The 144,179-nt window shown below is 33.4% G+C and overlaps 7 protein-coding genes, 1 long non-coding RNA gene and 2 pseudogenes across 10 annotated transcripts; 6 read left to right on the top strand and 4 right to left on the bottom strand.

Annotated features, from left to right (window-relative positions):
- The first annotated feature begins 26,823 nt into the window (after positions 1 to 26,823).
- On the top strand, positions 26,824 to 30,051 carry LOC128187160 (uncharacterized). Its single transcript, XR_008244039.1, has 3 exons — positions 26,824 to 27,180; positions 28,866 to 29,022; positions 29,627 to 30,051. It is a non-coding gene; the product is annotated as an uncharacterized LOC128187160 (long non-coding RNA).
- An 18,908-nt stretch (positions 30,052 to 48,959) lies between these two features.
- On the bottom strand, positions 48,960 to 54,579 carry LOC128187157 (uncharacterized). Of its 3 annotated transcripts, XM_052857404.1 has the most exons (5): positions 54,493 to 54,579; positions 53,879 to 54,095; positions 53,556 to 53,728; positions 53,355 to 53,450; positions 50,049 to 52,404 (listed from the first exon to the last, which is right to left on the bottom strand). In XM_052857404.1, exons 2-5 carry the CDS (start codon positions 54,093 to 54,095, stop codon positions 50,179 to 50,181), a joined length of 2,712 nt encoding a protein of 903 aa, XP_052713364.1. In that variant the 5' UTR covers positions 54,493 to 54,579; the 3' UTR covers positions 50,049 to 50,178. The 3 variants fall into 3 exon arrangements, with proteins under 3 accessions (XP_052713366.1, XP_052713364.1, XP_052713363.1); XM_052857406.1 differs by lacking the exon at positions 54,493 to 54,579 and having other exon boundaries at positions 48,960 to 50,168; positions 53,879 to 54,185; XM_052857403.1 differs by lacking the exon at positions 54,493 to 54,579 and having other exon boundaries at positions 53,879 to 54,200.
- Positions 54,580 to 81,652: 27,073 nt separating this feature from the next.
- LOC128187159 (uncharacterized) lies at positions 81,653 to 85,007 on the bottom strand. Its single transcript, XM_052857407.1, has 4 exons — positions 84,925 to 85,007; positions 84,245 to 84,303; positions 82,589 to 82,732; positions 81,653 to 81,782 (listed from the first exon to the last, which is right to left on the bottom strand). The coding sequence occupies exons 1-4, from the start codon at positions 85,005 to 85,007 to the stop codon at positions 81,670 to 81,672; spliced, it is 399 nt and encodes a 132-aa protein (XP_052713367.1). The 3' UTR covers positions 81,653 to 81,669.
- Positions 85,008 to 86,049: 1,042 nt separating this feature from the next.
- Positions 86,050 to 93,386, top strand: LOC128190696 (toll-like receptor 4; annotated as a pseudogene).
- Positions 93,387 to 97,817: 4,431 nt separating this feature from the next.
- On the bottom strand, positions 97,818 to 100,095 carry LOC128187158 (uncharacterized; annotated as a pseudogene).
- A 7,579-nt stretch (positions 100,096 to 107,674) lies between these two features.
- Positions 107,675 to 111,123, top strand: LOC128190346 (uncharacterized). The gene is made up of 6 exons (XM_052862366.1): positions 107,675 to 107,809; positions 107,962 to 108,011; positions 108,321 to 108,440; positions 109,609 to 109,726; positions 109,864 to 109,895; positions 110,200 to 111,123. Exons 1-6 carry the CDS (start codon positions 107,724 to 107,726, stop codon positions 110,400 to 110,402), a joined length of 609 nt encoding a protein of 202 aa, XP_052718326.1. The 5' UTR covers positions 107,675 to 107,723; the 3' UTR covers positions 110,403 to 111,123.
- A 532-nt stretch (positions 111,124 to 111,655) lies between these two features.
- Positions 111,656 to 113,039, top strand: LOC128189155 (transforming growth factor beta activator LRRC33-like). The gene has a single exon (XM_052860643.1). It carries the CDS (start codon positions 111,657 to 111,659, stop codon positions 113,037 to 113,039), a length of 1,383 nt encoding a protein of 460 aa, XP_052716603.1. The 5' UTR covers position 111,656.
- On the top strand, positions 112,902 to 113,876 carry LOC128189156 (toll-like receptor 6). Its single transcript, XM_052860644.1, has one exon. The coding sequence runs from the start codon at positions 113,047 to 113,049 to the stop codon at positions 113,746 to 113,748; it is 702 nt and encodes a 233-aa protein (XP_052716604.1). The 5' UTR covers positions 112,902 to 113,046; the 3' UTR covers positions 113,749 to 113,876.
- Positions 113,877 to 117,177: 3,301 nt separating this feature from the next.
- LOC128186559 (cyclin-D1-binding protein 1 homolog) lies at positions 117,178 to 130,011 on the bottom strand. Its single transcript, XM_052856377.1, has 10 exons — positions 129,882 to 130,011; positions 129,650 to 129,712; positions 126,950 to 127,029; positions 126,779 to 126,860; positions 125,756 to 125,849; positions 123,814 to 123,884; positions 118,956 to 119,032; positions 118,018 to 118,326; positions 117,647 to 117,693; positions 117,178 to 117,514 (listed from the first exon to the last, which is right to left on the bottom strand). The coding sequence occupies exons 1-10, from the start codon at positions 129,961 to 129,963 to the stop codon at positions 117,418 to 117,420; spliced, it is 1,002 nt and encodes a 333-aa protein (XP_052712337.1). The 5' UTR covers positions 129,964 to 130,011; the 3' UTR covers positions 117,178 to 117,417.
- A 129-nt stretch (positions 130,012 to 130,140) lies between these two features.
- LOC128189241 (programmed cell death protein 5-like) lies at positions 130,141 to 133,513 on the top strand. The gene is made up of 5 exons (XM_052860770.1): positions 130,141 to 130,290; positions 130,485 to 130,599; positions 132,030 to 132,121; positions 132,420 to 132,491; positions 133,177 to 133,513. Exons 1-5 carry the CDS (start codon positions 130,225 to 130,227, stop codon positions 133,213 to 133,215), a joined length of 384 nt encoding a protein of 127 aa, XP_052716730.1. The 5' UTR covers positions 130,141 to 130,224; the 3' UTR covers positions 133,216 to 133,513.
- Positions 133,514 to 144,179: the final 10,666 nt, after the last annotated feature.

The raw sequence follows: 144,179 nt of genomic DNA, 5'->3' as shown, positions 1-144,179 counted from the left end.
GTCCACATTTTTCCGACGACCCCACTTGCTCTCCAGTTGACATAGAGCTGATGCGATTCTTATTGATATTTTTGCAGTAGATATCCGAAGTTTTACAGTATGAATTGCGGAAAAAGGTTTCTGAGCTGCAAATTTTCCCTTGTGATCTTGAAATGGTAAGTGGACAAAATACTTGCTCATTCCGGTAAACAAATGAAGAGCACCTGTAATCTTACACAATAAATCATTTTACACGTATAAACATCTCTGTATAACTTTGTTTTTAATTTTTGAAACCATAAATTAAACAAATTAAATATTAGATAGAGATAGTAAAAAATAAGATATATCATATCGATTGGTACCACCAGATGGCATTGTTCCTTTGCTACATTCTAGTAGGTTTTTTGGTAGGTGTTTACATATAGAATTTAAAATTTAGTTGTATGCACATGGGCATCGTATCCGCTCTACACTCTATGGCATATATATAAATAATACACAAGGGAGGAATCGAAAGTAGGACACGATTTGTAAACAATGTCAAAAAACAACTTACTTCACAAACGTTACGCAAATCCTCCCACACAATGTTGCAAATGTTGTCAAAAAACACGTTCACACTCAAATATTCCTAATAAACTCGGTTAAAAGCGTTTTTATCCCATTAAAACCGCTGTCTGCTGCAGAAACCCAATCTCTTCGCCCAAGAAAAGATAACTCTGTAATTCCGCTTTTCGATAACTCTCGGGACTCTCTATATACTCAGTGGTGATATAAAATAAAACTTAGGGGTGAATTTAAAACCAAACTGAATGATCGGCAATCCATGATCCATTAAAACTAAAACTAGATTTTATTTTGAAATGTCAAAATATCTATATTATTTTATAATGCAGATCTGCTGTCACAATACATAAATTATGTGGCCTAAAAGATGGAAGGTTTGAGAGCAATGAATTGCTCGACCTGCTACTGAATCCCGAAAGCTTTGAGAAGTATAAAAGGAACATATGTCGGTGTGATGTCCTAGTCATAGGTAAGTTTAAAAAGTTATAATTCATTTCTTTCCAATGATTATTTTCTTTAAATAATTTGATTAAAAAATGAATGAATATGATACATAAACATAAATGATCAAATAAATCATGTTTCTGGCAATATACATGGATTATCTCAATTATTACCAATGTAACATTTTGTATAACTCTTAATTAATAGATGAAATCTCCATGCTAGGTTTAAAGCAATTTGAACAAATAGAATTCATCTTCCGCCACTTAAAAGATGCCTCTAAACCTTTTGGAGGCTGTCAGGTAAGAATACAAATTTTATTGATTACAAAACTTGTCAATACAGTTAAGTTCATGTATATTTTAAATGCTGTAATGACTGTTGACAAGAATTTCTGAGCTTTTTATGCAACAAATATTTTAATTCATTATTTCTCTAAATAAACCTTTTAATATTTATTTTGAATTGATATTCTGGCAATAATTTCATTCCAGGTCATCTTAAGTGGAGATTTCTATCAGCTGCCTCCAGTTCCAACCATTGAATATGGAGATCCTGGGAAAAGCATTGTTGAAAGCCAGATTTTGAATTATTTTCATCACATTCATTTAACAGTTTTTAGACAAAAGGAGGTATACCTAGTTCAGGCCATCCATGAGATTGCACGGTTTGGATTGCATGCACAAATCTAATTATACAGCGCTAATTAATTAAAACAAGTATGCATATTGATGTTCCATACTGAAAAAACAAAAATAAATATGAAATGTATATATGATATCAAACCTTTTCAAATAGAGGTGAGCTTTCACTTGAATCCCAACAACTTCTGCAAAGAAAGAAGAGACCACGTCCGCCTGGGGAAAGACCTGTCAGATTAATGGCCAGACAAGAAGATGCATTCATATGGAATGCCAAGTGCCTCAGAGAAATGCCAGGTAAACATACTAACATTAAAGTACAATGTATATTGAAACAGTATGCCTCTACCAAGCAATATTGTTCTTTTTGGATTGAGGTGTTAATTTGTTTTTTTTTTTGTTCTGGCAGTTATCTGTGATTTGTTTAAGCGGTTCTCTTTTCATTTGTTTATGTACATAAGAGTTGAAAGGATCAGCTGAAGGAATTCCAGCATTAGATTTTCTTCCTCTGGATATGGATGATTGGCCCAAAATGACACTGTTCATGGTGCACTGATAGGATGCATATGTGGGTGTCACAATTATGTTCCAACCATACTCCCATACTTTTGGTTGAGTTCTGGTATCTAAATTTTGTTTGAATATATTTCCATACTTTTGAGTTATTTATATATTTTTGCTTGCAATAGTGGTCACTGGGTGTAGTAATACTACTGGAGAAAACCTGTTTAACAGGTATTATTTATTTTTAAATCAACTTGCTTAGTGGTTTGAAGAGTGAGGTTATATGTATTCTGGGCGACAAGCTGTGTGGACGTGTCTGTACTCTTGCTGAGATATCTTGGGCGTTTCCCATGCTGTGTGATCTTGGAAACGGCATCCCTGTGTGGGCTAATTTGTGTGAGAGAGATACAACCCAGTGACCACGGAGTGGGCACGTGCACGTGGTGGACCATGCTATATCCGTGGAAGGACTTATGGTAGGATGGTCTTTGTTTAGTCATTTTTTGTGGTACTATTTGTGTGAACTACTCGCATATTTTTCCATTGTAATATGTTTTAGTACCTGTGCTTACTTTTGAGGTTTTTTTTTTACTAATGTAGCAATTTTTTTTGTAGAAAAACTCAAACATTTTTACATTGTATGTCTACAATTTTTCGCACGTTGAGCGGTTTGTTGCTCATTTTTTTCTTTTTGAACATGGAATTCATTGAGTTGGGTACTAGATTAGGATTGAAAGATGAAGATTTGAGAGAATTTGTAAAAAATAAAGAGACAGAGAAATTTGAAAGAGATGAGAGAGCGGCAGAGAGAGAAGTTCGTAAGATAAAAAAAGAGATTGAGCTAGAATCGATAAAGAGAGAAACAGAGTTACAGAGACAGAAAAACTCAGAAATAGCTGCTGCAAGTGCTTCTGTATCAAGTCAGGCTAAACTTCCCAAACTACCAGTTTTTGAAGAAACTAATGACTGTATTGACTCCTATTTACAGAGATTCGAGAGATTTGCATCTAACGCGAAATGGGAAGAGTCCATCTGGGCCTTCAATCTCAGTGCATTGTTAAAAGGTAAAGCTCTGGAAGTTTATTCTAGATTACCTTCAGGTGAAGCTCTTAATTACAGATGTCTGAAGCAGGCGCTACTAAAGCGATTCCAACTGACAGAGGAAGGATTTCACTCAAAGTTCCGTAATTCTAAACCAGAACAAGGTGATAGTCCATCTAAATTCTTCGCGCGCCTTGACAATTACATTGAAAGATGGCTAAGTTTGGCAAACAGTGAAAAAACATACAAAGGGCTGAAAGATTTGTTTTTAAGGGAACAGTTTATGACAGGTTGCAGCAAATCCTTAGCTATTTTCTTGAAAGAAAGACATCCAAAAAGCGTAGAAGAAATGTCAAACCTTGCTGATCAATTTATCGAAGCGCATGGTTATTCGTCATTTAGCAAAGATATTCAAGTTTTTCAGAAAAATACTTCTCCCGAAACACAGAGAAGAAACAACCAAAGTTCCAATCCGACGTAAAGATCGAGACCCGATCCACAACAGATAAGGGACAGAAAATGCTATTTATGCTACAGATCTGGACATATCGCAAAAGACTGTTTTTCCAGGCAGAAACCGCAGCGTCCGGGGACACAACCAACTCATAAAGGAGCAGCAATACAGAGCGACGGTCAGTGTGAACCAATGTGTGTTAATTGTCAATCTAATATTTTACAGCCGCAAGTGCAGAGTAATTCATCATACAACAGCGCAAGTATTGGCAACCCTGCGTCTGAAGAAGAGAATGTACAGTTTGGATCGGCTTGCATATTGCCAGACAGGCTAATGGAGTGTTGTACACAGAATGGACAGGTAAAGATTGCCTGTGGACATATTCTTCCTGTCAAAGGAGGTGTTTGCAAGGTATGTGATACTATGCCAGTTTACTCAGGCTATGTCGGTGAAAATTTCGTAAACGTACTTAGAGACAGTGGTTGCAGTGGTGTGGTGGTGAAACGTGAACTTATAAAAGACTGATTGGAAAAATTCAGAAATGTGTGTTGATAGACGGTACAGTTCGCCAAGTTGAAGAAGCTCTGATAGACATAGATACTCCTTTCTATACAGGGAAAGTACGTGCATTATGTATGAGAGAACCAGTATATGATCTTATTATAGAAAACATATCAGGAGTCAGAAACCAGTCAGAACCAAATCCGCAGTGGTACAGACGAGAGAATCGAGAAAAATACTGTGAAATTCTTCAAGCGGTACATACTCGAGGACAGAAAGCAAAGGAGGAGAAAGGTTTGAAGAAATTAAATGTTACAGATTTGGTGGATCTTGAGGTCACCGTCAACAAGATGAAAGAGTTACAGTTAATAGATGAAACACTGACAAATTACAGAAATTTAGCAAATGCCGGAAAGAGAAAACTACTTGGTGACGGGATCGTTTCTTGGTTTTCCATGGATAAAGGACTGCTGTACAGACATTTTAGTTCCCCAAAGGAAAGTGATAACAAAACATTCAAACAACTTGTTATTCCAGAAGCTCTCAGAAGGAAGGTGATGACTATTGCACACGGCAGCATTCTGGGTGGACACTTGGGAACTAAGAAGACTTTGGACCGCATATCATCGAGTTTCTATTGGCCGGGAATCCAAGGTGACGTTAAGCGCTACTGCCAGTCTTGTAACCTCTGTCAACGGATATTTCCAAAGGGCAAAGTGACAAAGATTCCTCTCGAGAAGAAGCCATTGATCGACACTCCTTTTGAGCGAATAGCAGTTGATCTGGTAGGTCCTATTTCACCTGTTACTGAAAAAGGCAACAGATATATTTTGACTGTAGTTGACTATAGCACTAGATATCCTGAAGCAATTCCTCTGAAAAGCATCGAGACAGAGAGAGAGTGGCGGAAGCGTTGGTGTACATTTTATGAATGATGGGAATACCGAAAGAAATTCTTTCCGATATGGGTACCCAATTCACGTCAAACGTCATGAAAGAGGTTGGTCGCCTTTTATCATTCAAACAGTAAGTAACCACACTTTATCATCCTGCTTGTAACGGTCTCGTTAAATAATTTAATGGAACCTAAAAATCTATGCTGCGTAAAATGTACTCTGAAAGACCCAAAGACTGGGACAGATACTTACCTGCTCTTTTGTTTGCATACAGAGAAGTACCATAAGAAAGTACAAAGTTTTCACCTTTTGAGCTTATGTTTGGTAGAACTGTTAGGGGTCCAATGATGGTTTTAAAAGAGCTGTGGACAAAGGAAGTTCAACCTGAGGTAAAAACCAGTTACCAATACGTCTTGGATTTAAAGGACCGACTTTCGAGTACATGTGAACTGGTAAGACATGAATTACAGAAATCCAGTGACAGATACAAGAAGAATTACGACAGAAAAGCAAGCAACAGATCATTCAAGGTGGGTGATTATGTGTTAATTCTCTTGCCAACTGATAGCAATAAACTTTTGATGCAATGGAAAGGTCCATTTAAAGTTGTAGAAAGAAAGGCCATTTCAGACTACCGTATTGATGTGAATGGAAAATTTCGGTTGTTTCATGCAAACCTTTTAAAGAAATATAACTTGAGAGAAGAGGAGTTGAAGCCTGATGAACATACACAACTAACATCCTGTGCTGTAATTGAAAATGAGGGAGAGGATGGACAGGGAAACGAACAGTTGTTGAACCTTCTACCGATCAAAGCCACTCAGTCCTACAAAGATGTCAAAATTGCTCAATGTAGATCAAAAAGAATTAGTGCTTGCTATATTACATGATTTCAAAGATGCTTTGACAGATCTCCCGGGCAGAACCGATGTTATCCATCACGAAGTCCATTTCAACACTAGTGATCCTATCCGTAACAAACCATACCAAATACCATACGCAGTAAGAGAAGCCGTCCGCAAAGAGATTCAAGGAATGATTGATATGGACATCATAGAGCCGTCCGAATCACCATATGCAAGTTCCATAGTGGTAGCTAAAAAGTCCGATGGAAGCAACAGGATTTGCATCGATTACAGAAATCTAAACAAGGTAACCATCTTTGATGCTGAACCAATGCCCGATTTGGAGGAAATAATGACAAAAATTAGTCAAAGTAGATTCTTTTCCAAAATTGATCTTTGTAAAGGCTATTGGCAGATACCCATGAGACCAAAAGATCGAGATCTTACATCATTTTTGACTCCAGATGGACCTTACAAATTTAAAGTTATGCCGTTTGGAATGTCGAACAGCCCAGCAACCTTCAACAGACTTATGCGTAAGGTATTGAAAGATTTAAAACATACTGTTTGTTTTTTGATGATATTCTAATTCACACAGATTCTTTTGAAGACCACCTATTAGAGCTGACAAGAGTATTGGGAAGACTGAGACAAGCAAATCTTACTGCTAAACCATCCAAGTGCGAGATTGGTCAGACCCAGCTGCTGTACCTTGGGCACATCATTGGTGAGGGCATCTTGAAACCAGCGATCGAAAAGTTAAAAGCAGTTGAGGACGCTCCAAGACCCAGTACCAAGAAAGAGGTGAGATCTTTCCTAGGCTTGCTTGGGTATTATAGAAAGTTTGTACTAAACTTTGCAACAGTGGTAGCTCCGTTAAGTGATTTGACGAAAAAAGGTGTTCCCAATAAGTTTGAGTGGAAACTAGAGTGTGAAAATGCATTCAGAACTTTGAAATCTAGGTTACTTTCCAGTCCTATTCTCAGACTTCCAGATCTATCGAAATCGTTTATTTTAAGGACTGATGCTTCTAATCATGGAGTTGGAGCCGTTTTGATGCAAATTCACGATGGTAAGAAGTATCCTGTAGCCTATGCAAGCCGTAAACTGATTGAAAGAAAACAAAGGTATTCGGTCATTGAAAAAGAATGTTTAGCGATTGTTTGGGCTCTCCAAAAGTTTCAGGCTTATTTATATGGCAGATTGTTTATCATAGAAACTGATCATCAACCTTCAGTCCATTTACAGAAAGCAAGAGTATTAAATTCTCGATTGATAAGATGGTCGCTATTTCTGCAGTCTTACAATTTCATTACAGAGGTCATCGAAGGATCAGAGAACATTGAAGCAGATTTCCTGAGTCGACATGTTGCAGAATAGATTAGTTTTAAGTGCATGAACTGTTTAACTTACGGCACTTTTCATTTACGATAAAATGTTACAAAATTGTATTTTGTTCTTAGGAATGGAGGTATTGTCACAATTATGTTCCAACCATACTCCCATACTTTTGGTTGAGTTCTGGTATTTAAATTTTGTTTGAAATGTATTTCCATACTTTTGAGTTATCTATATATTTTTGCTTGCATGAGTGGTCACTGGGTGTAGTAATACTACTGAAGAAAACCTGTTTAACAGGTATTATTTATTTTTAAATCAACTTGCTTAGTGGTGTGAAGAGTGAGGTTAGATGTATTCTGGGCGACAAGCTGTGTGGACGTGTCTGTACTCTTTCTGAGATATCTTGGGCGTTTCCCATGCTGTGTGATCTTGGGAACGGCATCCCTGTGTGGGCGAATTTGTGTGAGAGAGATACAACCCAGTGACCACGGAGTGGGCACGTGCACGTGGTGGACCATGCTATATCCGTGGAAGGACTTATGGTGGGACAATTAATATCCAAACCAAAAACTTATGTGAGATGTCTTGTCGAATGCCATCTAGTCCATCCGATAGAACTGATGTCAACAACCTCCTAATTATTGTATATTTGTAAATAAATTGTTTTTTTGTTTTGTAAATTTTGTTTTCTTTGACTTACAAGGACCATCCTTTTACCAGATTGATGAAATGTTTTATAAGAACCTATACAATTTGAATGCAATTGTGACCGTGGGATTAGTAGTATTTCCATTATGGAGTCCCCTGACCTGACAGAAGTTGTTTTCAATGATATCTGAGTTAAAATGAGATGGGTATACTTCAGCCCCAGGGAATCTCTTTAAATGCTTTTTGACAATTTCTGTAAAGGTTGAAATAAGACTGTCAATATCATCCAGGCATTTTACACCGGGTTTCATTTTGCTCACACTTGATGAACCACCCTCTTCTCTCCAGGTTCTTAACCATTCTCTTATGGAAAGCAGTGTGCCTATACGCTTGTCATGTATACTTGTGATTGGTATCCTATCTCTAAAAATGGAAATGGGACGGCTAGATTGCTCAAATTAATCGACTGCACCATCTAACTCTTGTCCTTTTCTCAATGAATTTTGATACTCTTACATCCGATGAAGCATTTTTGAATCAAGAACTTCTTCTGCTAAATGATTACGCATTTTGTATGCGGAGTCTGGGTTCAAATGAGACAAGGTTAATTTGTGGTTGATTCGTCTGGAGTTTGTTTTTTCATCCCAGTTTGCTGCTGCAATCCATTGGCTCCAAGGTATGACATTAGAACCTTTCTGTAGATTCCTGGTGTGGAAAGATTGTGTACCACTGCTCAAAATTGCATTTCTGATCTTTTTGATATTATGGGAAAAGTCTTGAGAATGGGCAATCTTCATAGTAGGATTGACAACATTGAAATTGCAGAAATGTTTTACTCTGGCTTCTTTATCATCCATGAAATGCAACTTCATGAAATCTGTGTTCTGTGTTCCACCATCTTGGAGAATGTAGTTCACTTTGAATCCCCAGGTCTGTAGTTCAGATATTATGTCATATATTATAGAATATATTTCACTTGCTGTTATGCCCTCTGTGGGATAGTGTGCAACAGGGAATCTGAATCCAGTAAATCCTAGAAATGACACTTGAAACACTTCAGTAGCTAAAGCACCTTCCACAGACTGGGATTTTGCTACTCTTATATTGCTTCCCTCCTCTCCTGTGTCTATCTAACCAATCAATTCTGCAGACTTTCCTTTGCAATTCATTACTAGATCCTGTTGGATTCGTGTCTCGTCATGTATGAGACCACTATGATATACTGATGCTGGGATATTATGTTGCTTAGCCACATTTGCCATCCATCTGAACACATCTTTATTGATACCAGTATCTTGTTTAACAAAGTTTTGTATTTCTGCAACTGTCTCCCTGATGGCAAAATCAGTACACCACTATTCTGAAGATCCTTGTAAGACTGAGGACTTCTAGACCAGAGATTCAAACATACTTTGATAATATCTTTGTCCCATCCTCTTTGTCTACTGTCTTTTACTTGTAATGCATCATACTGAGACTTTAAAAGTGTTTTCATTTTAGGATTTGCTGTTGGAAGTATAGTCTCTAAAAAATTTTTAAAATCTTCATCTGATTCTTTCAATTCAATATCAGGTGTGTCATTTCTAATAAATTTTCCGAGGTATGAACTGCACTTATTACATGTTTTGCTAGTAGCAAGCCAGCCAATCACTCCAACGCAGGTATTGCATCTTAGTCTTGCCTGTGTTTTATCATTTATGGAGGTACATGTATGCTCTAATTTTATGTGTTGGGGTATACTCTTCTTTTTACTAGTCATTTCTAATCCATAGCAAAGATTAACTCTTTTGAATATGTACAATAAGGCCTGTACTTCATTAATTGTAGATAAATCACACTAGTTTACTCCTAAACTTTCTAAATCAATATGTTTTCCAAACACTTTCAAACTGTCCTCTTTATTCTGGAAATCAATGCCCACTTCTTTTAGTACTCTATTTCCATTGATCATTATATCTGTCGTAATCATTAATTACACTGATGATTCATGTTTTTGCAATTAATGAATGCCTGGAAGCAGAATGTTTTCAATGTTTAATAAAGTAATGTTTTGTGTTTGCATGGTTTCATTGCTTATTCTCCTAAGTGATATGCCCTTGTATATTGCAATTTTTCTGCTGATAAGGTTCTCATCTATTTTACGTTGCCTGCATGCTACTGCATTTGGAAACAAACTTGTAACAATTTTTCCAACAGTCTTTGCATTAATACATTCATTCGAACTTCCTGTCTGTTTAGTTGCAAATGCATTGTATTCATTGAGTATATCACCGAGAGGAATTTCTCCATCTTTATCGGACTGTCACACAGGGTGAAAAACCATCTTTAAGCAAGTCCTTAAAGGTGGCATAAAGGTGACTTAAAGGAGCTTAAAGGCTTTACAACCTTTAAGCCGCCTTTAAGTCACCTCTAAGCAAGTGCTTATAGGTCCTTAATGTCCAAACTTCTTTAAGCCACCTTTAAGCCACCTTTAAGCATCTTTAAGTGGCATTTACGCTCTCTTTACACTGCCTTTACACTGTCTTTAAGTGGCCTTTAAGTCAATATTGATCAAGCTGAACAATAAAAACATATATTAAATGCAAAAGCTCTTTTATAGAGATTGGAGGGGGTCATCCGAGTGATAATATAATTTCCAAGGAAGGGGGAGGGTGTTCCAGGCGGTTTTAATCGTCGCTCCATTAAACACAGATCGCTATCATCAGCACCGCTCCGATGGACACAGATTGCCGTTATAAAATTCTTTATAATTGTTTTAGGGTTTCAAAATTATTGTAGGGATGAGCGCAGTCTCTGTATCTTAATATGTGCATAAAACTAATTAAAGTATGTTTGTTTCCTATTATAAATTAATCGGTGAAAAATCTCTCTCTCTCTCTCTCTCTCTCTCTCTCTCTCTCTCTCTCTCTCTCTGTCTCTGTTCATCCGGTTATTAAACAAAATAAAGATAATGAACCAAAAATGCATGATTTAATTTGATAATCGGTTTAAGGTTTGTATTTTTTTTTTAATTTTCATTATTTCTAACTCTAGATCTGCTAGATACATGTTAAAGATGAAAAGACTCTCAACTGCCTTTGTTATATCAGGCAGGATATTACTGCTTTGTTTGTCTAGACATAGTTTTGTTCGTTTGTGTATATTAATAATTAAAGTCTATTGTTTGTCCAACTTAAGAAAACCCCTGGAACTAACACAGAATATACAAGATATACACAACAGGTGTGTCGTGTGCCCAGGTGCACGTCAGGGTTTCTAAAGGCGTTAAATCTTAGTATGTACGAGTATACGATAAGTCTAGTGAATAAAAGTTAATTTACATTTGTAATTCATTTTCAAAGTATTATTTCCTAGCTCTGGGTTTCAAAGATGTTACGTCTACAAATTAACGATACATGTATGTAAGAGTAAATCTTGCGGCTAATTAATTAATGTACCGGTGATCATAAATAAGGGTTGATTATTTAAATATATGTATAAGGGTAAATATGTCAAATATACCCGGCCTGGCACATCATACAATTGTATGTACAAGTCATTTGCAATTGCCACATGCAGTAAATACGTCACCGGTAATTGGTAATTTTGTTTGTTATAGAATTGATAGTTTAAAAATCATGTACATACAATTACATGTAAATATTTAAACATATTGGAACGGCGCCGCGATCATGAAAACCGGGAAATTGCGGGAAATTGAACAAATACCCTAATAGTATCAATGCATTTAATAAAAGAAATGATTTCATTTTCGTTCTTACATTTTTATAGCTATAAATTACATGAACGTATATCTATTCGGTTTAAATGTATTAACTAAGAAAGCCTACTATAGTGAACCTAACGGTTTCCAATTAGGTATAATATATTTTTGTTCACTGAAGACCAAGTTCCGTATTTCATTCTAAATACACGCATGCATGTAATTTATAAATTAGATATAATTGATTGTTACAAACTGAATGGTTTGTCCAAATCTTTTCAAGTAAACACATTCAATACAGTGATTCAATATCCACTGATATATACGATATAAAAACGCTCATACACATGTAAGTTGCCGTGGCGCAGAGGAAGTGTGGTGATGCTAGTAAACTAAGGGTCCCGGTTCAATTCTCGCCGTGGCCAGTTTTTTTTGTGTATGTATGTCCCTGATGATACCTACTGCATAATGTTGTAAATTTTGAACCTCTTTTCAAATGATATACAATCATACATGTATGTTAACTAGTCACAATTTGATTTGCTCATAATTTATTGACAGGTCAAGAAAAGATATACAAAAGCAAAGACGATGGTACCACATCTGGGATACAAAGTGAGAGGGAGATTCATTTGAAGATAGGGGCACCTGTCATTCTAACAGCAAATGTGAATGACACTCTAGTGAATCGCCTTCAAGGAATCGTACAGGCAATGCACGATGACTTTTTGTAAAAGTAAGTTTTCCTGATATCGGAGCAGTGAACATAAGAACTTTTAACTTCACAAAGTATGACTCCAAATTGAAATATGATGTCGGAAGTCGAACACAATTGCCATTAAAACTCTCCTTCGCTGTAACTGTTCACAATTGTCAAGGACTGACTCGGGAGAGAGTAGTGATAGATTGCAAAAGGGATGTTTGAGTATGGTCAACTTGTGGTTGCTGTCAGCAGAGCTGTTAACAAGAAAGGACTTCAAATCATACATTTCGCTAAAAAACTTATTCTCAGGCCTCCAGAGAGCATTACCACATTTTTTTTTTAGCGAAGAAAGATATACAATGTATGAAAATGACCTTTCGTGTTGTAGAGATTCCTGTTTTAAAATTCAAGTCAAAGAGTGGGAAAGACATGACGATGATGGTGATGATGATAACAATGATGATAATGATGATGGTGATGATGGTGATAATGGTGATGATGAGCTAATGGTGGAGATGATGGAATCTTTAGATCAACAAGACATGGTCTCAGCTCCCATGAATTTTGAGGATGAATTTGATTTACCGCTTCCAGCTCATTTAAATATTCAAGACATTGTTTTGACTCTTACCTATCAAAATCCCGAAACAGGTTTTCAAATTAAAGAAAATAAGGCACTGAAATTTCTCACAAGTCGCCGAGCATGTGTTGAATTTTTCATGAATTATGTATGGAATAAATTGAAAAAATCCATGTCATCATCTATTGGGGCTGTAAATGTTGTTACCAATAAAACAATGAATGTTTTTTTCAAAAGCTTTCAAGAACTGGCCACATCAGAAAACTACAAAAAACTTGTGTGTGAAAACTTATTTCCAAACACAACTCTTTCTGATGAACATTACAATATTGCCTTCCGTTTAGCAACACATTTAAAGAGAAAGCAGAAATGGATGCACAGAAAAGCCAAGGGAAACAGTTTTCAGAATCTGATGGAGGAAAAGGGAAGATTAGATATTTGGGAGGTTGGTGCCTTTCCAGTGTGAGAAAGCAGAAAGTGCGAAGAATCATGGCAAATGTTTATAACCCGAGACAAAGTGATTTAATATCAGCTATGACGAATGAAAAGGAATTGATAGACCACTTAATTGTAGTTTCTGAGAACAACATCACACAAAGCTCAGCTTTTATTGAAACACTAAGTGAAACAAGCAGAAGACAAAATTTCCGCAGAGGATTAACACACATCACTGATGCTGCCTTTAAATTCTTTATTGAGTTGGACATTATAGTCAGAAGCCTTCAAAACAATGCCAGTATAAATGTGTATGGAAAAAATATTGGCAAACACCTGAGTGAAAGGATGCTGAACTCTGCACATCTTTATAGAATGTGGCAAAATTTATTTGCAGATTTTGAAACAAGTACCAGTGCTGGGTCAAATGTACATGAAAGAGGTTTAGAAGAACATTTGAAACAATTATATACAGATATAGTTCAGGAGTATCTCAAGATGAGTGTTTCTCAACTTAGAAGAGATAGCTGATAAAAACTTTATGCAAAAATTCACCAAAGCAGAACTAGACAAACTATGCCTATATTATCAGTTCAGAACAATGCAAAGTAAGAAAGAGTTGGTTAATAAATTGGGTCAGTTTATTAGTGATGCTGATGGGATGAAAATAAATGTCCCAGATCTAGAACAACCAGAAGCACCAAAACCAAATAGACAAAGAAAAAAAAAGACTAACTGATTTGAATGTCTAATGAATGACCATCCAGATACTTGATGACAATGAATGTTCCAGTAAGTGTTGTTGTTATTGTTGGTTTTTTTTTCAGTGGAGGGGAGGGCCAGTCTAGTGTGGATGATTCTTGCCATGGTTCTAAATTGTCCTTATTTGTGAATTTAAATTCATACGCGGGTATGATAAGGCGACTCACAACGATCAAATTCCTCTGATCGATATGACGTCACAATAAGCAGCATGATGTCATATTTTACTCAGAAACATGTCGATTTTAACTTTATCTCTGGTTTAAATTATAAAAACTACAGACAGAAAATATCACTAGAAACTCTTCTAACTGAATACATCTTCGATTTCCCTCTATTACGTATAATTATCATTGATGACGTCACAAGCATGTTTAAAAGAGAAGATCATGTCGGGAGACAAATTATCGGAATGCAGTGTAAATAATGCCGAAATAAGACTTATTTAATACAGATACCTAAGATTTAGATGAGTGTCAGTTAGAATATAATCAGGATAATACAGGCATGGATATTTTGTTTAATCAGCGAGTGTTATAAGGTAAGCGGATCGACATTTATATGGCTTGACCAGCCTTTCCTCTGTCAGTGTGTACAAAAAAAGGCAAAAGTGTAACACTACACCGGATATTTTGAAAGATGATTTTGGTAAATATCAACGGTATATGACCTAAACTACCTGAATAGTGCTGCTAGAATCGTGTGCTTTGTTGTTTTATACGAAAAATACGTAGTATTTTCAATGAGATTTTAGAAGTTGAGAGGGTTTCCGATAAATATTTACAATATTTATTTTATGCGATGTACAATAGGATTCTAGCAGTAATACTAATAAACATGAACTAATTGCCAATCGAATTATTGTAGCAAACATACAAATGAACTTCGGGGTAGTGTTACACTTTTTGATTTTTTGTTAAGGTAAAAAAGTGATCTTTTTTTAACTGTCACGTGATACCATTGCACGGCAGCTTCAATGATTGAGTCGATTCCGAAGTAGAAAATGATATCTTGGTGAACTCTTTCACTTGGTATTAATATCCCGCGCTGTTTTCATAAAAATAAACATTTTTTAAATTGATCATAATTTTGACGGTCATTAAACTCGGAATTGCCTTAACCTATCCGCGTATTAAACCAATTGATTTAAAAGAGAAGAGAGAGACTCGTAATGTTTAAATTTAACTGATATATTTAGTAATTATAGAATTAACAATTAATGATGATCAAAAAGTGCTGAAACAGTCACTATTTTTTTTTATTCACTAAAAAGTTACTGATAAACTCTGTGTTGACATTTTGGTTTAATTTGAAATAATTTTTTATTCAATAATTAAGATCAAAAATCAAAATACTCATAGTTCATTAATTTGCACACATTTCTTCAAAATTAATTGGTCCCCTAAGAATTTTTATCAGTATTGTTTTGTATTATATATCAAATTATTTACATTTTTACCAATGATTAAATGATAAAAAATATATTTGCTTACAAAAAATGCTATTTTAGGTACATGCGAAATATACTGAAATGAACAATCATAATGATACTTACCACAAGACAAATAATTTCTCAGACATTTTATAATTTACCGCCGAAATTTCTTATATCACTACTGATTATATAGAGAGTCCCGAGAGTTATCGAAAAGCGGAAATACAGAGTTATCTTTTCTTGGGCGAAGAGATTGGGTTTCTGCAGCAGACAGCGGTTTTGATGGAATGAAAACGCTTTTTACCGAGTTTATTAGGAGTATTTGAGTGTGAACGTGTTTTTTGACAACATTTGCAACATTGTGTGCGATGATTTGCGTAACTTTTGTAAAGTAAGTTGTTTTTGACATTGTTTACAAATCGTGTCCTACTTTCGATTCTTCCCTTGTGTATTATTTATATATATATGTCATAGAGTGTAGAGCGGATACGATGCCCCTGTGTTGTATGTGTATAATGTAGAGTAAAGGTCTAGATCTAGTAAATGAAAGGTGCCTATATGTTTATGAAATTTATGATATAAACTCTTCTAATTGTGATTCATAATAATATCTTTGTTTCATAGGGTGTAACCGGGGTTAAAATGTTTGGTAAACACAATGAAAAATCATATTGAATCAATCATTTTCTATGAAATATGAAGGATATAAGTAACAAATCCATTGCCCATTTTTAACTAATGAAATTAATTTAGAATGCCTACAGTCTCTCCAAAACGGCATTAAACAAGCTCTTGACCTCCTCTTTAAAATGATGTCAAATTTGATATAGGTACCGGGATTACTTCTTCCGTGATTAAATATAGAATGCCAAAATATTGCTTTATTTTCTACAAAATTTCATTAAAGCCATAAATTACGGGAAAAGCTTCATTAAATCAATTATGATGTCATGGCGGTTCTAGCACCAAAAAGACAGCCTGGAATCATTTACTTGATCTTGATGTTAGAAAGCTGTCCAGAAATAGGTGGTATGGAATAAATATTATGAGTGGAGAATTGTATTGTGTATTGAATAAATCAGATTGTTTATTTAGCAGAAAGGTTGTAAAAAGCTAAGTATAATCTTCAAACCAATTAACAAACTTTAATATACCTTTACAATTGTTGATATTTATGTTTGTCAAATTCCTGCTAAATCCAAGTTCCAATAAGTTCGTCATGAAGATGACACTGTAGTTGTTGTATAGGAGCTCAATACCAATTATTCAGAGCAGATAGTACAGGTCCATTACTTTTAACGACTAACGCCCGAAATGTTTCAAGACGCTCTTTCCGTGCATTGAAATTTGCAATATCTTTGCTATCCTATGTTTTGATATGCATAATCCGACATAAGGTTAAACCATAATTCGAATACTCAAGTCTGCAATATATTTCTAAAGTATTGTAAAATTTATGCTAAGGACTTTAATAGCATCGTTTTTTATTTTGATGTTTCAAAGTTTAACAATTTCTATCATTACTTAACGGTAAGAATGCATAGAAGAAATTTGTGTCTGAAAAAGAGCAAATAAACACTGCTTTAAAGTAATAAGTGCAAACGTGAGGCCTTTGTCTCAAAGTATAATATATTTCATTCAACAGTTAAAAAATAACTCATTCGCGTTGTTTCCATGTTGTTTCAGTCAATATTGATTGTTAGTCATGTTAATCAGATTGTTTGTATTATAATAACGTTGATAAATATTGGTATTTATCATGTTTGAAAAAATCCCTGCATGGTTTACAGAGAAATGATATCTGTGAATTTGATTCTTATTCAAGATTTGCGTGAAAGTAAATCATGCAATTCTTTAATACCTGGCTGTGTAAATTAGTTGTATTTAATATGTAAAGATGACATCCTTTGTTCCTTATAAAAAATAAAATACAATAAGTGTATTTTGTGTCCAATTATTCAAGTATTTAGCAGTCTAACTGCATTTCATTTATAAAAAAAAAGTTGCATAATCATTTACCTGTTTTAAATGCAAAGGAAAAATTATTGATCGCAGAGTTCTTCTGGATAGTTCCTTTAGTACCTTGAAAAATATATTTAACCTATAGTTGTTCAAACAAATATATCGGTTGATAAATATACTCTTTTATATTAGAACCTCTAATGACTTTTGATGGTATATGATTAGTATCCATTGAGTTGTGTATTTTCTATCCCCAAGACTTGGCGAATTGATAGAAAAACGAATTGGATAAAATTATATACCATTGCAAATCATGATATTCTTTTAATCACATGTTTTACCACGTGTTTAACCTAAACCTTTTCTGTAAACTTTATAATTCTGAGCCGCATAAGACGTCAACAACCTTACGCACAAAAATCCCTTGAAGATTATAACAAACAAGCATTTCATTTTTAACCACATTTTTATCAATTTTGGAAAAAAAGAAACCGCATTAAAGCTTTCGCATTTATAACTTTACACCTTTCAACTGAATTATTTTGATTTTCTTTTTATTCTACGTCAATCATCCGTCTAAAGCTACGTTTGTTTAATTGTGACGTAACTTGGCCTAAGAACATACCGTATAATATCAAAAATGTATTACATGAGTGACATCCACCGCAAATTGAGCTGAACATGTAATAAAATGAATTAAAGGTAATTGTTTCTACCTTTAATATGATAATGTTAAACCTATTCATTTAAACAGTATAAATATAACTTTAGTATTAATTATTTTAACCTGCAATGCAAGCAATAGTTACTTTTTCACATTATTGCGGTCGACAGAGCAAAAGACTGTGGTAAAACCAAAGATAAGCACTGAAAGGAACTTTACTTAAATAGGAATATAGCACTGTGCCAAATCAATACTCACTTGTTACGTGACATCCGTAGACATGGTGACAGTCCTCCTTAGAACAGTTACACCGACTGTCACACCGAGCTCCATATGATGGATGACGACACGGGACGCTACAGTTGTTACCACTGGGCGAATTCTTGTATCCAGCGGGATATTCTGTTCAATAATACACCGAGACTAATGACTGATTAATTTCTTCAATCCAGGATAGGGTATAATCCTTCATCAATTAATGCACGTATATTGTAACAAAATAACCTTCCTAAGTGAAGATATCCGATTAACAATTTACACAGACATCCAATACTTGTAAATGTTTTACTTCTAGACACGTACACGCTGTCACACCTTACAGGATTGTGAGATATCATTTAAATACATTTGCCGTTACTCAAAAGTTTTGTAAATAAAGTTACAAATATTCCAATTACTATTCATTAAACACATGGCTGTATGGAGTGAATGAATTTTAAAATATTAAGCTTTCGTTAGTTCTGGCCCGCGGTTGATTTTTAGATCAACCTGTAGGACCAATTCTCAAAGCAGTGCATATGAAAAGCATGCTGACCACAAGGCTATATAGACAAAACATAAATCTTGATACATGTAAGATACATACAGGTATTGAATACAAACCATTCTATTATAAAACACATTTGTTTCAAAATTACTCAAATTAACAAGTGCACTGTAATTTATTGTTGGAGAAAAGGAAGAATTATATATGCTATTCATATCACATGCGACACACTATGTTTTTCCTATTACCTTGGATAAAACGTTCTGCTATGTTATCGATATGTTATTTATCCTATCAACTAATTTATACTGTTAATTGTACTTTTAATAAGAAATGAAATTGTTCAGATACGTGTTTTAGGGGTTTTTTTCAGCAAGTTACTCTTTAGATTATTAACTTAACATTGATATGCACAAAATTGATTTCTTGCGAACGTAAATTGTTAGAACAATCCAGTATATACTAGTATTTTGCTTCATAGACGTCAGCTGATTTCGATGCGATTCATGGTTTTTTCAGAGCAGCGATAAAATAATCATATTTGTAATATAACGATAAGACTGATTTGAAATGTTATGATGATATATAAAAATGCCAAGCTAAGATCGTTAAAAATATTTATATCTGGTATCAAATTCAATACACACGTATGTGATAAAATGTTGAAACCATAGTTATAATGATTAGGGAAACAAATAAAAATAGAAAAATAGATTGGGTGTAAAATTTTAGAAGATGCTACAATCGTGAATCATGGGTTGAACAACATTAGGTTCCGGGAGGATTGGTGGGATTAGTTTTTTCTAACAGTTCTATCAAATTTTACAGGAAAATATTCAAGTAATTGATTGACACAAATTCAAAGCAGCCTTCCATGAATACTCTAGACTGAGAAGGATGTAGCTAAGTGTAGTTGCGAGGTTTTATGTGCTTAACCCTAATTTTTCCGGGAAAGTGTATGCCATTCAACTTGTTATTGTGATGAATGCGAATTTTCGAGACAAGCTAAAATATGTTATAATATTCCAATAATTGTATCGAAATGTTATCAAAAGTGAAAGCCAATAACTTACCGACACATACGTTTTGTTTTAAACAGTAGAACGGACAGCAGTAGGGTAATCCATCAGATCTGAAAATAGAACTCATTTTCAGTAGACATAAGGAAATTAAGGTTAGACATTATGGTTTACTTTCAAGATTTCTTTACAGAAAAGTCAATTAGGGATTTATATCTAAAAACAAAAAGTGGGAATAACAAACAATGTTCCAAAATCAGCAGTTCAAAGGAAAAATACAACAGAGGAGAAGAGTAAACACGGACATCTACAAAAATTACAGGTAGGATCAGGTGCCATGGAGGAGTAAGCATCCTCTGCTGACCGGTCACAACCGCCGTGTGTTCTTTGTCGTAATCAGGAAACGGGAAAATCCGTAAATAATTCGGTGATTAATAATGGCATAACAATAGGTATTTAAGATATCTGAAAGCATTCGTCCTAACGGAAGATTGTATTTGCTGACATGGTCGTTGTTTTGACCGCAGAATATACGAAATGATGACCTCAATCAAGATTGTTGATTTTTTTTATCAACTTGGTTGTCAGTAGCTTGCCTGCTTTTAGAAATTGTTCATACGTAGAGCATGTACTTGAGTATCGAATCAACTGAGAGATAAAAACTCCACAGACAGGTTATGAATGTATATGGCTACATACGTATGGACATTTGACGATAGAAAAATTCAAGTCCAGTCAACACGTTTATCATAAAGTTGATAAAAATGCGAATTTATCTATTCAAAAGATTTGCAAAATCCGATTTATAGTTTATATAAATGAAAATTAAACAACATTTTAACAAATATGTTTTATAATTTTCTATAGTGAGGATGATGAGAATCAGATGTGTATTAAACATTTTATTAGAACATATCGTTTTTCCTTAAGTTAATGTTTTTGGGGCTCAAAATAAAATAATTATACATTGTAACAGACAATAAAATCTGTTAATATCAGTGACTTAGATTTGAAATGAATTGTAACAATACGTTTTTTAACTGGGTATATTAGTTTTCTTTTGTGGATTCCCTTTAAAAATAAAGCAATATTCAGTTTTAATATCTAACTTTTGTTTTTTATTAAGATCATATATTACTGGATTAAAAGCAAAATCAATGCAGATTATCAAAATGTTAGTATTGTATCTTATATGAGTTCTACGTGAAAAAGTAATCATACTTATTTAACGTGCCATTTCACGCAACATGTGTTAGAAAGAGTCCAAGGCCCGGGGATAGAAACACACGACGAGATTGATAAATATAATAAACAACATCTACAAGGTGGCAATTAAGATTCCAATTTTTTCATCAACAGCAAAACCTCACAAAAATTTAGAAATTGTAATTCAATTTCCAGAACTATTGAAGTAAATTTAATAAAATTAATGGTTTGAGATTAATCAATCTGTGGTTTATTTAAAATTTAAAGACAAAGTCAGAAAGCTCCAATTTAATTGTTACAAAGTATGGACATTTGATTCCAGAATTATTTATTGTAAAAAAGAAACTACTCGTTCATTAATGAGTTGACGTTTCAAAATTTGTAGTACTTCATAGGGTAGTTAGGGGATATATAATATTCATAGAATGTAACTCATACATGACGGAATATATATAGCAAACAAATCACCAACAAATCACCAACAAAATTAAGAAGCTAATTAACAATATGTATAAAAGAGGATCCATCACGTCTTATTTACGACATTATCTTTTACCTACAGAAATATCTTCAGGAAAACTACAGGCAAATCCAAAAATTCATAAGGAAAACCATCCATTGAGAACAATAGTAAATGGCCGCCAACATCCAACAGAGAAGCTTGCAGAATATGTAGAATCTCAATTGGAGGAGGCAAACCAATCGTTAAAAAGTTATGTACAAGACACTACGGATTTTTTAAGAAAACTTTCTACCGTAAATCAACCATTATCCAATTCCTCAATATTATTTTGTATGGACGTGAAAGCGCTGTATCCCAGTATACCCAGACAAGAAGCGCGGGAAGTAATAGCAAAAGTTTTAAATCAACGACAGAAAAAAGAAGTTGACACAAATACCATTTTACAGATGATGGATGCTGTCCTGGAAAATAACAATTTTAGTTTTAACAACAAACAATATATTCAAACAGAAGGAACTGCTATTGGATCCAAACTTGGCAGAAACTATGCGTGTATATATATGGGGGATTGGGAACGTATTCTTTTGGAACAGTGTAACGTACAACCGCTTTTTTATGTTAGATATATCGATGACATATTTGGAATCTGGTCAGGGACAGAAGCCGATCTCCTACATTTCCATGAAATGGCAAATGGTATACATCCAAATATTCAGCTTGATCTACGCTTTTCTAAATCTAGCATAGAGTTCCTAGATGTAAATGTTACTATTGAAAAAGGATATCTTTCTACCGATCTGTACAGTAAACCCACTGACAAACACATGTACCTAAATAAAAAATCCAGCCATCCTGAATCTACAAAAAAATCTATACCATTTGGACTGGGTATCCGTGCGCGCCGAATCTGCTCAACAGATGAGGGATATTTCAAACAACGGGAGAAAATTAAAACTAATCTACGCAAATGTGGATATTCCAACGAGGATGTCGAGGATCAGCTGGCGAAGGTGGATAAACTCAACCGCTCGGATTTATTGAACTACAGAAAAAATAACAAAAAGTGTAACCGTGTTCCGTTTGTGTTAAACTATTCCAGAGGACTACCAAATATTCATCAAATACTAAAGAAACGTCAAAAAATTCTCGAAAATTCCGACTGCCTAAAACTTGCGTTTCATAACACACCTATAGTTGCATTCAGGAGAGACAAAAACTTGAAAGACATATTGGTCCATAAGAAACATAATAACCTCTTTTTTTAAAAAACAACACTTATCCGAGCCGTGTGGTGCAAAAAAATGTGTTATGTGTAAATATATTATTTGTTCTGGCCAATTTCAAGATGCTAAGGGCAAAACGTATCAAGTTAAAAATCATATCGATTGCAAGTCAAGTAATGTTGTTTATGGGGTGTTTTGTAAAAAGTGTAACAAAATTGTATATGTTGGGGAAACGGGGGTGACTTTATATCAAAGACATGTTTTAAATTTGTCACTGATCAGGAGAGAAACTAACGACCCTGTAGCAATGCATTTTTATACTGACGAACACACAGTTGAGGATTATTCTGTAATAGGTATCGAAAAACTGTACAAAGATGAAACTTACAGAAAATTCAGTGAAAATTTGTGGAAGAAAAAATTAAATACTTATATACCTTTTGGTATAAACAAAAGGGAACATTATTGTCTTTAGACTACATTATTACTGGTTTGTATAGACATTTCCTTTATTTTATGTCCCGTTATCTATACATTTTTCATTTATTACTTGTTTATGTACTAATTACGGATATCACTGTGCTTTCTATAGATTCTCACCTTTATTTCATATGTTTTTGGCGCAATATTGTTGTATGACGTCACTTGCCAAACTGTATTCATATTGTGACGTGATAGTATATGTTCTACGTTGTGTTGCTATAGACAATAAACACCGACTGATGAAGACCGGTAACACGGTCGAAATATTTTGAAACAGTGTTTTAAAAGTTTTTTATTATATATATATATATATATATATATATATATATATATATATATATATATATATATATATATATATATATATATATATATATACTGTAAAACGAGAAAATATGGCGCACTACAAATTTTAGCGCCTTTGGCGCAACTGCCTCTGAGCGCTAAAATTAACAGTGCGCCAACGATTTTCCATATGTACTAAATTTCTTCAAGTTGCAAAACAATAATGTCAGTCCATTTTCAATGCTACATGTATATAGAAGTGTTCGTATACGTAATATCAGATACCGTCGATTCTGTTTGTTTAAACAATTACACGGGTAAACGGTATGGGTTATCGGGTATAAGTGCCTAAACATGGATTAATTAATTCAATTTTAATTGCTTTTTAATATCTCTCATTAGCACCTTGAAAATTGGGCTTCTCCCCATGCCACTTCCATTTAGCGCTCCGAGGTGAAAATGTGATTAAGCGTGGCGATCGTTAACGCTGACAATACATGATTGATCATTATTTCTTTGATCTCTGATTAGAAAGATAACAAGACGATACCTCTTTTTGTATTATTTTTATGTAAAATTACTGTAAAAAAGATTTGCTCATGGTGATCGAAACTCACGGTAAATGTAGCATTCGATTTCACTTTTAGTTTCGGGACTCTTCTAGTGTTATCCAAGTCGACACGTTAATTTCAATGTCCGATAACTCAAACTTGTTTACCAACAAAAAATTACTCATCATCCCCAATAAATGAAGTTTTCATATCTATTTACTGACGATTTACACAAAAGTAAATGTATTGTTCTCAACGACAGTTTACCGTGCATGCGAGATAGAAATCAAATTCGTTGTGTTCACGTGCTTGAGTGAACGCAGAACTAAATTTGGGCGTGATCGTTTATCACACAACATTTTTTGTATTCTTTTTTAAAGAAAGGTGACGTGCGCTAAAATATAATTGCGCCAATGTACTAGCACTTGCGTTTGCGCTAAAATACGTATGCGCCAAATTTTCTCGTTTTACAGTATATATATTGAAACACAATAAAATCCACAGTGGTCGGCGAGTTATAGATAAAAATTAAATAAGAAAAAACGAAAAACGTTCAATATAGCTTAAGCGCTTTCATTTTAAAATCTTCAGAAGCTATATAATGGTAACATAGTAACGTGACGTCAAAAAACTTGAACGTTGAATGGCAATGTCTATTATGACGTCATAGCTAGATTTAGCGGAAAAAATATAATTTGCAACATAGTAGATAACATACAATTCAATACATTATTATTACAAACAGTTCAATTTGGGTTTAAAAATACGTATGAAATGTTTTTCATGAAAACGGACATAACGAACGATCTTTTAAGAGAACTGATTGATGCAGTAAAGCAGTCAAATAGTGTGGGAACATCTTCCAACAATGTTATCATCGACAATATAGAGAATACAGAAGATACGGAGGAGACGTACCTGAAAACAACTGATATGGAGGTAAGCTCATACCAATCACCAACATTAATGATTCAAAGAGAAACAAATGAGCTTATGTTACAAAAAGAAGCATATCGGATTAAACAAAGAATTAAAGCCGAATGGAGTAGACTTCTTAACTACAGAAAACAAACATACTACAAGCAAATTAACATTGCTAATCATGCAAATTACTTTGAAAAATGGATAAGTCAGGACAATCCCATCATCCCTCGAAAATTCAGAATCAAGGAAATTCGTGGAGAACCGAAAAACCAAACTGAAATTCGGGTAGAAATGGCTATAAATCGGGTAAACGGAGAGATATCATTGCTGCGAATGAGAGCAGAAAACAATCAATTGAAGGTTTTAAAGATTGATGAAGAAATTGATCAAATGTTACATCAAAATGCCAGTGGATTTATCCTAGAAAAATTGCAGAAAATGTGGAAATCTGACTGTCAAAAGGAGGAGGACCGATCGTTCAACAGATGGCGGTACACCGAAGCCTGGTTACTTGATTATGCGAAAAATTACGGCAAAGATAATGTTAAACAACCACATATACAGCCGACTTCTAAGAAACCAAAACCGACTTCAAGCTCACATAAACAAACAACAAAGCAAAACCTAAATGCAAGCTATGCTTCTGTAGTGGGTATGGATTCTGAGAATGCTGAACAAACGGAAACCACTTCTCCTGTAACCAACAATAGTAAAATACATGGAAATTCCTCAACATCCAATAGACAAGGGCGAGAACAACAATACGCCAGACAGACGCCATACAGGAATCAGAGAGTTTACAATGATAAACTAAAAAATCAAAAAACGGATTGCCGCAGGAGAACCAATCAAAACCATTATGGTCAAAGACCTAAACGGCACAGACCATCAAACATCTACAGAGATGGGAAAACAACCTTTATTGGACGTGGAGTACAACATCATTTTTTAGGAGGAGGCAAGCCCAATCGAGGGCAAAGCTACATACCGAGGAAACGCCAACAACGGCCACAGATGTATTAGATGCTCGTGAAGCTAATATCACACAGCAACCAATACAACATAATCCTAAAGTGTTCAACCTCTCGAACAGAGTATTGAATGAAACTGAAATAAAATTATTATCAAAAGGTATGAAATATACACCAACTCCCCGTATGAATAACGAACAACTTAAAACGGATATTAAGGAATATACAAGAAAACTTCGACTAAAGGAATATTTTAACGAGGATGATGACGATTCTACACAAAATCTAAATGAGGAACAAGAACAGGATCTCGTCACAAACAAGTCAGATTTTAATCCAAAACGGGGTAGAAATCAAACTTTAGATACAGTGTGTAATACTCTTGATAATTTCCAACTTTCTAACGTTCCAAGACAAACAAAGTCAATTCTATCGAAAAAAGAGGAACAAGCCTTAAAAGATTTATGTGATGATGACAGCATTGTTATCAAAGAGGCCGAGAAAGGAGGCGGAGTTGTTGTAATGAATAAGGCATATTATGAAGTTAAAATATTAGATATGCTTAATGACCCAGAATATTATAAACACGTTGAAGAAAACCAGGAGAAAAAAACTCTGTCAAAAATAAAACAATTTGTGAATGAAAATTTGTCAAATATCACTACAAAGGAAAGAGACTATCTTATTAACTTTGACGCCCGAGAAAGTCAATTCTACGGATTACCAAAAGTGCATAAATCATTACAAATAAAAAATGCTGTAGAAACCCAGACTGGAGAATATATTTGCTGCCTACGCAGCACAGTTAAGGCTGGAATTTGGAGGCGGGGCTTATTTTGATCAACTTTGAACTCATGAATATTCATTAGATATGTAATTTAACGTAAATAGCATCTATTAATGGTAGTTGATTAGTTTTTGGATTTAATTTCTTGTTGAAGAGAGTTAAATCAAATATTAAACCCCTCATTGTGCAATAATGATCTTTATTTACTTATTTTCAATGAAAACATTAATTGTCGTTTGGTTCCGATCCGCTCCCTTCCGACGCTTGTATCGATCCGTGACGTGTCGACTATTTTTAGCTGGTAGCAAAATGGCAGGCATGGATGTAAACATGTGCGCCGAGATGTTGTGGATTGATACTATGCGTGTGGATGTCGAACTATGCAGGAGATATGGTAAGTATTGGTCAAATCATTTCATAAACTAACGCAAACAGTATGATAAAGAATGTAAACGCAGTACTTATTGTGTGCTGAAACAACAAAGTGATGTACGGATCGATAACGTTATGTGTTTTCATACGACCACATGTTGTAAATAATTATGAAGTTTTATTACTTTTCAAAGCACTAGCATGTCATTTTGTTACACAAATGATTATGTATATCTATACTTTAATTGCATATAACTTATTATTTTAAAAAATATTTAAAGAGTATTTAAATCCAACTTGTTGAAAACGTCTTGGACAAATAAATGTCGATGGCGATTTATCAGCTTTTCCCCATGACATCAGATTTTACCTGAATGCACAACCTTCCAGTTCCACATTGATTATTTATCAGCGACGCCTTACATGTATCAATGTAGATGATAAGTAGTGCCACTGTTTTAGACTGTGTTGGTATATTTACATGGACTGGTATATAATCAATATTTTAATTTTTGCATGTGTACCAATTAATTAAAAGAAATCATTTTTACTCTGACAAATTGCCTTAAAGTATCACTTCAGGCTTCAGGATCATGAAGGAATATTAGACTAAGTCAAAATTTCAGGCAACCATAATATTATTGTTCATCATAAAATATCGATTAAAATTTGTAATTGACAAATCTATATCAAGACAATGTTAGTAGCGTTTCAATTTTGTCAGTGATTTCAATCTAGAGGCGTTAAGACAGTGTACAATTTTTGACTTAAGTCTAAGATTGCTTCATGATCCTGAAGCCTGACTGCTGATCCATGTGGCTTCAAATGAAAATGTCACTGCTTAGCTTGTTTACATTGAAATTAAATAGTCTTAATATTTATTTAGAATTAATTTCAATATAACAGTGTGTCATAATTTATATTACCAGTATATGTAAAATTATGGTCTAGAATAAAAAAAAAGATGATACAAGATAGGTTAAAATAATTGTTGTGAGAATTATTACCTCTGAGTCTCTAATATTGTATTGTTTTGCTGACCAGTCTTAACTATCAACATGATCATGCAGGTTGTTTAACATGTTTAATTTATCAGAACAATTTTAAATGAAAGGTGCGGGGTACCCGTGTCATCTTAAATATCAACATGATCAGGTTTTTTAACATGTTTAAATTATCAGAACAATTTTTAAATGAAATTATTTGTCAGGCGCATTGACTGTCCTTGCAGACAATTAAAGATTTTTTTCAAAGCAATACAGTTATCTTTGTTAGGTAACATTACATTGTTAATAGCTACAACTAGATTGTCATCCCCTTCATTCAACTCGCATCATGCAATTACTGTACACCCTGCTTTCAATGACAGGGGTCAGTCAAAACATTTCGTTGAGACTTATCTGAAGTTAAGGCGGCTATGTCGATTCAAAGCTTTTATGTAGTGCACTGTAAAATTTTGACTTTATTTGTTTTAATTGACCGGAATACATAATCTAGAAAGAAAAAGAGTGATAGCCTTGAGGTTTCAAAATAAGAGGTGCTATTTTTTGTTTTTCACACCTTTATTAGCTGATCGCCAGCCTCAAAGACTTCATACTAATCAACTATTACTTGTATCGCTGCATAAAATTTGAGTGCAAGTCTAAATAACTGGTAATTTTTATGATTTCATTTACGCTGTACCTTATACATGTATTTCATTTGTAGACTCCTATACTACTTGTGTTGTGTAGAAGAGGTGAAAGATGCGGGGTACCCGTGTCATGGTGTTTGATTCCATATGATGTATGCTCCAGTGACTCATTACAATCAACTGCTTCAGCCCCTAAGTTGAATTTATCCAATTGCATTTAACATGTTTTTGGTAAGATTTAAAAATACAGTGCCTTACATATATATTTTCTGTGGGTGGAGACTACACTGCATGTATTTGTGTGTTTTCATTCTGCTGGAAATGTAATTAAACTTGCTTTGAGAGTATGCACTATATCGCAAACATTGATTGCTTAGCATTATCCCTTGACGATAAAGATTGTTTTAATAGGGGGGGGGGGGGTTCTTTCTGCTATTGTAAACATTTATATCTAAGTCATCTTGGAGTATTAAGTTCTCTTGATTTTATTTAGTATATTGGGAACATTTGTTAATTGCCACAAGAAAATCTGTAATGTTAATAATAATATATATTTATATTTAATATATAAAGAAATCAAAATTTAGGAAGAAAGAACATAAAATATATGTACATGTAAATGTCCAAGTGGCATTTCCAATTATTCTTCTATGTAACAGTGTGTTTTTTCACAGAGGCTACATGTAACTCTTTGCTCATAGGGTTGTATTTTATCAAAAAAGATTTCTCAGGGTGAAAGTTCATTTTTCGTCATTTGACATTGTTTAGTTTATACTGTTGTAAAGTGCAAGTGCTAAAATATATAATGTTAATACCGGTATGTTAAACTTTGTAGGCTTATGCGTGAGACCATCTGTATCAATTGGTGAATTGGCTGGTTCTACCTCCCTATGTTCCTGCCTGTTACCCAGCTTTTCCTATGTGGAGACCATCGGCATAATTTTGTATGAGGAAAACAATTATGTGCATTGATAACCTCCAAACAGAAATATCAACATGATTATATATGTTAATTATACATATACAAACCTAATCTTAGTACATGTATTTATATGTTGAATCTGAGCTAAGGATTTTGCAACTCTTGGTGTTTTTTTTTAAATTGTTAGCAATGATATTTAAAACTTAAACAGTCAAAATTAATGTTCATATGCAAATATTATTTATTTAAACCATTATTTATTTGTTAACAGTTTCCTGACTATGAGTTATTTTTTCAATATTCCCTTGAAAAATGAATAATAAATGTTTGAAAATCTATGTATTTGTTGTTGTGATCAACACTCAAAATCTAGGAATTTACATTTTTGTTCATGTATTGTTGTTTGAGTATTTGTTTATTAAGAAGGGGGTGAGGGTAAGAGTTTTGTGCTTGTCCTCTCTTAAAAACTAATAGCAATGTTGAGGAATACTTTCAAAAAAATAAACAGCAATTTTGAAAGAGAATGTGTTTTAAAATATATTTCATTTACCAATTATTGATTTAGGTAAAAAATAAAATGAAAAAATGCACGGCTTTGATTGTCGCCGATTACATGCACGGATCTTTTTTTTTGGGGGGGGGGGTGGTCAGCTAGAGGGAACCAGATCCCCCCTGCAAAATTCAAATTTATTTAAATTACATTACAAAATATACCTTGGACCACCCCCTTCCTGGCAAACTCAAATAACTGTCTCAAAAAACTTTCTGGATCCGCGCATGGAATATAAAGAGGTAATGCATGTCGTAGTTATCTCTCATGTTTTTTTTCTTTTGATGAATTACTGACCCACGCTGTCACTTGAAATTTATCAATGTATAATATTTATTTCTACTTAAGTTACAATTTTGCCTCCAGCAATACAACCAAGGGAAAATATCGCAAAATGCTCGTAATGTAATTCACATTTCCCGCAACACTATATCCACAGAGTTATTTCCCTTAGCCGAAATCTAGATCGGCATTGCGTTTGAAAAGGGGGTTAAGTTAAGGAAAATACATGTACATCATCTTCAACGCATTTTCGCAAGGGCATAACCTGCATGGATACTTTTGATATTTTACACAGTGATCAAGAAGGTTTTGAGGTAACTGAAAAATGCTGCTGCTTTGTTTCATTCTCCGGATTTGTCTTATTCGTTGATGAAAAATGACGTGATACCCCCGTAAATGATGGATTGTCGAGTGTATTTTTGGAAATGGCGTTGTAATTAACTCGATTCCATTAAAGCAGCAGTGATTTTTGGGTGAAGGAGATCACATTATACTTATACATGCAAAACAAATAAATGTACAACGGGGGTATGCCCTTGCGATATTGAAAAATATGTGTGACATAGAAAAATGTCTATAAATATCGATGTCACGTGATAGGCACGTGATGACGGTAAATGCACATGTGTGTCGTAACACATGGGTCACTTGAGTTAAGCTAATATTATTATGGGAAAAGCTGTATGCGAGTTTTGATTAATACGACCATCATATTTGTAGCTCGTTTTTGATGACATATTTCTTGGTAATTTAAGCATATGCAACCTTAACAGTGCTGCGTAAATCCAGAAGACCTCTCTTTTAGACCTATAGTAGGAGGACCTAATTCATCCACCCAAAGATTAAGTCATTTGATTGATATTTTACTAAAACCCTACTGTGAAAAAGTTCCCAGTTTTATTAAGGATGATGTGAATTTTATAAACCAATTGCCTGAAAGTGTTCAACATACCGCAAAACTTGTGTCATTTGACGTGGTCAGTTTATATTCTAATATACCAACAGAGCTTGGAATAAAAGCGGTGAGCTATTGGATCAACAAGCATCCTGAAATTCTACAAGATCGCTTTACAAAAGAATTTATACTCGAAGGATTACATATACTACTTCAAAACAACACCTTTGCATTCGGAAAAAATCATTATTTACAAGTGAAAGGTACAGCAATGGGGACAAAGGTGGCACCAACATACGCCACTCTTACTCTTGGATACCTTGAAGAAAAGCTACACGAACAAATACTTTCACTCTGGGGAGAAGAAGAAGCCAGATCTGTTAAATCTAGTTGGAAACGATTTTTAGACGATTGCTTTATCTTATGGAATAATAGTGACGAAAATTTAAAGATATTTCATCAACTTGTGAACAACCTTGATCCCAACATCAAATTTACTTTAGAAAGTAGTGACACCAAATTACCATTTTTGGACGTTCTGGTAATAAAGAAGAATTCAAAACTTTTTACTGATATATACTACAAAACAACTGACACACATCAACATCAATATGTCACCCTCATCATACAAAAACTGCTATTCCATATAATTTAGCTCGACGTATTTGTACCATTGTGAGCGATGAAAACACCCAAGACATACGCCTCAGGGAACTCAAACATTACCTCACTAACCAAGGTTATCCCGAAGGTCTCATTGACGACGGAATTCGTAAAGCCAGGAAGTATGATAGATCGGAATTATTAGCCAGTAAACATCCGAAAAAACCATTGATATTATTCCATTTGTACATACTTTTAATCCAAGAAATATGAACATTACGCCAAAAATTCATCAGTTTAATAATATCCTCATCAACGACCAATCCACGAAAGAAATTTACAAAGATGTGAACTTCATTAACAGCAGACGTCAGCCTAAAAATCTAAAACGAATATTGTGCACTTCCCATTTTGATACTAAACACACAGTTACTAAGTGTAGAAACCCACGATGCGGGACCTGTGACCATATTACAGAGGGATCTAAGTACGACTTCAGCGGAAAAGAATTCATCGTAAAGACGGATATGTCATGTGACACTAAGAATGTATTATATGTTATAACATGTCCAGGCTGCAACGAGTACTATTTTGGGGAAACAAGCAATCCACTTCGGGCCCGTGTGCGTGTACATAAACAACACATAAACACCCCGGGATATCGACAGATACCGTTAAGAGAGCATTTGGACACTTGCGGCAATAAACAGTTTAAAATATTTCCATTTTACAAACTGTTGAGTGACAGTAATGTGCAAAGAAGAGTAAAAGAAAGACATTTCATACGTATTTTTAAACCCAAATTGAACTGTTTGTAATAATAATGTATTGAATTGTATGTTATCTACTATGTTGCAAATTTTTCGTGTTTTCTTATTTAATTTTTATCTATATATATATATATATATATATATATATATATATATATATATATATATATATATATATATATATATATATATATATATATATATATATAATAAAAAATAACAGAAAGCCGATTCAAAACTCTACCGGTTTCATTATAATCTTCAGGAGTTTGAACAATCACCATAGATACATAAGTACATACATTTCAAATGATCATTGTGATGTCATATAACATCAAGTATATGTTGCGCTTTTCAGAGTTCATTATGACGTCATAGTATAAGCGTTTTGTAATAGTACGGGAAAAACATATAATATATTCAAATATTCTATAATTGTACAAGAAAAACATAAAATATATTCAAACATTCATAATTATCATGATAATAATCATAATTCATAATTATATATATATATATATTAAAAAACTTTTAAAACACTGTTTCAAAATATTTCGACCGTGTTACCGGTCTTCATCAGTCGGTGTTTATTGTCTATAGCAACACAACGTAGAACATATACTATGACGTCACAATATGAATACAGTCTGGCAAGTGACGTCATACAACAATATTGCGCCAAAAACATATGAAATATAGGTGAGAGTCTATAGAAAGCACATTGATAGCCGTAATTAGTACATAAACAAGTAATATATGAAAAATGTATAGATAACGGGACATAAAAAAAAGGAAATGTCTATACAAACTAGTAATAATGTAGTCTAAAGACAATAATGTTCCCTTTTGTTTATACCAAAAGGCATATAGGTATTTAATTTTTTCTTCCACAAATTTTCTCTGAATTTTCTGTAAGTTTCATCTTTGTACAATTTTTCGATACCTATTACAGAATAATCCTCAACTGTGTGTTCGTCAGTATAAAAATGCATTGCTACAGGGTCGTTAGTTTCTCTCCTGATCAGTGACAAATTTAAAACATGTCTGATATAAAGTCACCCCCGTTTCCCCAACATATACAATTTTGTTACACTTTTTACAAAACACCCCATAAACAACATTACTTGACTTGCAATCAATATGATTTTTAACTTGATACGTTTTGCCCTTAGAATCTTGAAATTGGCCAGAACAAATAATATATTTACACATAACACATTTTTTTGCACCACACGGCTCGGATAAGTGTTGTTTTTTAAAAAAAAAGGTTATTATGTTTCTTATGGATCAATATGTCTTTCAAGTTTTTGTATCTCCTGAATGCCACTATAGGTGTGTTATGAAACGCAAGTTTTAGGCGGTCGGAATTTTCGAGAAATTTTTGACGTTTCTTTAGTATTTGATGAATATTTGGTAGTCCTCTGGAATAGTTTAACACAAACGGAACACGGTTACACTTTTTGTTATTTTTTCTGTAGTTCAATAAATCCGAGCGGTTGAGTTTATCCACCTTCGCCAGCTGATTCTCGACATCCTTGTTGGAATATCCACATTTGCGAAGATTAGTTTTAATTTTCTCCCGTTGTTTGAAATATCCCTCATCTGTTGAGCAGACAGATTCGGCGCGCACGGATACCCAGTCCAAATGGTATAGATTTTTTTGTAGATTCAGGATGGCTGGATTTTTTATTTAGGTACATATGTTTGTCAGTGGGTTTACTGTACAGGTCGGTAGAAATATATCCTTTTTCAATAGAAATATTTACATCTAGGAACTCTATGCTAGATTTAGAAAAGCGTAGATCAACCTGAATATTTGGATGTATACCATTAGCCATTTCATGGAAATGTAGGAGATCGGCTTCTGTCCCTGACTAGATTCCAAATATGTCATCGATATATCTAACATAAAAAAGAGGTTGTACGTTACACTGTTCCAAAAGAATACGTTCCCAATCCCCCATATATATACACGCATAGTTTCTGCCAAGTTTAGATCCAATAGCAGTTCCTTCTGTTTGAATATATTGTTTGTTGTTAAAACTAAAATTGTTATTTTCCAGGACAGCATCCATCATCTGTAAAATGGTATTTGTGTCAACTTCTTTTTTCTGTCGTTGATTTAAAACTTTTGCTATTACTTCCCGCGCTTCTTGTCTGGGTATACTGGGATACAGCGCTTTCACGTCCATACAAAATAATATTGAGGAATTGGATAATGGTTGATTTACGGTAGAAAGTTTTCTTAAAAAATCCGTAGTGTCTTGTACATAACTTTTTAACGATCGGTTTGCCTCCTCCAATTGAGATTCTACATATTCTGTAAGCTTCTCTGTTGGATGTTGGCGGCCAATTAATTAATTAACAGTGCGTCATATGATCAAGTTAAAGTAGATAAAAGCAAACAAATCACTAACAAAATTAAGAAACTAATTAACAATATGTATAAAAAAGGATCCATCACGTCTGAATTACGACATTATCTTTTACCTACAGAAATATCTTCAGGAAAACTACAGGCAAATCCAAAAATTCATAAGGAAAACAATCTATTTAGAACAATAGTTATGAATGTTTGAATATATTTTATGTTTTTCTTGTACAATTATAGAATATTTGAATATACTATATGTTTTTCCCGTACTATTACAAAACGCTTATACTATGACGTCATAATGAACTCTGAAAAGCGCAACATATACTAGATGTTAAATGACGTCACAATGATCATTTGAAATGTATGTACTTATGTATCTATGGTGATTGTTCAAAACTCCTGAACATTATAATGAAACCGGTAGAGTTTTGAATCGGCTTTCTGTAATTCTATTATATATATATATATATATATATATATATATATATATATATATATATATATATATATATATATATATATATATATATATATATATAAACGAATAAGTCCTTGGTATAAGTAACGATATAGAAAAAGGTTTTCACCAGACGATAACACAATAATCCATTTCTCTCAAGTTTTCAAATTTAATCCAGAGCGCTTTCCCCTGATCGGCTCTTCAGTGCATTTCAAATTATAACAGAAATAACAAACGTTGACGTCGTTATTATGACGTCATAAAGTAGACAACGTCACGAACAGTGTAAACAATATTTGGAGATGGCGGCAAATATTTTTTACAAACACATGTAAACGTAATGAAATATGTACAGATGATATTGTTTTAAAATAAGAGGTTATTAAAATGAAAGCTGAATAAAGTCAATGCAGAATAAATAATGCAATTATCTATTAAGTTTAGGTTTAAATTTATTTATGAAAAATTGTTCTTTTGCAAGTCGCAGCTGGTCACTTTCCTCGCGTACTTTGTAAAATGGAAAAATTTCAAACCGGCCTCTCCCGCACACATCAAAATTTTCACTACACGGAGTGTTACGAACAGAGGGATCCCTTATCTGCTGCTTATGTACCCTCACACGGTCGGCTAATTTGGTCCATGTTTGGCCTATGTAATTTTCTCTGCATCCATCGCAGGTCATGCAATAAATGATGTTTTTGGATTCGCAGTTCATTTTGGAGTTGACTTTGAAAATTGTACCGTTTTTGAATGAAATTGTTTGTCCTGTCTGAATATAGGCGCAAATCCCACATCGAGAATCCTCGCATTTAGAAACCCGAAAAATGTCTTTTGTCGAAGTAAATTTGGCTCTGGTAAGAAGTTTTTTAAGGTTAGGGGGCTGTCTTCTGCTTAAGATAAAATTATTTTCCTTTATGATATCCTTTAAAATTTTGGACTGATGTAAAACCGGTAAACAATACCTAGTGGTATTGAAAATATTGTGATTTCTAGGATTGTAGGTTACAACAAACGGGATCTCTGTGAAACTATTTCCGGGTGTTTTCTCCCTGTTAAATTTTCGTAGTTCTGAAATTGGTACTTACAAACGTTATTTTATTTTAAGTTGGAAATTGTCTACACCATGATCATTGGATATAACGATGATCAGATATCAAATTTTCACATAATCAATGCTTTCTATTAGCGCATGAAATGTGATATGATGCAGTTTGAATACATGTAAAAATATGGGCAAAGCGAATGTCGATAGAGTTCTCTCATATGCTAGTTAAAAGACTATGTTAAACCAATTGCAATTAAATTGGACGTTTTACATTTATAAAAGGAGTGTGAAAAGAATCTTAATGGCTTAATTGGTGTCATCTTTAAATAAATGATACACCGGTTTTTTTACCATTCAATCGTAATGACAGCACGTACGTGAGGGAACGGATACACCAATACCGTGCTTTTAATTCTATAATAAAAGCTAAAAAAAAAGCCGGTTTTTTTCTGTGTAAGACACTTCAACAATTATAGTAATATTTTATAGTATTTATATTTAATGACAATGAATTGACAAACATTTAATGCATCAATTAAAAACAAAGAATGACAAAAAACTGAACAAGAGTTTTTTGTTTCAAGATTGCTTTCTTATTGAAGCTTGCTCAATCAAACTGTAGGTTAAAGTAACTGAGACCTAAGTAATATGATTACATTTCAAACGGGTTTAAAATGCCTTTTATCGCACTGCCCTACTGTTGGGTAACGCAAGGCTATTGACTCAAAACTCACTTGTAGCTATAGATGATCGAAACTAATATAGCAGTCAACATCGAAAATGCATGTGTCGTAAATGTACATAATGCCGATTATCGCATCCAGTGCCGATTCTTTGAATTGCTTTACTGACAATAATAATTTTATTATCAAAGTATATTTTTACAAAAATTTCTTACTGACTATTTCTAGGTTCAATCCGCCCTTTTCTAGTGGATGTCGTAAATACTGTCACACGTTTCTAGAATAGCAATCGTATTGTCTTTCCACAAATTTATTTTAAAATTACATTTATTGTTATGAAAGTAGTCATAACAACAAATTCAATTTTTAAATAAATTTGTGGAAAGACAGTATCATATGTTTGTGACAAGTGCTTTGTAATAAACGGAACATGTATTTATCATTTGATCTTGATTTGATTATCAATGATCGAATATTTTATCAGAAAAAAATGTTTTTGACACGTACAGTCGGCCCACATCAATTTTAACGGACTGTGTCTTGTGTTTACTATACTCAGTTGGTGGTACGTATTTTAGGTGGCACGGAGCAGTTTTTTTAATTCCATTGTAGCCAGGGTGTTTGTGTCTTTGGAACTCTGTAACTAGAATTTCCTCAGTTTCCATTCAGCCAAAATACATTTAATTCACTCATTATATGGCCAATCACCAATTTCTGAAGTAATTTAATAGTCAAAACCTTTCATATTTTGCTCATTTTTCATGATTTTTCAGCTTTTTAGACCTCCCCCAGCCAATTCCCTGCAAAGGGTTGACCTTCCATACAGTGTGCATGTTGCACCATCACATGTCAGAAACTCAACGGTGTATAGTTTACAATGTCCCATCCAGCTACTTTTCGTGTTATTTACCCTCCCGTCTGTAACTTGCAATTTTACTGTGTAAAGTCAACACAACAGTCATAGCTGCAGGTTTCGCATTTTACTTCTGATTTTTTGTGTACCTAACATATGGGGCCTACATATTGCATATTAATTTCAACAACAGACAACCCTCTAACTAATGATAATCATTAAAAATCATTTCATGAATTTTAGCAACACTCATAAGCCTTCAAGTAGAGCAATTCTCAATTTTACAAAAATATTGACGTTACTCTATCCGAAACTGTCCCTTGCTACCTTAGCGTAAAATCTCGACACATTCTTGGATGGCCAAAACAAAATAGATTTTAAAACTAACTCCAGATGACAAATTCTTCTTCAGAGGTAGGCGAATAAATGCTGATGATTTAAAGAATGCGAAAGCACAAATTATAAGCTTCAATATTGGACCCCATTTCAATTGAGAAATATTGAGAGTTATGCTATATTCTATTCTTTTTCTTACTTCGTGGAAAATCTTTAACTATATGTGCATGTATGTTTTACATCCAAGTGGACCAAATACTTTCAAAGAAGTTTAATGTAATCTGACAGTTTGATGTACATGTATGTCATTCGTTCGTTGAATAAGAATACATCTATACATTTGTGTTCAAGAATGTCTTTTTATTCCTTTTCTGATAATACTTAAAGATTGGCATCTCCTGCCATAACAGGCAATGTATAAAGTGTATGACATTATCATTCTTGGGACATTCTTCATAAGTGCGATTTTTAATACATTGATTTTGACAACTAAGTACATTACCAGATTACAGCTATATTCCAAAACTTTTCTTGATGAGTTCTTTGGCCATGTTTTACATGGGGAGTGAAACTATCAAAGTTGATGTAATAGGACAGTTGTATGTAAAGCATTCATAAGATAAAAATAAGTCCATTCTAGTATTTGTTGTTATCTCTGATTGATTCTCAGATAATGAAATGAAGGGCATCCCATGCCATGTGAAGCAATGTGTAATATGTATGATTTTATTCTAAGGACCATTTACGGATGTGGTCACAGCTGATCTGAAACTTTCAAATCCATCAGAATAGAGAGTATGTTTCAAAGTGAAAACTACAGCACCAAAGCGTTATTGTGTTCGTCCAAACAGTGGAATCATCGAGCCAAATCAGTCAGGCAGTGTATTAGGCAAGTTAAAAACATTTATTAAAAAAAAATGATGGTTACTTTTAAAAACATTTAAGACTTAGGAGATTTGATAAGCAGACGACTGAATTTATATATTATGTTGTTTTGTCGACTTACTTTATTGGAATTATTCATGGTCATCTTTGTTCAATAAAGATATTAATTAATGATAACATGATATTAATTTAAAATGTTGATATGTCATCCAAGTTTTGAATTTCTTGCCATTTCAGTTATGCTGCAACCGTTTGATTATGACCCACGAGGAAAGAACAAACATATGTTTATGGTTCAAACCATTGTTGCTCCGGATTGAGAGTCAAAAACAGCCTGTAAGTGTCTCCAAGATGGTTCCAAACCCACTGTCTTTGCGTTTTTAAACATCCGCATGAAGTTTTAAATAGTACAAATAAATGACCAATTCATTAACCTCATAAAAAAGTATACAGAATATACTTAACACTTATGTTGTTAAACAAATATTCAGGCCTACAAATACCAATACTTTCTAGATATTAAAGGGAAATACTGTAACCAAGTTTTGATTATTAATATAGTTCGTTTTTTACCAATACGGTTATTTTTCGAAGAATATTTATATAACGACTTAATTTGATATAGTCAAATATCTGCACCCCATTTTTACCAATTTAACATCGTAACAGATAGGTCACCACAGATTGCAAAGCTCACCGAGACGATGCATCACCTTTATGAGGCATTACCTGTTTAAGACCACCTTTATCATATTCTATGAAAACCATCCTTTATGATCTTGGATATTCATGGATACTGTAGTGTGGTTTGACACAGTATCGTTTATCATTATTAATGATCATATGTTCAATTCAAACGGTATTGTAAGCTACACTGTTTATCATTACACTAATATTAAATACGATATTGCATCCTATGATACTATACAATATTGTGTCTTATGATATATCATATAAAACAATGTAATACTGTAAAATATTATGATACAATATGATATTGAAACATATAATGTAACATTGTATCAAAATATGATATTTCATTTTATAATGATACGCTATTTTATCGTCTAATACATAATGTATTTCGTCACACAATGAAATTTTTAATAACATACTATATGATACAATATAGTATCATAAGGTACAATACGTCACCACATGATTGTAAGATATGATATTACATTATGTGATATAGTATGATATCCTTTAAATAATTATGATATTTAATGTACAATATTGTATCATATATGGTATAAGATATGCTATTGCATTATATGATACAATATTGTATCATATCATATGATACAAATTAAGATGATACAATAACTGATTATATTATATATTAGTAAACACTGTATCATATGATACTATATGATATAATTTTGTTATATTTTATACATTATGATATATTAAAGTATCACATGATACAATTTTATGTCATATAATGAAAATACAATATCATTCCATACAGTATTAAGTTATGATAAACAATATTATAAAGGCCATAATCATATGATATAACATCATTATATAATATACTTTTCAAAAAAATGATACAATATCATATCGTATCATATGATTTTATACAATATGATATTAAAGGATTCAATATTGTTTCATATAATACAATAGTGTATCATATTATAGAATAAAGAATCCTATCATCGTTTCATGTCATATCATTAAATTTCATATCATGTTATATCATTTAACAACAAACATATTGACCAATCAAGTTTGAGTGAGGTAGGAGTTTTATCAGCATCCTCAGATATTAGCCTCTGTATCTAAAGCTAATTCTTTAATTTATTTATATTCTAATTAAATCAATCATGTAAGTTTGAAACTGTGCTATTATAGATTTAACATGTGACCTGTTCCCCAAAAACTAGCCTCCTCCAGCATCTGAAACTTATGGCTTTGATTCAGCATATACACCTAGAGTGTATCAGAATCACAAGATTCATCATCCATTTTAAATTTCACCTGGGATTTGAATACCTCTTACTTTAGTCAACTTTTGATGCAGATACATTTGCAAAGGGAATAATTTCACCAATAATATCCATGATTTGACTATCATAGGGCACCTGCTCTAAATCCTTAACCAGCTCAAAAAAGCTAAACCGTGTCCAGCATCCGAAACCTATGGTTCAGATTCAGTATTCAGGGCTGTCAAATGCATCAGTATCATAAGACGCACCATCAGTGCAAATTTAGTAAAGTTAATATCAGTAGTAACTTAGATATAATCATTAGAGAGCACCTGCTCTAAACAATTTAACTACCACCAAAACCCTTAACTTCATTCAGCATCCAAAACATTTGGCTCAGATTCAGCATTCAAGCCTGTCAAGTGTATCAATATAATAAGACGCACCGTAAATGCAAGTTTGGTGAAGTTAGGACCAATTAAAATCAAGGAATAATCATTAGAGCACCTGCTTAGGGCACCTGCTTAAAAAACTTTAACAAACTCCAAAACCTTGACCTCCTACAGCATCCGAAAGCTATTGCTCAAATTCAGTATTCAGGTATGTCAGGTGAACAAGTATCATAAGACACACCATCAATGCAAGTTTAGTGAATATAAAATCAGTAGTAACTTAGAAATTTCTATCAAAGGTGCCCGCTTAAAAACCTTAACCTGCTCCAAAAACCTTAATCTTCTCTACCATTTGATATTAATGACACAGATTCAGCATCCAGGTCTTTCAAGTCCATAAGTAAGTAAAGATAGGACGAGTAATTAGATACATGACCTGCTTCGTCTCGGTGAGCTAAAAAAAAATTCCAGTGTTGTGCAAGTAGATGTTGCAAAATTTTACAAGTAGAAAACAACTTAAATTGTAGATAATTTAGTATTTAATCGTACACTGATCAAATCTATCATAGAGCTATTCGGTTTCATTGATTACCATCATTATTCCTTTTTCTGAATCATACTGCAATATGATTTAAAGGGGTTTTCGTTTTACTGGCTTTTGAGTTATCTTGCCTTAAAGTGATTAGATCGCCAATGTCTTAATCTAATCCTAAATTTCTTTTTATCAGGAGTTTATACGAGTATTATTGACAAATCATTCAGTCCCAACAATAATCGATTAAACAACTTTCTTTCTTTTATTTTCTTTTTAGCTCACCTGAGCCAAAGGCTCAAGTGAGCTTTTCCGATCACAATTTGTCCGTTGTCTGTCGTCGTTGTCGTCGTCGTTATTGTAAACTTTTCACATTTTCATCTTCTTCTCAAGAACAACTGGGCAGATTTCAACCAAATTTGGCACAAAGCACCACTAGGTGAAGGGAATTCAGGTTTGTTCAAATGAAGTGCCACGCCCTCTTTAAAGGGGAGATAATTGGGAATTATTGAACATTTGTTGGTATTTTTCAAAAATCTTCTTCTCAAAAACTATTTGGCCTGAAAAGCTTAAACTTGTGTGGAGGCATCATTATGTAGTGTAGATTCAAGTTCGTTCAAATCATCGTCCCCGGGGGTAGGGTGGGGCCACAATAGGGGGATCATGTTTTACATATGAATATATAGAGAAAATCTTTAAAAGTCTTCTTCTCAAAAACTATTAGGCCAGAAAAGCTCAAATTAAAATGGAAGCATCCTGAGGTAGTGTAGATTCAAGTTTGTTCAAATCATGATCCCCGGGGGTAGAGTGGGGCCACAATTGGTGGATCAAGTTTTACATAGGAATATATAGAGAAAATCTTTAAAAGTCTTCTTCTCAAAAACTATTAGGCTAGAAAAGCTCAACTTTGAGTGGAAGCTTCCTCAGGTAGTGTAGATTCAAGTTTGTTCAAATCATGATCCCCGGTGGTAGGGTGGGGCCACAATTGGGGGATAAAGTTTTACATAGGATAGAAAAAATATTTAAAAACCTTCTTCTCAAAAACTATTAGGCCAGGAAAGCTCAAATTAAAATGAAAGCATCCTCAGATAATGTAGATTCAAGTTTGTTCAAATCATGGTCCCTGGGGGTAGGGTGGGGCCACAATTGGGGGATCAAGTTTTATTTAGGGATATATAGAGGAAATCTTTTAAAAATCTTCTTCTCAAAACTATTTGGCCAAGAAAGTTAAAGTTGGCGTGTAACCATCCTTAGGAAGTGTAGATTCAAGTTTGTTGAAATCATGGTCCCTTGGGGTAGGGCGGGGCCACAATGGGGGATGAATTTTTATATGTAGAGAAAATCTTTAAAAGTCTTCTTCTCAAAACTATTAGGCCAGGAAAGCCCAAATTTGAGTGGAAGCATCCCCAGATCATATAGATTCAAGTTTGTTTAAATAATAGTCCAGGGGTAGGGTGAGGCCACAATGGGGGATGAATTTTTACTTAGGAATATATAGAGAAAATCTTTAAAAATCTTCTTTTTAAAGACTATTTGGCCAGAAAAGGTTTAAACTTGTGTAGAGGCATCCTCGGGTAGTGTAAATTCAAGTTTGGAAAATCACAGTCCCTAGTGGTAGGGCGGGACCGTGATGGCGGTTTGAATTTTTACATAGGAATATAAAGAGAAAATCTTTAAAAATATTCTTGGAAAGTTTTCGGTCCAAAACTCAGTACTTAGTGTGAAAGCACAGGTTATGCAGATTTAAGTTTGATGAAACCATGATTCCCTAGAGAAAAGTGGGGCCACGAAATGGGGGGGGGTATATAGATATAGAGAAAAATCTTCTTACAGGTACAACAACAAAAGGGGCTTGGTATTTACCAAAAAATAAGAGGTGGATAACAATTGGCAGATTTTCAATTCTTTTTCGCAAGATCTACTGTACTCAGTTGTCAAGATATTTTGATACTGTAATGCTAATTTGATCAGAATTAAGGCAATTGTTGCTCAGGTGAGCGATGTTGCTCCTGGGCCTCTTGTTTCTCTTTCTCTCCTCCTTTTCTCGCTTTATCACCGGTGTGAGATTGGTTTGTCCAGTGTACGACATCAGTGTGAGATTTTTCTGTCTTACATTGTGTATTAGTACGCCGGTTTAAAACGGTGTTTGCTGTAGAGAAATGCAAAATGATGTTTTGAGATTATCCATTAAGTAGTTGTTTTTCTTAATTTATCACAATTTATCATATCTAAATGAAATAAATGGTGTATACTCTCATTTTGACTTGCACTATTTGAAGCACGCGGATGGATAAACAGAAAGTAATTTTGAGAACGTTATAACAAAGTAATCAGAAATCAGTTTTTAAATGTAAGACAATGTTTTTATTGTAAAATAATGCGAGAAAAAATAACGAATCATTATATACTCGTATGCTCGTCACCATTTACACCTATTCAAAAATTACAATTGAAATTGGAAAATTTTTTAGAGTTAAATATAAACATGAGGCCCATGGGGCCACATCGCTCACCTGAGCAACAATGGGCATTCAAAAGATATTGTGCCATAAGGTCCCTCGGTAGAATAACAAAAAATAAATATTGTCAAGTATTCGAATTTTACACTTATTTTTGCATACACGTAATCTTTGATATTGTACCTTCATGAAATACTATTTTTTACCAGAATAAGAAAATCCTACGCAAGATATAAAACTAAACATTTGGTAGGGGTACACTGTTAAGTTGTTAACTTCCAATTCCCTATATTTTCGTTCTGCACCCCCCCCCATCCCCCCCCCCCCCACTTTGAAAAGCGATCAAAATATATGAGAGCATATAGGTACATTTTTTTCATCAACTACTTACTTGTTATTGTATTTAAAAAAAATATATAATAGTTATTGTATTTAATTTAAAAAAAATCCTACATGTATAGATGTGAAGAAGAAAATTGTACCTCAATGTGCTCAATTCCTCAAATCAAAAACATTTAAAAATTTAATTTGTCTTCTCCATTATAATTAAATGACTGTTATTTAACTCGCGTACAAACCAGGATAATTTTCCACTGTGATATTTTCTTAGGAATAGCGATAATTACTTTATCCCCGCAACAGAAATGTGTCAGAACTATGGAAACTGTTCTAAAGATGTCGTTTTTATTTACTCGTGTCTGAAAAACTATCAAAATTGATGTAGATTTCACATTATTCATTGTATGAAGAGGGGGCCCCAGAGAGTAGGTACATTTATATACAGAATATCATTCTATTATTTTGTTTGTACAAGTATTTAACTTACTTTAATTCATATAGAATTTCTAATGTTCAACCAAAATTTCAGCGTCAATCGTAGAATTTTAAGCAAGATACAGAGCTCACAGTTTCCCTAGGTTTGAGTCATATTTTGTTCACATGAGTTTATTACATTCAGCTTAAGATTTTTAACTTGGTTTTTCCTATTCAGCATTTAAAATGGAAAAAAAGAATGGCCTAAGATTTTCAATTCTTTTATTCACTCAAGACCAGTTCATTGGTATTTGAGGTTCAAAATCAGTTTATACAAATGTACACAAACACAGTCAAGGATATCACATGTACAGTAGGAGTAATAATGACGAAAAAAGGTTAAGTTTAAAATACAATAAGTTGTTAAAGTTGGTTTCTGGAAGAACAGACTTTGAAAATTTTCTTAATAAATATTGACCAATTTTTTTACTTTTTTAATCTTTAGTTTTTAAGATCTGTGTACAAACATAGAATTGTGAGCAAATCTCTGTATCTTGCTTATAATTCGAAGCTTAACACTCAAATATGGTTAGTAAATAGAAATTGTAAACAATTAAACACAAGAAACATGCACTATAGCAAAAAAAGAACACAATTTATTTTTTCGAAATGAATCATATATATATATGTATATACCTACATATTTCCGTCAGCGATAACATACTCTATTTAAACTGAATAAACTCGAAAAAATGCCGAGCATCTCAACAAAACCTATTGCATTAATCTACTATTACGCAAAAGATAATGCCGAATTACCGATAGAATGAGTTGTATTTCAGTAATTTTTTGATACATCAGATTTTGCTTAATTTGCGCAGGTAAACAGTTAACTGTTTGATTTACCGAAGTCTCTGTTTGATTTGATACGTAGAAATCACGAAATACAGACGATAGTTCCCAGGTTACAAAGCATAAATAATGAAAACGTTACGAAAATAAGAGCAAGCTAACACCAACGTCATGTGTGAAAACTGTCAAAGCATTGAAATATTTAGCCTCAATTTACTTCACAAAATCGGCACCAATATATTTTGCATGTTTCAAAAATTTCCCTTCATACGCGAACTGTTGCATACAAGCAAATTCATCATAGTCAGATCGACCCTTTTTCGTATAATTTCATGGCTGCTTTAAACAAAGAACCTCGTTTTAGAAGTATGGAATACGAGTCTTGGTAAAATGGGTATGCAAACCCGGGCCGTGGCAAAATAAAAGCCGGGGCAGGTTGGCAATCGTCAATTCCAAATACGCATTATTTTGCGGCAATATTTACAGCGAATACAAATATTACTGGTCCATCAAATATCCTGAAATTTTAATGAGATTGGCAGATTAATAACTGCCAATCTTTTGTTTTGCCCCGGCCAAGTCTTGCCTACCCATTTTACCGGATGCCGAAGCTGAAACACGCCTTTCCTTTATCATTATTTTCGTAATAACTCAGATTTGAAACGGAATTAGACCTTAATTTTTGCAATTTATATTTTCCTTCCCATAAGGATAATTTATGCTAAAGTACGTTGAATTGAACTCAGTAGTTCTTGAGAAGAAGATTTGTAAAAATGCACCCCCCCCCTTTTCTACAGTTTAAAGGTTTTCTCCGCTTTGAATACAGATCGGACTTTTATTTCTGCAATTAATATTCGCCATCCCAAAAGGATGCTTTGTGCCAAATTTGGTTGAAATTGAATAAGCGGTTTTAGAGAAAGAGTTCAAAATGTAAAAAATTTACAGACGGACGGACAGACAGACGGACAGACGGACGACGGACAAAATGTGATCAGAATAGCTCACTTGAGCTTTCAGATCAGGTGAGCTAAAAAGGGGTCCTGTTATTTAAATATATATTAGCAAACACTGTATAATTTCACCGACACCAACTGGTGTTTAATAAGTTCACCAGATATATCGGTGAAATAGTTGGTACCTCTTGGTAAATCCTTAAGAAAACCTTAACAGTAAATCAAGTACCAAATCTCCACGCTCTCGCCTTAATTTTTCCTCCGACTTCTTCAAAACTAATTATTTGCAGAAAATTTACCCCTTATATGTTAGACCTTTACGCAATGTTCGACTCAAATTAATGAACAATTAAGAGAAATTCTGCTCCCCCATCCTCTCAACCAAAACCATCATCACCACTGACCCCTAATGTGATTTATCTATCAAGAAGTTTAAAAATACCGAAAACAAATTAACAATCAAACATTAAGCAATACCTACGTACTAATTCGCAAATACATTTGATTTAACCCTCTAATAGTTAAATCATAACATATTATAAAATGCTAGAGTTACAATGTAATGGAACAACATTTTCAGGATGGATAGAATTATTCCTTAAATAAATGATACATACTCAGTAGTTCTGTCAATCTGACTCAACCATGGTGACGTCAACGTACGTAACAGAACTGATACACCAATACCGTATTATCTTTCTATAATAACGCTAAAAACAGAAATTTAGAACAGGTGGCGGTTTTCTTGTGAAAGATACAAACACTTATAATGAGATTTTATAGTATTCATATTTAATGAAAATGGAATGACACACACTTTTCTTTATATTGAAGTATATATCCTCCAGTTGAAAACAATGACAGATAAACTGTACTTGGGTTGTCAATCTTTATGACGATTTGATTTTTTTTTCATTTCTGGACACCTTGACCGACAAACCAAACCAGCTACAGAACCAAAACCAAAACATACGTGAGGGGGTCACTAGTCTACTTTGACGCCGCCGACTGCAATAAGCTGAATCAATACGTGGTGATGGCCGGTGTGTTATGCTTTGTCGCTCTCTCCTAAATCGTAGTCAGGAGATACAGATGGGATATAAAGTACTACATACATGCTTCCCATATCACATGTGGAATCACATTTCAACCTCAGTTCCTTTATAAAGAATTGGGTGTAAAAGTCTCGTATCTAGGAACCAAAGTTGAGAATGTAACCCCAAGGGTGGGTGGGTGGGAAATCTCACAACCTAACCCTACCGCATTGTTCTTCCGTCTCCTACTGTATACACATCCACCCATCAAACAGCGAAAAGGAATGACGTCACTTCGGTAGCACGTGATTTCACTTGTGATATTCCCATATCACATGTGGAATCACATTTCAACCTCAGTTCCTTTATAAAGAATTGGGTGTAAAAGTCTCTATCTAGGTATCCAAATCTCAATTTTATCTCAATATCTAGTGCCTCTTCCCAACACTCACCATAAAATATATAAACATTGAACACATTAAATTAGCATATAAAACACATCAAACCCTTTATATGTTATCAAAACTTTAATCATTAAAATCATAAATCATATTCAGACATGTAAATGTACATAATGTACACTTTGCTCTCTATCTCATCACTCACTCTCTACAAAGGCCAAATCAAGACTATCATACTGCATGCACTCTCGATACTTCTCTTCCATCATTCCCGCATCTTTCACACTTGTTGCCAATCTTCCAGCTACAAAATCTGATTCCACCAAGGCTGGAAGTCTACTATAATACTCGGCACTCCCTTCCCCAAACCAACCAACATGTCTCATTATCTGACCCACCTCACTCACTGAGCCTGACATAGCCAACGTAACAGCACAACCTGCCCGGAAACTGTGTGGAGTCTCACCTTCATCAGCACCAAGTTTCCGCAAATACACACGCAACCTATCATATACAACTGAATAGGAAACAGGCTGATCTAAAACCCGTGCACCCTCTGTAACAACTCGAAAGAGATAGCCACAAGACAGATCAACTCCCAAGTCTTTACATCCTGAAACAAAATCTTGTAACCCTACTACAGGACAAATAACCTTATCATCACACCTCTTTACAACAAACATATTACTCCTCCTTTTACCTCCTCGAAGAGTCTTTCCAAAAGTGTGATTAAACACAAAACCTGAATAATCTCTAAGCCACTTAACTTCTTGAGCCACCAAATTTGCAAGATCTCCTGCCCTATCTCCAGCAAAAAACTGCAATTTGAACCAAGCCTGGTCTCTCAATAAGATATACCTCTCCCTAACTGACACAGAACTCATGCTTAATCGCCCCCCTATATAGCCAACAATAGCCTTAACCTTGGTCAAAAAGATGGGTTTAGCCTCTTTTGGTACCAAATGAGCTCTCGCTTGCTCCTTTTGTATAATTTTCAAATAATCTTTCACTTGACTTGATGCAGCCGGATTCCCTAATCCAAGAGCCATGTTCCACGATCTTTCACATCCCATCTCATGAAAAATGTTCACTAATCTATTTATCATTAATGAGACAGTACCAGAAGCAAGACGTACTGGACAATTACAGTCAAATAATCCCTTGTTTCCTAAAAAACGACAGTCTATCTTATGAACTTGACTTTTACCGCACTGATCCTTCCATACCAAAAATCGCCTAATGTCATCAGGTGTACAACTTGTCAATTCTCGACCAGACATCCTCACAAGAAATTCAGTAATTTCCCTTTTCAAACAATCCTGCCTCTTTGAATCCAGTGAAGAAGACCTCCTTGCATCTAACTCCTTTAACCTCTCATCCAAGACTTGAACATCGACACTCCCTACCTGAAAAAGATTAAACAGGTTTATTCTCTGAAAATGTCAACCTGTAAGCAATCAATGCCCATTTCAGCCCCTTATTATCAAGAACATATCCCTTCTTTGTAGGGACCCGAATAACCCCCTTTTCCCCCTGCCAGCCTAACACCACACTAGATATCTTACACTCCTCAACGAGGGGCTGCCATACAGGCACTGGTTGTCTATATGGAAGAATGCATGTACATACAGGAATTTCTTGTTCCTTCAAAAATGATAAAACTGGAAAAACCATACCAAATGGAGGAAATACATAGGGGTTCAACTCCTTTCGAATATTTTGTGCGAACACATCAACCCCTGCAGTGAATGGCATTGGACATGGTGTAAAATGACGCAATACCCCACCCCCCTTGGCCTTCATTGAATTAGAATCACTTGCCATTAAATCAACAGTGTGGGGACCAAATACTTTTTCCACTATACCCCAAGTCTTCCCATCCAACATTGAGTCAGCATAACTAATCTGTCTCGAAGGTGCATCAGCCTCATTTAACTTCGAAGGAACAAACTGTAAATTTAACTCAAAATTCAACTTCAAAGTCAAAGAAAAAATACATTTTGTAATACAGTTCAACGCCCTGTCCTTTCCCCCCTGGTTCTGCCAGACACTAAGTACAGCCATGTTATCTGTTAGCACATGTACTCTAGAATTAGCTATGTTCTCTCCAAGAGCCAATAACACCTTATAAACAGCATCTGCCTCCTTTAAATGAATAGGTCTTTGATCATTCTCTTCCCAAAAATCACTAATCTCATACCTATTCCTACCCTGCTCTACCACTGCCCCGTACTTGTACAAGGATGCATCTGAAGACAACATAACCTGCTGATGACACTCACTTCTCCACTGACAACAACCTTCCCAAGAATCTAGAAAACGCCAATGTTCTAATTCCTCCCTCAGCTCATCAGTCAAACACACATGCTTACTACTTTTTACAGCTCTAGAAATTGCCAAGTTAACCTCCCTACAAAACAGCCTACAACCAGGAACTGCAAGGCCCATTGATATACATTTACCAGCAAATCGCTGAAGAGTTTTCACAGTAAGTTCTTTTGAACCAAGAATACTTTCTCTCAAATCAGCAAATTTCAACTTCTTGCACTCTGGCAAAATATAAGCTTGTTTTTTGGAATCAACCAAAAAACCCAGAAACTTGACACATGTCAATGGAACAAACGAGCATTTCCTTAAAGCCAAAGTATAACCCAACCTTGTCAACACTTCTACTAATATGTATGCGACCTTACAACCTTCTACATATGGGTCCACAGCACCAGAGACATTCGCGATAGCCAACCTATCATCAATATATTGTACAGTACTTATAGACCGACTCCGAAGGTATGACGTAACAACCATCCCAATTGTCTGGTATATAAAAGGCGATGCCTTGAACCCAAAAGGAATTACCGTATACACCATAACATAACCACCAAAAATAAGCCCAAAGTATCCCTGAGAATCATTGGACAACCTAACATGATCGTATCCAGATTTTTCATCTGTCGTTATCAGAAATGCATTACACCCTACAAGCCTATGAACATCTCTCAAAGTCTCCAGCTGAAAGGGAAGATCCTTCACCCAGAGGTTCAAAAATCTGTCATCATGACATAGTCTTGGTTTACTTGGTTCAATTGTCAATGGCATCACAATATGGGGCATCTCACACTCACCGACTTTACCAAGCACTCTTATAGCACCTGACCTTATCTTTTCATACAAAACATCACAAATAAAAGCATGATACTTTTTACATAAAGCAGAGTTAGGGAATACAGCACTTGGGGGCAACTCAGAATCAAATGACTTTCCACGAAAGTTCCCTTTAAAATGAGTAAAAAACTCTGTCACATCCACTCCCTCTGTAAGCCACTTTCTCACCCTCAATATCATATCTTCATTCACTCCACTCCTCTCTAACACATATTCCCAGGCCAAAACATTTCTATTCAACTGTCCTGCAATAAATGAATCTGGACTATATACCAGCAACTGGTTCATATCAAAATCAGAACCTTCAATTACAGATTCTGCACTAACTCGGTGGGTTGCAAGTGAAGGAGTCCCACCACTGATTGTCACCCATTCTCCCTTCTGACGAGGAACTATTCTCATGGGATTAAATTCTACCATCTTGTCAAACTCAGCAGTAACCTGATTATCATTAATCAACACTGACGCTCCATTATCCTCCTACAAATTAAAATCATAATTCATTTAAAGGTCATATGGTGACAATCATAGTGGAACTCCTTCACTTAACAACCCACGTGGACTTGGTCCACTAAGGCATCAGTGTCCTCGGGTTGCAAGACCAGGAATTCTTATGCATGTATGATATATAACAAACAATCCAGTTCCATCAAAACATTTAATGTGTCACTTTAACTAAAATGACCATCTTCATCAAAAATATATGTGTATTTTCCACTACAGCCATTTACAATTCTTCCAGCTGCATAAATCAATCAAAGCAAAATTAAGTTCATAAATGAACCTTAAATGAACAAAATCTTGTTACAAAATTGTATTCTTACAATTAAATGCACAAATTTCCATACATATGTATTTTCAATTCACTTTCTCCTAGCAGCCTTCATCAACTCACAATCTTTAACTAGATGTTGTGTCGAATCACAAAAATGACAAGCTAACCTACTAGCATTCCTTCTTCCCATACCTCCCATTGGTCTGTAACCCCGCGGCCTTGAATAAGTACCAAAGTTTGAAAATGGATGAAATGGATAAGGCTGAAAACCAGGGGCACCTAGAAGAGGCGTTGAATACATAGGGTACAATCCAGCTAATGGAGAATTTGAACCTTTAGAACCTTGATCTTGTTCCATCTCACCCCTCATCTTCACACCCTCACATTTGGACCCCAAGTTTTGTCCTTCTTTAATACATTTATTAACTGCTTTTGACACCAGATCAGCTCCCTGCCCCCCTAGAACTGTAAGACATAAATTCGCGATATTCACTTTCCCTTGCAGACGACCACACTGCCTATACAATTCTTCATATACTTCCATATCTTTACCCCCCAACTTTCTACTTAAGCGAGCTAATTCATCAAGAGTTATTAATATCAGAGGTTCACTAGGGTCCTGCTGAGCAGCTAAAGCTTTAACCCTCTCCTTCACCTTCGAAACATCCTCCTTCTCCAACTTCTCTAGCATCAGCAGTCTCCTTTCCATGTCATCAATCGTCTTTCTCTTTTTCACTGGGGTGGCCTCATTCTAAAATAAATAGGATTTGCTCAATTTTAGGATTCGCTCATTTTTTTTTTTTTTTCCCACACACACACACACACACACACACATACAATATAATAGACACAGTACCTCCACAGTATTGTCTTCAGTCTGATTCTGTCTCTCTGCAGGTGCACCAGATGTACTCGGACCCGCTTCATCATCCTGCAACACCTGCCCTTTGGGCTGTCCCCTTTCATTCGCTGCTAGTACACAATAGTGCAACAGTAACTTTGCTGCGTCACAATCTCGAATATCTTTCCCTACAAGACAGACTTTGCACGTAACAATCAGACAATATCAACTAGACACATAATAGTGATAACACCACTATTACATCACGATAATTAAACCAGAGTAAGTGATCAAGACTAAATATCGCCCATGCTAATCTATTCAAGTACACAGTTTACCTGCTAACTCCAACAACTCATCCATTGGTTCTCCCGTTATCTCCATCACTGCCTTGGCGATATCCCTCAACTGCAGCGCCTCTGTGCGCTTCCCGACACTGATTCTCGCCAACTCCTTAACATTTTCTAACTGCCCATCCTTTACCTTCCTGATTACAGGTAGCAACGTAAGCCCCTTCAGACTGTGTCTCTTCTTTAAAACTACCGGCTGAACCATCTAAAATATAAACAATCATGACGTAAGCATTCATGCTCGACCCGAACTTACCCGTCCGGATAAATACGGATAAACGAAGTAGATAATATACAGACATAAAATAAAATTTCACACTTCCTACATTGTAGTCAATATCCACATTCTTCTTTAATCATATATAAAATGCAGTTAAATGAAAACCCAGCTTAGATATTCCAATTTCACACAAAACGCCGCTCCACGGCATGTCTCATATATCATTTAATGGCCCCTGCCATATTCCAAATACAATCCAGTTCAAATCTGCGACATCCAACAGTCACATTAACTCAAATATTCCCTAAAGATATCCAACAATCTTGAGACCATAAATTTCACTCAAGCCTCCAACGGCGTATAATGTAAAATATAATATTACCTTCCTCTCGATCTGCTGTCTGCTCTCACCATTAAACAGCGAAAAGGAATGACGCCACTTCGGTAGCACGTGATTTCACTTGTGATAATGCAAGTACAACAAACTTACTTCTCTCCCGGAAAACACGCGCACTCTTCCTCTACGATATATTCGTCGCATAAAACACACGTGACCGGAACTGGATCATGGCGGAACTGATCGAACTAATTGAACATAACTACAAACTCTAATTGCACGAAAGAGATATGATTCCAAGCGGTGTATGTCGAAGATGTTCTTGAAAGTATAGATTTCAGTCGCAAGTTCTATTTTTTAAAAACTATTATTATGTTGATGAATAATGGTATTTTTTGTTTTAAACAAATCTCTGCATGGTTAACAGGAAAATGTTATCTAAAAATTGACTGTAAAAATATTTCATGAGTTGCGTTAAAGAAAATCATACAATTCGTTTATACCGCCTCATTGTGTAATTAAGATGCATATAATATGAATATGAATTCCTATGCTCCTTAAAAAGAAGATGAAATATGATAAGAGCTTGTAATTAGTGTCCTATTATACAAATATTTAGCTGTCCATATTCATTTATAATTTCTTTTTATAAAGCGTTGCACATTCGCTTACCTGTGTGAAAAGTTGTGGTTAAATAATGGATCGCAGATGTTTTCTGAATAGTTCCTTTAGTACCTTGAAATATATATTTAACATATTGTTGTTCAAATACATGTAAATACATCAGTTGATATAATGAATTTGTTAAAAGTTTATTTAACTTTATAAATTATAATTTTAAACCTATCAATTCAAATAGTAATCATAACTTCTATATAAAATACTTAAAAATTGTATGCAAGCAAGAGCTACTTTTTTACATACTTGCCGTCAACTGAGTAGAAGAGTATGATAAAATCAATAAAAAACACGCAAAAGAACTTGACTAAAATGAGATTGTAAACACTGTACCAATCAGTACTCACCGGTCACAGAACACCCGTGGACGTGGTAAACGATTTAGAAAAATTGACACGTTTTTAAAATAAGCTGACCAGATTACAAAATGGTCAGGGTACAACAATACTTTTTCTCAATAGTTTCTAAGAGATTTAATGTCTTTAATTAGAAAAGAAACGTCGTGAATCAACAAAATCAAGAAATAAACATCTAGTTAGATTCCATTAACAAAGACAGGTGCTTACTGGCGAGAAGACATCCGTAGACGTGGTGGCAGTCCTGCACAGAACAGTTACACAGACCCTCACACAGAGCTCCGTAATATGGATGAGGACATGGTTTACGGCACTGATCATTATTCAATATATTCAAATATCCTGGTGGACATTCTGTAATTAAACAACTGCACTGGTGTGGGAAAAATAGTTTTATCCAGGCGTAGACTACTTATTTCGCATTTTTCTTACTACATATAAGAAAATGGTTTTTTTAACAAAAGAAAATATGGAGAGGGGCGATTTGACTGGTGAAAAATCCAGGGAATCCAAGTTCATAAGATGTTTTTTAATTACTTTAATAAAGAGAAAAGAAAGTACATGTGTCTTTATTAGAATTAACAGTCTAAAAATATCGTGATCGATCATAACTTTAGTAACATGGGAGAACGTATTGAATAAAATACAACCGTTCAAGGTAAAATATTACATGTAGGAAAAGTTATTTCCATTATATAATGTAAGGATCGTTTTTACAACTAAAATTATGATCTTTAATGATCAATAAATTTTCTGAGATTAAATCCCTCGGAAAATAGCGGGCTTATATAAATCCAACTCTTGTATAAAGTAAATATAAAATCTATCATAAGTACATTTCTTTCTGTAAAAGAAAATGATGCATTAAAAACAAATTATTACAGACAAGTTAAATATATATTTACGCAGATACATATTCCGCGTACGATTTGTTAACATTGTTTTTATTACCACACACCCTAGCTGATTGTCGAGAACATTTCAGCCTGAAATCAAATATCACACGGAAAATAACGGGTTCAAAATACAACTCGGGTTTTAATTAAATATAAATAATAATATGTAAACGGTGTGACCGTTGGACCGAGCTCAGATTTAACACAGTGCAGTTTTTGTATAATAAAATCTATTTAAAACGCAAACAGTAGGATCCGCCTGCATGGTTGCCTACCCAAATCATTCGTCAAAGTTTAACTAAACGTCGCGTGCTTAGTCTACTTTATGATGTCATATTTCAGACGTTAAACGTTCAATTTTTGCCTTCGGAAATAGCCGAAGAGAGTTACGTGATTCCGAGTTTTTTTTTTTTTATTTCTTCTTTAATTGTTCATCAATTTAATTCATATGAATGCCGCTGTAATAAATTGAATACTATTTCAGTATCTAACAGATCAGTTCTGTGGTGTAAATATTTTTATTTTCCATCTGATAATTTGATAAGACATACATAGAACAAGTCATGTTTCTTGATTGAAGCACTATTGAAACTTATCTGGTTTCCTTTTTAATTTCTTTTAATTCAAATTACTTTCTATTGAAACACTGGAACTTTTTTAATCGAGTTTAGGGGCAATAAGCATCGATTAGTACCAGTCAATCAATGATCGAACTAACTTTTTGAAAACAAAATGGCTGCCTATATGGCGGCGCCCAGGACTGGAAGAAATTTTTTTTGGCCTTAGTACCCCTGATTTAACTTTCATTTTTCACTGATTTTCTTATATATACGTGTTACCATTAATCCTCGCTTCGCGAGGCGGGCTTCGCCCGCGTCTCGCTGCGCTCGGTATCATAAATAGTTTTGTTTCTGTAAAATATGATGCACCAAAATTAAATTGCAGTAAAGTTAATGTTTACGCAGGTATACACTCTGCGTACAATTTAATATATTCGATACACAGGTAAATATGTTACCTTGTTCCTAAGACCTTCGTTTTTCATTTTCAATGTTAACAGATATGATATACATATACTATTGGTTAATTTTGATTTTAAATATTTTAGAATTAGTATCCTGACGGAATGTTGGATAGGATTTTACAATTCTTGTTCGATAAATATTCGTATATGGCGCACCGAACGAGTTTCAACTTAGTAATAAATTTACTTGCTTATGAAACGGCACGAAACGATTAACACGATAGGATAAACGGAAGAATTGTTGAAATTAAACGATAAACCTGATAGGATTAACGCACGATGGGATAGGATTAACGCACGATAGAACAGTATACACATACGACAGGATATAATTAACGCACGATAGAACAGTATACACGCACGATACGATAGGATTGATACACGATACGATAGGATAGGATTGTAAAAAATAACGTTGCGGGTACTGTATAAGTCATTTAGCCACAAATATCATATTATACATATAACTCATTAATACATGTACTTTTACGCTACTTGCAAAATTTACGAACATAAACGAGTGATGAAAGACAAAAAATGTTTTTAAAATGGGGGGGGGGTAGTTATAATTATTTTACTTACTACCTACTAAGTCTTATATTAAATTAAAAACATGATTAGTATGTCATAATAATGAGAATATACAGTTTTCGTGTTTAATGCACCAACTATTTTTGTCAGGTAGTGAAGGTCCATCATGTTGCAGTCTCAATGTTGCCACACACTGTCCTCAATTTTTTTTCTTCAAAAAACAGGCAAAGCGTAACCCCAGTCTAAGGTAAAAATATGTAACTTTTTTCAAAATCTTTGGCAAAATATTAAACATACCTTCACAAGTATTACCCTTGGGAAAGTAATACGGACAGCAATGTGGTCTTCCATCAGTTCTAAAATTAACACACGCAGTGTAAAAGGAGAATATATGAATGTTCATTTAAAAAAATACTAGACTTTGACCCGTGCGTGCACGGGTTGACATTGATATCGGACATATACGAAATAGATACATCGACACATCGTGTATTGTTGACTTTTACATAACCAAGCTTTAAGCCTACAATAAAGCTATTAATTTCACTACACTCTGCTTAGACTGTGTCTCGGGACAGGCCTTCACCACAATGAAAATGCCTCCCATATACTGGTAATGTAGCGAAAATTGCAGAATTGTTCCGAAACGATTTTGGAGAAAAGTAATGAAGCTGCATTGAAAACAGCAGTAAAATTATTCATAACAAACCACTCTGAGGCTGTAAAAACCTTTTATCTAACATCTAAAAATTTAATTCAATAAAAAATTCTACACTTTTCAACTTCAAATTCCTTGCTTCATATTGACGTTCGGAAATCTCGGGATTTTTCATATTAAATGCACTTAAAGTTATCTTCCGTATTTTCTTTGATGAACAGAATTCATGCATACTTTTAAAGCGAATTGTCAATAAAAATTTACACGTATTTGTATTTATTATCGTTTCTGAGTTTATTCATGCAAATGTGATATTGTGGGAACATAAACTTAAGATACTCCCGTGATTTTGCGTGAATGTAATGCGCAAGATTGTAAAATCCAAAAAAATCCAGATGATTTCCGGATTTTTTAAAGGAATTTTCGTTGATTATTAATTAGCGAAGATTGATTGAAAAAATAAAATAAAAACAAATTGGTAATCTTCAAGTACGAATTATGTTTAAAATATATATAACAAAAGACAGTACTCTTCCAATATCTCGGTATCAAATCCCAAAAATTCGAGTCTATTATTTTAGTATCGTAGTATAGATTTTGATAATATACATGTATTCAACTTAAGAAATAGTGTATCATATTTTTATAATATTCTAGAAATAATTGCGTTGACATTGATTACTGTTATACCAGCAGAAAGTTACATGCTTGTTTCTGACATTATTGACTAAAAAACTTCCAACCTTCCGCTCGAGAAAATAGTTCCCCCCAAAACATGTTTTTAATTTGCGACAGAGCCCCTTTGTAATAAAGTTGATTCAGTTTTGTATATACTGGTGTTTATATTTGTGTTCCTCTTTAATTTTGTTATGAATGGGTTACCGTATTTGAGTGACGAGTGGCGGGTGAGTGTGCTATTTTTAGATCGAGTATTTAAAGTGACCGGTTTGGGTGTAGTGGTCAGTAGAGGGTCCGGTAACGACATCAGCCGGGTGCCACGTTTTGCAGCTCCTGATTTAAGATATGGTGAATATCTCCAGTTAGCTTAATACTAAGGAAAAATGGGTAGCCATTGAAATTTTGGATTCTGTTAGGCGGGCACATGTTTTCCTAGCCGGTAAGGTTGTTTTGTTGTTATTTTGTACATTTCGCTGGTAATTTAGTTCTTAGTGTAATTGGTAGTATGTTTGTATGTTTATCGGGACTTTATTAGTCACAGTATGTTTTTTTCAGTGCGTAAGGGTGTTTGATACAATTACCTGAAATACAGACTGGTGTGCTAGACGGAAATTTTCCTATGGAAGGTCGTGGGGACAATTGACGAAGGTCGGGGACGCATTCTATGCTGAGTGGGGCGTGGCTTTCTATCCGGGCAGTGTCGTAGACTGGAAGCGAGAGACCTGCGAGTCCGGGGCTTTCGGTTAGGATAGCGACAAGAGGGACAGGAAATTTGACGAGGGCAGGAGCGTCTCGAGTGCATAGTGACCTTGAGTTCATTTTCAGAGAGGTTTTAAGTGTTAAAAAAGCGACTGTTATTACAGGCTAATTTTCATATACATGCTTTTGAGCTGAAATTTGAAGTAATTGTAAATTCACGGTATTTTGAATTATTGAACTTTAATATTTTTTTTGAGTAAATTTTTCAACAAGAGTTTTATTGGTTGAAATAGCTTCTTAACAACATTTTGTAGTTTACTTCCATTTTATATCTGATACAGTGTGATTTAGTCTTGAATTTAGTTGATAGTATCAGATATTTGTTCATTTGTTTAATTGAATTATTATTCTTTTTTTTTGTTATGTTCGAATGAGAGTGGTGTGAAAGGGGGAGTGAGAATAATGATTTGTTTTGTTTATTAATTTTTTTTTCAAATTAAACTTGTTTATTTTCTTTACAAAATCTTATTGTTCATTCAGCTGACAAAATCCAAAAAGAACTCATTACATATGGTGGCAGCGGTGGGATTTTGTCATTTAGGCTGAGTGATTTTTTTTTGTATTGAATTTTTCATGTTTGTTTGAATTGAGAAATTCATATCCGTTGTGATTGAAACATTTTTTGATTTTTGAAGAAAAGTTCAATAGTTGTTTAATTTCTTATTGAAATTAATTACAGCTCAGTCCCACCTGAAAGAGAACTCGGTCTTTGATAGTCTGTTGGTTTGGTAGTCTAGAGTTGTACGATGTCGTTACCTGGTTGGGTTAAGAAGGCTGTAGAGGAGGGTCAAGATTTGTCTACTTGTATGGAGATGTGGGAACATGCGTGTGCAGTGGAGCGGGACGAACGACAGGCAAGACGAGAGAAAGAGAAAGATGAGTTAGAAATGCAGAGAATAAAAATGGAGAATGATGAAAAAGAGAGAAAACGTCTGCATGATAAAGATCTTGAAGAGAAACGGTTAGAGGTGAGAATGAAAGAGTTAGAACTACAAGAAAGAGAGATGAGAGAGCGGGAGACTAATCTAGTAGCAATGGTAGAGAGAGAAGCGAAACACGAGGTTAAGTTTATTTTACCAAAATATGTTGAAGGTGAAGACATAGATGTTTTCTTAAGATCTTTTGAGCGTTTAGCAACTCTTCACAAGTGGCAGAAAGCAGAGTGGGCTCTCAGACTGATACCACAACTGACAGGTAAGGCGTTAGATACATATGCACGGTTAGGAGAAGTTGAAGCAAATGACTACGATGTCATAAAGAATGCTATTCTGAAGCGGTACAATCTTACAGCTAGCACGTACAGAGATAAGTTCAGAGGGTGTAAGCAATTTTCCAGTGAAACTTTTAGGGAGTTTAGTAGTCGAGCTACCAATTATTTTGACCATTGGTGTCAGATTGAAAAGAGTGCGTTCATCACACCATTTGGCCATTATCAGTTTACTGTGATGCCATTTGGTATGATGAATTCAGCAGCTACTTTCAACAGATTGGTGAGAAAGATCTTAATGGGTCATGAAGAGTATTCAGATGCTTTTATTGATGACATTATCATTTTCAGTAAAGACTGGAACAGTCATGTGGGTCATGTAAAAGCAGTTCTTACATCTATTCAGAACGCAGGTCTTACAGCAAATCCAAAGAAATGTGAGTTTGCGGCTAGAGAATTGGAATTTCTAGGTCATTTAGTCGGAAATGGTCAGGTAAAACCAACCTCAGACAAAGTACAGGCTATTTTGAATATCCCTGTTCCCACGAAGAAAAAGGAGGTAAGATCATTTCTGGGCTCTATAAATTTCTACAGAAAGTTTATAGAAAATTTTTCTGAAAAGTCAGCTAGTTTGTCAGATCTCACTAGAAAGTCAAGCCCGAATAAGATTGTATGGACAGATGAACATGATAGATCATTTAGACAATTGAAGTCAGACTTAGTTAGTGCCCCGGTTCTATGGAATCCGGATTTTGCATTAACATTTACGTTACAGACAGACGCAAGTGACAGAGGTCTGGGGGCGTTATTATTGCAGGAAAAAAATGGTGAGTATCATCCGTTAGTCTATCTCAGTAAAAAGCTCCTACCTAGAGAGCAGAACTTCGCTACGGTTGAGAAAGAGTGCTACGCAATTGTGTGGGCGGTGCAGCGTCTGCAAAAGTATCTGTATGGGAGAGAATTTATCATAGAGACAGACCATCGTGCGTTAAAGTGGCTTAAGACAATGAAATCACAGAATCCAAGACTCTTACGATGGAGTTTGGTATTGCAGGAATATAGGTTTACTGTTAAGCATATCCCTGGGGCAAACAACAAGATGGCAGATCTCTTGTCGCGGTCGACATAAGTCTTGTCAACTTTATCTGTTATTTATTTACAATGGACATTGGTAAATAAATGGGGGCGTATGTAATAAAGTTGATTCAGTTTTGTATATACTGGTGTTTATATTTGTGTTCCTCTTTAATTTTGTTATGAATGGGTTACCGTATGTGAGTGACGAGTGTCGGGTGAGTGTGCTATTTTTAGATCGAGTATTTAAAGTGACCGGTTTGGGTGTAGTGGTCAGTAGAGGGTCCGGTAACGACATCAGCCGGGTGCCACGTTTTGCAGCTCCTGATTTAAGATATGGTGAATATCTCCAGTTAGCTTAATACTAAGGAGAAATGGGTAGCCATTGAAATTTTGGATTCTGTTAGGCGGGCACATGTTTTCCTAGCCGGTAAGGTTGTTTTGTTGTTATTTTGTACATTTCGCTGGTAATTTAGTTCTTAGTGTAATTGGTAGTATGTTTGTATGTTTATCGGGACTTTATTAGTCACAGTATGTTTTTTTCAGTGCGTAAGGGTGTTTGATACAATTACCTGAAATACAGACTGGTGTGCTAGACGGAAATTTTCCTATGGAAGGTCGTGGGGACAATTGACGAAGGTCGGGGACGCATTCTATGCTGAGTGGGGCGTGGCTTTCTATCCGGGCAGTGTCGTAGACTGGAAGCGAGAGACCTGCGAGTCCGGGGCTTTCGGTTAGGATAGCGACAAGAGGGACAGGAAATTTGACGAGGGCAGGAGCGTCTCGAGTGCATAGTGACCTTGAGTTCATTTTCAGAGAGGTTTAAGTGTTAAAAAAGCGACTGTTATTACAGGCTAATTTTCATATACATGCTTTTGAGCTGAAATTTGAAGTAATTGTAAATTCACGGTATTTTGAATTATTGAACTTTAATATTTTTTTTGAGTAAATTTTTCAACAAGAGTTTTATTGGTTGAAATAGCTTCTTAACAACATTTTGTAGTTTACTTCCATTTTATATCTGATACAGTGTGATTTAGTCTTGAATTTAGTTGATAGTATCAGATATTTGTTCATTTGTTTAATTGAATTATTATTCTTTTTTTTGTTATGTTCGAATGAGAGTGGTGTGAAAGGGGGAGTGAGAATAATGATTTGTTTTGTTTATTAATTTTTTTTTCAAATTAAACTTGTTTATTTTCTTTACAAAATCTTATTGTTCATTCAGCTGACAAAATCCAAAAAGAACTCATTACACCCTTCTTAATGGCTTAAATTTTACTGAATATGTTTATTACTTATTTTTTCTTTGATCATACTAACCGCGTAGAATATTTTTCGTACATAAAACCAGAAAATTTCAAAATCACTAGAACATATGCAGAACGAAATAAAAATGAAGTTTCCAGTAGTGTATCACTGTTTTATGATTTCCTTTTTTAAAATTCAAATCATTGTACTGGAAAGAACAAAATAAATTATTTTGATTGCAGAATCAACATCTGTATAACGGCGTGCATTTCCTAGTTTAATTGCTTGGACAAATTAATGGTAATCAGTGTGATTTAACATCTTGTTATTTTCCCTTAAGAGGGTTGATTAGAGTAGATAATTACACGTAAAATCATAGATCATCATTTTTTTTTCTTCTCTCGCATTTCATAGAATATGAACAGGATAATTTTGTGTTGCTGAATTTCCTATCATTCAAAATTGTACTATACAGCTTTCAAGTCAATTAATATCTATTGGCCCGTGATATAAGACACCCCTACGAATGTTATTGTCATTTAGATTTTAGATCAAGTGGTTTTATTTGACCCTTTCAGTTTCGCAGTAAAAAACGTGCCTCGTGTTTATAGTCTATTTTAGAGAATCTAGGTACTTGTAGTCAAATATAAATTCTAGAGGTTAATTGATTTTAAACTTTATCTTCATTAATTGGTGGATAAAATGTGTTCTAGAAATAAATGTGACAATACAAAAAATAGATTATTTTTCTGCTGTTGCAACAATTAACCTGCGTAGTAGAGATCCCCCCTAAGAATTAATTTTCGATCCGCGCCTGACCTAGTAATAACATCAATAGTGAAACAGACTGTACTATTTTATGCAGAATGTTCCTTGAAAATGGTTCGATATACTAAGTTTTTATGCAAAACATTCACCCATTATTTTTTTCAAAACATGGTATTGCACACCACAAGCATCAAACATGACTATGATTTTATTAAGCAACCCAAGGTTTATATCATCAACCACTCTCCACGTGGTTGAACACGAACGATAACTATATTCTGAATATCATCGTTTAATTTAAAAAAACGCTAGATGGTGAAATAAGACATACATCTTAAAAGATGTTTATGTTTTAACATAAATCAAAGTATGATATGATATGAAAATCGACCAGTACTTACGTATTTTGAGAATACCGAACACTTATACTTCCGCTCAAAATTTCACAGGAACTGCGCGGGTAGGTTAAGGCAACTGCAAGTTTTATGACCGTCGATATTATGATCAATATAAAAATTGTTTATTTTTATGAAAACAGTGCTGAATATTAATACCAAGTGACTGTGTTCCCAAAGATATCATTTTTCTGCTTCGGAATCGACTCGATCTTTGAAGCTGCCGAGCCATGGTATCACGTGACAGTTAAAAATAGATCACTTTTTTACCTTAACAAAAAATGAAAAAGTGTAACACTACCCCGAAGTTTATTTGTATGTTTGCTACTATAATTCGATTGGCAATTAGTTCATGTTTATTGGTATTACTGCTAGAATCCTATTGTTAATCGCATTAAAAAAGATATTGTAAATATTTATCGGAAACCATCTCAACAACGAAGTACAGGATTCTAGCAGCACTTTTCAAGTAGTTTAGGTCATATACCGTTGATATTTACCAAAGTCATCTTTCAAAATATCCGGGGTAGTGTAACACTTTTGCCTTTTTTGTACACATTGACAGAGGAAAGGATGGTCAAGCCATATAAATGTCGATCTGCTTACCTTAAAACACTCGCTGATAAAACAAAATATCTATGCCTGTATTATCCTGATTATATCCTAACTGACACTCATCTAAATCTTAGATATCTGTATTAAATAAATCTTATTTCGGCATTGTTTACACTGCATTCCGATGATTTGTCTCCCGACATGATCTTCTCTATTAAACATGCTTGTGACGTCATCAATGATAATTATACGCAATAGAGAGAAATCGAAGCTATATTCAGTTAGAAGAGTTTCTAGTGATATTTTATGCCTGTAGTTTTTATGATTTAAACCAGAGATAAAGTTAAAATCGACATATTTCTGAGTAAAATATGACATCATGCTGCTTATTGTGACGTAATATCGATCAGAGGAATTTAGTCGCATTCGTTGCCTTATCATACCCGCGTGAACAAATGTCGATGAAGTCTCTTGAACTTTCATTCGAGCAACTCTGGATTTATTACATACTGAACAACGATAAAGAAAACATTCCGAACACATTTGCAGGGGTGTTAGAGAGATGCGTGACCACCCAATGAAATCAAATACTGAGGTTCAGTCCGAGGTTATGAGTGATAACTGTCCACAATGTGTTAAAACCTGCATGCGTTTTACAACTTCCCAGTGTCACTTATAGTTGATTTGGATTGCAGTAATAACTTGTTAACCGTATAAAACATGTTGACGGATTGTGTAATAGACATTCTTAATAGGCAGCCTCGTTTCAAAACTGTCTTATTCTTTCGTTTGTTGAAAAAGAATACTCATTTGATTGAAAGATTAGTACAGTGTTTATTGTTTTCTATGAGCTAAATATTCCTAATGAATTCCCATTAGCCTGATGTAACATTTTACACGGTTCTCGCACGCTTTCCTCGTCATGCTTTAGGCGCATGATGTGACCCACAATTCACGACTTCACTGTAATGGAAACAAATACTTCTTCGTGCGGACATTTTGCTGAATAAAAAGCTTAAAATTTAAATTTTTAACTCTCAAATTACAATTTTCAAAAATCAAATTATAGGGTATCGGGGATATGCGTTAAAGTACATGATTGCAAGGAAGGGAGTTAAAATCGCGTGACGTCGACATGGTCGTTAGAACATAAATTTTGTCATAAAGTTATATTATTGAAATATGTTGGAAATTTTATTTATTCAACATCATATATCTTCGTTAGACGTCAACTAGCAATACGGTAATTAAATCGTGCATTTTTCAGTGTTGATGTGTTTTACGCAATGGGTTATCCATTTGTAAGAGGAGTGCGTTTCTAATCTACAAAATGGCCCCTTGAGGTAGACCCTGAACAGTATATAAGAAGATATTTATCCTCTCGATAAGAAATTTCTTAAAGCGTTACCCTAATCACGTTAAAAATCTTTACCCTAGTCACGAACTTGCTTTTCACTAATCATAGTCGAAAATTGTCCTTGCTTTGTCGCATAGTAAGGAAATATTCTGCCAAAAATTTGAAAATGTTACGCTTATACACTTCAAATTGTGTAAATTAAATTTTTTATTTCGTTATACTACCCCGACAAATGTGTAAATTAGTGTAAAATAATCGAAGCATGCTTCCCTATCGCCATCTTGGATTAGGGTTAAGTAAGTTACCCTAGTCCGTTTCCACACAGTGATATACATGTATGTAAATACGATTATTTTCTTAAACTAAGATCTCCTCATTATCAATTGCTCCATTTATTTACATTTATGTCAATTGTGTACAAATGATCTACGTTGTTTAAATCCACAATTCTTGAAATAGAAACCATGATAACCATACAAAAACAGTATTAGCACAGAAAACGTACCCGACGAACGCTTTTACCGTCATGTTTACATTTATTTATTAGTCAGTTGCAATTTATTTTGTATTCATATGCATGTTAAATTGCAAAGATAAAATATTAAGACTTACGTAGGTAGCCCGCATATAGGTTGACTAATTCCCAAGCTAATTGTTGCAAAAAATGCAAGACATTTTACAGAATGATGAATATCGGCCATGTTTATATTATCAGGAAGTTTTGTGTTAGATTGTAGAACTTGAAAATCATAAAATTATTTTTTCCTTATCAAAATGACGGGAACAGAAATAAGAGAACTATTTTTGATTTGTTCAAGTATCTGCCCTAAATCTGCCCCTAATACTTACTTGTATATCTGGAAAGTTTCTCACAATGTAATACTGACCTTTTTTCTTTACATTCGACATTTGAAAGAAAACAGCGCATAGCTGATGAAACATATTCAATTATATTTCTTCCATTATCATTATGAACACCAACGGATCAACTGGTACTTGATCATACGTTCAACGTTCTGTGTGAAATGAGAAACAGACAACTAATACCAACCCAATCTTTAAATTTTTGCTTCATAATATACATGGTCTTAATTATTTTATAAGCTTTTTTTTTATAACTTTAATGTTTTTGTGGTGGGAAGGGGGGTAGGTGGGGTTGGTAAATGCTGCATGTAGTAATCTTAAAATCTACGTTATATTGATCAGCTTATATCACTACAATTACTTTCTTAACCAGCTTGAGATCCAATCAATTGTATCTGTTACTGGCATCTGGAAGTGATTTGTCAATTTAAACAAAATTCCAGTGACCGGTACAAACGGAATATTTCGGCTATTTAAGTCACTCTGATCAGACAATATCTGAATCGGTAAGTTTATTGTGAAATAAAAAAAAATAATTAAACTAAACCAAATTAATTTATTTCTCAACGTCAAAAATGGTGAGTCTTGTCGTTTGAAAGGAACAAACTGTTTCCTTACACCACCTGCTCATTCGAACACGCAAGGGTCGAGGAAATTTTCCTAAAGCTACGCCTTATTGATCAAAAACTGTCCAATATATCATCATGAATGTAAAATATTTTGCAACAGTTAAGGATTGACGCAACCAGCTTGAAACATACAATCCAGATCAGATTTGAAAAATTCAGTTTAAAATACTCTTGGACAGAATTTTTTTTTTAGATATTTTCTATTTTCCTATTGTAAACTACACATGATGTACAAAAATTTCACCCGAAATTTAACTTATCAAGCCCTTTGAGTTTTGTGTATGTTATCGATAGCACATTTCCTCACCTTTACCCCCTCCCCCATACCCTTACTATAACTTAAATTTTGAATTTTAAAAACAGGTCCTACAAATAAGATAAAAAAATACGAAATGAGTTACTTTATTTCAATTGGTGAATTCAGACACATTTTAAAGTTTAACCAGTTGCCTTCCTTAATACTAAGTTAAACACTGGTTACCATAGATTTAACTCTTTAAAAAAATATAAGTAACTTTAAGCAAACTGCATGATGAATAACCGTAAAAATAAAATTCACTTTGTTTGCATCTTTAATACTGTATTATATGTTAATCTAAGAAAAAAAATACTTGTGTCATGTTAATATTGTAATGTTTTGAGTCAAATTCTAAACATATCTTACAAATACAGCTGCATGAATCCCTTAATTGTATCTTTTGCATTGTGGTCAGTACAAATAACACTCGCATTGAATTCAAATAAAGTCTAAATCTGAACCATGCAAGAGATGTAATATGTTTAAAAACAATTTTACTAAATATAACTAGAATTCCTAGAGTCTCCCCCAAAACGGTATTAAACAAGCTCTTGACCTCCCCTTTAAAATGATGTCATATTGAATATAGGTATCGGGATTACTTTACCCACGGTTTAATTTAGAATGTAAAGTTTTTGTTTTATATTCTACGTAATTCCTTAAAAGGGGCATGGTCACGATTTCGGTCAAATTCTATTTTTCTATTTTTTACTATTTACAATGCTTTATCAATGCATTTCTTATAATCAAATGAAATTGGAGAATCAGTCGCAGAGTTAGAAGCAAGATACAGGGCACGCAGTTCTTTATTATGTAAACAAGGCTTGTGCCCTGTTTTTGTTTACATAGATTCAGTACACCTGTAAATATTTTTTTCAAGCTGATTTTATCTTTTTATACATTTTAAGCATAAATAGATAAACAGTCCCTACCGTTTAATACATTTATTTTAGGTCTAGAACTGGAATTTTTACTTCAACTTTCATAATGTAAAAATAAGCTTTGTTTTCATATAAAAGAACTGTAAGCTCTGTAACTCGCTTATAACGCAAAGAAAGACACTCAAATTTTGTTTGCCTGTTAAAAATGCCTTACTTAAGCATTGATGACATTAAAATCGGTTAAATCGGATATTTGACCAAAATCGTGACCATGCCCCTTTAAAGTCGTAAAATACGGGAAAAAGATTCTTCAAATCAATTATGACGTCATAATGGTTTTAGCACCAAAAAGACACTCCGGTATCATTTACTTAATCTTAACCTGCGAATATAAATATAATTATCCAATACTCTAACATAATTTTGATTTATAATTATTATAATTACAATTAAAAAGCACACGGTTCAGAATGCACCAAAGTATATATATTTCGAATGGACTGACCTAGTTGGATTTCTCTTCGCTTTTCGGCCGCCACCTGATTAAGCGCGTGACCGTCAAACCGAATATTACTTTTTAAGAGTAAGCTAAAAGTGCCATTTGTTTTTATAAGTTCTGTAGGATATTAATTGTTAAGAAATGAGACTGTAAACCTTACTACAGTAAAAATCGGATATAGCGAAGTCCGAGGGACCAATGAATTTACCTCGTTATAGAATTTTACAGGGGCCTTAAAAGAAAACCTCGTTATATCCGAGAATTCGCTATATCCGTGTTCATACCAAACAAGTGTTTCTGTACTTTTTTAACATATTGTTTGCATTTATGATTTTGCAAATTCGGGTGTAATATTCATGATTAATTACTTGGCTTTTTGTACTAATTTTAGAGTTTTGTCGATGTAGTCAAAACTGAGTCTAAAATTTAGGCACCTTTCTTCTTATAAAATGATTAAAATTGACATAATTTATTTTTCGTCCTATAATCCATTATCAACCGAATGTGCATCACCCAGCCCAACCTTTATGTTTACTTTTAATATTTTCTAAATTAAAACATCATTAATGCATTGTAAACTTTTTACGGCCATTAAGTATAACATGATCACTTACATTTGCTAGATATATTTATTTTGGTGAAGATTGCAGATTTTGCCTTCTGGGTTGTTTCTTTGGTACATTAAATTACAGTTCCTGCATTAAACATTTTATTAAAATTCATTACATTTAAATCCTATGCATGAACTTTAGAGTAGATGAAATATCACTTAAACAGTCACGTGATGACAGTCCACTTCAAGACAATCACATTCATCCCCACACCGAACTCCGTACGTAGGATAACCACCTGGACGGCTGCATTTTAAATCATTTAATGGGTTAAATAGCCTGGAGGACATTCTGTCAAATCAACGATTTTGAAACTATTAGGTATCCATATAAATTAGAGCACTTTATACATTTATGAATAGAATCACTTCATTTATGAAACACATTTTTAAAATAAATATTAAATTGTTCATGATATATGAAGATTTATGATTAATCATACTAATTACAAGTATTGTATACAAGATGGAAAACTCAAAAACGATTATCATGAGTTAACCTTTTTTGCATTTATATCTTCATTTCTGATATCCTTTAAGATGCAGCAATTCTGAATGTCAGAAATATATAAGCGCTGTTAAAGGGACTTGTACACGATTTGAGATAAAAAAAAATTATTTTTATTTTTATGTATAAAATGATTAATGATGCATTTTAAATGATCGACCAAAATATAGAATGTTAAAATCAAGTGACAATCAAGATACAGAAGTAAGAATTGGTTGTTTTGTAAACAAAGCTCGAGTCTTATAGTTATTTACAAGATATGTTATGTAGAGATTTACTATTTCTTAGACAAAATGACATGTAAAAAAAAATTTAAACTAATTCAATATCTTCATAAATACAATTACCAACTGAAGAAAGATACATTTGATTGAAACTTACACCAATACGACACATATGTAAAAATGACAATATTCGAGCTTTGTTTACAAAACAAAAAAATATTAACTCTGCATCTTGCTCATAACTTGATATTTGACTTTCAAATTTTGAAATAGCATTAAACACTTCTATATTAATCAGTATATACATTGCAAATTGAAAAATAAAATTTGAAAATTTTAAGTCAAATCGTGTCGAAGTCCCTTTAAGCTGGGTGTTGTAAGGGAAACTTAGCTTGCGCGTGCACAATGCAATAAACTAGATAAAGTTGAGAAAGCATGAAATTCACTAAACACCCTTGTTGGATCCAACTAGCTTGTCTTTTGCATATTTTATTTATAATGAAAAATTTGAAATTACTTTGAATTTGTGTCACAAATCACCCACCTGCACAGTTGTTATTTTGAAGATAATAAAATAGGCAGCAAATTGGTATACCATCTGCTCTACAAAATTAATTAATTGTAAAGTTTTAAATATATATCTGAAAACAATATTAACACCATATGATAAATGATACAGACTTTCTTTACATTGCTCAAGGTAAGCAGCAAGAAAGGGAATACAAAGGATTCAAATTCAAATTGGTGTCATCTGTAGACAATCCTGTCCTGGATTAGATTTATAATTTGTCAAAATGATAATGAGTAAGTACAGCGATTTATCAAATAATAAACATAGGGATAAGAGAGTGTAACTATTTAACGGCAAGCTTATTATTGATACAAATACTTATACTGACTCTAATCAGGCTAAAATTTTACAAACAAATATACATATAAAAATGTGTTGGTTCCTTGTTTGTTTCTATTGTGAAAGTTGGTTAAATTGCTCAGATATGCGATGAGTATCAATATCTCATTGTTTTCAATCGCATAGAAGAGTAGTCAGGCTAAGAGTTTAATTTGGATAAAGATATATCAATTCATAATAACTGGTTTTTTTTTATTTTTACCATATATAAGTATGTTGAATGAGCAACATTGATATTGCTTTACACCAGGATTTACAAGTTTGTATACTGTCAGACTGAGGGAGAAAATTGACATATTCAACACATAAAAGATTAACATTCCTTACCCAGGTGGCCTGCAGATAGACTAAGAAATTCCGTAAGAGACTGATGCAACACATAAAACAAACTTCAGATAATGAAAAGCCATAACTCACCTTTAGGACGTTCTTGTTATGAATGAAATAAAAGTTTCCCTGTGAAAAAACAGAACTATGAAGGGTAATTTATGGTTAAGCGTGTTTATCTTTGTCTTTTCTATGAGCGTTTAAAAAGCTTATTGACTAGTTTTACATTTTAAGAAAGAAGTCTTTTCTGGTTTTCGACTTGTCAAACGTAAATTTCATTAATTGTTCATTAAATCAAGATAAAAGGAAATTTAAATAGTATATTTTTCTTTCATTTTTTACTATTTTTCAACTTGGCATAAAAAAAGTAATCAATGTTTTGAATCTAACAAGGACTATATATTTGGCGTAATATTGGCGTAGGAAAATATCACATGTTTTGCAATTCAGAATTGCTGCAGAATAATGAGTCAGTTTTAGCATTTTAAAAACAATAACATTAATGTTGGATTTTTTTAAGCGTTCATTCTATACATTGATTTTTGTGAAAAAATCACTAAAATCAGTTTTTCTCTCATATTAAATGGTTAATATATAAGCTTTTCTGTCAATTTATATCTTTACGTATATAAAGCCTTCGTAATACAAAAAAATCCGAAATATTTTATTATTGGAAGCATAAAAAATAATCAAATTTCTTCAAAATTTAAGAAAATTAGAGGAGATGCGGGCTAAGAAATGTCAATTTTAGTGTAAATATTTATTCCAGTTTAGTGGTATAAGCTGATAAACAATCCAATATTCTATTATTTCATTGAAGAATAGAATCTTCAATTCTTAAACAAATGTCTACAGAACTACAAAGAGGTACACTTATTTTTATCATCCTTTAGGAAAAAGGTAGTGACCTTGACCTGACCTTTATGCGAAAACAAAATGGTCGAATTTAATTTAACTGATAGAATCGTTTGGTAATATGATCCGTTTGATTGTGTCAACATTTCATGAATTTTTTATTATAAAAAGTATGTTTGATAATGAGAAGACTCTTTCCTTAAGTTTTGTTTCTGTGTAAGCTGCAGAATAGAATCAAATGATATTCTACATACATGTACTGGAATTTTTCTACATACAACTGACGTAGTAAGCAAATCAAATTACTCGCATTATTGATGCTTGTTTTAATCTTTAAAAATAAATGACACCTGACACTTTATGTCCATGTATCATTTATCTAATATATGCTTTACATAACATAGTTAAAACATACATTTTCCAATAAACATTACTTTGTAATAAGTCAGAAATTGAAGTCGGTAATTCATACTTATCAATCATCGTGTGTGATTTTGCAAAATCAATAGAGTTTTGAATCTCCTAATTTTTAGAATTATTCAGTAATAACAGTTCTTCAAAATAATTCAATGTTCATTTTTTAAGTCTTCTGCGTTTTACCGACATTTACAAGAGTTTTCAAGCGTTGAGATATCGTTGTTGTGCTAACTGCACACCTAGCTCTTGCAATTGGGTTACATAGTTTCTCTTAATGGTATTTTAATGCAAAGTTTATCGCTACAACTCTTTCAGGTAGCGCAGATAAATGTGTATTTTGCATTTCAAAGCCATTGTAGTGTGTATAACGGGTCTAAATATTCCGTGCATTTTTAAAAACAATTTTATCCAAACATCCTTATTTTATTTACAATGACGAATTTATACATGTATTTATAGAGTATAGAGTAAAGTATATATAGATTACAACAATTTTCGTAGAATTTCATACCGTTCCCGTCTATATATTTGCAAAACATTAACATCATTATTCTACAAAGGTTATTATTCTTCCTAACGTCGGAATCCGACAAAAATTACAAATTATTGTAACGAGTTTAGACTTACCAGACAAAAAACATGATATGCTACAGGTTTCATATTATTCAAAGTGTTTGTTTTCATTTCGTTTACATCAGTTAAGATGATTCTTCAATGACATCGCAAAAGATAAATGAACAGCACAATCAAAGTTTTCAGTTAACCTTACTATTACTTATATCAATTGTTGTCTTCAAGTAGTAATGTTAGTTACACATTAATATGAGTTTACTCAGTATCATCAGTTAGACAAATAACCAATGAATTAATAGCATTTCTTTTGCAAATCAGGTTCTATACTAAACTTAACAACATGCAATTTAATCAAATCGCATGTATTGTTCAAAAGTTAATATATTGTATGAAAATAATGCTATGTTGTGAACAAATAGAGTCCTGGTGATTTGCCGTAGGACGAGATTTCCCCGTGACGAATTGTGCAAATATTGAAATAGCCGTTAGAAACTCTTCCGTTGAAGCCTTAATTAACAATGAGGAAGTTTTTTTTAACTCTCAGTAAGGAAGTTATCAATGACTGCATGATCACTCAAAATTAAATTAGTTTAAGTTCAAAACGACATCATATTACATGTAAAATAATGTTTGCATACTTTTGACTTAGTTTAAAACTAATTACTGCAGTATATGCAAAAAAAGTATAAACTTGATCCTAAGAATTATTTGTTGTTTAATCAATGAAGCTCAAAAAAGTTTAGAATTGTTTTAACGCTAGTACGTTCGTTTGTGTATATCTAATTAGAGTCCTTTGTTTGTCCAACTTAAGAAAACCCCTGGAACTAACACAGAATATACAAGATATACACAACAGGTGTGTCGTGTGCCCAGGTGCAAGTCAGGGTTTCTAAAGGCGCTGAAATCTTAGTATGTACGTGTATACGATAAGTCTAGTGAATAAAAGTTTATTTAAATTTGTAATTCATTTTCAAAGTATTATTTCCCAACTCTGGGTTTTAAAAATGTTTCGTCTACAAATTAAATATACATGTATGTAAGAATAAAATCTAGAAGCTAATCAATCGCTGTACCGGTGATCATAAATAGGGGTTAATTGTTTAAATATAAGTATAAGAATTAATATGTCACATACCCTGCCTGGTACATCAAACAGTATATGTATACATCATTTGCAATTGCCACATGCAGTAAATACGTCACCCGTAATTGGTAATATTGTTTGTCATAGAATTGATAGTCTAAAAATCATGCATACAAGTAAATGTTTAAACATACCGGAACGGCGCCGTGATCATGGTGATCATGAAAACCGGGAAAATTGCGTAGAACTAATACCCTAATAGTTTCAATGCATTTAATAAAAGAAATGATTTCATCTTCTTCCTTGCTTTTCATTTAGCTGTGAATTAGATGAACGTTTATCTACTCGGTTTAAATTTATTTACTAAGTAAGCCTATCGGATTCCATTAAGGTATAATATATTTTTTTTTCACTAAAGACCAAGTTCCGTATTTCATTCTAAATATATGCATGCATGTAATTTATAAATTAGATATGATTGATTGTTACAATTTGAATGGAAGTCAAAATCTTTTCAAGTAAAAAATACACATTGAATACATTGATTCAATATCCACTGATATATAGGATATAAAAACCTCTCTTAGTATGTAAGTTCCCGTGGCGCAGAGGAAGTGAGGTGATGCTGGTAAACGAAGGGTCCCGGGTTCAATCATCGCATTGGGCGTTTTGATAAATTTTTTTTTTCATTTTATTTTCTAGAACAAAAACCGTTTTTAATATCTTTTCTATCATTATCATATAGTAAATATATTTTGTTGGTAAATTAAGCACAATATTAAATTAAAAGATTTTTTAATGGCTTAAAGGTGGCTTAAAGGTGGCTTAAAGGTAGCTTAAAGGTGGCTTAAAGAAGTTTGGACATTAAGGACCTATAAGTTGTCCTTAAAGGTGGCTTAAAGATAGTCTTTAAGCAGCCTTTAAGCCATCTTTACGCTTTCGTTAAGCCATCTTTAAGCAACACATATAGCTTAAAGGTGGCTTAAAGATCGTCTTTAAGCTACGTATTACCTTTAAGCATCTTTACGCTATCTTTAAGGAGAACTTAAAAATTCTACTTACCTCGCTTTTACCCCTTAATACATGTAATATCCCAACTATAGTTATTTTATACAATATATGACTTAGATATTCTTAATGTCGCCAAATTGGATCAATAATAAATTAGAATTCTTTTATTAAACTCATTTTAAAAACATTAACACTATGAAAAAGATAAAAAGGTAGAACACATCTATTAATTCAAAAAGTGTGTATTCAAACTCAACAAATGATGAATATGACATGACATTTCTTACATACTCACTCATGTATGAGAATTTAGACACTGGTTGACTAATATAATCATGCGAATTAAAAGCAATGTATGCTTTCTGTCCATGTGGTTAAAAGTCCACATGTTCCGACGACCTTACTTCCTCTGTAGTTGACATAGAGCTGATGCGATTCTTATTGGTCTTATTGCAGTAGTTATCCGAAGTTTTACGATATGAATTGCAGATAAAGGTTTCTGAGCTGCAAGTTTTCAATTGTGATCTTGAAATGGTAAGCGGACAAGATTATTGCTCATTCCGGTAACAAATGTAGAGCACCTGTCATCTTACACAATAAATCATTTTACACGTACAGATATCTTTGTATTAATTTTTTTAGCTCATCGAGACGAAGTCAGGGAGAATTTATGCTATACCCTCGTCGGCTTCGGCGTCCGGACCTTCACCAAACTTGTATGGATGGTGTTTCTTGTGATACTGATGCACCTGACGGGCCTGAATGCTGAATCTGTGACAAAGGTTTTGGATGCTGAATAAGGTTACGTTTTTTGGAACAGGTCACATGTTAAATAGATAATAGAACTTTTTTAAACTTGCATAGTTGTAGAAACTATAATATAAATGAATCACAGAGGTAGCTTAAGATGCAAAGCCTTTTCTCCATTATCAAGGATGCTAAAAATATATCTCAGGTATTATTGGTCCTAACTTCACCAAACTTGCATGGGTGATGTGTCTTATGATACTGATGCACCTAAAAGGCATGGATGCTGAATATGAGCCATAGGTTTCGGATGCTGGAGGAGGTTAAGGTTTTAAGAGCTGGTTAAGGTTATAGGTGCCCTATAATGATGATATCTTAGTTATAACTGGTCCTAACTTCACTAAACTTGCATGGATGATGTGTCTTATAATACTGATGCACTTGACAGGCTTGAATGCTAAATCTGAGCCAAAGGTTTTGGAAGCTGGATGAGGTTTAAATTTTGGAACAGGTCACATCTTTTATAGATAATAGCTTGCATTGTTGATTTAACTATAATATAAATGATTCGTAGTGGTAGCTTCAGATGCAGAGCCGGATTTCCATTATCAAGGATGCTAAAAATCTCCTACCTCACTCAATCCTGCTTGATAGATGTGTTTGTTGTTAAATGATATAACATGATTCCTATATGATTCCTAAACGTGATTCCTAAAATAATTTTTTTTATATATTGTTATATCACTTAAAATATATCATATGATATTGTAATATATAATATTGTATCATATGATACAATATATATAATATGATATTGTATTATATTATATTTTACAAATACATGATAAGTATCATATGATATGACACAATGTTGCATCAAATTAAATTGTATCATATGTAACAATATCATTTTATGTATCAAATATGGTACAGTATCATACAATACAATATCATAATATATTATACAATATGAAATCATGATGTACATTATTGTGATACATTATGTTTCATGATTTTGTATTATGTTATCAAATACAATAATGTAAAACGCAATACAATGTCCTATCATATGTTACAATATCATATCTATATATTTTTTTACGGTATTTTATTGTATTTGATGATATGATGCAATATTGTACTTTATATTATTGTATTGATAAACATTGTATGATATGATACCGTATGAAATGAATAATAATTATCAAACAATTTTTTAACAGATGATATACGATATTGTGTCAAAACAGTATCCATGAATATCCAAGATCATAACGTATGATTTTCATAAAATATAATAAAAGTGGTCTTAGAAAGGTGATGCCTCATAAAGGCGATGCCTCGTCTCGGTGAGCTTTGTAATATGTGATTATCTATGTTTAAATTTTTAAACCATAAATTAAACAAATTTAATATTAGATAGAGATAGTGAAAAAAATGATATATATCATAGCGATTGGTACCACCAGATGGCATTGTTCCCTTTGCCACATTCTTTTTTTAGTATTTAGATTGTTTACATATAGAATGTATAATTTAGTTGTATTGTGTATAATGTAGAGTTAAGGTCAAGCTCTAGTAAAGAAAAGGTGCCTACAGGTTTATGAAATTTAAGATATAAACTCTTTTAATGATGATTCATAACAATACCTTTGTTTCATAAGTAAATACAATGAAAATGCATATTTAACCAACCATTGAAATATGAAGGATTAAAGTAACAAATCTCGGAGTTATGTTGACTAATGAAATATATATATATATATATATATAATGCTTATAGTTTCTACAAAAACGACATTAAACAAGCTCTTGACCTCTTTAAAATGATGTCAAATTGAATAAAGGTACCGGGATTACTTTTCCCATGATTAAATATAAAATGTCAAAATATTGGGGTTTTTTTTCTAAAAAAAATTCTTTAAAGCCATAAATTACGGGAAAAGCTTCAATCATGACGTCATAATGGTCTGTCCATTATAACACCAAAAAAGACAGTCTGGAATCATTTACTAGATTTTGATGTTGAGAAGCTGTCCTGAAATAGGTTGTATGGAGTAAATATTATGAGTGGAGCATTGTATTGTGTATAGAATACATCAGATTGTTTATTTAGCAAAAAGGTTGTAATAATCTTCAAACCAATTAAGAAACTTTAATATGCCTTTACAATTGTAGATATTTATGTTTGTCAATTGAATACAGAATATATGACAAAGGACTATGTGCGGTATGGTCAAATATCTGCCCCCGATTTCAACCAATTTTTAAATTGTATCGTATAAAAATAAAATCTTCACAAATCATTGTATAGAGGATTCCTATAACTTTGATGTTGATTTTAGTCATCATTGCTCCTTCGGTGTTTATCTATGACGTCACCTAAATGACCCAATTCCCGCAAATTTGCAAACAAATGAAAATATTCTAATTTTTGCTCTATATTTTGCATTCGGAAGTATAGAGCGCAGGTCTGCTCAAGTGCGATTTTAACATATGTTTTTCTTCAGATAGTTATACACATTATACTAAAAAATGGTACTTGAGCAAGCCTGCGCTTGATGGTTCCTAGTCGAAAAACCATCGGAAAACACCCATATTTTGCCACAAATCATCAATTTATCATATTACGCAATCTTCATGACGTCATTTCTACATTATGACGTCACTGTGGTGATAACCTTTTACACATTTATTTCCAACATGATTTTAACTATCTTTCACCTTATTTTTAAAACTCTTTCTTAAACTTTGATTTTTGGGGCAAAAAATGCATAAAACCGCACTTAGTCCTTTATATATTAGAGCTGCTTGAAAATTTACACGTAATTGTAATATTGTTTCTGAGTTTATCCATGCAAATATGATATTGTGAAATCATAAACTAAAGAGCCTCCCGTGATATAGCGTGAATGCAATGCGCAAGATTGTAAAATCCAAAATATCCAGATGATTTCCGGATTTTTTAAATGAATGTTCGTTGATAATTAATTAGTGAAGCTTGATTGAGAAAAAATAAAAACAAATTGGTAATTCTTAAGTATCCAAAATGTTTAAAATAAATATAAAAAAGACAGTACTCTTCCAATTTATCGGTATTATAGCCCAATAATTCGAGTCTATTAATTCAATATAGTAATATAGATGTGCAATACTGAGGGTTTTGTTTCAAAGTATGATATATTTCATTCGCCAGTTAACAAAAAACTCTTTCACGTCGTTTTAGTCAATATTGATTGTTAGACAACTTTATTAAATTGTAGTTAATTTTTTTTTAAACTATTATAACGTTGATATATATGTATTGGTAATTATTATGTTGAATAAATCCCTGCATGGTTAAAAACATACATTTCTTTAATAGCGAGCGCAGCGAGGCGACGCGAAGCGCCGCTCACGTAGCGAGCTCCATAGACAACGTGTACGAACGGTGGAAATTCGAGTTGAAATTTGCACATTGTTCAAAGAAAATTTTGTGGACCCGCGTGAAAACGTTCTACTATCCCAATGATCCTTTGCGGTGCATAGCAACATGGCGGAACAGGAAGCGTTTCTAAGGAAAATTCTTACCTCTAAATCGCATAAATCTATTTTTTAACAATAAAAAATCCTTTTAAAAACTTTAAATAAACAACACACATGCTTACGTAAAAATAACTGTATCTATCTGAACTTTTGCTGATATATGACGTCATTTCCTTCCCCGAATTTGTCCGACAATATACGAAAACTGTCGAGTGCAAAAGAAAGTTAAGTATGACGTCACAGTGATCTTGCGTTTTAATTTAATTTAAATTTAGAGGTGGATCAAGCATCTGTACTGAGTGTAACGTGTAGGAAGTAACGGTGACTCTTTGGCAGATTAGTTTTGCTTTGATAATTTTTTTGCCTAGTAAATTCACATCCAAGTTCCATAGTTCGGCCAAATTCCGTCAATAACGTCCCTTGTTCTTTACTGTCATATTAATCCAATCTTATATGGATACGTTAGGTAGGTGACAAAAAATCATTAAAAAAGAAAAGTCCAATCATTATTCTTTAAAAAGATTAAAAACAAAATGGATGTAACTAGGGAAAATAATTAAAATACAGGTAACAATAAGGAACAAAATGAGAAATAACACAGACACACAATTTATTGTTTACTAATCTAAATGATCATTATTTAAAGGTAAAGGAATGATAAAACATAATTGTATTTACATTAAAAAAAAACCAAAAGGGCTTTGTGTAATATTCTAATAAGTCTGTTTAACATTTTATTAATGCTCAGTGGTAGTTAGTTTAAGTGTATAAGCCTGGGAAGGGACCATTGGAATCAAAGTTTGATAACTTCGGGTTTCTTGTGGTGGTAAAAGTTTTCGAGACAAAGCCAAAGTTTTTTTGCTTAGGGCAAGTCCACGGGTTGCATTTAACAATAATGACAGATGTGTGGATCCTTCTGCGCTCGCCCCAACGGTCACACCGTAAAACATATTACCGTTTGGCTGTGTAAATTAGTTATATATAATATTAAGATAGTTTCATTTGTTCCTTAAAAAAGATAAAATGTAATAAGCGCGTGTATTTTGTGTCCCATTACTCAAGTATTTAGCAGTTTAATTGTGTTTAGAACTTAATCTGTAAAAAGCGTTGCATAATTTTTTACCTGTGTAAAATAAAGTGGATAAATAATGGATCGAAGAGTTTTTCTGGAAAGTTCCTTTAGTACCTGGAAACATAATTTTAACATATAGTTGTTCAAACAAATATACCGGTTGATAAATATAGGATCTCTCACGATATTCGATGGTATATGATTTTTATCCAACGAGTTGTGTATTTTCTATCCACAAACCTTAACGAGGTGATAGAAAACACACAACGAGTTGGATAACAATCGTATACATCGCAAATCCTGAGAGATTCTTTTTATCACATGTTTTACCACTTTTGTTTAACCTAAATCTTTTCCGTAAACATTATAATTCTGATCCGCACACACATTTACTTTAACTAAGACGTCAACAACCTTACGCATAAATATCCTTGAAGATTAACAAACAAGCATTTCATTTTCTAACATATTTGCATCAATTTAGGGGAAAAGACACCGCTTAAAAGCTTTCACGTTTATAACTTTATACTTTTTAACTGAACTATTTTGATTTCGTTACTTTTTTATTTTACGCCAATCATCCGGCTAGAGCTACGTAATGTTTAGTTATGACGTCACGTGGCGTAAGAACGCAGTGTAATATCATTTATTACATGAGTGAAATCCACCAAAAATTTAGGTGAACATGTAATAAAATTGTCTAATAATTGTCATGATCTTTAAAATGTTAATTCTAATCTATTCATTGAAACAGTAATTATAACTTTAGTATGAATTACCTTAAACTCCGATGCTAGCAATAGTTGCTTTTTTACATTATTGCGATCGACAGAATAGAAGACTGTGATAAAACCAAATATAAGTATTCAAAGGAACTTTACTGCAATAGGAATATACCACTCTGCCAAATCATGACTCACTTGTCACAGGACATCCGTCGACGTGGTGACAGTCCTCCTTAGAACAGTTACACACACTCTCACACCGAGCTCCGTATGATGGATGACGACAAGGGACGCTGCAGTTGTTACCACTGGGTGACTTGTTGTATCCAGCGGGACATTCTGTTCAATAATACATCAAGACTAATGACTGATTGATTTTTTCAATCCAGAGGGTATAATCCTTTATATTTACATTATCCAGTGTCTTTGTCTGTGATAACACTACTTATCGATTTTGTACTATATAACCCATAATACAAATGACGCCAAATTGAGGCGCCGGCAGAGTTTGCTTATCGATATTTAAAGATTAAATCGTACGATGGCCTAAAATTATATAAATATAAGTAATAAGGAATCATTCTTTGAATATTATGAGGTGATAATTTCGGTCGGGGCGTGATCAAATCTATCATAAAGCCCTTTGGGCTTTATTGGATTTGATCACGCCCCGACCGAAATTATCACCTCATAATACTCAAAGATTGATTCCTTATTCCTTATATCAATTAATGCACGTATATTGTAACAGAAAAAACCTTCCAAAGTGAAGATATGCGACTAACAATTTACACAGACATTCAATACTTTTAAGTGTTAACCCCCGGCTTGGGGTTTTTTTTTTACCTCTAGGCACGTACACGCTGTCACGCCTTACGGGATTTTGAGATATAATTCAAATAAATTTGCCGTTACTCAAAGGTGTTCTAAATAAATTTACAAATATTCCAATAACTATTCATTAAACACATGGCTGTCTGAAGTAAATGAATTTTCAAATATTAAGCTTTCGTTAGTTCTGGCCCGCGGTTGCTTTTTAGATCAACCTGTGGGATCAATTCTCAAAGCAGTGCATGTAAAAAGCATGCTGACCACTCGGCTATATAGGCAAAACATAAATCTTGATACATGTAAGATACATACATGTAATGAATACAAAACATTTTATTATAAAACACATTTGTTTCAAAATTACTCAAATTAACAAATACACTGTAATTTATTGTTGGAGAAAAGGAAGAATTATATATGCTATTCACATCACATGCGGCACACTATGTTTTTCCTATTACCTGGGATGAAACGTTCTGCTATGTTATCGATATGTTATTTATCCTATCAACTAATTTATACTGTTAATTATATTTTTAATATTAAATGAAATTGTTCCGATACATGTTTTAGGGGGTTTTTTTCAGCAAGTTACTCTTTAGATTATTAACACAACATTGATATGCACAAAATTGATTTCTTGCGAGCGTAAATCGTTAGAACAATCAGTTGTGTCAGAGTATATACTAGTATTTTGCTTCATAGTCGTCATCTGATTTCGATGCGATTCCGGTTTTTTTTTTCAGAGCAGCAATAAAATAATCATTTTTGTAATATAACGATAAGACTGATTTGATGACACAAATTCAAAGCAGCCTTCCATGAATACTCTAGATTGAGAAGGATGTAGCTAAGTGTAGTTGCGAGGTTTTATGTGCTTAACCCTAATTTTTCCGGGAAATTGTATGTCATTTAACTTGTTATTATGATGAATGCGTATTTACGAGACAAGCTAGAATAGGTTATAATATTCCAATATTTATAACGAAATGTTATTAAAAGTGAAAGCCAATAACTTACCGACACATACGTTTTGTTTTAAAAAGTAGAAAGGACAGCAGTAGGGTATCCCATCAGGTCTGCAAATAGAACTCTATTTCAGTAGACATAAGGAAATTAAGGTTAGACATAATGGTTTACTTTCAAGACTTCTTTACAGAAAAGTCAATCAGGGATTTATATCTAAAAATAAAAAGTGGTAATAACAAACAATGTTCTAAAAACCAGCAGTTCAAAGGAAAAATACAACAGATGAGCAACATCATTGATTTTAGTGAAGTTATACAAATGTGTCAGTATTTCCTTAGGAAATAATTCGAATGATAGTTTTATCTTTTTAGACTTTTAATAAGTTAATCTAATATTTCCTCATATCCAAATATTCACATTTTCTAGTGTCTCTACTAATTGATTTTGTAACGTATAGTCCATTACATTTCATCAATGACGCGGATGACGTTCGGTTGGGGCACAATAGGCGTTTGCATAATTAAACGAAATTAAAATACCATAAAAATCAACATTTTGATATCTAATCGATCAATATCTAAAAAAAATATATAAATCATTATTTGAATATTATATGGTGATCAAATACGGATTTTGGGCTTTATTGGATTTGATCAAGCCGACCACCATATGTTACCACAGAATACTCAATAAACGATTACTTATTCCTTAAAAAGAGCCTATCTACTCACAGCGGAGGTCTGCATGTTGATTGTGAGTACCCTGTGACAAACAATGAAAATATGTGAACCATCTTCAGAAATGTTCTATCCATGGTTGTTGATCAGGAAGTATCTCATAAAGCCTGTTTTTAATTATGATGAGTTCAGTTTACTTTTTTATAGCATATTTACTTCATCTAAATGAGAGAGAAAACCCATATCAATAAAAATCACTAAAATCAACAAAGTCTTTGCTGCCTTTGTTCCTTTCAGTAATAAAGATGCATCAACTACTCTTGGGAAGGCAATTGTTACATTGAGTGATTATCTAAAAAATGAAAGCTGAACTTTTGATTCTGTAATAAGCAATGTTATTTACAGACCTGGATCGACGACGACGTTAGGAGTCATACGCGGTTAATAATCTATGAGTATTTAGGTGCTAGTTAGATTCACACTGGTTGACACATCGTGCAATATTTATGCTTGCAATAGGATTTTGATGTTTTTCTATTAACATATTTTATATGCTATAACATAAATCTGGGTTGTTCACGTTTAAAGAACCCCAATCCTTGCAAAAAAGTAATTCTTAGTCCTTTTCAATTTTTCAGAGGAAAACCAAAAATAATTGCTATTTTTAAACTACCAGATGTTTCAAATATTGAAGTAACAGAAAGAACAATACAGTGTAAATATGCATCCTTTAATAGTCCATGGATGTTTAATGCTTATTGAACTTTATCAAACATTTCATCATTAGCCTAACTATCATCAGTGAGATGTCATTTTCTAGAAATTACCGGTACAAGAAACAAAAACGCAATTGTCCTTGTTGTTACGGTTACCGTCCTTTCTGTTACCATTATTTTTGCATAAAAACTAATCTTTCTTTTCATTATTTCATTTTGTTCTATGATAAAATTGTAATAAACAGTAACACTATTGAAATTTACAGTAACACTCTGTTGTAAAAGAAAGTATAAATTAATAATGATATATTCAACTCTTCTGAATTAACATAAAAGTAGCCCACTTTGTGGTGGGGATAAAAATAACCCATTCACATAAAATAAATGAAAAGTGTTCTTTGCAATTGGATTTACTCCGTGAATTTTTTTTTTGGCCCCTTATGTTACCGATGTTATTCCTTAAATGGATAAGAAAAAGAAGGTACGCTTTCTTAGTTGTTTAAATCTCAGAAAAATACACATATACCATCTTGAACTTGTGTGTATATAAAGTAGCAAGTTAAAAAAGTAAAAAAAATATCTTGTTTTAAAATAAAAGTTATGACTTAGATATTTTGGCATATTTTTAAGATTCAGTCAAAAATGATGAAAAATGGCACATTTTCTATTGTTATACTTTCATGTTAAATACTGAAATCTGATTGGTTTAGACGCAGTTCATAATCTGTTCTATTACCCTCAGCGTTAGCAATGCACTTAGCAACGGGTAACATTACGAATTGTTACATGCGCGAAAATCATGCGCGTACGGTTCGCATTAGAATTTACGTTATTCCTATCTAAAAGCAGTGATGTTTTCTTTAAAATTAAGACATTCAGTAAAACAAAATAAATAGTGCCTGTTTGGGAGGATAACAATTCAAATTGACACCCCTCGAAAACCATTGTCAACCTCCGCTTCGCGTTGGTTGACAATGGTTTTTCTCGGGGTGTCAATTTCAACTGTTACCCTCCCAAACAGGCACTTTTTAAATAATAGTTTTAAAAAAAAGAAAATGTGTCCGCAGCCGTCCAGTGTGTGGAGTTGAAAATTATTAAATTATTGTTTACAAATTAAAAGGTGACCCATGTATAAGATGCCGGAAGTGCAAGGCACATAAAATGAAGTATGAAATCAATTAGTTCTAACTATAAAATAATTTTGTGATCGGTCCACAATAAGTAGATGATTTGTAATTAGAATCCATTTAATGAGATAAAAAGGTATTAACATTGGAAATGATAATAATCAATGCTACTGACTTAATTAGTTACACTCGTTTTTAAATATGGGAATACTTTCTGAGTCCTGAAAAATATAAATAATTTTATTTGAAAAAGCATGTATTGTTAATTCATTAGCTTTTTCTAGAATAGATATGTGGGTTTAATATATTACATATACTGACCCTGAATGTATAAGACAACTAAGAAGTAGCATATTTAATTTCATTTTGAATATAGGAGACAGTATAAAAAGAGATACTGTGATTGGAAGACAAGAATATGCGGTATAGGAGTTAATGATATTAAAAAGTTTAGGGCCTTAAAGGGTCAGGATCACGATTTTGGTCAAGTTTTTTTTTATTTTTAATATTCACAATGTTTAATGAATGATTTCTAATGATCAAATGAAATTTGAAAGTCGTTCAGTTTTCGGCAAGATACAGGGCTCGCCATTCTTTTTCATGTAAACAAGGCTCGTGTCCTGTTTTTGTTTACATAGGTTAAATATACCAGTAAAAATCATTTTCAAACTGATTTGTCTATCCTCTTATTCATTTAAAGCATGAATTAACAGTTCCTAACGATTAACACATTAATTATGTGTTTAAAACTAGAATTTTCACTTTAACATTCAAATTGTAAAAAAAAAAGCTTTGTTTACATAGCAAAGAATTGTAAGTTCTGTAACTCGCTTATAACTCAATAATTGACACCCAAAATTTGGTTGCATTTTTCAAAATGCCTTACTGAAGCTAGTAAATATTTAAATCTAAAAATAATTTTTGACCAAAAACGTGACCATGTCCCTTTAATTAAAACTGAATGGTGTAGAATCCTGATTGACAAAACATGCATAATTAACACTATAGTTGATAGTTATTTAAAGGGGCATGGTCATGATTTTGGTCAAATATTATTTTTCTGGTTTTATTATTTGCAATGCTTTAGAAATGCATTTCTAATGATCAAATGAAATTTGGGTGCCAGTCGTTGAGTTTTAAGCAAGATATAGGGCTTACAATTCTTCCTCATGTAAACAAGGCTCGTGCCCAGTTTTTATTTTCATAGGTTCAATACACCAGTAAAAAATCTTTTTAAACTGGTTTGTCTGTCTTATTATTCATTTTGAGCATAAATCAATAGCCCCTAACGATGAACACATTCGTTTTTTTGGAATGTTCATACTAACATTCAAAATGTAAATAAAAGCTTTGTTTACATAGCAAAGAATTGTAAGCTCTGTAACTCGCTTATAACTCAATAATTGACACCCAAAATTTGGTTGCATTTTTCAAAATGCCTTACTGAAGCTAGTAAATATTTAAATCTAAAAATAATTTTTGACCAAAAACGTGACCATGTCCCTTTAATTAAAAGCTGAATGGTGTAGAATCCTGATTGACAAAACATGCATAATTAACACTATAGTTGATAGTTATTTAAAGGGGCATGGTCATGATTTTGGTCAAATATTATTTTTCTGGTTTTATTATTTGCAATGCTTTAGAAATGCATTTCTAATGATCAAATGAAATTTGGGTGCCAGTCGTTGAGTTTTAAGCAAGATATAGGGCTTACAATTCTTCCTCATGTAAACAAGGCTCGTGCCCAGTTTTTATTTTCATAGGTTCAATACACCAGTAAAAAATCTTTTTAAACTGGTTTGTCTGTCTTATTATTCATTTTGAGCATAAATCAACAGCCCCTAACGATGAACACATTCGTTTTTTTGGAATTTTCATACTAACATTCAAAATGTAAATAAACGTTTTGTTTACATAGCGAAGAATTGTAAGCTCTGTAACTCGCTTATAACTCAACAAATAACACCTAAATTTTGGTTGCCTATTAAAAATGCCTTACTGAAGTATTGTAAACATTAAAATCGGAAAAATAAATCTTGACCAAAATCGTGACCATGCCCCTTTACGATTTTAAACTGTTGATATCATTTATGTATTAAACGAATCGGAGACAAAGAGCTCTAATTCTAAGAATCATTTCTAAACTCCCAACTTTTATAGATAAGTATTGTGTAGTTTCAACGATTGTAAAAAAAACATTGACAAGACTTAATTATCTGATGTGAATTTCGCTAAAAAAACCCAATTCGGATTAATAACTTCAAAAATGTGGTTTTAATGCAATAATGAAGTTTTAAATATTTCAAGAGAGCAAAATTATGTGATCAAATAATTATAGATAAGACTTTTTGGTATAGACTATTAATTTTTTTTTTTTTAAATGAGCAATAAATTCATTTATTAATGTATTGAGAGATAAAAGTACAGAAAACTGATATTGCATTGAAGCCATTTCCGAATGAAAATATTTTTAAACATCCAAAGTTAAATCTTTTTTTCGTAAGAAAAAAAACCAAAAAGGTGCTGCAGCCGTGTATATATGAAATCATTATATTGGCTGTTAAAAATATCACCCATATTTACCCATTTCTTTCAATGCAAGAACTTCTGCTATTTTAATTTTATTTGAACGGCGTTCCCATAAAATAAGTGTTAGTATAATCGAAGGTTAGTTCACGAGGTATCTCAGAAATTTCACTCTTTGAATTTTGTATGTTTTTATATTGAAAATTGGATTTTTATTGATAAGGAAATGCAAACTTAATTGGATAAACCGAGAGTAGCTCAAATTACATCTAATAAAATTATAAAATCATTATGTTACATATGGTAACATATTTACAATGTTAAAATATCAGGCTGAAGGCAAATGTATAACACAATGCTTGAAGCCAACCCTATGATACATTCCCTGTCGTCCTGTGACTAGGTAGGACAATCTGACTATGCAAAGAGTGAAATATTTAGATTCCTGGAAAACAGATTAACTGATGCTGATGTTATTCAGGACAGAAAAAAATAATAATGATTTTTGTAATATCAATAAGTAGTTGTAGTTTATATTGGTAGAAATTCGTAAAATATGTGAAGACTGGTGATTTCTCGTGTATCAAAAACGATAAATACATCCGAATTAATGTTTCAACCGTAACTGTGCTGATAGGGAAAAAGAAACTTCGTCGGAGATGATGTAAAACATTTGATGATGCAATGAGAAAAAAGTATTCAATTCTTTTTCCTAATATCCTTTTCTGTTTTTGTTATGTGATATGATAAATGAAATATAAATATGGCAATATTAAGTCCCATCCCCTCCCGCCCCGGAAATGGAGGGGACATTGAGAAATCTTGTAGATATGATATCGAAAACACATGACAACATTCATGCTTATGTTTTTACAAATTGATGTTAATTTTTAAAATAATTCCAACACAATTAAACAGTATATCATTTTAAATCAAATATTTTATTCAAAAACGTTTATTGTTGAATAGAAAGTTTAATACTATATGTCGTCTTTTAAATAGTAGTGTTTATACCGAAACACTATTACATCGGTTTTTTTTTCTTTAAAGTATCTTTAAAGTATCATTCATAATAAAAATCAAGGTTAGACTCGAATATTTATTTTCTGGTCTTCTTTACAGAAAAGCTACTATCGTGGTGTGAATATTTAGAAGTAAAGACAGAATCTTTTTTTCAAAATATGTATGAAATTGATGGATATTTGCAAACATTTGAGGGTGTTCTTATAGAGAACTGAGAATAAACCAAAAAAGTCAATTGTGAATTTTAATAGATATGGCATATATATCTTATTATATCATGAAATCCATTTGATATGAAAACATATTATCAGGACAAAGATAATTTTGGTAAGAACTTCTAGATTAAAAAGCAAATCAATGCAGATTTCGCCAAAACAATTTTATTTCCCAAGAATTTGTACCTAAATTGAGGTTCACGCTGAAAATATTGCATGCATCTTTTATATGATGTTTATGTAAATTACATTTCTTATCTATAACTTCATTATTAATTCATTAGATAATATGTTTTTGTCTTTGCAAACTCATATGTTTCGAAAGCAAAACATATTGTTTTATCAAACAATAACACAGATGTTAATTAGAGTCAAATATGCCTCGTATATGCTGATTTAAAAAGAACTAATTGTTCAACATGTAGGAACAAATCAGATCTTGAAAAAAAAACCACATTTTATCGTAAACAAGAAATACATGTATATAGAATTACACAACAAAATTCTAATACCAATCATAATATTAAGTAATATTAACAAATTAACAATCAAACATCAGTTATTCCTTACTTAATGATACATACTCAGTAGTTCTGTCAAAATGACTCAACCATAGTGACGTCAACCTACGTAACAGAACGGATACACCAACACCGTACTCTCTTTCTAAAATAACGCTCAAAACACATCGGGGTTTTCCTGTGTATGATACATAAACACAGTAAGATTTTATAGTATTTATATTAAATGACAATATATTGACAAAACTTCAGTTATAGAACGCCATTTTAGATGAATGTACTGAGAAACTAGGGTAATCGACCCTTGAACTTCTCGGGAATTTGGTTGTATGCTTTAAAAGCAATGTATACGTTTTTGGAAAACAAATGGTTCTCAAATTTGACAGACCTTGTTATGCAACAAAGTCAAGTTAGAAAAGTGGAAATGAAGAGTTTAAAAAATCTTCTGAATCTGCAAACACTTGATTTCAGCCAAAACTCTATATGGATTGCCGACTCTAAAAACTTTAGATCTGTCATCGAACTCCCTTCCAGAGTTCCCGAGACCTTGCTATGGTTCAAATAATCTTTTTTGAACGGCACTAGAGTCCGACGTCTCCGCAGAAATTTCGACGTTTTCAAATATCGGAGACCTTTTTACTCGCAGATTACGAACACTGCTTACTTAAAAGAAATGGTCAAACTAGATCTTTCTCTTTATCTCTGTTGTTTGCTTTTGTATATTTCAAAGATTTGACATATTAATATATATATATAACGGCTTAGTATTAGAAGTCAATATCTATGCTTTTTGCAACCCTAAATCTACGAGAGCTGTCCATAGGTTGCACTAAAAAGCACTACATGAATATGATTGATTTTTACACTTTTCTTCTTTACATCCCCTTTTTGAAATATCTTACACAGAATAGCCGATCTGTCTCTTGTAAACATATCAAGGATGCTTTCAAAGCTCCTTGTCTATCCTTAACTGTACGCCCAACATTAACAAATCTTCCATCGTTATCGTCTATTGATAAGAGATTTAACTCAATTCAGTTTCTTCTGCTAAAGGCCTTTCAAGTTCTGGGAAATTAAAGTCTCTTTTTATTGTAATGTGCTTACATCCGTTACACTTGAATCTTTATCAAGGGTTCTCTGGGATACGTGTGATGTTTCGATTGATCTCTCATCAAACCCCTTCGATTGTGTCTGTAGATTGGAGTGGTTCAAGATATAGCATGAGAGCAAAATGAATTGAACATCCGGCAACGCCTCTCTGCTCACATGTAACACGCCCTCACAATGGTGGGGGGGGGGTGTTCCCTTGTCAACTTTGACTCAGCCAACTGCTTTGAGCTGAATCAATACGTGGTGATGTACGTGGTGATAGCTCTTATTATGATCGGTGTGTTATGCTTAATCGCACTCTCTTTTGCCGAACTCAGGAGATACAGATGGGATATAAAGTACTGTATACATGCATGCAAGTACAACGAACTTCTCCGCCGGGAAAACAGCGCGACGACTTCCTCTATGACTTTGTAGCATAGAGCACACGTGACCGTAAATGGATCATGGCGAAACTTGTCAATCACAAAATAACAACAAACTCTGTTTGCACGACAGAGATATCATTCCAGGCGGGGTGCATGTTGAAGATATTCTTGAAAATATAGAATTCAATCCAAGGTTCTACTTTTTAAAAACTATTAGTATGTTGATAAATATGATTGAAAAAATATCTGCATGGTTTACAGGCAAGTGTTATCTAAACGTTGACTGTAAAATTATTTCATGAGATGCGTGAAAGTAAAACATAGAATTTGTTTATACCGCCTCATTGTGTACATTGGTTATATATTATATGAATTCCTACGTTCCTAAAACAGATGAAATATAGAGCGTATAATTATTGTTCTATTATACAAATATCTAGCTGTCTATATACATTTGGAATTTCTTAGCGTAGCATAATCACTTACCTGTGTGAAATGTACAGGATAAATAATGGATCGCAGATGTTTTCTAAATGGTTCTTTTAGTACCTTATATATATTTAACAAATAGTTGTTCAAACAAATATATCAGTTGATATAATGAATCTGTTAAAAGTTGATTTTACCTTTAAAATGATAATGTTACACCTAATCATTGAAACAGTAATTATAACTTTAGTATGAATTTCTTTTAACTCCGATACAGGCAATAGTTACTTTTTCATATTCTTGCGGTCGACTAAGAACAAGAGTGTGATAAAATCAAAAATAAGCACGCAAAAGAACTTTACTAAAATAAGACTAACACTGTGCTAAATCAAGACTTACTGGTTACAGGAAATCCATAGACGTGGTGACAGTCCTCCCTAGAACAGTTACACCGACCCTCACACAGAGCTCCGTATGATGGATAATCACACGGTAAACTGCAGCTGTCAGCATTGTCTGAGCTAGAGAATCCTGGGGGACATTCTGTACTTAAACAGTGTGCATTGGTTTGGGAACAATATTTATCCCGGCCTATACTACTTATTTCGTTTTTTTATTTGCAAAAAACGTTCCCTTGTAACAAAAGAAAATATAGGTAAGGGTAATTGACCGTTTAAAAATTCAGGGAGTGCTAGTCAAAGTTCATAACCTTCGAAAATTGCAATAATTTTCCTCTTTCATTTTGTAGTTTAAACATAAAAACTATAGTATGGCTCATAAATTAATTTCATTGTTTCTAGTTCTTCTGTACAAGAATTTATAATGTTTAAGTTGTATTTTCCCAGTAGAATATATTGCATAAAATGTAGATAAGACATGCACACAGAAAAGAAAAATATTCCTATAAATTTTATGAACTTAACAATAAGAGTTAACATATTATGTTGTTATATTTACATTATCCAGTGTCTTTGCCTGTAATAACACTACATATCGATTTTGTACTATATAACCCATAATACAAATGACGCAAAATTGAGGTGCCAGCGGGGTTTGCTTATTTATATTTAAATATTTAATCGTACGATGGCTTACAATTATATAAATATAAGTAATAAGGAATCATTCTTTGAATATTATGAGGTCATAATTTCGGTCGGGGCGTGATCAAATATATTATAAAGCCATTCGGGCTTTATTGGATTTGATCACGCCCCGACCAATATTATCACCTCACAATACTCAAAGAATGATTCCTTATTTAAATACAATTAACATCTCATATGAGGTAAATCACATGGCTCAATAAAAATGACGAAAGTAAAGAAAAATATAAACAACATAGTAGGGGATCAGACCCAAAACTGTTCACACAAAATGTTAAATAACTTATCAATATGCTGATCCCCTTAAAATATAGAAAAACAATATTTTGTTCAAAATTATAGACAAAAAATACAAAACCAGCAAAAAGATGGCACATCAAAAATAATATATGCCATATGCAAAATAACAATATTTTGTACATGTATGCAACTTTCGAATATTGGAGTGGAGAAACGGGGATGGTGGTGGGTGTATCAAAACATTACTCGTGCTAACACTCTCATAGATGAAGACAGAATGACCCTACTCTCACTGGTCAGATACTGACCGCATCAAACCACGTGACCGTATCGCTTAATTTGATTGGCTATTAAATTAAATTTGGGGAGAATTACACCATGGAATTTTTAGCAATTACATAATAGGTCACTGGGAGGTTTTTAGACTAGGAATTTGGGCTAAAAATAGACATGGACAGTGAACACTGCTGGGAAATTACATAATATGGCCAACGACCTCTACAAGGCCTGGGAAAGAAATGCAACTTATCTAATCAAACATACACATGGAAAATACAATAAATCAGCAAATAAAATTATAGCATTCAACACATAAATACAATTATTAACATAATTGTTTTTTTTATGTTTTGTCATGCTGCACAACCTCACCGCAGCTCCGTTTTTGCTGTCTGATAAATGAACTCAACACTTGTGCATGATGAAATATGTCATTTATTAAAAATGACGAAAGTAAAGAAAAATATAAACAACATAGTAGGGGATCAGACCCAAAACTGTTCACACAAAATGTTAAATAACTTATCAATATGCTGATCCCCTTAAAATACAGAAAAACAATATTTTGTTCAAAATTATATACAATATATACAAAACCAGAAAAAAGATGGCACCTCAAAAATAAAATATGCCACCAAATGTGAATTGCATAATGACAATTGGCAATTCCATTGTGCCATCAAAGGTGAGTTGTGCACTTGTTGATGCTGATGTGAACACATACACAAATCACAGTTTATAGTCAAATGTACCAACAGTTAAACACTGACTTGGCATACTGTTACCAGCAGTTACACACTGACCTGGCAATAAGTGCATATAATTCATTATACTATAACCCGTACAAATGTAACATGAATGGCAATTCCAAGGTGATAACCCGAAGGCACTCTAATAGACTAACTATAAAGTTGTACTAACAATTTCTAAAGACACAATGTGCAACTAAAAAATAGCAGTTAAACACTGACCTATCATTACACATTACTACACTTGTAAACATACTACAACTAACAAAATTAATTGAGACAACCTCCTTATTTTACGCACAAGATTCTCTTATGGAAAAAGTAACAAACATAAGGACATTTTTTGGTACAGATCAATAGCAGCAGTTAATCACTGGCCTGCTATAAATAAACTGCAGGGGTAAGAAAGAATGTAGATACAAATAATTACAGTTGAAACGATTGTATTCTAATTTATATGTGTAATTCTTTGGAGTTCCAGCGGCCTAAATGCTGAATAAAACTCTCAGAATAGCCTAACTGTGCAGCATGTGTTGCTGCCACTATCCGAAAACGCCGAAGTAGATGCATGAGGCACTTTTCCTTACTGGACTGTTTATTGATTACTTCTAACACTGCCATATTATCTGACATAAATAAGATTTTTCTATTTGCCATCTCTGAACCCCAAATTTCCAAAGCCAAAACAATTGGAAACAATTCTTTTACGGCAATTTGCAAAGGTAGAGTTTGTGTCCACTCATCAGCAAACCATTTTGAACCAAACACAGCAGCAAATCCTAACAAAACCAGAATCATCTGTAAATAGTCGCGTGACATCTGAAGATTCCCATTCCTCTGGAAAAAGAACTGATTTTCCATTGAAATTTTGAAGAAAATCTAGCCACATGGCTAAATCAGCTCTTACCTCATTATTAAATTTTTTTCGATAATAAGGTTTTTTCACACCTATAGTCAAGTCAATCAAACGACGTAAAAATGCCCTACCAGGAACAACTACCAAACAAGCAAAATTTAAGACTCCAATTAATGATTGAAGCTCCTGCAAAGTAACTTTTTTACGCCTACTAAACTGATATACAAGAGTCATACAGTTTTCTAATTTGTCTGGTGGCAGCCGACTCATCATATCAAAAGAATCAACCTAAAATACCATAAATGGTGATGCGTGTTACTGGCCAGAAAGTTTTCTTATCATTAATTGGAATATTAATCCTTCCACATAAATCAAACAAATTCATCAAATGATTTTTACATTTTTCAGACTGAGGAGGTCCAATAAAAAAGAAATCATCCAACATATGAGACATACCCCCTGCTTCTAGCTTGTTTAACATAACCCATTGAAGAGCTGTACCTAACTTCTCAAATATTTGACAAGAGCTACTTGTCCCCAGTGGCAAACAGCGTTCGTAGTAGAACTGACCTTTCCAAGTCAACCCAAAAAATGATAATCCTTTGGGTTCACGGGGATTATTCTGAAGGCATCCTTTATATCTGTTTTAGCCATAAGTGAACCCATCCCATATTGATGCACCAAACTGAGTATCGTATCAATTGAAACATAATGAACCTGAGAGTATTCCCTAGGTATATCAGAATTAACTGAGTCCTGAGCAGGAAAGGATAAATCATGAATGATTCGAAACTTGTTTTGCTCGGATTTTGGTACAACCCCCAGAGGAAAAGTTTTAAAAAGAAGTAAAGGGGGTCTTGTAAATGGGCCAGCTATCCTCTGCTTACTTAAACCCGTATGAATGTAATCTTCAATAACTTCTGGGTGCTCATATGTAGACTTATGATTATGAGGAGGATGAATGGAAGGGGACTTAACACAGCCTCATCTACACCCAACTGTAAAGCCATTCACTAACAATTTTAATTCATCTGCCTCATAACCTAATAGTTCATTGTGAAGTCTTAACGGGTTTACTGGAGTTGGAAGAGCCAGCGCCATTCCTGTTTGATGTGATAGATTTGGATGACATGTTTCTACACTGAAATCGGGGGTGGGGTCCACTACAGGCTTGGTAAGTATGGGCGAATCGACAGGGTAGGGAGTTACATTTTTGCCCATTGTTATAATTGTAGCACTGTTTTGCCCGAAAGGGCTACTGTTTACCATTATAAGCTTGGAATTGGGTAGGAGACTTTAAACCCATAGAGGCTACCTTAAGTCGCAACTCTGTTACTACTCTCTCCCACGGCAGGAGGGATGTCTCTCTTATTTTCCTAAATGACTCATCATACATTCTCCAGGGTTGGTACCCATGAAGCTTGTGAATCTCCCTAATTGTAAACATGTATTTTAATTAATTGCATGCCTCATGGGGAAATTTCTGTAAGTAAATTGTACTGAATACCAGAAAAGCATCTGTCCATTGATGGATTGTAATAGGTGTTTTATGTGAAACCGCTTGTTGTAGCTCAATTTTCCCCGCTTGTACCACAATTGAAAGGGGTTCATCTCCTGAGGTCAGCAATAAATTTTTTAAGTCAACAAATTCATTGTTCCCAATTTTAAGTTTCAGTTTGGAGGAAACTGATGCTCCTAGAGGCACACAATCTGATAAGTGAATTTGAGGGCTACTAAAGCATGCAAAACTACTACCCGTACTCTGAGATAAATTGCCTGCAGGCTCACCTGTGAACACATTATCCCGTAATGCTCCCAGTGCAGAGGCAGGAATTGTGGCAGCCGCAGAGGCAGGAATTGTGGCAGCGGCCGGTATAGCTTCCCCAACTCCTGGTGCAGTATCCTCAGAATTCACCATTGGAGGTTGCCCAACACTTTCACCGATGTTTTGTTTCTCACTAGCAGCTTTTTGTTGGTTTACAATTTCTTTTGCCAGAAGTTCATAATCAAGATTTGATAGCACATTGACAGTGTCAGTCTCCGCCTGTTTTCGGGTTCTTTTTTGCCCTTTTTTCCCATTATGTACTTCAGTTGGTGGTGTTGGTGGTGGTACTCCTCCCGTTGCCACATCATCTCTCCTGGCTCTCTTTTTGGGTGGCATAATGGCTAAATATATAATAAGAATAATAAGTATGAATCCTACCCTTTCACATATATGATTAGCCTAACCCATAAGCATTTATTTATAATAACTTTTGCATTAACAGATGATTTCAACCATGTACTTGGTATTTTGACCTGAGAGTTAAGCGAATACCAACACAGATTTTGATATACATGTACATGTTAACATAAAATTCATAATAATAGGAACATGTCCCACTGACCATATAGGTAACACAGACCCAATGTTCCTTCATCATTATTAGTACATGTAGATTCAAACATTATGTAACTAAATAGTCCCAACATGACTTTAATTACATAACATTATTAACATTATATTCATAATTGTAAGGAACATGTCCCACTGACCATATAGGTAACACAGACCCAATGTTCCTTCATCATTATTAGTACATGTAGATTCAAACATTATGTAACTAAATAGTCCCAACATGACTTTAATTACATAACATTATTACCATTAAATTCATAATTGTAAGGAACATGTCCCACTGGCCATATTGGTAACACAGACCCAATATTCCTTCATCATTCTTTAGTATGCAAACTCACCAAACATAAAATTTATCAATTCCAGCCAAAACGCTTAGTTCAAAATGAAAGGTAAAACTTGAACTGATACTCATCAACATGAAAAAATCACGCATTTAAATTTCAGGGAGTTAAGACATAAACTGCCCCTTCACTGTCTTAATTAAAACAAATAAAATGTAAATATATATAAATATGGATATATATATTCACATATCATTGAATATCATTATTCTAGAGTGGTAGCACATAAGATCTAAAATCATACTGGCCTCAAAACTTTTGAGTGCAGGATCACCGCATTCCTAATGCTGCGGCGAAACTTCCTCATGGGCTGGTCCTCGGCAGGGGTACACAGCAGATGGACACCATCCGGGCCTAAATAATGAAAGTCCTACCAAAACCCCCGATGTCCCCAGAAATAAATTCCACCAAGGGGCTCAGCAAAACGTTTCAAATGTTCATTAGTCTGAACCACAAAGACGTTAAAATTTTGGCATGATGCAAACTGCATTCGGCGAAATAACTGGCCTATTATCACTAATTTTACTCCAACACCATCTCTTAAATACTGTCCAACAGATATAATATCCCTAGCTAATTTCTCACTGTTTGTACTTTCACAGATATCATTTTCACCAATCTGTAAAAACACCACATCAGAAATTGAGTCAAAATGCAGAATCTCCGCCCTGAAGACACGCTTGCTTAATCTCAAACCGCCTTTTCCTCTAAATGATACTTTAAACACTTTAGGGTCCAAATTCAGATTGTCTGTTTCTGTCTGCATACAATAATCTCTTAATCTTCTGATGTAAGAATGTCCAATCACGCACACATTTAAAATACTCATTGTTTACATATTGTAGCCCAACCGGAACCAGCAGAAATAATCATGCGATATCGCATACAACAAAAAACTAGAAACTGCGTTTCAAAAACCTACTGTATCAAAACATTACTCGTGCTAACACTCTCATAGATGAAGACAGAATGACCCTACTCTCACTGGTCAGATACTGACCGCATCAAACCACGTGACCGTATCGCTTAATTTGATTGGCTATTAAATTAAATTTGGGGAGAATTACACCATGGAATTTTTAGCAATTACATAATAGGTCACTGGGAGGTTTTTAGACTAGGAATTTGGGCTAAAAATAGACATGGACAGTGACCACTGCTGGGAAATTACATAATATGGCCAACGACCTCTACAAGGCCTGGGAAAGAAATGCAACTTATCTAATCAAACATACACATGAAAAATACAATAAATCAGCAAATAAAATTATAGCATTCAACACATAAATACAATTATTAACATAATTGTTGTTTTATGTAAATGCATTCAGTTAACTAAACATCAATCTCGTTGCTTTTTAATGGCAGACAGAGCATCATCCATGTCTGAGGTTAATAAAGCCCACTTTTATTTAAATCCTCGGTGAAAAATAAAACATACCTTCACATTCATTGTTCTTGTGAAAATAATATGGACAGCAATATGGTCTTCCATCAGTTCTAAAATTAACACACGTTGTGTAAAAATGACATTATCTAGATGTTCATTCAAATTATATTTAAATGCATTTAACTTTAAAATCAGCCATATTGGGTATAAAATACTAGGAAAAATGCCTTGACATTAATCACTAATATACCAGCAGGAAATTACATCTGTTCGTGAGAGGACCAAATGTGTTCACAATGAACTCCCACAAAACTAATACTTAGTTTATTGTTGTGCAACAGCTGCATGGGAAGCATAGAAGAGAAATTTATACTTTTACGTCAAATTAATTAATTCATTATAATCAATTTAACCCTCAAACACAGATCATTTTTAAAGGCTTAGCGATGAGTAACACTAGAAATATACACTTAATTATCCATAAGTACATTTTGACAAAGGAATTTTATTTATAGGGATCAAATAAACACTGTTTAGAAGGTGGTTAATTTGAAGCTATTGCTATGTAGGTAAATCAGTTCATTCTTACAAACTGAGATATACTCTTTATTTTTTGCTCCATTTCATTGCAATTATGTAAATTGTGTACAAAATGATTCGAACACAACATTTATCGATTTTGATGGAAAATAAATAGAACTTCCTCCCGTCTCTGAGAAACTTGAGATGATCTGGAAACTAATTTCGGTTGGAAATAATGATATGCTATAAATGAAGTCATCAAGAGTACTGTTCAAACCTTCGATAAACATCACAGTTTGCTAACTTCTACTATCTATACAACAAAGCAGAAAACAAAACCAAAACAATAAACCCCAAAAATAAAAAAACCTGGGAGAATATTTTACAACAACCAATGAAGCGGCCAATTATAGATTAAAATCAGCGCAAAATGTACCCTTTTCTGTATAACACGAACACTCATAACCTTGGTAACATTTTTTCTTGACTCAATTGTATTTCCTATAATCAGAAGCTCGGTAAATTGCAAAGGTGAAGAGTAAAGCTACCTACCCAGGTGGCCCGCAAATAGATTGACATTTTCCCAAGCTAATTGTTGCAATAAATGCAAAGCATTTTAAAGACTGATAAACATGTGCCATGCTATAATATCAGGAAGTTTTGTGTTAGCAATTTACAACATGAAATGAATGATATGTTTATTTCCTTATTAAGATGACAGGAACAGAAATCAAAGAACAAGTTTTGATAGGTTGAAATATATGTCTTCTATTACATAAACAGAATAATATCAAAATTGTAATAGCCCTTATAACAGGCAAACAATAATACATGATTTTTTGCAAACTCTTGTATATTATTTATGCTTTAAATTTGTTTAGAGTCTGGCGAATTGTCGAAAAAAAATCATTTTCCCGTGTCGAACATTAAAAAGATATTGGAACATCCATACGAAATTCTATCGATGGAGCCGGGATTAGGATCGAGGAAATTGGCGAGGAAGTTTCTGCGTCGTTTATTGATTCTGTAATCCCTTAAAAAATTAGTTGGAACTATTAGAAGACATGACAAGGCAAGAGACAAAGGAGCCAAAATCGTTTATGCGTTTGGTTTGTTTAATAATCAAGACAGAAGCTAGCTGTCCTTATAACAGGTTAAATACATGCACTGCCAACCAATTATCATAACCTTGTGTTTATGAAATATTAAGTTTAAAATTTTCATATTATCATTGAATATTTTTGGAAGTATTTTATCCACACTATGGCATTTATTTTTGTCAACGAAACCTGTGGCATTGCAAAAATCACTTGAAAATGTATTTTGAAAAATCCCGATTTAGCTGTTGGAATACAGTTATTAAGGTATTGTTTTGAAAACTTAACTTTCTTTTTCTTAACAATATAAATTGCGTATATCAAGCATGTTGATTTGCTCTGACTAAGTATTACACTGTTTCTGATCAGTGTAGAACTAAATTATAAAAATATACTATTTTTGGCTCAATGTTACCTGTGCAAGTAAATGTATTAGATTCTCTGAATAGATTGGTTGCCTATCGACTCCAAAAAAGCTACAGTCATTTTATTTGACTGTAAAGAACGTAAAGACATTATGACGTCACAAACGTTGAACGCTGTAAACTGCAACGTCACAAGCAAAAATCAAAGTTCACGTGTGTGGCTATCTAAATAGATTGGTTGCATATCGACTCTAAAAAAGCTACAGTCATTTTATTTGACTGTAGAGAACGTAAAGACATTATGACGTCACAAACGTTGAACGCTGTAAACTGCAACGTCACAAGCCAAAATCAAAGTTCACGCATGTGCCTGTTACTGTGGCTCTTCCATTAATTTAAGAAATGAAGATAACGTAGCGCATTGATGAAGATTTCCGTCAATTTTTTCTTTGATACGTCGATCAATGGAAAAATTATTATCTTCATTTCTTATCATTTAATAAAACATTTTCAAATCATAAAATGTGAAGTTGATTGATTGATTCATTGATAAAAAATGTAAATAATTTAAATGAAGCGGCGCGTATGAATACAAAACAACAACAGCAACAATATTCAAAATGGATGCGCCTTCAGCTGATGCAGAGCTATTGAGCTGAATTTAATGGATTAAACACAAATAATGAAGTAAAATCTGAACCGGCTGAATTGAAAACGAAAGGAAAATACATGCAATAGCATTATTCAATTTACAGAAAGATTCGTTAAAACTGGTTTTCATGTGAGATCGCTGGAATGTGCAAGGAGAGGCGATCGTGGACGAAAATAGTTGATATGTCGACAAAGAATAGTATGTATACGCGACTTTTGTAAACTTTGTGGTAACTAGATAGCCAGTGATGTACTTAAATAAGTAAATGGTATATCTGCCGCTTGGAATGCACCGAAAGAGTTGATGCATTACTCTGACATAGCTTTGCTTTACGATGCCTATTCTGATGACCGATCATGTACTTGTGTAAATTTAAAAATCATCGTTACCAAATTTGAACAGCAGTGTTACCGTGAAAGTGTATAGGTTTATATGTTCGTTATAATTATTCTGGAAAAGGAAGAGCCAGTTTTGCAGTACAATGTTGATTAATCTCTAGCAGACGAAATCGTGAGAAGACGCTTAATTTTCTATTTCGTGAATCCTGTGTTTTGTTTATTTTTGAAGGTTAAACTTTTTTTTTAAAGTTTTTATGTTTATAAAGTTGTATTTTGTTTGCTAACAATAAAACATACACAACTTTACATTTTGTTGACAGTGTTTATATTGGAAATTCCCGTTCTATAAATAGTGTTTTAGAAAAGTAGATCCAGCAAAATTGTATTGATGCAGGTATAAAAGAAATTTTTCGACCAATCAGAAGCGCCGATATCTCATCAAACAAATAAATATTAAATGATGTGAACCTACCCTTAGGATAAGAGAGAAATTTTAAGGTATAAATCACATTTGCAGATAAGGCAAGAAGTTAAAAATAATGCAAATATAAGCATTGAATCATGATGTTTTGGAGTATACAGTCTACAGTCTCATAACTGCAGCGGTGTGTGCATACAGATAAAGTAACGCGCTTTAGCTATTAAAATATATTTCTGTCCTATTGCGATTAACTATATTAAGTCAAGGCAAAACAAACCAACAGATTTCTAACAACAACCAAAGGAGCCAATTCAAGATGAGTATCAGCGTACGTAAAAACGTACAATTTATTTTATAACATGACTGTAAAGTTAACTTTTTCCTGAACTCAATCGCAAATTATTTTTGTAATCATATGCATGGTAAATTGGAAAGATGAAGAGTAAAGTAACCTACCTAGGTGGCCCGCAAGTAGATTGACATTTTCCTAAACCAAGTAATGCCAACAATGCACCACAGTTTAAGGATTTATGAACATAGGCCATATTCTAGTATCATGATGTTTTAAGTTAGCATTTTACAATTTTAAATGTGTGAAATTTCCTAACAGGAAAGCAGTGATCTGTGATAAATAGCAATTTATTTTTGCAAATTTTCTGAATGCTAGCATACAAACTTTTACGAGTGTTGGTTGGCTACACGAATCAACACAAAATAATCATATCTGGTATCGGGAATATATGTTGTTCCGCTAAATCGGACGATTAATTATAATATAATTTATTATCACATAAAATTTGTATGCAATATCTTTAAAGAAAAATAAACAAATAAATAACACGTTTAAGTTTTGCATATCAGTTAAAAATATTGAAACAGCTATCAGATATTTTATCGATCAAGCCGGAATTAAGAACGAGGAAATGTTTAATACCTTTGAGAGGAAGTTTTCATGTCGTTAATTGTGAGATCACTTAGAATAATTAGTTGGAACTATATATTATATGACATGATGATGATCATTTTTTGACAAGGTAGATTATCGCCCTATTTAGTATAACAGTGTAAAATGAAGATGAACACTGACTGATTAGTCAGAAATGCACAAATATTCAACACACTAAGAGACAGAGGAGTCGAAATCGTGTACATATGTGTTCAATAATAAAGACAGTAACTAACTCGTTCATAGAATTAGTTGAATATTGCACTGTTCATCAACTAGCATTATCTTATATTTACATCTACCAAGCTTACGGAAACTTATAGTTAATTCATAGCTCTATAGAAACAGCCAGACTGAAATCTACACGCCCCGTTTATCGATTGGTTGAAATCTACAGCGGCAGAAACTGACAAGAAAGTGACAGGACTGAAATTGACACACCCAGTTTATCTAATGGTCGAGACCTACAACTACCTAAGAAAAAACATGAACTGCACGAAATGACCATGATGATGTCAGACTCAAAGTCTCACAGGAGACGATTTGGCTGTTTCTTTTAGCTATCGTACATATGGACATTAACAGTAATTTAGTTCATTTTACTTACTTTACGCTCAATTTATTAATTAGTTAAAAGAAAGATGTTAATATAAACGATGAAATGCTTTCTTTAATGATTCATGCGGGTTATGAAGGTAGCGATCACTGCAGAAAAAAATTACATAGCCCGCTAACGCGGGTTATTTAATTTTTCTGCAATGTGGAGACTATAAATAGCTTTCATCTAAATATTTAATTCATATTAATGAAGAATTCAATACTTTTCCACCAACGGATTTTTTTACTCGCTTCGAATTTACACACCATGTTGACATTCGGATCTCTTGGGATTTTCCATATTAAATGCACTGATTTAGAGTTTTCTCCCGCATTTCCTTTGATGAACAGAATATATGACAAATTACAAATAAACATATGTACGTTCGCTAATATTTCTGAAGTTTGCTTTCATTACGATCGATGCATAGCATGCGGGTTGAATAAACCCCAATTAATCGGGGGACGAAACATTCCCGTGATGCATTTTGGTTTTTTTTTTCGTTTGCCCAAAAAGAAATTATTTTTATTTACTTTGAATAGTTCTAACTGGCGTAAATAGGAGAAAGTCTATAACTTTCTAAGATAAATATAGTATAGTTTGTATAGAAAAAAATTGATACTGTAATAACAAAAAAATCGGACCAAGCAGTTTTAATATAGTAGTTTAGATTTAGTTAAGGACAGTAGAGACGTTCCTCAATTTTATATAGTTTTCATTTCATTCCTTATCTATTAACATTTAAACCTGTTAATTCCCAAAAATTCAGAGTACATTACCAGGCTCGTTTCGGAGCTAGACTATTTCGAATTTTCCTTAAAATAGCCCGCAAATTAAAATGCATTTGAATGCTTATAAGTAAAGTTATACTATATTTTTTTTTATTTGAACACATCATATCGAAACAAAAAAAAAGAATCACATTACATAAAAATATGATTATGAAATAACGAAGTGGAAAACTTCACATTGTGGAAAAAATAGAAAAATGTTCATATGAATACTTAACTACGGTAAAATATAAGGATTTAAAAATAAGCATACTTAAATAATTCACATAAACATTCATATTCATAAAGATGATAGGGCATACAAAGTTTGAATGCATTCTTTTAAGTTCAAAATGTCCAAGAGATTTCGTTTTAATTGCTCGCAGATCTATTTCTGTATTCATTTGAAGAGAAATTATTCAAAGACTTATACATGAAAAAAATATTGCTCGATGTAGCCTTTAACTCGACGTTTAGGTTTTATAAAAGATAACAGCTAAACACAAGCTGGCGATTTGGTCATGGCTTATTCATTAATTAGCAATAAGTTTAACAACCGACCTGTCACCCACTTGATGAACAGGCATATTGCTGCACAATAAATCAATGAATCAATCAAAATCAATAGTTCAACAATCAAGTTATTCAATCAATCAATAAATTAAAGTTCAAATATGAAAGTCAATATCAATATGGCTTTGCTTTAAGCGGGTTGCTGGCTAGGTTAGGTTGACTCTGGGAACAGTTGACCACCTATTCCCAAGCTTTGAGCAGGCCCTGGGAACAGTTGCCTACATCAAAGACTTATTGTTACTTCCTTTCCTACGTCGACGCGATATACCCCAATGAACTTGAAATAAAAGATATCACAGAGTCAAAGTCATCTGTTTGATACTAAATAGATATTTTACTAGAAAAAAAGTAGCCTCACAACAAAACTTTATGAAAAACGCGATAAATTCAATTTTCAATCGTCAACTTTCCTTACTTATATAGCAATATACCTTCATCACATGCATATGGAGTTGAATCGATAGCAAGGACTTGCTCTACGCATAAACAATTTCTGAAACGAGGAAAGCTACTGACAAACAAATTAATAAAACAGGACTAATAGGATTCGTAGAACTTTTGACCTTATAAAGGATACCAAATTGATCATATTTAGTTATTTTCTTGTATGTATCAACTTTTTTAAAAGTTTATATAGAAATTTTTGAGATTTTAAAGAGAAAAAATATTTTCTTGGTTCTAAAGAGAAAATTTGTTTGCACATGTTTTACATACGTTTCAATGAAAATAGTAATAAAGAAATATAAGTTTCATTAAATTGTTATTTCATAACAAAGTAATCAAATAAGATACTGATTTTAAATATTAAATTATGATGACATTGCCTGCAGGAAACCCTATGACCGTGTTAACTCCCAAAATTTATCTTATGCTGGGAAAGACCATTTGCTCATTTATAATTACATAATAAAGTTGTGTAAGCGTAAAAATACAGAACCATTGAAGTGTATGAAACAGTGTAAATATCACTCGTATTTGTTCACTTTCATTCGTTAGAACATTTGCTATTTTGATATTATTTGACCGGCGTTTGGATAAAATTAGAGTTGTGAAATACTGGGATATATCTCAGAAAAAAAACCAGGAAATAATTGTCAACTGATACAAAAATCAGCTTGAAACCAGACAGTTCTAATATTTTGCAATGTTGCACATGTGACTGCTGACAGATATGCATCGAATAAATGAAACGTTGATTCTTATGCTGACAGTCAAATTTATTGAGTCTGAGAATGGAGTTTGTTACCCTGAAAGAAAGTGAGTAATTTATAATGCCTGGTGTGTAGTATTTTTAATTCATCCAATTGACAATCGATATTAGAAAATCTGTTTTTTTAAACTGTCATCGATTTATACATTTAACATTGCAATTGGTGATAATTAATTTCAAGCTTTTTTTTCTATTGAAGAGAAAACAAATGTTGTGCAAGGTATTACCTAAAGGAAGGTAGCTGCTTTCGTAAGTATCTTAAAGTGATAGATAGATAGATAGATAGATAGATAGATAGATAGATAGATAGATAGATAGATAGATAGATAGATAGATACTGTGAAATTATTAGATTTCGTTGGTCTCAATTATTATCTACGAATTAACATCGTCCATGAATTTATGGCTTTAAAGGCATATTTTCTTATGTTTGTATAGGAGAATACCTTAATTACGTCCACACGAACCTTTAAAATTTAAGCAACCCACGACAATTGGCCCCCATGAATTTAAATTATTCCACAGTAGCTAGTTTTCTCTCCTTCTTTGCTTTTACAGCCTGTAACGGAAGCATTGGTCATCATTGTTCCTTGTCATGCCTTAGAGGACACTGTGGAATTCAGTGCAGTAGACGCTGTCCCTGTGATGATTGTGATAGTCAGACATGTGTGTGTAGCTGTAAGTATTTCTTTTTATTACGGTTTAAACATAGAATATTTAACGGAGTATCTCAGAATGTCCACCTACGAGTCACCGAATTTTCATCCCTTCTTTAAAAATAAAAATCGTCCAAATGGGACGGTGCAATAACCTTGAGACAGATAAATGCTCTAAAGTAAGTTTTTAACTGTATTGAATACATTAAAACATTTACAACTTTTTAATGAAATCAAATCTTGCCCTTTCATTGAAGTTATCAACAAGTATTTTTTGCGTTTCGAATCGATACAATTTACTTATGTTAACTTGAATTTATAAATAAATGTATACTAATGTCTTTATCTTCGCTCTATCATATTAAATATGGAAGGAAATAGTTATAAAGATGCATAAAAAAGAAGAAAACAGTGAGGAAAAATCATCTATTTTAGTAGATTAGAAAATCTAAACATATTCTTTAGATAGGTTCAGCATAGGTTGTGCTTAACTTTTGTCCAATTCATAGCCTTCGAAGTAATAAGAAATTTAACTTATTATCATTTGATTATTTTCTCGAAAGACGTCAAAAACATTAAGAGAAACAAACACTAAACTACTAAATATCAAAATCATGAAAACCTTCCAAATAGTTTATCAACCGGATATATATTTGACATTGCACTAGATATTGGCTTATTTCTGTTGCTTGTAATTAGGAGAATATAATGTGTAGTTTTACGAAAATAATGTTATGTTCCACAACCGAACTATCCAGATAAACAAACTAAATGTATAATCTTTTACACTAATAGGATATTTTTTCATTCATCAAAATTGTTTTTGATGCCAATATTATATCAATTTATAATTTTTAATTCAATTTAGTTTTTTATTTATTTATTTTGAATCATTGTTTAACTACTAAATTGAATTAATTGAAATGAATTAGCTTAATATATTCTCTATCAACTTAATCAAACACAAGTGATGTATGTTATTTTTTATTTATAAGTAGAAGTTACCAAGGGAAATAAAGAGAAATATCTTATTGTAAAATATATGGCATTTCTATCCTTAATAATCATTTTTATAGGAAATAAAAATTTCAAATGTCCATAATTATTTATACTTGTAATGTAATGATTTATACTTAAAGTGATATAGGGAACCTTTTAAAGGAGAAATTCTACAAACTATTTCATAACAGATTCGCAGAAATCACATGATGATAGCTCAGCAGCATCAACGCGTTTTGAATACGAATTTGTTGGCTTGATTGTGTTGGGAATCCCTTTGGCAGCTTTTATTTGTTGGATTTATAAAAGGTAAATGGTTAATTTTCTTTAATTGAATTGACACACACAGTGTTTGCATTTGCTTCGGTAATCGTCTCCTGATATAGCATTTCAAACCGAGTATATGTTGATTTATTACATAAATTTCATTCATATTGCATATGTAGGAAAAAGAGGCCTTTGGAAGTTGACTGTTCAGGTGAGTATTCATTTATCTTTTACAACTCGTTTGTATAAATTTACAAATACTGTGAAGTCATTATAATTCGTGGGGGCCAATTTTCGTGGATTGGTTAACTTTTACAGGTTCGAGGGGACGTTATTTCGTGTATTCTTTTATACCAACATAAGGACATATGGTTTTATAACACTTATTTATTAATTCGTGGAGGATGTAAATTCGTAGATGAGAGGTACCCACAAATTCTACGAAAATTGAGCCACGACGAAATTTAATGATTCCACAGTAATCTATATTAGAAGTAATTTTCTTTTCATCACAGATTTAACAGAGGAAACTTATGTCGAATATGATATGATAAGGGAATCACAGTTAATCTTAGATGACGATGATGATGATGATGATGATGATGATTTGAAGAGACACACGGTACAACCATGTGACAATGTGGATAAACAAAGACGACTCAGCTTGGACGATAACTCAGAGGGTGGCTTTTATAATGAACTACGATATAATTCTTGATCAGAAAGGACGCATCAGTCTAGGAAACTACATGAGAAACTATTTGACCATCAAATGCCATAATATACGACATGTAGTGATATTGGACCATTGCAATCGTCGTTCTTCCAAACTGGGTTAAATTGTCCGTGTTTCTGTCAGTGAACTACAGCTCTAGCGAATGTTTAACAGTTAATAAACATACGCCTTGTTAAAAAGGATTACGAAAGTACAAAAAACAATTCATCATATGTAAATGTATTTAATTAAAAACCTTTTTTCAATAACAGATTATCTTGATAAAAATTTCGCAAATTATCTGCGTTTTTTTACGTAATGCAACCTCTTACTTTACTTCCAAAAATATATCATGCAGCGGACAATATATTGTTGTGTTGTTTGTATCTTAAAAATAAAACACGAAGCATTATATATTGATAGAGAAAAACAGTAAAAAACATGACGAACGTTTCATCTTCAAATAAATAATATATAATTCTGTCAAGCTGACTCAACCATGATGACACCAACATATGTAACGGAACGGATACACCAACACTGTATCTTCAGTTCGATAGTAAACATTCAGAACAGGTGGGGGTTTTCCTGTGTATAATACAGAGATGCTTATAACAAGATTTTATTAGCATTCATTTTTAATGACAATATATATTGACAAACACTTAATAATATATCCTCCTGTTGAAAACAATGACAAATAAACGTGTACTGGGTTGTCAATCTTAATTAACATGATTTGATTTTTTCCTTCCCGGACACGACTCCGTGACGGACACAATAACCACGTTACAGAACCAAGGAAACAGAAAGGACGGTAAGGCAACATTTAACTCATCATTTACCATTTTGATTATTACAAAGAAAGATAATTTAAAATCTTGCTGTTCTATTTTAATTTTATTATACTTTATGAACAATGGAGGTTAAAGTTTTTAATGTATAACAGTCTGCCTTATAAAAAATTGTTTTCATAGACCGGCGATTCAGCTGTTTAATCTTTTTAACAGCTTTTAACGGACAGCGATTCACATTTTCATTGATACGTTAAAATAAATTTTAATATGGTACATTTACTAAGGGGATAACAGTCCAAGTGACATTTAAAGAATGTCCTGTCCTGTCCTCATTTTTATCTTATTTGTTTTTTGTTTGTTTTTTTTTTGTGGGGGGGGGGGGGGTTGTTGTTTTTCTTTTTAAGGTTCTCATTAGTTATGACTTCTGTTGATTCATTACCTTTCTTTTGATATACAGATTATGAAGTATTTACGGACGTTGACAGTCTTTCTGCTGTTGGTCATACATACGTGTATACCAGATGGAATGGCTTCAACGTCACACTGCCCGGACTCCGTCTGTTTCTGTCGGGTTTTGGACACCGCAGACTGCTCTTACAGAAATCTCAGCAATATACCAAGTGGTCTCCCAGCCTCGATTCGGTCTCTGGTTATGTCGGGGAACCCATTGTATTCTCTTTCCGATGATTTCTTTCGTCCTGTTGAAAACCTTACCTTGAAGAATTTAGCTCTAGATAAATGTAATATTTTCAGAATGTCTACCTTTACTCTAGAACCATTGAGATCACTAGAGATGTTGGATCTTTCCAGTAATAAGTTATACAACGCCATATTAGATGAATGTACTGAGAAACTGGGGTACTCGACCCTTAAGGTTTTGAACCTGTCGGGAAATTTGTTGTATACTTTAGACGCTATATATAATTTTTTGGAAAACAAATGGTTTTCAAATTTGACAGACCTTATTATGCAACAAAGTCAGGTTAGAAAAGTGGAAATGAAGAGTTTAAAAAATCTTCTTTATCTGCAAACACTTGATTTGAGCCAAAACGCCATAGAACAATTTTCTTCATATGGATTGCCGACTCTAAAAACTTTGGATCTGTCATCGAACTCCCTTCCAGAATTCCCGAGGCCTTGCAATGGTTCAAATAATCCTTTTTATCCGAAATTAGAGAACCTATTTCTCCGCAGAAATCGAATCTCGGAGACCTATTTCCTCGAAGATTACGGACATTGCTTAACAGCTTTGGTCAAATTAGACCTTTCTCTGAATCCTATAAAGATTATTCTGCCATTTGCTTTTGTATATTTTAAGGATTTGACATATCTATATTTAGAACAGCTTTTGAGTGTCATAGAAGTGAACAAGTTTGCTTTTGCAACCCTAAATCTACGAGAGCTTTCGATAGGAAACACTGTAAAGGGATACATGAATGTGGTTGATTTTAATACGTTTCTTCTTTACAATCCCTTTTTGAAAAATCTAACACTGAATAACATAAATCTATCTCTTGTAAACACATCAAGGATGCTTTCTAAGTTGACTAATCCAACTTCCCTGTCTATCCTAAACTGTAACATACAAAACGTCCCCACCTTAACAAATCTTCCATTGCTATCGTCGATTGATATGAGCTTTAATCCAATTCAGTCTCTGCATGCTGAAGCCTTTCAATTCCTGGGCAAATTAAAGTATATCTCTTTAAAGAGTAATGCGCTTACATCCGTTACACTTGAATCTTTACCAAGAGTTCTCTGGGATACGAGTGATGTTTTGATTGATCTCTCATCAAACCCCTTCGATTGTGTCTGTAGTTTGGAGTGGTTCGTTATGGTATGAGAACAATATGAAAAGAACATCCGGCAACGCCTCTCTGTACACATGTAACACCCCCACACAATGGCAGGAGGTTCCCCTCGTCGACTTTGATACCGCTGACTGCCATGAGCTGAATCAATACGTGGTGATGGCCCTTATTATAGCCGGTGTGTTATGCCTTGTAGCACTCTCCTTTATCGTAGTTAGGAGATACAGATGGGATATAAAGTATTATATACATGCATGCAAGTACAACAAACTCACTTCTCCGCCGGTAAACTTGCGCGACGACTTCCTCTACGATGGCTTCGTCGCATACAACACACGTGACCGGAAATGGATCATGGCGGAACTGGTCGAACACGTAGAAAGGAAACATAACTACAAACTCTGTCTGCACGAGAGAGTTATCATTCCAGGTGGTGTGTATGTCGAAGATGTTCTCGAAAGTATAGATTTCAGTAGAAAGTTCATACTGGTTCTTTCGAACAACTTCATGGATGACCAGTGGGGCAGATACGAGACAGCAATTGGGAGTCATACTTTGGCGGAAGGGGGTGGTGGCAAACTGTTTCTCATTTTACTGGAAGACATCCGCTCTGAATACATCACCAGGTCCCTGAAGGTCTTACTAAAATCTATCGGACATGCTGAATGGATAAAAAATAAAAATGGACAAAAAATCTTCTGGAATAACGTTGTACAGAATTTAGAAAAATCCGAAAAATAATTGGGTTTTCTTTTTTCACAATTTAAAATTTCTCTGTGGAATAACTAGTTTTGACATCCGCCACATTGTGACGCTAACCAATCGTGTTGTACGATAGAAGAAAATGTTATGGTAAACAAATAAACCATTAGGGTTAATCTTTGTTTTATTATTTTTATTTTTCAAGCTTTAAATTTTATCAGGAATGACTAAAAAAGTTATAGATATAAAATTCAATTTAAATATTATATTCCCATATTTCACACAGAACTCCTCTTTTCGGAGGTTTGAATTGTCAAAATCGTTATGACTGTTCAGCCACTTGAACTGATCAGTATCGTTACTAGTATATAGAATATGAGTAAAATAATGCCTACAGGTTGTGTGTCGTATGAGCAAATATTGATTATCTATTTTATTTTACCTCCTTTATTTTTGTTTTTGGGTCTTTCCATCATGTCTAGACAGTGATGGAAAAAACAAATATAAAGAAATTAAACAAGAGGCCCATGGGTCATATCGCTCACCTGAGGAACAATAGGTATGATAAATCAGCTTAATGGAGTCATAATACAAACAATCTGGACAATGTACAATAATACATGTAGATCCTGTATAAATTTAATCCATTCTTCCCCCTGGATATTCTTATGTTTATAATCATTAGTCCCTTCTCTAACAGGATGATTTTATAGTCATATCACATGATGAGCATTGCAGTTCTCAAAAAGATCCTTAATAATTGTTTATATATGGGATATAAAGCTACATCAAACTCTAAAACTTCTTCTGAGACCGAAGAATTGTCCTGGAGCCAAAGTCTATAACAATTATAAAGAATCATCTGGCTGATTAGTTTCTGAGAAGAAGATTTTTAAAGATTTACTCCATATATTCCTATGTAAAACATTAACACCCCCCCCCCCCAAAGTGGTCCCTTCCTACCCCCAGGGATCATGATTTTCACAACTTGGAATCTACACTACCTGAGGATACTTCCACACAAGTTTCAGCTTTTCTGACTGATTAGTTTCTGAGAAGAAGATTTTTAAAGATTTACTCTAAATATTCCTATGTAAAACTTCGACCCCCCATTTTGGCCCCACCCTACCCCTGGAGTTCGTGAATTTCACAACTTTGAATCTACACTACCTGAGGATACTTCCACACAAGTTTCAGCTTTCCTGACTGATTAGTATGTGAGAAGAAGATTTTTAAAGATTTACTCTAAATATTCCTATGTAAAACTTCGACCCCCCATTTTGTCCCGACCCTACCCCCGAGGTTCATGTATTTCACAACTTTGAATCTACAGTACCTGGGAAGACTTCCACACAAGTTTCAGCTTTTCTGGCTGATGAGTTTTTGAGAAGAAGATTTTTAAAGATTTACTCTATATATATTCCTATGTAAAACTCCGACCCCCATTGTGGCCCCACCCTACCCCCGGGGTTCATGAATTTCACAACTTGGAATCTACAGTACCTGGGAACACTTCCACACAAGTTTCAGCTTTCCTGGCTGATTAGTTTCTGAGAAGATTTTTAAAGATTTACTCTATATATTCCTATGTAAAACTTTACCCCACCCTACCCCCGGGGTTCATGTATTTCACAACTTTGAATCTACACTACCTGGGGATGCTTCCACACAATGAGAAGAAGATTTTAAAAGATTTACTCTATATATTCCTATGTAAAAATTCGACCCCCCATTGTGGCCCCACCCTACCCCCGGGGGTCATGATTTTCACAACTTTGAATCTACAGTACCTGAGGATGCTTCCACACAAGTTTCAGCTTTTCTGGCTGATTAGTTTCTGAGAAGTAGATTTTTAAAGATTTACTCTATATATTCCTATGTAAAAATTCGACCCCCCATTGTGGCCCCACCCTACCCCCGGGGTTCATGAATTTCACAACTTTTAATCTACACTACCTGAGGATGCTTCCATAGAAGTTTCAGCTGTCCTGGCTTTATGGTTCTTGAGAAGAAGATTTTTAAAAATTTCTCGAAATTTTTCATTAATTTATTATCTCCCCTTGAAAACGGGTGTGGCCCTTAATTTTCACAACTTTGAATCCCCTTTGCCTAAGGATGATTTGTGCCAAGTTTGGTTGAAATTGGCCCAGTAGATCTTGAGAAGATGTTGAAAATGTGAAAAGTTTACGGACAGACGGACGACAGACAAAATGTGATCAGAATAGCTCATTAGAGCTTTCAGCTCAGGTGAGCTAAAAAAAAAATTCCTCAAGTATTTCCGAAAATGACATTCTTGGCTGTCCTCGGTGAAATAACGTGTATTTTAAACGAAATTAAGACAATTCAAGAGCGTCCACTATTTTTATAACGCTACCAGGTAGTATATTGAGGAGTTCAAGCCGAGTTATTTGATTTTTCTTCCTTCCTCACGTATGTTGAGTCACAAATGACTCGTTAAATCAATGTACATGTAGCACAAGAACAGTGCACTCACTATATTATATAAGTGTGAATATTTCAATTGAAACAAATACTGGCAGTTCAAGTTATTGCTGATCTGTACAGTATGTTATAATATTGCGGTGTTATTTTAACACGATTACTCGCAGATTAACGAAGTATACAGTACACTATATAGGCGTGGTGTTATTTCAATACAAATACACCGGCAAGTTACTACCGATTTGTACAGAATACTGTTTAAGTGTGGTGTCATTTCAACACAATTCCTGATAGTTTACTACCAATCTGTACAGTTTTGTGCGACTGCGTGAAGATCCCGTATCGGTTTTTAATGTTAGAGGATAAATTTATACTAAAAAATGAAAGAAAATTAAGTATCTAAAATATTTACAATAGTTAGAGTTGATGGTTAATGTTTGGTTATATACAGCATGCGCAGGGGTTCCGTCTTTACCATTAAACCCAATGCCCTCCCTGGCTAGAAAAAGCACAAAAATGCTAATCCGGTTTGATTTTGTCAAAATCGACATTATCGACACCCGAGTATGATCACTTAATGTGATATAACATCAGAATAATTATAGTTGTAAACGATGGTGAAATGATATCGATAAAAAAATGTATAATACCAAACATATAGCCACAGAATTGTTTCAGTAGCTCTACAAGAAATCGGGTTGACGAGAACCCGATTTTCCCATAGAGCTAGCTACAGTTTTGCATAGATTTGAAATGATGTATCAACAATCATGGTGAATTACTGCCGTTGACCATGCTTACAATAGATGTTTTAAAATATCATTTCAAAATATCGTAAACGATAAAGTAACTTAGAAGGGGTTGAGACCAACAGTATTTTTTGAATTTGTCAAAAACATTTACATTAAAATGAACTTTCATCTTAACCGGAAAATTGAAGTTTTATAGAAAATTCTTCGCGCAATAAAATAAATTTTTAAGTAAATAAATAAATAAACAAATAGTAAAGAAAGCATCAGAGAAGACATCGCTTACATGGAGAGGATTTATTTAGGCCATGTCTACTGTCCAATCTTTCAGTGTCATTATAAAATCTATTTTTTTTTATACCAATATGATTTTTTAAAAAAATTCTGTTATTTATAAAAAAAAAAAAAGGTTTTATATACCAATTTTTTAATTACTATTTAAATTTAATTTTATTTTGGTAATAAAAGCAACTTAATGTACATGTTGAAATGTTAAATATACAAGCTCCATGCATCTTTAGGTTACTTTCAGTATATTGTCATAGTTATGCTGGTTTGCTTTCAACAAAAACTCCAGCCACTTCTGATCATCCTCTCCTGTCATGTGACTGGATCTGGAAGGGAAAAGAAACATTAACATCAGATTTCCCACAGTAGTATATATATATATATATATATATCATATTTCATTTCCCTAAGATATTGTGTCTGCTAGTTTACAGGAATAGGTGTATCTGATAAGTTACCTCAAAAATCCCAAGACTGTCTGATGGATCTCAAATAACGTTTTTCCCTAAAATCCAAAAAATAAATGAAATATAAACTACGAAATTTTAAGTAAACAGTATATAATTAATCTAAAGTATATTCACCAAGATAAGGTAACCATTGTTTTTTGGTAATGAATTTAAATACATGTATTTCAAAAGTAGTGGATGGTATTAAAGTTATTTTATATTGCTTAATGGAAATTTGTTGAAACATAATACTGATTAAATAGATATTAATCTTAAAAATATAGTTTAAATCTAAATTTAGTAGTTGTCACTGTTTCAGCATTCCAACTGCCTTGATAAGATAATAACATTGTAAGGGTGTCATCAACCACTTTGCTTACTTTTTCTTGGACCTTGCGCAGGTCGACAGGAGGGTAGAGGTCCATAATCAGGTCATCTACAGAGGGACTCAGCCTCTCCGACAGCTCCGCCAGTTTGTCCAGTTCCTGGATTTCCATTGGCCGCTGAGTCAGGCCATTTGATTGGACACAGTCTGTGGCTTTCTTGATGAGAGATTTTGTGGTTTTGATGAGGCCCACACAAGGTTTGGTCAGAGCTTTGTCTGATTCTGTCCACTGAGCTCCCCCTTCCTCACCCCCCTCCTCGTCAAGGTCACACAAATCGTCCTGGATACCATCCCCCTCAATGGCCTGTAGGATTATAACATACATTGAATGAATAAATAAAATCATTAATAAGGTACAAATTAACCCCTTTGATCAATCAATAATGTTTAATATTTTAAGAGCCCTCTTCAATATCAAAATATCAATGATTTTGTAAATATGAGGAAGTTAATAGTCTTCAATAAATATAGGAAACATGTTTATAGACTATAAAGTGATGACCATCAGAAATCACATAACCTTAGTACATGTACTTATATGGAGGAAAGTAAATGCAAATCAACTTTTCAATTGCTCCGGCTTGCAATAATGAAATCCTTGAATTTGTTTCAAATTAATTTAATATCATGTCAAACACTATAAATTGTACTTTACACAAAACTATCATAGAACATATTAGAACTCTCCATCATGGAATATATTACACTGTAGAACTCTCCACTGTATAGAGGGTCTTTTAGTTATCATACCGGCCAGTCTCCACACTGGACTGTAGTCACAGTATCTTAACCTGTCACTCTGATGATCAGTTATCTGACATAAATATTAATTATACCTCTGGTCGGTGTTAAGAAGTAGTTGCTGCCTTGGATAAATTAACCATTATAAATAATGTTAAACAATTGTGTCCCTACTACAGACCCTGTTCCTACCTCTTCGATCTCCTCCAAGGCATCTTTAATGAGCTGAGAGCAAGTTTTCAGTTCCCTCACTACGGCATCTTTATCATCTGACAAACAAACAAGAGGCCCATGGGCCACATCGCTCACCTGAGGAACAACGGGTATTATAAAGTCAGCTTAATGAAGTCATAATACAAACAATCTGGACAATGTACAATAATACATGTAGATCCTGTAAAAATAAAATCCATTTTTCCCCCTGGATATTCTTATGTTTATAATCATTAGTCCCTTTTCTAACAGGATGATTTTACAGTCATATCACATGTTGAGTATTGCAGTCCTCAAAAAGATCCTTTACAATTGTTTATATATGGGATATTAAGCTACATCAAACTCTGAACCTTCTTGTGAGGCCGAAGAATTGTCCTGGAGCCAAAGTCTTAACAATTATAAAGAATCATCTAACTGATTAGTTTCTGAGAAGAAGATTTTAAAAGATTTACTCTATATATTCCTTTGTAAAACTTTAACACCCTTCCCCCAATGTGGCCTCACCCTACCCACAGGGATCATGTTTTCACAACTTTGAATCTACACTACCTGAGGATACTTCCACACAAGTTTCAGCTTTCCTGGCTGATTAGTTTCTAAGATAAGGATTTTTAAAGATTTACTCTATATATTCCTATGTAAAACTTCGACCCCCCATTGTGCCCCACCCTACCCCCAGGGATCATGATTTTCACAACTTTGAATCTACACTACCTGAGGATGCTTCCACAAAAGTTTCAGCTTTCCTGGCTGATTAGTTTCTGAGAAGAAGATTTTAAAAGATTTACTCTATATATTTCTATGTAAAACTTTAACACCCCCCCCCCAATGAGGCCTCACCCTACCCCCAGGGATCATGATTTTCACAACTTTGAATCTACACTGCCTGAGGATGCTTCCACACAAGTTTCAGCTTTCCTGGCTGATTAGTTTCTAAGAAGAAGAATTTTAAAGATTTACTCTATATATTCCTATGTAAAACTTCGACCCTCCATTGTGCCCCACCCTACCCTCAGGGATCATGATTTTCACAACTTTGAATCTACACTACCTGAGGTTGCTTCAACACAAGTTTCAGCTTTCCTAGCTGATTAGTTTCTAAGAAGAAGATTTTTAAATATTTACTCTATATATTCCTATGTAAAACTTCGACCCCCCATTGTGCCCCACCCTACCCCCAGGGATCATGATTTTCACAACTTTGAATCTACACTACCTGAGGATGCTTCCACACAAGTTTCAGCTTTCCTGGCTGATTAGTTTCTGAGAAGAAGATTTTAAAAGATTTACTCTATATATTTCTATGTAAAACTTTAACCCCCCCCCCCCCCATTGTGCCCCACCCTACCCCCAGCGATCATGATTTTCACAACTTTGAATCTACACTACCTGAGGATACTTCAACACAAGTTTCAGCTTTCCTGGCTGATTAATTTCTAAGAAGAAGATTTTTAAATATTTACTCTATATATTCCTATGTAAAACTTCGACCCCCCATTGTGCCCCACCCTACCCCCAGGGATCATGAATTTCATAGCTTTGAATCTACACTGCCTGAGGATGCTTCCACACGAGTTTCAGCTTTCCTGGCTGATTAGTTTCTGAGAAGAAGATTTTCAAAGATTTACTCTATATATTCCTATGTAAGACTTCGACCCCCCCCCCCCCCCATTGTGGCCCCACCCTACCCCTGGGGGTCATGATTTTCACAACTTTGAATCTACACTACCTGAGGATGCTTCCACACAAGTTTCAGCTTTCCTGGCTGATTAGTTTCTGAGAAGAAGATTTTAAAAGATTTACTCTATATATTTCTATGTAAAACTTTAACACCCCCCCCCCCAATGTGGCCTCACCCTACCCCAGGGATCATGATTTTCACAACTTTGAATCTACACTACCTGAAGATGCTCAACACAAGTTTCAGCTTTCCTGACTGATTAGTTTCTAAGAAGAAGAATTTTAAAGATTTACTCTTTATATTCCTATGTAAAACTTCGACCCTCCATTGTGCCCCACCCTACCCTCAGGGATCATGCTTTTCACAACTTTGAATCTGCACTACCTGAGGATGCTTCCACATAAGTTTCAGCTTTCCTGGCTGATTAGTTTCTGAGAAGAAGATTTTAAAGATTTAATCTATATATAAATTCCTATGTAAAACTTCGACCCCCCATTGTGGCCCAACCCTACCCCTGGGGGTCATGATTTTTACAACTTTGAATCTACACTACCTGAGGATGCTTCCAAAAAAGTTTCAGCTTTCCTGGCTGATTAGTTTCTGAGAAGAAGATTTTTAAAGATTTACTCTATATATTCCTATGTAAAACTTCGATTACCCCATTGTAGCCCCACCCTACCCCTGGGGGTCATGATTTTCACAACTTTGAATCTACACTACCTGAGGATACTTCCACACAGGTTTCAGCTTTCCTGGTTGATTAGTTTCTGAGAAAAAGATTAACTCTATATATTCCTATGTAAAACATCGACCCCCATTGTGGCCCCACCATACCCCCGGGGGTCATGAATTTCACAACTTTGAATCTACACTACCTGAGAATGCTTCCACCCAAGTCTCAGCTTTCCTTGCTGATTAGTTTCTGAGAAGAAGATTTTTAAAGAGTTACTCTATATATTCCTATGTAAAACTTCGACCCCCCATTGTGGCCCCATTCACATCCAGGGGTCATGAATTTCACAACTTTGAATCTACACTACCTGAGGTTGCTTCAACACAAGTTTCAGCTTTCCTGGCTAATTAGTTTCTGAGAAGAAGATTTTTAAAGATTTACTCTATATATTCCTATGTAAGACTTCGACCCCCCCCCCATTGTGGCCCCACCCTACCCCTGGGGGTCATGATTTTCACAACTTTGAATCTACACTACCTGAGGATGCTTCCACACAAGTTTCAGCTTTCCTGGCTGATTAGTTTCTGAGAAGAAGATTTTAAAAGATTTACTCTATATATTTCTATGTAAAACTTTAACACCCCCCCCCCCAATGTGGCCTCACCCTACCCCAGGGATCATGATTTTCACAACTTTGAATCTACACTACCTGAAGATGCTCAACACAAGTTTCAGCTTTCCTGACTGATTAGTTTCTAAGAAGAAGAATTTTAAAGATTTACTCTTTATATTCCTATGTAAAACTTCGACCCTCCATTGTGCCCCACCTTACCCTCAGGGATCATGCTTTTCACAACTTTGAATCTGCACTACCTGAGGATGCTTCCACATAAGTTTCAGCTTTCCTGGCTGATTAGTTTCTGAGAAGAAGATTTTAAAGATTTAATCTATATATAAATTCCTATGTAAAACTTCGACCCCCCATTGTGGCCCAACCCTACCCCTGGGGGTCATGATTTTTACAACTTTGAATCTACACTACCTGAGGATGCTTCCACAAAAGTTTCAGCTTTCCTGGCTGATTAGTTTCTGAGAAGAAGATTTTTAAAGATTTACTCTATATATTCCTATGTAAAACTTCGATTACCCCATTGTAGCCCCACCCTACCCCTGGGGGTCATGATTTTCACAACTTTGAATCTACACTACCTGAGGATACTTCCACACAGGTTTCAGCTTTCCTGGTTGATTAGTTTCTGAGAAAAAGATTAACTCTATATATTCCTATGTAAAACATCGACCCCCATTGTGGCCCCTACCTACCCCCGGGGGTCCTGAATTTCACAACTTTGAATCTACACTACCTGAGAATGCTTCCATCCAAGTCTCAGCTTTCCTTGCTGATTAGTTTCTGAGAAGAAGATTTTTAAAGAGTTACTCTATATATTCCTATGTAAAACTTCGACCCCCCATTGTGGCCCCATTCACATCCAGGGGTCATGAATTTCACAACTTTGAATCTACACTACCTGAGGATGCTTCCACACTAGTTTCAGCTTTCCTGGCTAATTAGTTTCTGAGAAGAAGATTTTTAAAGATTTACTCTATATATTCCTATGTAAAACTTCGACCCCCCATTGTGGCCCCGACCTACCCCTGGGGGTCATGATTTTCACAACTTTGAATCTACACTACCTGAGGATGCTTCCACACAAGCTTCAGCTTTCCTGGCTGATTAGTTTCTGAGAAGAAGAATTTTAAAGATTTACTCTATATATTCCTATGTAAAACTTCGACCCCCCATTGTGGCCCCACCCTACTCCTGGGGGTCATGAATTTCACAACTTTGAATCTGCACTACCTGAGGATGCTTTCACACAAGTTTCAGCTTTCCTGGCTGATTAGTTTCTGAGAAGAAGATTTTTAAAGATTTACTCTATATATTCCTAAGTTAAACTTTGACCCCCCCCCCATTGTGGCCCCACCCTACCCCCGGGGGTCATGAATTTCACAACTTTGAATCTACACTACCTGAGGATGCTTCCACACAAGTTTCAGCTTTCCTGGCTTTCTGGTTCTTGAGAAGAAGATTTTTGAAAATTTCTCGAAATTTTTCATTAATTTCGAATTATCTCCCCGTGAAAACGAGTGTGGCCCTTAATTTTCACAACTTTGAATCCCCTTTGCCTAAGGATGATTTGTGCCAAGTTTGGTTGAAATTGGCCTAGTAGTTCTTGAGAAGATGTTGAAAATGTGAAAAGTTTACGGACAGACGGACAGACGGACGACAGACAAAATGTGATCAGAATAGCTCACTTGAGCTTTCAGCTCAGGTGAGCTAAAAACCAATCAATTTTGACCAAGGTGGTCACATAATCTGATTTTCATTGATACGGTAATCAGAAATCCAAACCAGATGAGAAAAACAGATGAAAAATTTCATTTTAACATCATTAAGAATAGATTTCACAATTCCTCACTTTTTGGCATACTGGCAAACAGGTTGGCATCCTGCCAGACAGTCCCAGTAGATTGTAGCTGTTGTTGATTTCTGTGAAAGCAAGAACCATTTATACATAGGATTATAATCTATCATATTAGATCCATTCGTGCTAAACATTAAAATCTATCATATAAGATCCATTCATTCATAAGATTATAATTTATCTTATTTCATCCACCAATCATACATAAGATTATAATCTATCTTATTTCATCCACCAATCATACATAAGATTATAATCTATCTTATTTCATCCACCAATCATACATAAGATTATAATTTATCTTATTTCATCCACCAATCATACATAAGATTATAATCTATCTTATTTCATCCACCAATCATACATAAGATTATAATCTATCTTATTTAATCCACCAATCATACATAAGATTATAATCTATCATTTTAAATCCATTCATACATAAAATAATAATCTATATCTTATCAAATCCATTCGATCATACATAAGATTATAATCTATCATATTAAGTCTTTTCATATATAAGATTATAATCTATCATATTAGATCCTTTCATTCTTTCATACATAAGATTATAAGTTCATCATATTAGATTTAAAGTAGTCCGAGTATCGCACTACATCATTATACGGATTTTACAATATTGGTTCGACTTTTACAAAGCGTTTTAGATACCCGGTATTGATTTTGCTCTACATCGCTGTTGTAAACAATGGCAATAATAAGCAATTAGAACGGTAATATATGTATTCTATGAGAGATAGAATTGATTAATGTTGAGAAACTCGATTCTGTTAAAGTAAAATGAAAAACGAAGTTTCTGATTAACCAGGATCTCAGGTATGCTTATATCTTCTTTGTTTTGACCCCCCCCCCTCCCGAATTTTTCTTTTTCTTTTACTAAAACCGGTTTAAATTTAGAGACAGAAGCTATATCGAATTTAAACAATCGTCAATTAATAAACGTTTAAATGATATCTAACATTGTTGACAGATCTTGGCAGAAAAATGTAGCAAAATGTGATTTTTACAGATTTTTCGTCAGGGTCTACTTGGTTTAGAGCTTATAGCATGAAAAGTAATCCGTCAACATATAATTTATTTTACCAAATCTTTTTTCTAAGATGTCAATCTATAGAATAAATACCATGAATTTAAGTTTGAGTCCATAAAATAGTAAAAAAATTACCAAACGTGATACTAGCATTGCATTTTTTGTATTTGCGCAAAATTATTGATGAGATATGGAGTAAATAAATATTTATACTCTATTTTGTATGTTCAGTTCTAATTTTCCCAAAATTGGTGATTATTTTTTAGGAAAAACGGACATCTGGCAAATTTCATAAATGTCAATAATTTTCGCAAGGGGGTACAACCGTCTGAGAGGTGATAACAAACAAACTAGCATGTAAACATACATATTTTCTTTTGTATATGTATTGCTAGAATGTACATTTATCATTTAAAGCAAAGCTTTTAATGATTGAGCCCATTTAGTGCCGAGTATAGGACTACCTTAATGAATAAATTTAATTTCTACCTATGTTATATGATATACACTGTAACATAACTTGCGGCAGTTTACGCTTCATTAACCCTGAGGCAGTTTATAATATAGCGTAAACTGTCCCAAGTTATGTTATACTCGTATAACGTAGGTAGAAAATAAATTTGTTCCTTATAATTTAAATAATTTTCTACTAATAAATAAGGCCTATAGCATAGTAAAATGACGTTAATTTGTACAAAATTTAAACATAATGTCAAGGGGATTAAATCAATACATTTTTCACACGCCTCGTATTGTGATGTTGGCAAGTTATGATATATGATATATATGAACTTATTTAGCCAATCAAATGAGGTGTTACAACCAGAATTAAATTATTCATTTATATTCATATGTTACAATAATAAAATCTGCATTGCATACCCTGCACATCCCTCTTGAATGTTAGAAATCAGCTCCCTCATACTATCCAGAAGAGATAACACTGTATCTTTTGTTGACTTGATTAATCTCAACCCTGCAAAACATAACAGAAAGATGCATTAAATCTTGTAATATAACAAGCAAAGGTTCACATACATACAGAAAAAAACCGCAATATATCTTAAAAGATACACATCTAATTCATTTTTATTTTTTTTCCAAGCCAACTGGTCCCTATACAGTTTTGAGACACTATGAATAATAATTAATTTGAAAGTTGGTATAATTTTCAGTTATGAGCTTACTCATTATTTGGTCTAAGGGAGATAACTATAATGTTTATGCTAATATTAGAGCCCAAGATATAAATGAAGGGAAATGTAAGTATGAATATTGGATTGAATTCACATACAGGTCAAATGATTATTTACCACTGACTTATAAATAGTATGCTCTATCCATCTTATAACCACCTCTTGTATTCATAATTTGATAAAAGCAATTGATCCTATAGGGTTTTTTTCATTTGAAAATGTGAAACGCAAACATGAACAATTGATTTTTTTTTGGTAAACATGGCATAATGACTTCAAGTGTTTTGCTTGCATATTGTAATGATGTGCTAATTTAAAACTGATTATGATCTATACGATAATGCAGTTCATGACATCATACTCATATAAATGACAATTAATAATTGGATGAAAACTGTAGGCCTATCTGGTCTTATTTGAATCTGATGATCTCAGTGATTCAAACAAAAGACAAATTAAAATCCCAGTTGACAAAAGTATTTAACATCATAGCATTGGAGCATTAATGCTGTGCTTTATCATAAAGCTCAAAGGTATATTACTGAAAAGTAATTCCCAAATGGTGCAGTTCTAAAAAACACTTTACAAATACAAATAAAAGATTAATTAAATACTTGTTATCACCCACCTTGAAAAAGTCCATTGGTTAATTAATTAAGCCTCAATCTTATCAATTATCAAAAAATCACAGATGATGAGTAATGTGTACCTTGGGATGCTGGCAGGGTGTAAAAAAGGGAGACAAGGGCTAGAATGGCCTTTTCTGCTTGACTGAACAGAGAACTGCATTCCTGAAATGATACTGAAGTGTGTACACATATACACTAATAAAAAGTATAGGTCTGGCTCAGAATTCTTTTCATCTTTAAGTAGCTGATACCTTATCTGATGGCGCTGGACTTCCACAGAAAGCCAGAGAAATTTTTGTAGCTTCATGGGAGATAACTTTGAATATCTTCTCTGTAAGCAAATAAATTGATAAGAAGATAAATTATTTTCACCTGTAAAAATTGCACATGCCTTGATGGATACATTTGTTTAAAGGTTTAATAACATATTAAATAAATCAGAAAATCAACTGTGTAAAACAGAGACTGAATTCAATATAATCGTAGGTTTCATGAAATTTAAAGTATATAGTTACTAAGTACATTGATCCTACAGCCACACCATTTAAGAGGTGGAATAACACACATGGAAATAGTCACTAAAGTTAAAAGTTAACTATGATAAATAAATTGTACTTATGTCAAATAACCGAAAAATTTGCAGTTTTGGGATAAAAAATGAAAACCTAAAACAAATCAATTTAGTAAGTAACAACAAAAGCCCATGCGGGATTTGAACTCAAGATGTATGGATCACAAGCCCAACATGTAATGATGTGTTATTCCACCTTATATGCAATTAACAGAGGGCTCACGTCCCCTTTTGGGCAAAGCTAGTGTGTATTATAAGTGAGAATAATGGGTGTATGTGTAGACTGCTTAAACACGTCAGTTCGAAGTTGACACTCAATGCATGAGTATCCATTGAATTGGGTGCGCATTTATTTTTTTATGCAAATAATAATACACTGATTTTTTTTAAAATTTCCATCAACTGCAATCAAAAGATTTATTACTTCTTTAATAATATACTGCAGTCCTGACTCCTGTGTGAGACCGATACGTAACTTTGTAAGTCAGTCCAAATATTTTCGCCATGTTTGATATAGTATTGAAAAGAAAACGCTCATAGTTCCAAAAATGTTCTGTTTATTTAAAATAAAAACAAATTATATCGAGGTATCTTTAAAAAAAAAAAACTTTCGATGTACCTTTTGTTATTAGCTCTCCGTAGCTCACAATCGTTCAAACATTTAAGCAAATTATTTTTTTAGTGTCTATTATGAATTGATAAATCCAGAATGTTTGTCTCCGTTCGATGTAAACCCTGCTTTTACTTTCAAGATAAACAAGCATGACGGAAGAGTCTTTTACTCGGTTAAGTAATTGACTCTACCAAGCATGGCAGTCATAGATGGCTTGTCTTTACTTTCGATCAGAGTAAAATGTTTCAAGCTTCTCTTTTCCATCGTAACAAAGTAACACGATGCTGCATAGTGAGTGCGGGACGGTTCGCCCCTAAAGACCTTTCGCGCTGAGACTTTTCGCCCCGAGATGTTTCGCGCCTATTAATTATGTGGTAACAGTAAATTGATATCAGCATGGAGAGCCTCCAAATAATGAGTTATAACACCTTAGGGTAATTAGAAATTTGATGAGACACATAATTATGATTGCTTGATTTAGATGTTTTGCGGCTTTTAATTATGTGGTAACAGTAAATTGATATTAACCTACCATTGAGAGCCTCTAAATAAGTTTTAACACCTTTGGCTAATCAAATTATTCTAATATATGATTATAATTATATATATATATTAACATCGGATTATAAATTTCTGTTAGCCATACTTTTGTGGAAATGCCGAGCAAAATTGAATTATTGTCGCCCTGCCTGTACAAAAATTTATCTGTTGTATATTCCTTAGAAGAGAAATCATTCTACTGACAAAAATTAATGATTTATTCAAATCTTATTTATCATAAAAGTTTAATTTCTCCTCTTTAGCTTGACATGGAGAGTCTCCAAATTATTTATAATATCTTAATTAGAAAACCGATTCAGACACTTAATAATGATTGCTAAACAAACATAATTATATTTGAACGTGGATAGAATAATCGCTTTTTACATTATTAAAATTATCAGTGAATGTACCACATTAAACATGATAATTTGTAGATATGTTTTCAATAAAGTCAATTTTAATTATATATATATATATATATATATATATATATATATATATATATATATATATATATATATATATAATATATATATATATATATATATATATATATATATATATATATATATATATATATATATATATAATATTTGCCTGAAAACATCGCAATATATATAATAAATAATATAGGTGCGAAACGTCTCAGCGCAGAGGTCTTTAGGAGCGAAACGTCTCAGCGCGAAACGTCAATAGGGGCGAAACGTCCCGTTCCCCTGCATAGTTTACAGTGCTTAATATGGGTGTTAAACATGTGATCGAATATTCTATTGCTAAATATACATTCGAATATTAGAAATTTACTATTCATTCGCGAATATTCGAACATTCGTTTCAGCACTACCATTAAATTCTCCTTGCAATTTACTACTGATATCATCTCTTTACTTGCCTCAGACATTTTCCTAAGCATGCTATCCGACCTCAGATAATGAAGCTTGTTAACTTCACATCAGATCGAGAGTTGCCATTTTTACATGTAAACAAACTGCACCACCTCACTTCACGGGGCAGCTGGTGATTGTGTTTAAAATAATATTTGAGGCAAGTAAAGTGACAATATCGATACTAAGTGAAGTGTCCACAGAATATTTTGGGAATCAAATGTTTCTACAGAATGTGTTTGGAAATAAGATTAATTAGTCCAAAACTAGGTGTGGTTGAGTTGCAATTTTTTTGCAACTTTTTCAGACCTGGACCTACAGACCTGCAGCTATCACTTACCCATTTCACTCCAAAGTTTTTCAGCATCAAAGGTTTCATTGTCTTTCCGGTGAGTGCTGTCATCTGTCGTGAAATAAAGAGTGTGTCAAACGATGCGAAATTCTTTGATACAAAAATGTGGTAAAAGGTATACATTTATCAAGTATTTGGTATGCTATTTTTTTTATGACAAATATCAACTCTTAACGTTAAAAGATAAAAAAAACTGTTCTTTGAAATTTTGGATAATTACCTCTTAATTGTCGTCTAACTAAATCAATGTTTTGAAGGAAACCTGTGACAGGAGACACACATGCTTTTCTCTCCTCTGCCATACCGGATGTTTATAACGCAAATAAATAGATGAACAAGGATAGTTAAAAATATCAAATCCGAAAAAATATTACCAAGTTTTCTTTGTCATCGAGAAAGCATTCGGCAAATTTCCAGAATTTTATCAGTTTAATTTCGGATAATTTTGATAAATTGCTAAAATACAATTTAAAAAAATATATATTTTTCTTTGAAATGGGTTTGCAATATTTACCCGGAATATAAAACTCCTAGCAACGTGGGTTTTTGATTGAAATTTCAACATGGCGGACGATGAGTTAGAAGCACTGAGAGCTCAAAGAATGGCTCAACTGCAGTCCCAATATGGGGTAAATTGTCATAATATTTAAAGTTAAATATGTAGAATACATAGGGTCTTACTTACATCGTATACATAGTTTAAATGTTCTGTTTTAATTATTATCAGTGATACCATACACCAATTGACCAAGTACGTGCATGTTAGAGAACAGGTATGGTCAACCGATGTGGTGCATGAGTGTATGTACCACATATTTTGTAGGGTGGCGGGGCTGGAAGGCCGAGTCAGGAAGAACAAGAAGAGAAGGCCAGACAGATGACTGAGATGAAGAACTCCATTCTGAGTCAGGTCTTGGACCAACAAGCCAGAGCAAGACGTAGGGGTTTATGTGCTTGTTTAACAAAAACTCTCTATAAATCCTCAGTTAAATTTGTCCACTGGTATTAAGCCAATATGCATACCATTTGGTACGCTTATCATAAGATGGTGCCAAGCTCTGCAGTTTTGTAAATTTACATTGCTCTAATTATTTATTCATGTCAAATTTCAGCAGGCAAAACATAAATGTTTAAAGGGCTACTGAGTCTACAGTAGAAAGAATAATCTTACCGTGACCAGGCTACGCTCAGGTCACAGTAAGAATTTGTCCCATATACTTGCAATGTAGCAGCCGCAAAGCGGATCAGCTTCGAGTCGATTTTAAGTCTGTTAAAATAATCTGCAGAGGAAAAACATATTTTTATACATTACAAACCTTTTTGAACATGCTTTTGTAGTTTAGTCCACAAAATATCCAATTAATGAGTTGTACCAAGGCATTTTGATAATTTAAAAATATGCGTTTGAATTTGCCTGCCATTTTGTCGTAAATTTCATTCAGAATGTCTCAGATTTTATCATTAACATGGCGACCATAATCAGCGAATTTTCAAACGTGAGGATAAAAGTGGCAACAATTTCGTTGCAAAATCAGTTAGTGTGGTAATATGGGATTATAATTTTTATTTGCAACAAAGCGAGTATATGGGACGAATTCTATCGTTAAACTGGGTCCATAGGACATCTGTCATTTTAACGATAGAACGTTCTATCTAAGTCTACACATGTAGCGACTTTAAATATGTAGTGAATTAAACCAAAACCATATTTCCTCCATTAAGGAAAATTCTGATGATATGTGTACCTACAAAAAGATATACATTCAGAAAAAAACAACAAATAAGAATTTCTGGATATGCATACCATCTGTAAGAGACCACTTATATAGAAATTGAATTGTTTTCCCAAGGAGAACTACATACATGTATGCTATGCTCTTTCCTGTGGATTTTAGTTCATCATTTTGGCATTATATACCTTAAGTTATTGGTACAATAATAATAAAATTCAGAATGTTCAATTTCAATATGCTGAAGTTTTAACATGCCCAGTCAGTTGTTCATACAAACAAATTTGTATGCCCACAACAAAAATTATGCAACTTAGAAGGTCAGGCAGACAGCTACATTTGTATTTCAAACACTGCTGTAAATGAAATGTGTTATGCATGTTTGATATTTGGCAGATATTGTTTTATTTTATTAACGAAGTACGCATAGTAAGGCATGCTTTAGCACTTTTTTCATACATTTATATTGATTAATCATGTGTCATTTGTTTCACAAAATAAGCTAAATAAAATATATGGCCAAAATAATGTGAGCTACTGAGACCCTGTATTTACTGATATTTATAAACCTGGTGGTTTTTTATATCATTCTAGTTGCATTGTCATAAATTACATTGTGATAAATTTCTAATTTGCAGTTAACACAATAGCTGTAGCTAAGCCAGAAAAAGCTAAAATGGTGGAGAACATGCTCTGTCAAATGGCTCAATCAGGACAAATCCAGAACAAGGTAATTAAAAAAATGGATGGGCATCAGATCATATGCATTTTACAATATACATACTTTACCCATGTAGACAGTATAGTAGGTGCCAATTTGTACCAATACTTCAGACTATACTCTTGTGTTAGAAAAAATGGATGGGCATCAGATCATATGTATTTTACAGTGTACATACTGTACCCGTGTAGACAGTATAGTAGGTGCCAATGTGTACCAATACTTCAGAATTATACTCTTGTGTTAGAAGAAAAAGTTGATGTGTACAATGTGGACTCTACAATGGTGTTGTTTTCTTCATCTGTAGATTGGAGAACAACAGCTGAAAAGTTTGTTGGAGAGAGTGTCTGAGCAGACGGCAAAGAAAACCACAGTAAAGGTGGGTCCAAAGGAAACCTAGCATTTATATCTCAGAAAAGGAAAAGCACATATGCATTATTTAAAAAATTTTGTTTTTACCATTAAAAGGGGCATGGTCACAATTTTGAACAAATTTAATTTTTGTGTTTTTATTACCGCTATTAAAAATGATTAAGGAATGCATTTCAAATGATCAAATAAAATATAACAGTCAGTCTTAGAGTTATAAGCAAAATACAGGGCTCACAGTTCTTTGTCATGTAAACAAGGCTCGTGCCCTGTTTACATAGGTTCAATATAGGTACCAGTAAAAAGTCTTTTTCAAGCTGATTTGTCTGTCTTCTTAGGAACTGTTTACTTATGCATAAAATGAATAAGAATCAGCTTAAAAACGATTTTTACTACCATATTGAACCTATGTAAAAACAAACAGGGATCGAGCCTTGTTTACATGTCAAAGAATTGTGAGCCCTGTATCTTGCTTATATCTATACAACTGGCTCTCAAATTTTATTTGATCATTAGAAATGCATTCCTAAGGCATTGTAAATTATAAAAACAGATAAATAGAACTTAACCAGATCGTGACCATGCCCCTTTAAGAGATAGGAGTAAAAAAGATTTCAATGGTCATTGCTTAAAAAATTGATAAGTAAATCCAATAAAAAATTTTATTACAATTTTTGTACTTTGAACTTTTATAGTTCAAGAGGAGAGGACTGGATGATTCGGATGAAGACTAGAGTAAAAGGATGTGGATGTGTAAATCTGTTGGCTGTTGTGGACATTTATAACAGCAGTAATGCTACTACTGACTGATCAATCAGTGGGCTATAACTATGTACCGGTATATTGTGTGCTTGTTAATCTACTGTCTGTAGGGTTATCCTTACAAAACATCTTATGAACTGAAATAATGATCCTGATCCCAGGAATTTCCCTACCTGCTTCCCCTTACCAAAGCTAGGAGGACCTTTTGGAGCATCACGCTGAGAGCTAGAGGGGTTCTTTTTATTATTTTAATAAATATGATGTTCTTATTATCAGAATTAAATTATTATTATTTGCACACTTCACAGCCTACTCAATATTCAGGGTCATGAACCCTGGGGAGCATTCATTGTTGTCCCCAAGAGAGATAACTCTTGAAAACGTGCATTGACTATAGTTCGCTTCTTAATCTTATTAAAATAAATAAATTGAGAAAAGTTTTAAAAGTATTTTAATATTATACATAATACATATAACAATATTTAATGTCTTGAGTATAATGCACGATAAATGCATGAAAGAAGTACATTATCAAATATAGTAGGCTGGTACATGTACCTAGTGAATATTAAATGTATATTGCTTGTAGGTACATGTATAAATCTACACAACTACATACAATTAATACACTTATTATGTAATTGAAAAATAAATACACAGGTTGTAAGAGATCTGAATTTTCTTACAATAAAAAATAAATTAACGAAATTGCATATATTATTCTAAAAAAAAAATCTCATAGACATGCAGTTCAACATAAATAAAGTGATATATTAAATGGATATGATATTCTGTACAGCAATTTAAGATTTAGATGTCATTTTTCATATGAAAGGTAATTAAAAATTGATCACTAGACTTGTTTCAGAAACTTCATACAATTTAAACAATGTAAAGGCTGCAGAAGGCGAATTTGTATCTAGTTTAATGTAATGAAAATGACCCTGTAAACATCATTCTGAGAGAAAAAAGTAATAGACATGCTGTTCAAGAAACTAAAGTGATTTATTACAGGGATCAATATGATATACTGTACAGCAGTTTTAGATATTATAAAAGGTAAAAATTTCAATGGATTTGTTTCCAAACATTTGAATAAAGGGAAAAAAAACTTTTATATTTTAATTCTTTTTTCAACTTAGATTAAAAAATATTCTAACAAAAATATGAATATTAGATTTTGAAGAGTAAATCTGAATATTTTTCTGTCAAATTCTTCTGTTCACAAACAAGACCTATACATTTATCAGACACTTTCATATATATATTATGTCCATTTCCCATTGTAACTGAGTATTAATGTTCTGTAGCTGTTTCCAAAAATGTTACATGTATATGAATACTTAGTATGTTATATTAAAACATATGTTGGACGGATAGGAAAAATACAAAATAAGTGCAGTCGATGAAATATTTGCTGGTATTCATTATGTGAACACTTATTATTGAAACAATTCATCCAGTAACATTCAAAGTTTCCACACCTTTTTTAGCTCACCTGAGCTGAAAGCTCAAGTGAGCTATTCTGATCACATTTTGTCTGTCGTCTGTCCGTCTGTCTGTAAACTTTTCACATTTTCAACATGTTCTCAAGAACCACTGGGCCAATTTCAAACAAAATTAGCACAAAGCATCCTTAGCCTAAGGGGATTCATAGTTGTGAACATTAAGGACCACGCCCTTTTGCAAAGGGAGACAATTAGGAATTTATGAAAATTTTCTAGAAATTTTCAAAAATCTTCTTCTCATGAACCATAAGACCAGGAAAGCTTAAACTTGTGTGGAAGCATCCTCAGGTAGTGTAGATACAAAATTGTGAAAATCATGACCCCCGGGGGTAGGGTGGGGCCACAATGGGGGGTCGAAGTTTAACATATGAATAAATAGAGTATATCTTTAAAAATCTTCTTCTCAGAAACTAATCAGCCAGGAAAGCTGGCACTTGTGTGGAATCATCTTCAGGTAATGTAGATTTAAAGTTGTGAAAATCATGACCCCCAGGGGTAGGGTGGGGCCACAATGGGGGGTCGAAGTTTTACATAGGAATATGTAGAGTAAATCTTTAAAAATCTTCTCCTCAGAAACTAATCAGCTAGGAAAGCTGAAACTTGAATGAAAGCATCCTCAGGTAGAGTAGATTCAAAGTTGTAAAAATCATGACCCCCGGGTGTAGGGTGGGGCCACAATGGGGAATCGAAGTTTTACAGAGGAATATATAGAGTAAGTCTTTAAAAATCTTCTTCTCAGAAACTAATCATCCAGGAAAGCTGACACTTGTGTGGAAGCATCCTCAGGTAGTGTAGATTCAAAGTTGTGAAAATCATGGCCCCCGGGGGTAGGGTGGGGCCACAATGGGGGGTCGAAGTTTAACAAGAATATATAGAGTAAATCTTTAAAACTCTTCTTCTCAGAAACTTATCAGCTGGCAAAGCTGAAACTTGTGTGGAAGCATCCTCAGGTAGTGTAAATTTAAAGTTGTGAAAATCATGACCCCTGGGGATAGAGTGGGGCCACAATGGGGGGTCAAAGTTTAACATATAAATATAAAGAGTAAATCTTTAAAAATCTTCTTCCCAGAAACTAATCAACCAGGAAAGCTGAAACTTGTGTGAAACATCCTCATCTAGTGTAGATACAAAGTATGAATTATGTATTATTGTACATTGTCCAGATAGTTTGTATTATGACTCCATTAACCTGATGTTATCATACCTATTGTTTCTCAGGTGAGCGATGTGGCCCATGGGCCTCTTGTTTATGTAACATTTAGAATGTTATGAATGATGTGTATAGAACAAACTCTTCTGTGGTTGGCTCCATGAATCTTGAAAAGATGGTGTGAGTTAGTTAAGAAGACAGAATAAGGTTCCATCCTAAAATAGAATAAACAAATTGTTAAGAGAATTAATTTTTGCAAACATTGGGCACTCATCAAATACTTATATATTCAATGCAGTTATTTCAAGAATGTGTTATGAAGTGATACTGACAATGTAATCATTTCAAATATTGTACATACACGATTAAATGTACATCATTTGGCCACTAATTTTAAACCCAGCTGACAGTTTCTTTATCTTTTTATTATACATAAATGTACAATGTCAAAAGATAATTGCATCATGTGCATGTAATTTCAGTAATTTGAACAGCCATAAAACACTTTAAATTTTTCAAATGATTTTACAAATGAAATATGTACTAATATGCCAGTACATGTATTAAAGTCACAAGTGATATACTATATATATAAAAGCAATATCACTTATTTGACAAAATCAGGAAACCCGGTCAATCAAGTCTGCACAGACGTAAAAAATGTAATGAATCAAATACATGTAGTTAAAACAGAATCACCAGAAACCATCTTCCTTTGTTACCAACTGGTGTAACTTTAAAGATTTTTAGATTTCCAGTGGACAGAAAGATATTAAATATACTAAAAATCAAAGTCACAAACACTTAAAATGTAACAAATGAATGTCTGTATGAGTTTTAACTACCAACATTCTATGTACACCAAAATAAGATTGCGTCAATAACGAAAACAAAGCTGAAAAACATATTTCCAGCATAAGAAATTCATGGGTTTTCTGCAAATCCCCTTCTCTCAGAGAGTGTAAAAGACATTTCGTTAAGTTTGTACATGTAATAAATATACATCGATATTCTTAACATTTGTTTTAATTAGGGCTTTTCGACTTTCGGTCGAAAAGACCTATTGTTTTCGTTCTGTTTTATTAGGGCTTTTCGACTTTCGGTCGAAAAGACCTATTGTTATTCTGATGTTTTATTATTATTTTTACTTATTCTCGACAAACTTTCGTCAGCGATTTTTTGAAAACAGAAAGACATATTGAAAAAATGATGAAATAGTCTTAGAGCATTTGTTTATGACACGCGTATGTCTAGTTTTGGACTTCCGGATTTGGTACTTCCGGTTTACACAAGCAAAATACTAGAAATTAAATCAATCAATATATTGTTTTTATTTTTTGAACAGATTCGTTTAAATTTTAGAATTAGATTCATCTTATCCAGATGTACAAAAAGTTTAGTGGCGGCGAGTTTCTATCTCTTACCAGTTTTGAGATTTTAGGCCTCAAATATGAGAAAAGGGGGGATGAAAAAACAAAAAAACTCAGAAAAGCTTTTTAATGTTATAAAACGCAAAGATATTGTTTAGATAGACGTAATTAAGATATATTCCAAGTTTCAATGAAAAGTATTGAGAACTTCTGGTTTAATGAGCCGATGAAAATTGTCTATGGGAGTTTCTATGTTAAATTGAATTCACGCATGTAACGTTTTCTCAAACAGTTTTCAAGCAAATATTTTTATATTTTGTATTTGCAATTAGGGACCTAATGCGCAGACCGGAAAAGGTCCTGGGAAAAAAGTTCTAAAAGATAAGGGTTCTAAAGGGGTTAATATAAAAAACGGCCCTTTAGCTGTAACTTTTTTATTGTTTATCCGATTTTCAAAATCTTTTCGGTTTATAGTTCGGAATAAAGAGTACAATTTCAAAAATATGGTCCGAGGGGGCACTTTTTGACTCCTTATAGGGGTTTTAAGGGTCTGAATATGATATTTTTATCACATTTAAAAAAATCAAAATTCAAGAGTTATCTCTCTTTGCTCAATGAATGATTAGCATTAGAGCTTTTGGCATACCAAAACTCTTGAATCTTAAATGAGTACTTTCTTATATATGAATTTTTAGAACTTTTATTTCAGGAAACAAACGATATAGTTGGATAAAAAATTCTGAAGTTGTCTTTCTTTGGGCATTTAATTTCTTAAATGTTAACGTGTGGGTATATGCTCATGATATTTTCCTAATTTTTAATATACAGATTCTGAGAGAAAATATGATAAATTTAAATAAGAGGTTTTAAGGGCTGTCGAAAAGCCCTTCCTTTTTGTTGGAGACAAAAATAGGTCTAGTTATTAGGGCTTTTCGACTTTCGGTCGAAAAGACCTATTGTTATTCTGATGTTTTATTATTAGGGCTTTTCGACTTTCAGTCGAAAAGACCTATTGTTTTTGTTCTGTTTTAGTATCATTTTTACTTATTCTCGATAAACTTTCGTCAGCGATTTTTTGAAAACAGAAAGACATATTGAAAAAATGATGAAATAGTCTTAGAGCATTTGTTTATGATACGCGTATGTCTAGTTTTGGACTTCCGGTTTCGGTACTTCCGGTTTACACAAGCAAGATACTAGAAATTAAAAGAATCAATATATTGTTTTTATTTTTTGAAGAGGTTCGTTTAAATTTTAAAATTAGATTCATCTTATCCAGATGTACAAAAAGTTTAGTGGCGGCGAGTTTCTATCTCTTACCAGTTTTGAGATTTTAGACCTCAAATATGAGAAAAGGGGGGATGAAAAAACAAAAAAAACTCAGAAAAGCTTTTTAATGTTATAAAACGCAGAGATATTGTTACGATAGACGTAATTAAGATATATTCCAAGTTTCAATGAAAAGTATTGAGAACCTCTGCTTTTATGAGCCGATGAAAATCGTCTATGGGAGTTTCTATGTTAAATTAAATTCACGCGTGTAACGTTTTCTGAAAAAGTTTTCAAGCAAATATTTTTATATTTTGTATTTGCAATCAGGGACCTAGTGCGCAGACCGGAAAAGGTCTTGGAAAAAAAATTCATAAAAATAAGGGATCTGTAGGGGTCAGTATTAAAAACAGCCCTTTAGCTGTAACTTTTTTATTATTCATCCGAGTTTCAAAATCTTTTCAATTAATAGTTTAGAATAAAGAGTACATTTTAAAAATTATGGTCCGAGGGGGCACTTTTTGACTCCTTATAGGGGTTTGAAGGGCCTAAAGATTACCACTTGTTTAAATTTCAAACTTATTTTTTTGAAGAGTTATCTCGCTTTGCTGTAAGAATGTAGAGCATATATACTATAGGCATACCAAGTTTTGTGTCCGAGGAATGAATACTTACTTCAATATGATTTTTTGAAAATATTCCTCTGGAGTTTAAAAGTGTAGCTACCTGTAAAATTCTGGAGTTATCTTTCTTTTCACATTGCACTACTCATAAGTATCTAAGCAACTGGGAATACCAAGGCGTTCAGAACACTTGGAAATAAATTAGAAAATATTTTTTTTGAACATTTTATCAAAATGGGATAATGGGGCTGTCGAAAAGCCCTTACTTTTTGTTGAAGACAAAAAAAGTTCTAGTTATTATTATTCTTTTTCTCGACAGATTTTCCGTCAGCGATTTTTTTAAAACGGAAAGGATTTCAGAAATAACTATGCAATAGTCTTATAGCATTTGTAAATGTCACCAGTATGTAAGGTTTTGGATTTCCGGTTCCGGTACTTCCGGTTTACACAAGCAAAATAGTAGAAATTAAATGAATCAATATATTGTTTTTATTTTTAAAGGAAATTCGTTGTAATTTTACAGTTAGATCAACCATGTCGAGTTGTTTAAAAAGTAAACCGGCGGCGAGTTTCTATCTCTTACCAGTTTTGAGATTTTAGGCCTCAAACTTGAGAAAAGGGGGGATGAAAAAATAAAAAAACTCAGAAAAGCTTAGGAATGTTCTAAGACGGATATATATTGTTTAAATAGATGTAATTAAGATATATTCTAAGTTTCATTGAAAAGTATTGAGTACTTTTTTAAAACGGAAAGGATTTCAGAAATAACTATGCAATAGTCTTATAGCATTTGTAAATGTCACCAGTATGTAAGGTTTTGGATTTCCGGTTCCGGTACTTCCGGTTTACACAAGCAAAATAGTAGAAATTAAATGAATCAATATTTTGTTTTTATTTTTAAAGGAAATTCGTTGTAATTTTACAGTTAGATCAACCATGTCGAGTTGTTTAAAAAGTAAACCGGCGGCGAGTTTCTATCTCTTACCAGTTTTGAGATTTTAGGCCTCAAACTTGAGAAAAGGGGGGATGAAAAAATAAAAAACTCAGAAAAGCTTAGGAATGTTCTAAGTTGGATATATATTGTTTAAATAGATGTAATTAAGATATATTCTAAGTTTCATTGAAAAGTATTGAGTACTTCCGGTTTTATGAGCCGATGAAAATTGTCTATGAGAGTTTCTATGTTAAATTGAATTCACGCATGTAACATTTTCTCAAACAGTTTTCAAGCAAATATTTTTATATTTTGTATTTGCAATAAGGGACCTAATGCGCAGACCGGAAAAGGTCCTGAGAAAAAAGTTCTACAAGATAAGGGATCTAAAGGGGTCAATATTAAAAACAGCCCTTTAGCTGTAACTTTTTTATTGTTTATCCGATTTTCAACATCTTTTCGCTTTATAGTTTGGAATAAAGAGTATAATTTAAAAAATATGGTCCGAGGGGGCACTTTTTGACTCCTTATAGGGGTTTTAAGGGTCTGAAAATGATAACTTTATCACATTTAAAAAAATTAAAATTCAAGAGTTATCTCGCTTTGCTCAATGAATGATTAGCATAAGAGCTTTTGGCATACCAAAACACTTGAATCTTAAATAAGTACTTTCTTATATATGAATTTTTAGAACTTTTATTTCAGGAAACAAACGATATAGTTGGATAAAAAATTCTGAAGTTGTCTTTCTTTGGGCATTTAATTTCTTAAATGTTAACGTGTGGGTATATGCTCATGATATTTTCCAAATTTTTAATATACAGATTCTGAGAGAAAATATGATAAATTTAAATAAGGGGTTTTAAGGGCTGTCGAAAAGCCCTTCCTTTTTGTTGGAGACAAAAATAGGTCTAGTTAGGGCTTTTCGACTTTCGGTCGAAAAGACCTATTGTTATTCTGAAGTTTTATTATTATTATTAGGGCTTTTCGACTTTCGGTCGAAAAGACCTATTGTTATTCTGATGTTTTATTAGGGCTTTTCGACTTTCGGTCGAAAAGACCTATTGTTTTTGTTCTGTTTTATTATTTTTTATTATTCTCGACAAAGTTTTGTCAGCGATTTTTTGAAAACGGAAAGACATATTGAAACAACCATGAAATAGACTTATAGCATTTTTTAATGACACGCGTATGTAAGGTTTTGGACTTCCATTTCCGTCACTTCCGGTTTTGACAAGGACAATACTAATAAATTATTGATGCACAATATCTTTATTATTTTTATAGTTAGAGCATTCAAGTTTAAGAATTAGATGCATCTTGTCATGATGTTTAAAATCATAAGCGTGGGCATTTCTCTATCTCTTACCGTTTTTGAGATATTAAGGCTCAAACATGAGATAAGGGGGAATGAAAAAGAAAAAAAAAATTCAAAAAACCTCAGAAATTTTATAAGACGCCTAGACATTGTTCAAATAGAAGTATTCAAGATATATTTAAAGTTTCAATGAAATATATTGAGTACTTCCGGTTTTATGAGCCTATGAAAAATTGTCTATGGGAGTTTCAATGTTAAACTAAAATCACGCGTCGTTCGTTTTCTCAAAAAGTTTACAAGTTAACATTACAATATTTTATATGTATAATGGTAGACAGAATGCGCAGACCGGAAAAGTTTTTGGGTAGACAATTCGAGAAAATTAGGGATCTGCAGGGGCCAACGTACAGAACAGCCCTTTAGCTGTAACTTTTTTATTTCTCTTTTGATTTTAAAAATCTTTTCAGTTTATTGTTCAGAATAAAGAGTACAATCTTAAAATTATGGTCCGAGGGGCCACTTTTTGAGTCCTTATAGGGGTTTGAAGGACCTAAAGATCATCACTTGTTCAAATTTCAAATTTTTTTTTAGAAAGAGTTGTCTCGCTTTGTTGTAAAAATAAGGAGCATGAATACTGTAGGCATACCAAATTTGGTATCCGGGGAATGAATACTTACTTCAATATGATTTTTTGAAAATATTTTTCTGGAAATTAGAAATACAGCTACCTGTAAAGTTCTGGAGTTATCTTTCTTTTCACATTGCACTACACATAAGTTGCTATCTAAGCAACTTGGGATACCAAGGCGTTTAGAACACTTGGAAATAAACTAGAGAATATTTTTTTAAAACATTTTTATCAGAAGGGGATAATGGGGCTGTCGAAAAGCCCTTACTTTTTGTTGAAGACAAAAAAAAGTTCTAGTTATTATTATTCTTCTCGACAAAGTTTCGTCAGCGATTTCTTGAAAACGGAAAGACATATTAAAACAACCATGCAATAGACTTACAGCATTTTTTAATGACACGCGTATGTAAGGTTTTGGACTTCCGGTTCCGGCACTTCCGGTTTTGACAACGAAAATACTAAAAATTCATTGAAGCACAATATTTTTTTTTATTTTTTGAGTAAGAGTATTCAAATTTAAGAATTAGATGTATCTTATCTTGATGTACAAAATCATAAGCGTAGGCATTTCTCTATCTCTTACCGTTTTTGAGATATTAGGGCTCAAACTTGAGAAAATGGGGGATGAAAAAGAATTTTTTTTAACAAACCCCTAGATATTTTATAAGACGCCTAAATATTGTTCAGGTAGAACTATTTAACATATATTCCAAGTTTCAATGAAATATATTGAGTACCTCCGGTTTTATGAGCCTACGAAAAATTGTCTATGGGAGTTTCAATGTTAAACTAAAATCACGCGTCGTTCGTTTTCTCAAAAAGTTTACAAGTTAACATTACAATATTTCAGATGTATAATGATACACATTATGCACAAACCGGAAAAGCTTTTGGGTAGACAATTCGAGGAAATTAGGGATCTGCAGGGGTCAACGTACAAAACAGCTCTTTAGCTGTAACTTTTTAAATTCTCTTTTGATTTTAAAAATCTTTTCAGTTTATTGTTTAGAATAAAGAGTACAATCTAAAAATTATGGTCCGAGGGGCCACTTTTTGACTCCTTATAGGGGTTTGGAAGGCCCAAAGATCATCACATTTTTTAAATTTCAAAATGTTTTTTAAATAAAAGTTATCTCGCTTTGCTGTACGAATGTAGAGCAAAAATACTATAGGCACAACAAGTTTTGTGTCCGAGGAAGGAATACTTACTCCAATATGATTTTTTGAAAATATTCCTCTGGAAATTAGAAGTGTAGCTTCTTGTAAAATTCTGGAGTTATCTTTCTTTTCACATTGCACTACTCATAAGTTCTTATCTAAGCAACCGGGAATACCAAGGCGTTTAGAACACATTCGAAATTAATTAGAGAATAATTTTTTTTGAACATTTATTTAAAAAGGGATAATGGGGCTGTCGAAAAGCCCTTACTTTTTGTTGAAGACAAAAAAAGTTCTAGTTATTAGGGCTTTTCGACTTTCGGTCGAAAAGACCTATTGTTTTTGTTCTGTTTTATTATTTTTTATTATTCTCGACAAAGTTTCGTCAGCGATTTTTTGAAAACGGAAAGACATATCAAAACAACATTGCAATACACTTAATGCAATTTTAAATGGCACGCGTATGTAAGGTTTTAGACTTCCGGTTGCGGCACTTCCGGTTTTGACAAGGAAAATACTAAAATTTTATTGAAGCACAATATCTTTACTGTTTTTATAGTTAGAGCATTCAAGTTTAAGAATTAGATGCATCTTGTCTTGATGTACAAAATCATAAGCGTAGCCATTTCTCTATCTCTTACTGTTTTTAAGATATTTGGGCTCAAACTTGAGAAAAGGGGGGATGAAAAAGAAAAAAAATTCAAAAAACCTTAAAAATTTTATAAGACGCCTAGGCATTGTTTAGACAGAAGTATTCAAGATATATTCCAAGTTTCAATAAAATATATTAAGTACTTCCGGTTTTATGAGCCTATGAAAAATTGTCTATGGGAGTTTCAATGTTAAACTAAAATCACGCGTCGTTCGTTTTCTCAAAAAGTTTACAAGTTAACATTACAATATTTCATATGTATAATGATACACACAATGCGCAGACCGGAAAAGTTTTTGGGTAGACAATTCGAGAAAATTAGGGAT

The sequence above is a fragment of the Crassostrea angulata genome, chromosome 6, assembly GCF_025612915.1.
Source record: "Crassostrea angulata isolate pt1a10 chromosome 6, ASM2561291v2, whole genome shotgun sequence".
NCBI classification, from domain to species: Eukaryota; Metazoa; Mollusca; class Bivalvia; order Ostreida; family Ostreidae; genus Magallana; species Magallana angulata.
The sequence above is the reverse complement of the archived record's forward strand: the minus strand, read 5'-3'. Positions and strand labels throughout refer to the sequence as shown.

Bases quoted from the DNA above. Each gene is read 5' to 3' on its own strand.
- LOC128187157 (XM_052857404.1), bottom strand. From the start codon at position 54,095: ATGGTTCAGCCGGTAGTTTTAAAGAAGAGACACAGTCTGAAGGGGCTT. The intron at 53,451-53,555 runs GTACTGTGTCTA...TATTTATTTTAG, and splicing joins CTGAAGACAATACTGTGGAG to AATGAGGCCACCCCAGTGAA. The intron at 52,405-53,354 runs GTGAAGGAGAGG...TTTAATTTGTAG, and splicing joins AGAAGGAGGATGTTTCGAAG to GAGGATAATGGAGCGTCAGT.
- LOC128187159 (XM_052857407.1), bottom strand. From the start codon at position 85,007: ATGGATAGAACATTTCTGAAGATGGTTCACATATTTTCATTGTTTGTC. The intron at 84,304-84,924 runs GTGAGTAGATAG...TTCTATTTGCAG, and splicing joins TCAACATGCAGACCTCCGCT to ACCTGATGGGATACCCTACT. The intron at 82,733-84,244 runs GTAAGTTATTGG...ATTATTGAACAG, and splicing joins AAAACAAAACGTATGTGTCG to AATGTCCCGCTGGATACAAC.
- LOC128190346 (XM_052862366.1), top strand. From the start codon at position 107,724: ATGCATCGAATAAATGAAACGTTGATTCTTATGCTGACAGTCAAATTT. The intron at 108,441-109,608 runs GTAAGTATTTCT...ATTTCATAACAG, and splicing joins TCAGACATGTGTGTGTAGCT to ATTCGCAGAAATCACATGAT. The intron at 109,896-110,199 runs GTGAGTATTCAT...TTTTCATCACAG, and splicing joins TTTGGAAGTTGACTGTTCAG to ATTTAACAGAGGAAACTTAT.
- LOC128189155 (XM_052860643.1), top strand. From the start codon at position 111,657: ATGAAGTATTTACGGACGTTGACAGTCTTTCTGCTGTTGGTCATACAT.
- LOC128189156 (XM_052860644.1), top strand. From the start codon at position 113,047: ATGAAAAGAACATCCGGCAACGCCTCTCTGTACACATGTAACACCCCC.
- LOC128186559 (XM_052856377.1), bottom strand. From the start codon at position 129,963: ATGGCAGAGGAGAGAAAAGCATGTGTGTCTCCTGTCACAGGTTTCCTT. The intron at 127,030-129,649 runs GTAAGTGATAGC...ATTTGCTTACAG, and splicing joins AAAACTTTGGAGTGAAATGG to AGAAGATATTCAAAGTTATC. The intron at 117,515-117,646 runs GTAACTTATCAG...TTTCCCTTCCAG, and splicing joins ACAGTCTTGGGATTTTTGAG to ATCCAGTCACATGACAGGAG.
- LOC128189241 (XM_052860770.1), top strand. From the start codon at position 130,225: ATGGCGGACGATGAGTTAGAAGCACTGAGAGCTCAAAGAATGGCTCAA. The intron at 132,122-132,419 runs GTAATTAAAAAA...CTTCATCTGTAG, and splicing joins CAGGACAAATCCAGAACAAG to ATTGGAGAACAACAGCTGAA. The intron at 132,492-133,176 runs GTGGGTCCAAAG...GAACTTTTATAG, and splicing joins CAAAGAAAACCACAGTAAAG to TTCAAGAGGAGAGGACTGGA.